The sequence below is a fragment of the Vulpes lagopus genome, chromosome 14 (genome assembly GCF_018345385.1).
Source record: "Vulpes lagopus strain Blue_001 chromosome 14, ASM1834538v1, whole genome shotgun sequence".
Lineage (NCBI taxonomy): Eukaryota > Metazoa > Chordata > Mammalia > Carnivora > Canidae > Vulpes > Vulpes lagopus.
Window position 1 is genome coordinate 14,044,387 of NC_054837.1, and position 118,816 is coordinate 14,163,202.

General features: G+C 47.9%; 4 protein-coding genes, 1 non-coding gene and 1 pseudogene across 11 annotated transcripts; 2 read left to right on the forward strand and 4 right to left on the reverse strand.

Annotated features, from left to right (window-relative positions):
• Positions 1–8,161: 8,161 nt before the first annotated feature.
• LOC121475759 (coiled-coil-helix-coiled-coil-helix domain-containing protein 7-like) lies at positions 8,162–8,386 on the reverse strand. The gene has a single exon (XM_041729296.1). It carries the CDS (start codon positions 8,384–8,386, stop codon positions 8,162–8,164), a length of 225 nt encoding a protein of 74 aa, XP_041585230.1.
• Positions 8,387–14,254: 5,868 nt separating this feature from the next.
• On the reverse strand, positions 14,255–22,715 carry NEFH (neurofilament heavy chain). Of its 3 annotated transcripts, none has more exons than XM_041728345.1 (5): positions 21,789–22,715; positions 19,742–19,941; positions 18,603–18,727; positions 16,096–16,993; positions 14,255–15,867 (listed from the first exon to the last, which is right to left on the reverse strand). In XM_041728345.1, exons 1-5 carry the CDS (start codon positions 22,660–22,662, stop codon positions 14,863–14,865), a joined length of 3,102 nt encoding a protein of 1,033 aa, XP_041584279.1. In that variant the 5' UTR covers positions 22,663–22,715; the 3' UTR covers positions 14,255–14,862. The 3 variants fall into 3 exon arrangements, with proteins under 3 accessions (XP_041584279.1, XP_041584278.1, XP_041584277.1); XM_041728344.1 differs by having other exon boundaries at positions 14,255–15,705; positions 15,766–16,993; XM_041728343.1 differs by having other exon boundaries at positions 14,255–16,993.
• Positions 22,716–59,968: 37,253 nt separating this feature from the next.
• AP1B1 (adaptor related protein complex 1 subunit beta 1) lies at positions 59,969–116,979 on the forward strand. 5 transcript variants are annotated; one of them, XM_041729069.1, is made up of 23 exons: positions 59,969–60,113; positions 80,201–80,263; positions 83,540–83,645; positions 86,392–86,527; positions 87,697–87,942; positions 89,165–89,355; positions 90,149–90,370; positions 93,226–93,346; positions 93,816–93,911; positions 94,917–95,032; positions 95,373–95,538; positions 101,110–101,208; positions 101,740–101,999; positions 103,092–103,293; positions 104,054–104,074; positions 104,623–104,766; positions 110,471–110,616; positions 112,803–112,932; positions 113,226–113,310; positions 114,011–114,097; positions 114,204–114,358; positions 115,044–115,052; positions 115,957–116,979. In XM_041729069.1, the coding sequence occupies exons 2-23, from the start codon at positions 80,227–80,229 to the stop codon at positions 116,029–116,031; spliced, it is 2,850 nt and encodes a 949-aa protein (XP_041585003.1). In that variant the 5' UTR covers positions 59,969–60,113; positions 80,201–80,226; the 3' UTR covers positions 116,032–116,979. The 5 variants fall into 5 exon arrangements, with proteins under 5 accessions (XP_041585003.1, XP_041585004.1, XP_041585006.1 ...); XM_041729070.1 differs by lacking the exon at positions 115,044–115,052; XM_041729072.1 differs by lacking the exon at positions 104,054–104,074.
• Positions 75,927–76,112, reverse strand: LOC121475632 (annotated as a pseudogene).
• Positions 105,434–106,565, reverse strand: LOC121475630 (40S ribosomal protein S27-like). The gene has a single exon (XM_041729075.1). It carries the CDS (start codon positions 105,739–105,741, stop codon positions 105,487–105,489), a length of 255 nt encoding a protein of 84 aa, XP_041585009.1. The 5' UTR covers positions 105,742–106,565; the 3' UTR covers positions 105,434–105,486.
• LOC121475894 lies at positions 111,222–111,318 on the forward strand. The gene has a single exon (XR_005983843.1). It is a non-coding gene; the product is annotated as a small nucleolar RNA SNORD125 (small nucleolar RNA).
• Positions 116,980–118,816: the final 1,837 nt, after the last annotated feature.

Sequence of the window (118,816 nt, forward strand, 5' to 3'; positions counted from 1 at the left end):
CATCCAGTGAGGCTCTCGCGCAGTGAAACCAGGAGACATGGTGAGGATATGATAAGTGCCTGAAAAAAATAACAGTTTGACTCTCAAAGAATTAAGAGAAGTCCTGGGGAAATAGATAAAACCCTCTAAAATGTTGCAAAATGACGACCTTTATAATAATGCAAAAGTCAAAGTGAAGGATGGCATCAAGTGTTCTTAAGACAGGTTTGTCAGAAAAGTTACTCCCTATCCTTTCAAAAAGAAATCAGTGTTCAGTTCATTATTTGTTTAAGAAACAAGATATAGGGGATCTCTGGGTGGCTCAACGGTTTGGTGCCTGCCTTTGGCCCAGGGCACGATCCTGGAGTCCTGGGATCGAGTTCCGTGTCGGGCTCCTAGCATGGAGCCTGCTTCTCCCTCTGCCTGTGTCTCTGCCTCTCTCTCTCTCTCTCTCTCTCTCTCTCTCTCTCTGTCTGTCTCTAATAAATAAAATCTTAAAAAAAAAAAAAATTACATACTGGGGGCACCTGGCTAGCTCAGTCAGAAGAGCATGCAACTCTTGATCTCAGGGTCATGAGTTTGAGCCCCACGTTGGGTATAGAGATTACTAAAACAAAAAACTTAAAAAAAATTATTACATACTTGCATATATAATCTATAAACAACTACAAGATGAAAATCTGCTCTTGTAGCAACTTCTAATATACATAAAGTTTATTTTTTGTGACAGTCCCAATCAAGTGGCTTTTTTTCTCCCACAACATACTTTGAACCTTATTCCCCATCATGCATGTATTCATTCTCAGTGGACATTTATTATCTTTGGATAACATGGGCCTCTGCTATGAAAGCTGTTTCCAGGGATCCCTGGGTGGCTCAGTGTTTTAGTGCCTGCCTTTGGCCCAGGGCGTGATCTTGGAGTCACAGGATTGAGTCCCGCATCGGGCTCCCTGCATGGTGCCTGCGTCTCCCTCTGCCTGTGTCTTTGCCCCCCTCTCTCTCTCTCTCTCTCTCATGAATAAATAAATACAATCTTAAAAAAAAAAAAAAAAAAAAAGCTGTTTCTTCCTGTTCTCTCAGCTGATCACTGAACATCCCAGTGATAAGGATTTCCTGAGAACTAGGAGACTCCTGGCATTACCAGGGCCCTTTGTTTTACAGATGGAAGCCTGAGCCCTTGAGGAAAGGAGAATGTTACCTTTGGTGGCTGTTTAAATGACCGCCACTACTTGTGCATCTCCTCCTCAGCCTACATCATTCCTTTGAATTCAGAGGTAAATACTCTCTTGCCCTGCGATCCTTAAACTTCAATGTGTGTGAATCCCCCATCCTAGGAGGGGATTAGAAACAAAGATTTCCATGCCTCACTCTAATATTTGGACTCCATTGACCTAAGATAGGCCCAGGAAGTATATTTTTAACGAGCTCCCCAGGTGCATGTTGCCCTAGTCTCTTTTTGGAAATGGCTGTACTTTCTTCCCTTTCCTCATTTTTCTGGGTAACTCCTCATGTAATGCAGGGCTTGATTCTCTGCAGGCAGCTCCCCATCTTCTGTGTTCGGTATGTTGGGCAGCAGTGTAAACCTCCGTGTGCTTCTTTCCACATAGTGTAATCTCCTTGTCTTTTCCCTGACCTACTTGCCTGGACTCTGTCCCTGCCAGCATCCCCTTGGTCTGGCCACCTTCAGGCCCTGCGTCTCACCGCCTGTGCTGAATAAGATTGAAATGGGACCTAAAAATAGTTGCTTTAATGGCCCCTGCATTGCAGTCTCCACTGTTCTTGGCTGGAAGGCAGCCAAACTGACTCAGCACAAAAGCTTGTCTCCGATAGCTGGGACAAGGTTGCAAAGACAGCTTGTGAGCACTGGGGAAGGCTCTGCTTCTTAGGGAATGTCAGAGACTGTCACCCTCCAGAAGAGATTTTCCATCCTCAGAGGGAAGCTAGCTGAACAAAATCCTTTGGCTGTAAGAAGTATTTTCAAACTTGTGAGAAGCCCAGGACAGTCCAGCGCCTTTGAGCTACTTAAAAGCTATTTGTGCTTCCAGTCAGCAGATTAGGAGAAAGGCCTGGCATAGGACTGTGAAGCTTCCTCCTCAACCAGAATTGTCCTTGGCCTTCCTTGGGGCACATCCCTGAGAGTAATCCCTCTCTGTCATCCTCCCACACCTGGGGCTCAGCCTATGTTTCTTAACTTTTCCTTTATTTATTTTTAATTTAATTTAATTTTAAAGTAATCTCTATGCCCAACATGGGGATCGAACTCACCACCCTGAGCTCGAGTTGTATGCTCTACTGACTGAACCAGCCAGGTGCCCCTCCTGGCCTTTTTATTTTTTTATTTTATTTTTTAAGATTATATTTATTTATTTGAGAGTGAATGAGAGAGAGCATGAGCAGGGGGAGAGGGAAAAGCAGACTCCCTGGTGAGCAGGGAGCCCGATGTGTGGCTCAATCCCAGGACCCTGGGATCATGACCTGAGAGATGCTTAACCAGGTGGGCCTGTGCCCACCATAGGCTTTCTTGAGCTGCATACCCACGGTGAGCTCTCAGCAGGTCAGTCTGCCAGCAAGACGTTGCTTTTTATAAGAGTTGCTGCAGACCCAGCATAGTTTCAGGCTGGTACTCTTGCTGGGCTATTTGTTCATTTCAGCAACACAATTACACCAAGAACACTGGTGGTCAAGAGTTACAGCTTTGTGTAGGCTGACCTGTCAGGTTCTTGTTCCACCCGTAAGCAACTGTGTGACCTTGGGCAGGTTGCTTGACTCACTCTAAACTTTGGGGATCCCCACCTACAACTGGGAGTGGCTGTAGGGGTTAAGTATCAATTCGCAGCACCGTGCCCCAAACCCATCACTGCTCAGCAAAGGGGAGGATTTTTTTTTTAAAGATTTTATTTATTTATTCATGAGAGACACAGAGAGAGAGAGAGGCAGAGGGAGAAGCAGCCTCCCTGCAGGGAGCCCAATGTGGGACTCGATCCTAGGATTCCAGGATCGTGCCCTGAGCCAAAGGCCCACCAGAGGGTTACCTCAACTTCTTGGGCTCTTGACACACCCTCTTCTAACTTGGTTTTCTCACTACCTCCACAGATGACCTAAACTGAGAAACTCCAACCCTACCCACTGGGGCTGGTGGAAGACCCTCAGAGTACATTTGTGTAATGAGTGAATAGATGGGGACATCCCAAAATATTTTAAAGATGGACCCAATCTAACAAGTTGAGATGCAAAGTCCTACAGGAAGGACCTGAAAACTAATCACTCACCCATGTGCTGGGATACAGCAGCTTGAGTGAAAATATGTGGTAGTTTTAAAACGTGAACAAATGGTTTAAAATGCCTGATGGGATATCTGCCCTTTCAATGCAGAGAACTGGAAGACACTTTGAAATGATACTATTTCTTTTCTTATTTCATTGAGTCAAATTTTACAGGATGAGTACAATATTTATTTCCTATTGTATACAGAATAACCACTTATGGACTGAGTGGTTTGTATTCATATATATTTATTTGTTTTCTTACTAAGATAAGATCATAGTATACAAAATTCTTAATGTGATATTTAGAATAATTCATTCACAGGATTCAGAAACCAGAAAGCATAAGAAGTGAAAGTACAGTGAAAGCTTCTACTGTCAACCTTATCCCCCACCTGCCTAGTTCCCATCTCTCTTACAATTAAACAACAAAGTTGATTACTTTCTTTTGTATCCTTTAAATTCTTTAAGCAAATTATTTTTCCATTTTTGTGCAAAAAGCCATACTACGTACATTTGTTTTGACACTTGATTTTTTTCAGATCTTAGACATCATTCCATATCAGTGCAGAGATATGAAGAGCTTCCTCATTCTTTATAGCAGCATAGTATTCCATTCAATGGATGTACCATATTTTATTAGTTTCTTAATACTTTTCTTAAAGATTTTTTTGGGATGCCTGGATGGCTCAGCGGTTGAGCATCTGCCTTCGGCTCAGGTCCTGATCCCGGGATCCAGGATTGAGTCCTGCATCAGGCTCCTTGGAGGGAGCCTGCTTCTCCTTCTGCTTATGTCTCTGCCTCTCTCTGTGTGTCTCTCATGAATAAACAAATAAAATCTTTAAAAATAAATAAAGATTTTCTTTATTTATTTGACAGAGAATACAAGCAGGGGGAGCAGCAGAGGGAGAGGGAGAAGCAGGCTCCTTGCTGAACAGGGAGCCCGATGTGGGTCTCTATCCCAGGACCCTGAGATCATGACCTGAGCCAAAGGCAGACACTTAACTGAGTCACCCAGGTACCCTATTTTATTAGTTTTAATAGATACTTGGTTATCCATTTTTGCACATGGTCATTTCATATGTATGTCAATACATCTGTAGGTTAAGTTTTCAAAAGTAGGAATATTGGAGTAAAGGATATATATAATCATAGTTTTGAAAGATACTTCCAAATTCTCCTCCATGAAGGTTGTATCAGCTTGTGTTCCTACCAGCAATGTATGAACTAGTTTCTCCACAGCTTCATCAAAATATTATCAAATTTTCACTTTTACAAAAACTAAAAAATTGTATTTTGATATATATATATTTTAAGATTTTATTTATTTATGAGAGATACAGAGAGAGGCAAAGACACAGGCAGAGGGAGAAGCAGGCTCCCTATAGGGAACCCAATGCAGGACTTGATTCCAGGACCCTGGGATCACGCCCTGAGCCAAAGGCAGACGCCCAACCACTGAGCCACCCAGGCATCCAGATATATATATATATATATAGATAGATAGATAGATAGATAGATAGATAGATACAGATATTTTTTTTTAAACAGAATTACTGACTTGGGTAACTAAGAAGTTCACTGGATGACTGCAGGCACAGCTCAATTCAGCAGTTTAAATGGTGTCATCAGGACTTAAACACTGGCAGTAATTCCAAGGTGCTTTCTTTGCTGTTTATCCTCAGGGTAGACTTTGACAGCTTCTCTGCACCAGTATCTTCTACCACAGTATTGGAATTGGCTTTCATTGGATAGACTTAACATTACTCAATCAATGAACTAATCTCAGAGGCCAGAGGACAGTATATGATGGGCCATGCCTGACATGCATACATCTGGTCTAGGTACAATGGGTAACCAAACCCCATGGCCTATATTAGGTTTCTGTGGGTGGTGTAACAATTTGCTACAAACTTGGTGGTGTAAAACAACACAAATTGATTCTCCTAACTATTCTGGAGGCCAGAAGTCTGAAATTAATTTTACTGGGCTAAAGTCAAGATTTTGGTAGGGCTCATTCCTTCTGGAAGCTCAAGAACAGAATATTTCTTTGCTCTTTCCACTTCTACAGTTGGCTTGTGGTTCATTCCTCCATCCTGAAAGTGCATCACTTCAACCTCTGCTTCTATCATCACATCACTTCCTCCTCCAACTGTGAAACCTGCTCCTTCTAGTAAGGAGATGTGATGACAATGGGCCCATCTGGATAACCCAGAATAATCTCCTATCTCAAAATTCTTAACTTAATCACATCTACAAAGTCCCTTATGCCATATATGGTAAAATTCACAGATTCTAGGGATTAGAACATGGACATCTTTGGAGGACCATTATTCACCCTATTATGTGGCCTGTGAGTGGGGAGATGTGGTGTCTCTTTTCATCAGAAAGAAAGAATAGAGGCTGGAGAGGCAAAAACAGATGGACACCCACTAGGATGGAACATACAACAAGTTTTATAAAGCAACCATTTGTATTTTACTCTTTAATATTTGTTTTCCCACTAGACTGCGTGCTCCAGAAAAGGCACAAATGCACTTCTGTTTTCTTCACTTCTATATCCCCTGGGCTTTGCACAAGGTTGGTGCACAAAAGGAGATCAATAAATATTTCCTGAATGAATTAATACATGAAATTTAGAAACTGTTAGGAGAAGATTAAAGTGAAATGTTAAATTTAATAAGTAAAAGATTTAGGACAGTGAGAAAGGCAGAAAGCTATTTTTTTTTTTTTAAAGGAAATTTCTTTTTTTTTTTTTTATTTATTTATTTATTTATGATAGTCACAGAGAGAGAGAGAGAGGCAGAGACACAGGCGGAGGGAGAAGCAGGCTCCATGCACCGGGAGCCTGATGTGGGATTCGATCCAGGGTCTCCAGGACCGTGCCCTGGGCCAAAGGCAGGCGCCAAACCGCTGCGCCACCCAGGGATCCCCAGAAAGCTATTTTTATAATCATTAATGCACTCTATAAAGCTGACATTTATATATAATTGTTAAAGATCTTCAGGCTTTATCAAAAACCAAGCAGCAAAAAAACACCTTCGCCATATATCCTTCATGGTTGGTATTACAATCTTCAGGACAGGGGCACCTCGGTGGCTTAGTGATTGAATGTCTGCCCTTGGCTCAGATCGTGATAATAAATAAAATAAAATATTTTTTTAAAAAAATCTTCAGAATAGACTATTCCTGGAAAGAAGCCAATCACAAAAGGTCACATATTGTATGATTCCACTTACATGAAATGTCCAGAATACATAAATCCATAGAGACAGAAACCAGAGTAGTGGTTATCAGGAGCAGGGGTAGAAGGAATGGGAAAGACTGCTTAATGGGTAAGGTGTATCCTTCTGGAACTAGATCGTGGTAATGATTATACAACATTATGAAAGTACTAAATATCACCAGTGGTGAATTTTCTGTATATTTTGCCACAATTTTTGTCTATTGTGGTGAAATTCACACAACATAAAATTAACCATTTTAAAATGAATCATTCAGTGATTGATTACTTTCCTTATGTTGAACCGGGATAAATCTTACTTGATCATGGTGTATAATCTTGTTAATACATTGTTGGATTGGCTTTGCCTAGTATTTTGTTGAGGATTTTTGCATCTGTATTCATAGGGATATTATTCTGTGGTTTAGTTGTGGTTCTTTGTCTGGCTTTGGTATTTGGGTAATACAGGCCTCTGAGAATGAGTTAGGAAGTGTTCCCTTCTATCTTTTTTTAAATTATTATTTGAGAAGAACTGGTGTTAATTCTTATCTAAATGTTTGGTAGAATTCACTGGTGAAGCCATCTAGGCCTGAATTTTTCTTTATGGGTAGTTTTGAGATTACTAATTTAATCTCTATTTGTGGTAGATCTATTCAGATTTTCTTTCTTTTTTTTTTTTTTTCTTGAGTCAGTTCCAGTAGTTTGTGTCTTTTTAGGAATTTGCCTAAATTTAATCTAAATTATCTAATTATTAGGCATGCAGTTGTTCACAGTATTCCCTTATAATCCTTTTTATTTCTCTAAGTTTAGTATTTATGTCCTCTCTTTCATTCCTGACTTTAGCAATTTGAGTGCTCTTTTTTCTTCATTAGTCCAGCTAAAGTTTTGTCACTTTGGTGGACCTTTCAAAGAATCAATTTTTAGTTTCAGTGATTTTTCTTTTATTTTTTGTTATTAAGTTCTACTCTAATCCTGCTTTGAGTTTAATTATTATTAATCATTAATCTTAAGTAGAAAATTAGGTTATCAATTCAAAACCTTTTTTCCTTTATTTTTTTTTAATTTTTATTTATTTATGATAGTCACAGAGAGAGAGAGAGAGAGAGAGGCAGAGACACAGGCAGAGGGAGAAGCAGGCTCCATGCACTGGGAGCCCGATGTGGGATTCGATCCCGGGTCTCCAGGATCGTGCCCTGGGCCAAAGGCAGGCGCCAAACCGCTGCGCCACCCAGGGATCCCACCTCTTTTCCTTTAAAATGTAGACATTTTCTACTATAAATTTTCCTCTAAGCATTGCATTAGCTGCATCTCATAAGTCTCCATATGTTGTGTCTTTATTTGCATTCATCTCAAAGTATTTTCTAATTTTCCTCATGGTTTCTTCTTTGATATTTTAGTTATTTAGAAGTGTGTTGTTTAAGCTCCATGTATTTGTGAATTTTCCAAATTTCTTTGTTATTTCTAATGTTATTCCATTGTGATCAGAGAACAGACTTTGTCCTATTTCAGTCTTTTTAAATTTGCTGAGGCCTGTTTTTGGCTTAATATATGGTCTGTCCTGGAGAACATTCCATGTGCACTTGCATGGAGTTTCTTTAGATGTCTGCTAGGTCCCATTGATGTAAATTATTTTTTAAATTAAATAAACAATTTTAATGCAGTCAGTAAGTCATCTTTCCCATTACCCCCAAGAATCTCATCTCTTTCTCCTGCTGTAGGCATAGATGACTTTACTCCATTCTGTCTTCTCTGGACCCATGATAGAATTCCAGAATTTCTGGCAGGTTTTGTAGTTTAAGAAGTAAGTGGAGTATCTCTCCCTGTCATAGTTATTTTCATCCCTACCTCTGGTAGAAACATCAGATTCCAGCAAGCAAGGATTTGTGTCATGTTCTCTCAGCCTCCATGCTACCTTGGGCATCCTAACAGTTTTCTTACTCAGGTAGCTGCTTTGCCAGAACCCAGGCCATTTCCAGCTCCAAATACCTAAATTATTTTTTAACATTAATAACTAGTTTTCTGGGGCACCTGGGTGGCTCAGTCAGTTAAGCATCTGCCTTCAGCTCCTGTCATGATCCCAGAGTCCCAGGATGGAGCCCAACATTGGGCTCCTGCTCAGTGGGGAGTCTGCTTCTCTCTCTGTTGCTCTCCCTGTTTGTGATTTTTCCCTCTCTCTTTCTACCAAATAAATACATTTTAAAAATTAAAATTAGTTTCTTTTTTGTTGCAAAATGTATACTAACTTATATAACTTAATTTATTTAGCCATTCTCCTATTATTGTATATTCAGGGTATTTTCCAAAATAGAAACAAAACTTAAGTGAATATATTTTGTATTTGAATATTTCTGTACAGACCTGATTTTTAATTTAGGATACATTCCCCAAAGTGGCACACTTTGGTTACAGTATCTCAGCTTTTAAGCTTCTGATATATCTCATTAGATTACCTTCCAAGAAGGTTTTGTCCATTTTCACTCCAACCATTAGTTCCAGAAAATTCAGGTTTCTCTGCATACCCACTGACACTGGGTATTATTGCTTTTTTGGATCTTCTGCTCCATGCATTGTGGACATTTATCATTGTTACTGCCCTAGCATCCATTCTCTGATAACAGTACCTCTCATATCTTTTGGGAACCACACCTCCCAAACTCTCAATTTCAGTTTAAGGGGCCTGATATATTTCCCCACCTCTAGGCATGGGCAAATGACCACAGCCTAGCTCATTAGTGTCCTGTGCATACCCAGCAAAGAGCATGTGACCTTACCAGCCCAATGAGAACCAACCCCTGGACTTTTCCTGAAATATTGAACAAGAATTCTCTTCCCCCTTTAGTTTACTCAACTGTTGTTATGTAACCTTGAAGCTGGAGACCACGTGGAGAGGTCCTGCCTGAGAATGAAGCCTACACAAAAGAAAATAGCCAAGAACTGGAGAAAGAATGGTAGCATCTTGGGGAACATCGTTTGAGAATTCCCCCTGGACCGAGCTTTATCTGAAGCAAGTCAACCTTCTTGAACTCCTTGGTTATATAAGCTGACATATTGATCATTATTAACTATCGGTAGTGATAGTATTTTGCTTAAACTAGTTTGTTTTGACTTCTTGCAGCATAAATAATGCTGATAAATATAGAAACCTCCAGTGCATCCCCTCAGGAACTATTGGTCAAAATTCTCTGGAACATTGCTGTGGAGTTATCAGTGCTGCAAAATGTCCTTTTCTCTCTCTAGCACTTAGTTGGATTGCTCTGCCTATCTCTGATTTTAGATATAACTGTGTGGATTGCTTTGGCCAGTGAAATGTTGCCGAAATAGACCTGTATCACTTCTATATAGGACATTTAAGAGCCTGTGCAGTTTGCCACATTCTCTCTCCCCTGCCTCAGTGAACTTGGAAGCCTGGGTCTAGATGGATTACCTATTAGCTTGGTTCTTTTTTTTTTTTTTTTTTTTTTTTTTAAGATTTTATTTATTTGTCAGAGAGTGTGCACACAGGCATGGAGAGGGGCAGGCAGAGGGAGAGGGAGAAGCAGGCTCCCCACATGAGCAGGAAGCCTGATGTGGGCTCAATCCTAGGACCCTGGGATCATGACCTGAGCTGAAGGCAGATGCCTAACTGACTGAGCCCCCCAGGCTCCCCTATTAGCTTGGTTCTTGAGTGACTACTATGAACAGGGACCCCTGCCAATCCACATTGGTTGTGTAGCATGAGTGAGAAAGATGCTCTCTTTGGATTAAGCTACGGAGATGTAGTTGTTCATTATCACAGACAGAGCCTAACCTAGCCTTTCTGAAACCATTCCCCTGGGGAAAAAATGAAGGATGTTTGTTTGTCATCAGCCCAGCTATGTTTGTGGACCCAACAGCTAGTCAGCAGGAAGGGCATATCCACATCAATCAGCTCCTTTTCATGTATCCTCTGTATCCCCCCAGGCCCTTGACATCTGACAAGCAATTTCTTAGCAAATTGATTCTATAGTTTTTTCCTAAAGTTTGTTATCCTTCCAGAGGAAGAACTGTTTTGTTTGGCAGATGGTTAAAGTTAGTCCTAGTCGGTATCTGGCCAGCTAATCCCACCTACAACATTGGGAGCATGAGCACTTAGGGCAAAAGAGGAGGAATGGCCAGGTCAGATCCCTCTGCCCTGCCTGTTCCACTTGGGATCACTATGAGAATGATATCACTGAAGAAGTCCGGAGCTTCTGGCATTCCAAATACCTACAGCATCTGTTTTGAGGTGGCCATGTAATATGTCAGGAGGCAGAACGGCAAAGAAAGGAAGAGCCTGAGCTCAATTTTTAAAAAGATTTTATTTATTTATTCATGAGAGACACACAGAGAGAGGCAGAGACACAGGCAGAGGGAGGAGCAGGCCCTCCAATCCTGGGCCTGGGATCACACCCTGAGCCAAAGGCAGACCCTCAACCACTGAGCTACCCAGGTGTTCCAGACAGGTTCAAATTTAAGTCCAGCCCCCATGTCTTCCTGGCTCTGGGACTTTGGGTAAAGTAACTTCTCTCAGCCTCAGTTTTCTCAACTGAAAAATGCAGGTTCAAGAGTGCTCACTTCATCAGGCTGTTATTAGATTGGGGTTATAGAATGTGTAGCCCAGCACCCAGTTCTTGGAAAGTGCTCAATACGTGGTGATCATGATGGTACCAAAACTGGTGACCTGGATTCTAATCTAGACAAGTCCCTTCTTGTTTCCTGTGGACATTGGCCGAGTCAATGATTTGTAAGAACCTTGTATTTCTAATGCCTATTATGTTTTCCTTGTGATTTCAAAACGAAGTATAAATTTTTCTAAATAAGAGTCACCGAGGGCAATTTTCAAAAAATTAGACTCTTTAAAAAATTAATATCCAGGTAATTCATATTTTCTCTATAGACTAGGAAAGCAAAACTCTGCTACCAACTTGGCCTTAGGCAGGCTCCTGCCCTGCTAGCCTGTTTCCTCATCTATACAATCAAGAGATTGGACTAGAAGCTGTTTGGGGCCCTGTTGGCTTTGACTGGTTGCAATCTGCTTATAATGACGCAGACAGGGCTTTGCCTCTCCCTGACCCTCATCTACTTTATCTTCAACTCTAGGTTTTAGGTTCTGACATCTGGTATTTACCTTTATGTTTTTAATCCGATGCAATTTCTTGATATATCAATTTTTAAAAGATGTTATTTATTTGAGGGGCACCTGGGTGGCTCAGTGATTGAATGTCTGCCTTTGGCTCAGGTTGTAATCCTGGCATCCTGGGATCCCAGCATCCTGGGATTGAGTCCCACATCGGGCTCCCAGCAGGGACCCTGCTTCTCCCTCTGCCTATGTCTGTCTCTGCCTCTTTCTCTGTGTCTCTCACGAATAAATATTTTTAAAAATATTTTATTTATTTGAGAGAGAGAGAAAGCACAAGCAGTGGGAGGAGCAGAGGGAGAGGGATACAATCTCCACCAGACTCCATGCTGAATGCAGAGTCCAAAGCAGGCTCAATCCCAGGAACCTGTGATCATGTATGACCTGAGCTGAAACATGCTTAAACTGACTTAGCCACCCAGGCACCCCATGGATATATCAATTTTTTTAAAGACTTTATTTTGAAGTAATTTTATTATTTCTTTAAGATTTTATTTTTAAGTGATGTCTCTACCCAACATGGGCCTTGAACTCACAACCCCAAGATCAAGTGTTGCATGCTCCACTGACTGAGCCAGCCAGGTGCACCCCCTCCTTTATTTAAGATTTTATATTTAGAAGTAATTTTAAATTTACTGAGAAGTTGCAATGACAGCATAGTGAATTCCTAAATACCCTCACCCAATTCCTTGTAATATTCACATCTGCATGATCATGGTACATTTGTCAGAATGAAGACATTAATATTGGTACATTACTCTTAATTGAATGACTGCATTTGGAGTTCATCGCTTTTTCCACTAATGTTCCAGGATCCAATGCAAGGTGCCACGTTGCACTGAGTCTCTTTAGTCTCCTTAGTCTCCTCTAGTCTGAGGAGTCTCAGGGGTTTCTCAGTCTTTTGATTTATCAATTTTTTTTTAATTTTTTATTTATTTATGATAGTCACAGAGAGAGAGAGAGAGAGAGGCAGAGACACAGGCGGAGGGAGAAGCAGGCTCCATGCACCGGGAGCCTGATGTGGGATTCGATCCCGGGTCTCCAGGATCGCGCCCTGGGCCAAAGGCAGGCGCCAAACCGCTGCGCCACCCAGGGATCCCCCTGATTTATCAATTTTAAGCATTTTCTCCAGGCTGGTATGAGAAATAAGTGTTTTTGACCAATTATACACTCCATTTTCCCTTTCCCCATCTTTCCCTCATATTTAAGTTTTGGTATAATCTGTATTCAATGCTTTGTTATTATTATTAAGATTTATTTGAAAGAGAAAAGAGGAGCAGAGGGGCGGAAAGAGTCCCAAGCAGAATTGGTTTCTAACATAGTTACTATTCCCCCTCAGTCACTACATTATTCAGAATTCTTGGGGTTGCATATGACAGAGCATACCCTAAATGAGATTTGGCAAAACTTTATCCACTCAAAGAATGGCCAGTTAAGCCATGGAAAGGATCATCAGAACCAAGTACCTGAAATCTACAATGACTCCCTAGATATCTTGTCTCTGTTGATCTCTCTCCCTTTCTCACAGACTAACTTTTCCCCAAGGCTGGGAAAATGGTGGCCTAGATTCCCTTGTCCACCTACCTCTCATGAGAACACTGCCAGCCAATCTGGTCCCAAGTTTGAAATCTCAGCAAGGGTTCTCACTGGCTCACCTGGGGTCAGGTGGCCATTCTTGGACCAATTACTAGTGACCAGTGGTATAGGGCAATTAGAAAACATGGTGTCTCTGAGAACCACCTGGTTGGGCCAGGGAAAGAAGCAATTCCCAGGAAAAGTGCCAAAAACAAACAAAAAGTTAGAAACCACACAAGAATTTTACAGTAAAGACCCTACATAAATCCACAAGAACAACACAGCTTTCATATAGCGTCTGGAGAAGTTATATTGGAGTCCACTTATGAAACTACTAACAGATTGTTCCCAATGGTGGTAACTATAGTCTTCACTACAGGTACATAAGCAACATATGGCCCCTGGTTCAAAAGGGTCATTCCTCCTCACAAAAGAAGACAAGTAGAACTCTATAAATAGACTAATATGCATAGGACCTCACCTGTTCTCAGGCTTCAATGTGCATCAGAATCAAGTGGGAGTTGGTAAATCATGTACTTTCCCAGGCCTACCTCCTCAGGTTTTTTTTTAAGTTTTTTTTTAAAGATTTTATTTATTCATTCATGAGAGACACATACAGAGAGAGAGAGAGAGAGGCAGAGGTAGAAGCAGGCTCCATGCAAGGAGCCCGATGTGGGACTCGATCCCAGGACTCCAGGATCACATCCTGGGCCCAAGGCAGGTGCAAAACCGCTGAGCCACCCAGGGATCCCCATCCCCTCAAGTTGATTCAATGATCCAGCATGGAATCAAAGAATCTGCACTTCTCTATGTCTCCCAGATGATGCTAATATAGGTGATCCATGGACCATGCTGAGAAACCAAGCACCAGGCCACCTACCTGCAAAATCATAAAAATAAAGCACCTAGCATATTGCCTGGCACATGGTTTGTGTCCAGGAAATAACCCAAGAAAGGCCACGTTAACTCTGAGACCTCTGATGCTCACTCAGTCCTCTGCTCTTGAGTGTGCCATCTAGATTTCCCCTGACCCTGTCCCCCAGCCTGCCTAGGAAAAGAGAATAAATAACAGCAGAAACATTTTCATTTTATAAGCACTTGGTTTTATTGCACAGAAGCAATTGAAAGTGGACTCCAGTGGAAAAGTGCGCCCTGGCATGATTCAGTGGCCAGTGCCCAGCCCCACCTGCTCCAGCTCTTCCAGGATAGAGAGCTCTGGGCAAGGGCTCGGCCACTCCTTTGGAAAACAGAAGGCATTCAGGAATAGGTTAAGACATCTCAAGCATAATGTGTTTCTAACTGCTCATTCATTATTGCGATCATCTGTCAATTGCACATACAGGTAATAAATGCACTTATTTAGAAAGGAGGGGGTCGGTTTTTATAGTCAAGTGTTTACATGTGGCATTCGGCATATATCACATTCGGCTACGTAAGCTATCATAACATAATTGTCCATCGCCTGGGGAGGGTTTGGGGTGTAGGGCCAGGGGACTGGGAATACCCTCTCTTGCTAACATATTGCTAATAGAAATTCCTGTTTGGTGAAGGAGGGCCCCATCATCTAAGCAGAGTTTCTTTTTATATAAAGAAAAGGGAGAAAAAATGAAAATTTGTTATGTCGACCCTTGAGCTCCTGGGCCCTCCTGAGTATCTTTGGCTGTTCTGGATAGTCCTTTCTCCCTGCCTTACTTCTCCCCCTTGGAGGCCTTGTCTTCTGTGGCCTTCTCTGCAGGCCTGCTGTCTTTTTGGTCTGTGCTAGAGGATTTCTCAGCCTTTTCTGTCTTGGCTTTGCCAGGTGTGGGGGCCTCCTTGCTGGGCTCTTCTTTGGCTGGGGCCCCTGCTTTGGGTTTCTCCTCAGATTTCTTGGCCTCTGGGGTCTTCTCCTCCTTGACATCTTTTTTCTCGGGTGCTGCAGGTGTCCCTTCCTTCTTTGGCTTTTCTGGCTCCTTCTCTGCTGCTTTGCTGGGTTCTTTGGCCTTGGCATCATCTTGCTCCTTCTTGGCCACCTCAGCCTTCTCTTTGGGTTTGGCTTCTTCCTTCACTTTGGCAGGAACCTCCTTCTCTGGGGTCACTGCTTTTTTCTTATCTTCAGTCTCTTTCTTGGCTTCAACTTTGGATTCTTTGGGTTTCTCCACAGCAGGCTCCTTCTTTTCCTGGACCTCAGGCTTTGGAGCCTCCTTCTTTGGCACCTCATCTTTCTTGCTGTCCTTCTTCTCCTCAGTTTTTGGTGTGGCTGGAGCTTTCTCTTCCGCTGCCTTTTTTGCAGGCTCTTTGACTTTCACTTCCTGGGGTTTCTCTTCCTCCTTTATGGGGGACTTTGCCTCTTCCTTCTTTGTGACCTCTTTCTCAGGAGCCTTGGTCTCTTCTTTCACAGGAGATTTGACCTTCTCTGGGGACTTGGCCTTTTCAGGGGACTTGGCCTCTTCCTTCACTGGGGACTTGGCTTTCTCAGGGGACTTGGCCTTCTCTGGGGACTTGGCCTCCTCCTTCACCGGGGACTTGGCCTCCTCCTTCACTGGGGACTTGGCCTTCTCAGGGGACTTGGCCTCCTCCTTCACTGGGGACTTGGCCTTCTCAGGGGACTTGGCCTTCTCAGGGGACTTGGCCTCCTCCTTCACTGGAGACTTGGCCTTCTCAGGGGACTTGGCCTCCTCCTTCACTGGAGACTTGGCCTTCTCAGGGGACTTGGCCTTTTCAGGGGACTTGGCCTCCTCCTTCACCGGGGACTTGGGCTTCTCTGGGGACTTGGCCTCCTCCTTCACCGGGGATTTGGCCTTCTCAGGGGACTTGGCCTCCTCCTTCACCGGAGACTTGGCCTTCTCTGGGGACTTGGCCTCCTCCTTCACCGGAGACTTGGCCTTCTCGGGGGACTTGGCCTCCTCCTTCACTGGAGACTTGGCCTTCTCAGGGGACATGGCCTCCTCCTTCACTGGAGACTTGGCCTTCTCGGGGGACTTGGCCTTCTCTGGGGACTTGGCCTCCTCCTTCACTGGGGACTTGGTCTTCTCGGGGGACTTGGCCTCCTCCTTCACCGGGGACTTGGCCTTCTCTGGGGACTTGGCCTCCTCCTTCACCGGGGACTTGGCCTTCTCGGGGGACTTGGCCTCCTCCTTCACCGGGGACTTGGCCTTCTCTGGGGACTTGGCCTCCTCCTTCGCTGGGGACTTGGCCTTCTCAGGGGACTTGGCCTCTTCCTTTACCGGAGACTTGGCCTTTTCGGGGGACTTGGCCTCCACAGGGGACTTTGCTTCTTCCTTAGCTGGGGACTTGGCCTTCTCTGGGGATTTCACCTCCGTTGGAGATTTTGCTTCTTCTTTCATGGGGGATTTAGCTTTCTCAGGGGACTTCACCTCAGCTGGAGACTTGGCCTCTTCCTTCACTGGGGACTTGGCCTCAACTGGTGATTTTGCTTCTTCTTTCATGGGGGACTTAGCCTTTTCTGGGGACTTGGCCTCAGCTGGGGACTTAGCTTCTTCCTTCACTGGGGACTTGGCCTCTTCCTTCTCTGGAGATGCAGCCTCTTCTGCTGGGGGAGACTTTGTTTCTTCTTCTCCCTCTTCTGCTTCCTCTTCCTCACCTTTCTCCTCTTTGGCCTCTTTCTCTTCTTCTTCAGTCACTTCTTCAGTCACTTGGATCTCCTCTGTCTGTTCCTCCAAAATCACGGTTTCCTTCTCTGACTTTTCTACCACTTTGATCTTCTCTTCACTTTTGACCTTTATGTGAGTGGATATAGAGGGGATTTTGGGGAGTCCTTCTGGAAGGGAGAAAGGACTGGGGCCAAAGCCAATCCGACATTCTTCACCCTCCAGGAGTTTTCTGCAGAATGGATAATGGAACACATTACTATTATTAGCTCAGAGCAGACTGATGAGTTGGGGGTCTTCTTGAATACCCTGAAGACCCATGGAATACAATGATATAGACTTTGGTGGAGGAAGGAATGTGAATGGTGGATACTTTTAGCAAATCTTCTCAGGGTCCACCCAGAATCTGCACCCCAATGGCATTGCTCTTGTTTTATGTGGCTAGAACTGCAACTTATAATACAACTCCCCTACCCCAAAATGGCCCTCAAGAGAGAACACCTGCATTAACAAAAACTACATCAATTGTTCCTTAACTAAAACATTCAAGAAAAAGGTAGGAGCCTCAGCAAACAATTCCACATTTATAAATTTGGGATTAATAGGTCTTAGAATATTCCCATTGGAATTTCAAGGGTCTCCAGTCACCTTATATTCTCATCCTTTGGGATTTAGGAGTAAGGGCAGCAGTTTCTACTCTTTCCAACTCAGTAGGTATGTGACTTCAGCCAACTCACTCAAACTCTTCAAGCCTCAGTTTCTTCATTAGCAAAAAGAGGATCATAAGAGTCCCTACCTCAGAGGGTTGTTTCAATGAGATAATGAATAAAAAGGAACTGGCAGTGCCAGCCTCATAGTAGGTATAGGGGTTACCCCTAGAGACCAGTGCTTTGCAAATTTAACAGCATACAAATCCCCAGGGATCTGGTTAAAATGCAGATTCTGATTCAGTAGATCTGGGGTGGGGCCCAAGAGTCTGCCTTGCTAACATGTTTGTAGAAGAAGCTAATTGTACTAATTGCTAATTGGCTCATGGACCACATTCTGACCAAGATTATAGACTGGACCCAAGAGATCCAAGAGTTGGGAAGTGAAGGGCCACTTGGCAATAACTGGGAGGGGTGTTCATGGAGTCAGCTTGCTCCTTGGCAAGAAATTGCTAAGCTGGGAGGTCTCATGGCCTTCTCCTGGCTACCATTTACTGAGAGATTTCTCAATGACAGCTCAGCCATACCCAGATTTGCTCTGGAACTGGATTGGCTCCTCCTTCCCAACTCCATAACAGGAGTACTGTTATCATCTCTGTTTTATTTCCCCAGGAAAGAAAAGCTCAGAGAGCTAAAAAAAAAAAAAAAAAAAAAAAACCAAGAGAGTTGTCAAGGGCCCTGACAACTCAGGTGCCTCATTTCCCTCCAAAGTAGGCCTCTAGCTGGTTGGATTTCGGAAGGGGTAAGGAATGTTATTATCTAAATCACTGGCAGAATGAAAAGAAGCCACCCTCAAGACTTCTATCTCTCAGAAAGTAGAATGATGGTTGCCAGGGCCGCAGGAAAGAGGAGTGGGGAGTAATTCTTTAATGAGCACAGGGTTTCAGTTTGGGAAGATGAAAAAAGTTCTAGAGATAAATGGTGCTGATGGTTGCACAAAAACATAAATGCACTTAATACCACTGTACTTAAATAGGAAATTTTATGTCATCTACATTTTACCCAATTAAAAAAAATTCTTTTTTGTTTCTAAGACAGGCAGTCACCTTGCTGGGAATCTGAAACTCAGTGCTTAACTTCTCAGAAGAGTGCAAGGACTCCCCACCATCCCAAATGCCCCCTGGCCCACATCACCTGTAAGCGGCAATCTCAATATCCAGAGCCATCTTGACATTGAGCAGGTCCTGGTACTCTCGGAGCTGGGCTGCCATCTCCCACTTGGTGTTCCTCAGCTCGGTGTCCAGCTGCTGGATGGCCTCCTGGGGAGGAGAGGTCACACACACGTCATGTGCCAGCCAGTGCCTGGCCCTCAGCACCACAGGAGCTAGGGCACACCGTGCAAACCCAAAGCAGCCCCATCTATGGCCCCATGTGGGCCAACACCCACCCTGTCCCACCCTGTGGGAGCCTCATTCATGGATGTGGAAACTACCTGGAGCAAAAATGCTGCTGTGTGTGGATACAACCTCAGCCTGGGAAATGGTTTGGAATGAAGCACACCAGCCACCAACAATGGCTATCACTGGTCAGTGGGATGCCGGGCAAAGAGCTCTTTAAGCACAGAAAACATTCAGCAAGAACAGAGCCTTGTCTGCTTTGACTCCTGATGCTCCCAAGCACCTGCCACACAGTAAGGGCCAAGGAAGCCCCCTGAGGCTGAGGACTGTAGCCGTACACAAAAGCACACTAAATACCAGTGGAAGCTTCTCCCCTGTCCCCAGGCTCACTTCATGCTGCTGAAAGTAACCATTACGCAGCAGTAACCATTACGGCTGACTTTTATTGCTTCCTTTTTGTTTTTTCCATTTCCTAATTCACCCACAATCACCACATATTACTTGCATAATAAGTTCTTTAAAAGTGTCATATTCTTTTGCTCGCTGTCTTTAATGGAAGGACTCTGCCGAGGCCTTCCCCAGGCTATCCACGCTCACAGACACTGGTTATTGTTTACCAAAAGCTCACCATGACCAGACCCTGCAGAGCAGGCTCACACTCATCCATGAAAAGTTTGTCTATCTCTTTAACCTTCACAGCTCTGCAAGGTGGACTTTTATTTCCCCCATTGCACGGAAGGAATTCAGATTCAGAGAGGCCACTAAGATTTCTGGGGCCACTAAGCTAGAAAGACATACTGGTCCCCCTTGCATGTCTGACTGACTGCAAAGCCCACAGTCTTCACCACCACAATCCTGCTGATAGAGGGGCAGTGACTTGTCCAGGATCACCTGACCAGGGAAAGTAGTCTGGGTCTCTGCCCCATCCCTGCCCACCTGGTAGGATGCGATGTCAGCCTGATGACGGTCCTCCAGTTCAGAGCGCTGCCTCTCTAGTGAGTCCTTGGTGCCTTTGAGTGCTTCCAGCTCTGTGGTCCTAGCCTGCAGCTGGCGGCGATACTCTGTTATCTCCTCCTGGGCTGAGCGCATGGCATCTGTGTTCACCTTGGCTGCCTCTGATAGTCGGTCCAGCCTCACTGGGGGAGAAGGGGACAGGGCACAGAGTTAGACACATCCACATCTGGATTTAGATTCTAGTGCCCAGATCCAAAAGGTGACATACATGGGTTGAAGACCTACTGAGTACCTGCTGCCATCTTGGATTCTTAACCCACCCTCTCCTTTATGATAGGCAAATTACTACCGCCCAAGGCCAACTAGTAATAAACAGTAGATTCAAATCTAGCAGTCTACTGGTTCCAAAGATCAGACTGTCTCCACCAGTTCAGGATCTGAAGCCCCACAGAGCAGAGGAAGCCCCCATTTCTGGTCCTAATACCTGGTTTAGCTCCCCAGCAAGGGCTAGCAGTGCTGAGAATTCAGATGTGAAACTTGGCTCACAGGGCTTAACTCTGAGCTTGTGGCTGAACAAGTTAATGAACCTGTGACCTCTGGAGGGATGAAGGTGCTCTGAGCCACTATGTAGCCATAGCCCCTTCCTTGCAGGTTTTGGCTATGCAGAGTCCAAGGTCACTGCAGAGTCTGGGGCCCACGTGCCAACTTTTCTGTCCCTTCCCCCACCTAGCTGCGCATTCTCTAGCACAGGAGTCTTTGTGTCAATGGCAGCCACACCCTGGACCATGTGAGCAATGGAGACATGGTCCCAGAAGACATTCTGGGACCAGCAGAGGTCTGGAGACTAGTCTACATCTCCTGAAAGTGAGGGTCCTGAATCCCAAGATAGTAAAACCCAGGACCTGAGTCTTGGGAGGGTGAGGTGGGAAGAAGGGAAGCCAGCTGGGTGGGCCAGAAGTCCTGGGATGGCTTGTCTATGTAAAGGGCAAAGCCCAAGAGAGCAGAGAGGTTTGCTCTGGGAGAAGTCTTGCTGCAGGGATGGGGGAGGGAAGGTTTTGCCACTGCAAAGGAGAGGAAAAGTAACGGGAAAAACCATGCATCCAAGTCTCAGCTTTCCTGGTTTGCCCTACTCGTGTTGGCAAAAACTTAGAAATCATCAAAGTGGGTGAGGATTCTTACCCATGGGGACCACAGACCTGTTTAAAAATCCCTGGAGCCTCTGCACACTCTCCCAAGGAAAATGCAAGTTATACACAGTTTTAGGAAGGATCATGTAGCTCTCCCACTCCCCACCCCTAATAAGAGGCTCAGCTGGTCAAACCCCGACCCTTTCAGCCTCCAAAAATGAAAACCAAAGAAGGCAAGCTTTGGCCAAGGTCACCCCGAAGCTGCTAGGCATAGCTTCAGAGCTGCTGCAGCTGCAATCTAGCTGACTCAGGGCAGCATGGAGTTGGAGGAGGGGGGAACTTGAGAAGCTTCTAGCTTCTCAAGGGGAGAGAGGACATTGTGGGGGCCACCCCAATCTCATGCACCCATTGGCTGGGGTTATGATCCCTCTAGGGGAGGAAGGATGTGAGAATGCCCCACTGGGGAGGAACCTGATAGGGGTCCAGACAATGGGGTCCTCTGCAGAGTGCAGACAAGGAGATGAGCAGGGTTGGGCAGGGAAGATATGTTACTTTGAAGGGCAAAAGGTCTCCCGTGCCTGTAATTAGAAGCTGGCACCGCTCTGGAACTGTAGAAGGAACCTGATGGAAAGGGGCTCAGAGTGGGGTTATCTAATATTGGGCAGGGGGAACAGAAGGGACCCAAAGTTGCAGGACAGATAGAAGGACCCTGGAGTAGGGCAGCCAAAGGACAACCCTGAGTTGAAAGATTTCTCCAGACACCCAGAGTGAAACTGTTATTTAACGCAGGGGAATGTTCTTTGCGGGAGGAAGCTGAGCAGCACGCCCTCCAGCCCCACCGCCTTCGGAGTGCGCCCGGCCCGACCAGCAGGGGGCGCCCCCTCCCCCACGCGCCTCCGAACCTCGGAACCACTCCTCCGACTGCAGTGTGCTCTGCACCGCGTGGCCTTCAAGTTGCGCGCGGATCTCGCGCAGCGCCGACGTCACGTCGCACTTCAGGGCGTCGCGCGCCTCGGCCTGCGCCTGCGCCTGCGCGGCGCCGCAGCCCTGGATCTGGCCGAGCAGCTCGCCCACCTCCTCCTGGTGGTGACGCCGCAGGTAGCCGCACTCTTCCTGCAGCGCTTGCGCCTTCTTCTGCAGCTCGACGCGCGCCGCCTCGGCCTCTTGCGCAAAGCGCGCGAGTGCGCGCGCCGCCGCCTCGGCTTCTTCCCGCTGCCGGGCCTCGTCGTCTAGGCGCTGGCGCACGTGCGCAATGTCTTCGAGCAGGTGCTCCTGCTCCAGGCGCAGCTGGCCGCGCGCCGCGCCCAGGCGCAGCACAGCGCCGCGCATCTCGCGCACCTCTCGCTCGTACAGCTCGCCCATGGCGGCGCGGCCAGCGTGCTGCTGCCGCAGGGCCGCCGCCTCGCCTTCCAGGCTGCGGTTGTGAGCCTCGAGCTGCCGTACCTTGTCGATGTAGCCTGCGAAGCGGTCATTCAGCGCCTGCAGCTGCTCCTTCTCGCTGCGGGCCGCGGCTGCTGCCACCACGCAGCCCTCCGGTCCGTTGCTCAGCGTGTCTAGGGAGTCGGTGCTTGAGGTGGCTGCTGCGCCACGGAAGCGGCTCGGGGAGGCCGACACGGAGCTCACGGATGTCCGCGCCCAGGAGTGGAAGCCACTGGATGAGCCGGCGGTAGAGCGCGTTCCGCCCTTGCGGGCCAACGCGTAGTGCAGGCTGCCGCCTCCATGGAGCGGCGCGAACGGGGCGCCCAGCAGCGCGTCCGCGCCGCTGAAGCTCATCATGGCCGGAGCAGGTGCGGCCGCCGGCGGAGGGGGAAACCCGAGGCCAGGACAGGGCGGGCGGCACTGCGGCAGCACCGGGATGCCGGCCTTTTTATAGCAGCCCGGTCGGGTCCAGCCCCTCGGCAGTTGGGGGGGCGGGGGAGGAGGGCCCCGCCCTCTCTGCCTCCTCCCCGGCTGCCCGGGCCGGGCCGCTCCGCCGCAGTGAGAGGGGCGGGGCAGGGGGACTCAGGAGTGAAGGGGAATGGACGCGGCGTCGGTGGAGCACCCCGAGGTCGGGTTAGCGGGGTGCACTCCTGGAGTGGAACGGCTGGGACCCCGGGTGCGAGTCGGAAGACTTTGCTACTGTGTTTGGAAATAGAGAAAGGGCCTAAAATGGGGAGAGGGCAAGGAATCTCCGTGGGAATAGGGACAGAGTGTCTTTGGGATGGAGCGATGGGTGACTGCAGTCAGATTGAGGGGACCCCTGAATGAGAGGGGGCACGAGATTTTCCTGAGAGTTAGGACCTCAGGATAAGGGGTGCAGGGGGGCCCGGAATAGGGGAGGGAGCAAAGTTATCCTAAATAGACGCATGGCGGATGCTACAGAAGGTGACTGGAGGTACACTCTTTCCCTCATAGCTAGGAAGCCACCAGGAGAGAACTGCAGCCGGCTGCAGAATAGGAGAGGGGGACTTGGAGTTGGGAAGGGCAGCAAGGCTGCCCTGAATTGGGGTATGGGAGACACCTCAGAGAAGGAAAAGAGGGAAGTCAGTGGTCTCTGTAGTATAGAAGGAGGGAGACCCTGCCGCTGGCCCCAGCAGGGAGGGCCCTCAGTGGAAGAGGCAGAGGGGCCCCCTGAATAAGCAGGAGGAATGTGGGCTGTGTGAGGGTCAGAGAACCCAGAGTGGGGGTCCTGTGGGGACTAGGCATGAAGCTGGGGAAGCTAGCACCTGTGTGGGGTGGGGGGGAGTGACAGGTGTCCTAGGAGTCATTCAGGCCAGGGTCTATACACTCTGAGGTCAGTTTGCTGGCCAAATGACCTTGGATGAGTTGCAGACCCCATCCCTGTTTTTCCCATCTGTACCAAGAGAGGGCCTTGCCCTGGGATAGGCTGCAACTAGAGACACCCCCACCCACCACCCACCTCCGCCCCGCTCTCCCCTCCCCTGGCAGCTTCTGCTTTGGGGGAGTCTCTGGCTGAACTAGGGAAGGAGAACCCATATACTGTCCATGGATGTGGCAGCTGCTTTCCCACAACTAGGAAGTCCATCTTTCTCCCCCTTTCCTCCTTATTTCCTCCACTTTGACTTGTCATCTCTCCCCCACCCCCAGAACAGAGAAGTGGATGCAGCGATAGGCATCCTTTCTAACCCCCAGTGAAGTAGTGGGATGCTTTCAGGGCACCCAAATCCCTTATGGAGGGTCAGATAGAAAAAGGGTCCCTGGGATTTGAGGTGCCCTACAACTGCTGGTGTTATTCGACTTTTTTTTTGGGGGGGGGGCTTTCATTCTTCTGTGAAATGCCTGGGGGGGGGCTGTCTGGTGCTTCAGCACCAAGGACAGGGCCTGCTCTTTGTGGAGACGGGGGGGGCGGGGGGGGGTGTGGTTAATCTCTGCCTTTACCTTGGAGGGAGAGAGGAAGGAGGTAGGCAAGTGTGCTAAGCATATAAGAACTGAGGAGGGGCGATGAACGATCGTGCAGGGTTACTCTGGGAGCCGGGAACCCAGCCTCAACCTTCTGGTAAGGGGTCCAGTTCCCTGTTTTGTATGAAATTCTCCCACATACACACTCTGCTCCTCCTTTGGGAGATGAAAGGACCCCCACAGTGTTTTTCTGGGAGGGAGCCTTGAGACTTCTCTCTCAGATCTGAGCCTCTCTCGGGCAGTTCTCTCAACCCCCACTGCACTTCCAGTTTACACTGGTTTTCCTTCTGTGGGATTCCCAGGATGGGGACTGACAGATCTCCCCAGAAAAGACCTCTGCCAGTTTGTTTCTTCTAGCCCTCTGCCTCATTCCCAGACCCCTGATTCTAAACAGACCCTCAGAGATGAGGAAGTGATGGTGCTGTCCCTTTAACCACGTTTTACGGGAAGGAGAGTGCGCTGGGAGAAGGAAGGAGGGGGAAGGGAATTTCTGGTTCTGAATGGAGAAGCAGAACATGATGAAGCATTTTTACCCCCACTTAAAGATCCAGTCATGAGCCAGTTTGCAAGGGGCAGAGGGGCTGGTTTGCAGTCAGTGCTGGGAGGATGGAGGTGAGTGACTGGTCTGAGACTTCTGAGAATGGGATCTAGGGGGGCTTAGGCAGGGTCTCCATGCTCTCCTGTGGCTCCCCATTTACTTGTCATTCGGCTTGGCATTTTGCCAGGAGAACCTTGTTCCTTTGGATCTTTTCAGTCATCTGCATAATGCAGATACATCTTCTGGGTGTAGAATGGCTGGTAGGCAGCTAACAGTAATAGAGTGGTGAGAGGTGCTCAGTAAAAGAGGGGAGGGGGCCAGGAGGCTAAGATGAATTCTGTCAAGGTTGGGGGGGTGCACAACCAAGGGATCATAGCTCCCTGTGGACTCCGACCAAGAAATCCCAAACATGATTTGTATGGCTGGAAAAATGACATGAGGATGGGAACCCTGAGTTCATTCTCCCAAAGGGCCCTTCTGACTCACTTCCAGGAAGCCATTTCTGGCCTCCTTTACCTCTGTATTTAGTTAATTATCCCCTCCAAGGTCTCTAGTGCTAATCCACCACACTGCATTTAACCACTCCGGGGCATCATTGGTTGAATGAATGGATGGATGAATAAATTCCATCAGTTCTCAAGCCAAACTTGTGGTCTGGAGGGAACTAAAAATGGTTCTGTCCTGAGTCTTTGGGTCTCAAATCACTTTCACCTTCCTCCTCTCCATTCTTACCATTTGGAAATGAGTAGAATAACATTCATTCATTCATTCATTCATTCATAGAATAACATGTTCATTCACCATCCATCCATCCATCCATTACGTGTTTACTGAGCACCTGCTGTGTGATAGGCACACACAAAACACTGAGGTTACAGAATCCCGTAAACCTCTAAAATTGTCTCCCTGGAATAAGGATTCTTAAGTCCTTCCCAAATCCTAGTCCACTATTTCCCAAGGCACCTTCTGAGGATAGTAAGTGTTCCTTTAAAAATGAGAGGAAGAGAGGGGTTTCATGGGTAAAGGAGAGTTAAATGGGGCTCTTGAAGCAATGCTTGTAGCCTGGACTTTGCAGTGAACACTGAAAATCCCCCAAAGGTGAGTGGAGTGTGTTGTGTTGTCCAAACTTGTTTGATCATAGGCCTTTCTTGCCTCTAAGTGTCTCTCATGATGACTCACATTGAAGGACCCACTCGAATTGGGCTCTAGCCTGTGTTCTCCCTGGCCTGCTATCTGAGCTCCTGTGGATCATGTCTGTTTTTCTTCATAAGAGACAAAATCATGAAAAATGAAAGAAAGAAAGAAAGAAAGAAATGAAAGACATTCATTAAAAAGGCTATAATGAAACTAGAAAATTGAATAATAATTTTAAGTAAGCTCTACGTGCAACATGGGGCTTGAACTCATGACCCCAAGATCAAAAGTCACATGCTCTCCTGACTGATCCAGCCAGGCACCCCTGAATAACAAAATTTTAAAGACTATTGAAAAATATAAAATACTTGAGTACATTTTAACTATGTGTAGATTCATGGCACTACTGTGCAAATAACTGATTTTATTTTGTAGATTGTACTTACACTTGTCTCAAAGTCATTGTTCATAGTCTTACACATTTTTTTGGCTTGCTGATTCATCTCACTTAGCATCACATTTTTTCTTTTTTATGCTAAAATTCTTTCCTTCATTGAGAGAGGTATCCATTCCGGTACCTGGGTGGCTCAGGTAAGCATCTGCCTTTGGGCTCTGGTTGTGATTCTGGGGTCCTGGGATCCAGCCCCACATCAAGCCCACATCTCCAGGAGCTTGCTTCTCCCTCTCCCTCTGCCCCTCCCCCCTGCTCATTCTCTCTCTCTCTCTCCCCCTCCCCCCCTCTCTCTTTCTTTCTTTCACTATCTCAAAAAAAATCTTTTTTTTAAAGAGAGGTATACATTCCCAAATACTAGAGTACTTATTTGTAACTGAGTTTTGTATTGCATTGTGAAAGCCTTCTCTACGCTGTTGCTTGTTCTTGGTATATTGTCACAAGTCTTGATAGACATTCCAAAGTTCTCTGGGAAATGTCGGTTCAAAATTCTGTACCACTGTATAGACCATCATAATGGCTACAGTTTATATTATATATAAATGGGAGCACTGGAGAAAATGGAAAAATGAAATCAAACTGTCAACTAGTTGATGAAACTAAACTATCAAACCAAACTATCAACCAGTTATTTTTTTTAATCTTTTAAGGAAAAATTGCCTCACAGCCAATTAGTTATATGGTGAAAATGCTTGCAGCAAATAGCTTATGGCAAAACTATCTAGATCCCCTGTGAACCCCAAGGTTAGTGCTCTTCAGGAACAGGACTGTGATGTGAAGGATAAAGCAGTACAGCTCTCCATTAACATCAACTGAACATTGCTGGCACTTACTTCATTTGCTCCACATCTGTGGGATTAGAACCTGTGTTGAACACTGGGGACTCTAAAGAATGAGACCCCAATGGGGGGAATCCCCCCCCCTCTGCCCTCCCCTGCCCCCCCCATCCCGGCATGTATACAGCAGAGAGAACTCAGCTACCACTTTCTCCTTGGTACCTCCTCAAACCTTCTTCACTAGGCAAGGGTTATTGTTGCTATTTTATAGATGGGTAAACTGAGGAAGTAGATTGCCTGAATTAACCCATTGATAAAGCAGCAGTGTCTCAAATCATCCAGGACTAAACTGGTGTTGGACATACAAGGTGGAAACTCATTTCTCTGGCCCAGTGGATCCAGATGGCCTGAGACTGGAGGAATGGGATGCACCCAGAGAGGGAACAGGCTGGGGATGGGTCATCCTTTTTTTTTTTTTTTAAAGATTTTATTTATTTGAGAGAGCAGGAGTGAGGGGTAGGGGCAGTGGGAGAGGGAGAAGCAGACTCCCCGCTGAGCAGGGAGCCCAATGTGGTGCTGGATGCCAGGACCCTGAGATTATGCCCTGAGCTGAAGGCAGACACTTAACCAACCGAGCCACCCAGGTGCCCCTGATGGGTCATTCAACTGAGAGTCCCTGTGACTTGTGACCCAATGTCAGCATATCCTTTATGTAAGGACTCACCCCCAGACTTGTCATCATTGTGTCTCCTTACTGGGTAAGAGTATGTGATCACTGTTTAGGGGTGTATTTGCTGAACTCTTCATTCTCTTCCTACTTTATTTTCCTCCACAAAATGTGACCTTTTCTCATGTTAAATATTGTATGAAAACTGTGACTGATTTAGCATTTTGTTAAAAGTGAAATAATAGGGCAGCCCCGGTGGCTCAACGGTTTAGCACCGCCTTCAGCCCAGGGCATGATCCTAGAGACCCGGGATTGAGTCCCACGTCAGGCTCCCTGTATGAAGCCTGCTTCTCCCTCTGCCTGTGTCTCTGCCTCTCTGTATCTCATGAATAAATTTTAAAAAATCTTTTAAAAATTGAAATGATAAATCATAGAACATTCTGTGTCTTCAGTTTATATTTTTGTATATGTGTGTATGTGTGTATATTGTGGCATGGGATGTAAAGTCCATTACCAGCTATTATTTAACTAGGGTTGCATTGTATTAAATGACTCTTGCTTGAAAATAACAATTTATGGGACGTCTGGGTGGCCCAGATCAATTCCTGCTTCAGGCTCCCTGCTCAGCAGGAAGTCTGCTTCTCCCTCTGCCTATATCTCTGCCCCTCTCTCTGTGTCTCTCATGAATAAATAAATAAAATCTTTTAAAAAAATAAAATAATTTATAACATTGAAACTTTCAAAAAAAACAAAGTGACTTTTCTAACATGGATAGTTCTTCTCTCTCTTATCTTTTCTTCTCCCAGAGATTGTAAGCTTCATAAGGGCCTGATATTTGTCTATTTTATTCACTGCTGTTTTTCTCGGCATTTGGAAAAAATGGCTGGCAAATGGTAGGTGTCTAACAAGTAGTTGTCGGATGGCTGAGCAGTCCTGCGGGCCAGTGAGCGTCTGGACATTTCAGCACCAGATATCTGGACAGCTCCCAGCCTGCCGGGGCCCTAGGAGGGAGGCCTCGCAGGACGACTGGGAAAGGCTTGAAAGTGTTCCGCACCCCCCAACACACACATACACCCAAGCTTGGAGCCTCTCCACCCCAATTATGTGGTCACTTTTGCTGGGGCTACAGCCCTGTCCACTCCGTTGCTTGCAGACTCCCCTAGTATTCTTTCCTTCCTTTTTGATTTCAGCAATTATTTGTATATATCTATGAAGATTACTTCTCAGCTTTTTGGCTAAGATCAAATGTATCTATCTACAAAGAACTGAGCATTTCTCTTTCTCCTTATCTCTCTTCCCCTAAACTGTGCCCCACATTCTCAGACTCTCCTCACCCTGTCCTTTGTCCACTCCTTTCCCCTTCCTCTCTCCTTCCTTTTCCCTGTATCACATCCCTCCTCCTTTCCCCACAATTTCTCTGTCCTCTTTATCTCTCCCCTCCTCCTCTCCCTCTTTAGAGATGTCCTATTTTTTGCAGGCTTGATTTATAGTAAAGGGAGGCAGCCTCCCTTCCCCTACTTCCTTTTTGAAAGAAACAGCAAAACCGCACGTAGTTCAGTTTTGAACTGAACTACGTGCAGTTTTGCATAAGCTTCTTTCTCCTAGTGTCCACCCACAGGTTAACCACCAGGGAACTGGCTCACAACTGATGAAAGCCTGCAGCAGGCCTGCCTGCCTGCCTGCCCACTTGTCTGTGCCCTGGGGTGGCACCAGTTGGGAAGCTGAATTCTGCAGCAAAGATCATGGGCTGGTGGGTGGGTTTACTGATCCACTCTATCTCCAGTTCCCTTTGTGGATAATCATGAATGAATGATTTGGGGTTCTGGCTCCTGAGACTAGGAGTGAGGTGATTCCTCAGTGAGGAAAGGTGGTCTTTCCTAAGGGACCAGTTCTAGCAGCTCGGTCAGGTTTGCTGTGTTACACATGCTCCAGAGCTGCCATATTCTTGTTACCTAGAGCCAGAAGCTGCCCGACAGTAGGAATGAAGGAATCTCAGCTAAAGAGGGAAGAAGTGCCTTTGATTTCACCCCTGGCCTTGCTTATTCCTGTAACCCTATGATGTAGATAGATACTATTACTGTCTCCATAGTCTGGGCACTGGAGACTCAGAGAGGCTGAGTGACTTGCCCCAGGATACACCCCTAGAAAGTAGTGGAGCTGAGATTTGAACTCAGGTCTAATAGATTCCATTGCAGCAGGTATACTGAACTATAGGTTTGTAGGTATACTGAACTAGGTTCCTATAGGACCACATAGGAACACTGCTTTAGAAATGGACCCAACACTTTCCCAATGCCATCACAGCTGGTTGGGGCTTTGTTCTGGGGGTTCCTTCTGTCACCGTGGTGGAAGCAAGGGGTATTGAGAACTGGCATTGTCTCTAGGGGAGCAGGCTTCCCAGGCAGTACAGTCAGGAAGTTAAAATGACAGCCAACTCAGCTTTCTGGATGACCTGACCTCAAGAGAGACTGATAAGTAGAAAGCAGACGTGGAACCATGATTGATATTCACAGTGTAGATCTTGAGTCATCCAGAGAACAATTTTGGCAGCCTCCATGTGGTGAGCACCTGCCTGCTGTGTGGTGGCCACCTACATATGTGGTGTCCGCAACAACTCCACTAGGTCTGCAGGGTATCATCTAATACAGAGTAGAACATCTAGGTCATACAAAGAGAGTGGCCTGCCAAGGTCACAGAGCAAGGTAGTGGAGGGGCTGTGGCTTACACCTAGGCCTCTTGTACTTTTCCCAGTTTCCACAATGGTTCTCAGGGGGGAAAAAAGTTCAGTGATGTTTTATATCTTTATTCCAGAGAAGAAGGCAGTACATCGGTACACAGATAATTTTAGATTATATGCCAATGAACTTAAGTTGGGGGTATGGGCTTGAGGGAAGAACTATCAGTTGGATAAAAGATCCTTCCTGATGGTCAGTGTTGACAGATAAATGAGGTATTGCTGGGCTTTAAAAGAGGCTCCTGCAAGTGGGCATGGCCCTGGGCTTGGTGAACATGAAACTTGCCTTACTTGGGGGCAGCAACACCCTGGCCCATCCGTCTGCAGTCAGGCTGCATGAAGACACACGGGAACCACCCAAAAGCAGCAAATGCCAGCAGGGAGGAAGCATGCCAGGAAAGTTTCTGAAACCTCTTCCTCAGCCCTGAGCCAGGCGCCTGCCATTGACAGAACACTGGGGAAGCCCAGACAGGATCTGGACTGGGGACTCAGTAAAAGCTCTGCTGGGTGCCTGACTGCTTTCTGGCTTCTGGAGAGGTTAGTGGTGGGGGAAGGAGGAGACAGAGCTGACTTTGAAGTCTTTGCTGTCTTAGAGGGGAGTTAATGGAGATAATGTGCTTTTTATTAAAATTTAAAAAATAATTCTGCCTCAGTGCTGGTCACCAATACATACTCCCAGGCTCAGCCAAATCCTCAAGTCAGAATCTCTGGTGGAGGAGCCTGGGGATGTGCATTCTGAGCCAGTGTTCCTAGAGCAGAACTGCCTTCAGGTGTGTTCTCAGCCAGTCTTCCAAGTTTACTGACTGAGCTCCTGCTCTTGCCTTTTACACACATTCTCTCATTGAGGTGTCACATCCACTGTAAGAAGCTCTGGTAAGAAAATTGAGGCCTGGAGAGGTTAAATCACTCACCAGGCACCAAACTTTGAAGCCTGTCTCTAGAAAGCCACCCTGTCCCCTTTCTATCTTTGCTCACGACTGGATCTCTCCTAGGAATGCCTTCCTGCTTCATCTCTCCAATCTGAACCTTCCTCCTTCTCCATATGCCTTGTGCCCTGCTCATTACTTAAGCGTATGTCAGGGTCTTAGATGATGGCATGTGCTAGAGTCCTTGGTGCCTGTGCCTTCTGAGCTGTGGATGCAGGGAATGGTCTTTGCATCTGGGGCCCAGGATGTGTGTCACAGGTGAACAAACCGTGGGGACATAAACACGTGAGGCAGATGGCAGGACACAAGGATGTGCCCTGGTGGTGGCTTTGGAGGGGTCAGGAGTGGATGGAATGGGCAGAGAGAACTAGTATGCGCTCCCCTGCCCACATCCCGCTCTGCCCAAATCTCTTCTGCTGTCCAGGGCTGCCTCCAGGGAGTTCTTGATTATGCCATATTCTCTTTCACCCTGAGCTACTTGTCTGAAACCCTTTTCCTCACTCCAGGATTCACTCTCTACCCCTGCCTCATTTAACTCTTTTCTATCCTTCAGCTACTTCATGTTACCTACTCCTTCAGGGACTTTTCCTAACCCTCAGAGTTCTGATAGCCAATTCCTTTGGACTCCTACAGCCTCTCTGTCCTTCTGACATTCTAGCCCTACCACATTCTAAAGGGTTATTTGCTCCTAACGGAACTGTGAGTTCCTACAAGGGGAAGAGCCATCTCTCTCTCTCTCTCTCTCTCTCTCTCTCTCTCTTTTAAGATTTTATTTATTCATGAGAGACACACACAGAGAGGGGGGGGCAGAGACACGGGCAGAGACACAGGCAGAGGGAGAAGCAGGCTCCATGCAGGGAACCCAATGTGAGACTCGATCCCGGGTCTCCAGGATCACGCCCTAGGCTGAAGGCGCCGCCAAACCACTGAGCCACCGGGGCTGCCCGAGCCATCTCTTATTCAAAGTTGTTTGTTTGTTTCTTTGTTTGTTTGTTTATGGGAGGAGAGCATGAGCACACAGAGGGAGAGGGAGAAGCAGACTCCCCACTGAGCAAGGAGCACGATGCGGGGCTCTATCCCAGGACCCCGGGATCATGACCTGAGCTGAAGGCAGATGCTTAACTGACTGAGCCACCCAGGCACCCTGAGTCATCTCTTAATGTTGCTTCCCAAAGATCTGGTACCAGAGTAGTAGCTCAGTGAAGTTTGTTGTATGAATAAATGCCAATGGGTGGTGACTTCCTGTGGTCTCTACTCCACCTTATGCATCTAATTATAATCCACCGTGGACTGCGTTTCACAAGCCAGAATCCTAGGAAGCCAAGCTAAATGGCCTCAAAGAAAGAAGGAAGAAAGTGAGGCCCAAGTCGTCAGTGGCAAGTCTGACTCCCAGCCAGTGGTTTCACTGTAGCTCCCAGCTGCTGTTTCTGGTTCTGCAGCTGGAGCTCCTCAAGGGCAGGAACCAAAACTTGGACATTATTTCCTGGCTTAGCAGGGCGCTTTGCCTATTATCACAAATATTGTCATTTACTGGGTGCTTACAAGGTGCCAACCCCTTTACATGCATTTTTCCCACAGTTGGCAACTCACAATATACACAGGGAAGGCAGGTACAATTATCCCCATATACAGATGAACAAACTGATGCACGGTAGGAACTGCAAATTTATCAAGGTGTCTTCTAGTTCCTTTCATAAGTGTATCCAGTTTCCACTGAAGCCTGACCAAACCTGTCACCAAACCCATTTTCCGGGGCAGGAAACCAAGGCCGCAGGACTACGGAGCCGATTCTCGCGCCTCCAGATTGCTTCGCCGGCGATCCGACTTGAACGAATCGCGCTGGCAACAGCGCTCCCTACAGGCGGCGGCGGCGGCGGCCACGCCCGCGTCGCGGTCAGCCCCGCCCCTCGGCGCCGGAAACGCCCGAACGCTCCCACGGCCGCCGGAGATTCCCGAGCGCTCCTCCAGAGGTCCGGGCTGGGAGAAGCCGGGCGCACGGCGTTCAGCCCGGACCCGACTTCCCCGCCGCCCTGTCGCCGCGGCATCGGGTCAGAGGCATCCCCGGGGACCGCGGGAAGGTGGAGGCGGCCCTCGCTGCCGTCGTCTCCTTCGTCGTGAGTAACGCCGCGCCAGAGGCCGCGGGGCACCCGGGAGGGGCCAGACGCCCACCCTGGAGCGGAGGAGGCGGGGCTCTGGGAGGGGCTCCTGCGGCAGTGGCTCTTCCCTGGGGGACAGTGCCCCGAGCGAGCGAGGACGCCGTCCGTGCAGCAAGCCCCGGGCTTGGGTGCGTGCGCCTGTGAGCAGCACCCTCCCCCTCCTTAGGCCTCAGTTTCTGCACCTGTAAAATGGGGGCTCGCGACACTTCCATCACCGCAAAAAAAATCGGGATTTCGTCCAGCATTTTCAGAATTCCCGCCCCCAGGCAGGAGCTGAGAAATCAGAGCTGGGTCAGGTTCTCCCGTGTGGACGTGCAGAGCTCTGGGATCTCCTTTTCTTGCAGCATTAGAACTCCTGAGCCTGGAGAGCCCTAGAGGATGGGGACTAGCCCCTTCCTGACGGACCAAGCCTTCTGCAATCTAGGATGTGACAGACAGGAGACATAGCCACACAAGTAACAGTGCCAGCTCAGATTTATTGAGCACTTACTGTGTACCTGGCTTTACATGAGGCCTATCACATGTGTTATTTCCACCTCACCGCAACGATACCTGGTAGGTACTGTTCTGGCCATCCCCAGTTGACTGAGGAGGTGTTTGAGGCCCAGAATCACAGAATAATAACCAGTCGAAGATTTCCCAGCTAACAAGTGGCTGAAGCAGCAGTCCACAGCCTTCCCCATTATACTGTTCTGAGAAATGTTTGACCTGGAAAGCAAAATGGCAGGGAAAATGACAAGGGCCTACCAATGTTAATAATACATACCATGAATTGAGTACTAAATATGTGTTGGGTGCTGGACTAAGGGCCAACATCCTTTTTACTGCTGACAGTGACTGTACACTTCTAGGTTTTGTTATTTCTCCTTCACAGAGAAGGCTCAGAGAGGTCACCTCTATGTCTCAGGTCACACTGCTGCCAAAAAACTGGGTTCATCAGTGGTGCACTCTGCCTGCCTATTTATCCCTCTTAGGAAGACCCCACTCTTTAACAAAAAAAAAAAAAAAAAAAAAGGAAGACCCCACTCTTCTCTGAGCTTCCCCTTCTGTAAAAGGGGAGGCTTGGGCCAAAAAATGAACATTGTTTCCTGAGCTCACATTCTTTGATTTTTAGGTAGCATTGACATGACATCTGGAGTCCTGGCTGTGTTCCCAATTATCCGTGACTTGGGAATGCCTTGGCCAAGTCCCCTGCATCTCTGAGCCTCAATATCCCCCCTCACAAAATGTATAGACAAAATGATCCTCATTGTGATGGCACCTTCTGGCTTTAATATTTTATGACTGCAGATGAAGAGACAAGTTGAGATTCTGCAAACCTTGCATCCCCAGAGAATTTCTAATGAATGTGAATCTGCTACCTCACTCAGAGCATCCCTGGTGGTAGGCTTCCAAGGAAAGGTACTCTCCATGGGTGAAGGGGAGCAGCAGCCTCCAGATGCTCAGCAGTAACTGCTGGGGGAGGCTTACTCCTGCAATGGTTCAGAGCCCACCGCTCAGGTCAGACCAACCCAAGGCTGAGTGCCAGCACCCCCACTTCCCAGCAGGGTACCTGGAGCAAGTGACTTCTCCTTTCTGTGCCTCAGTATCTACATCTGTAAAATGGGGGTGCTGATAATACCAGCTTCATTTAAGATTTGGTGGAAAACATGCAAAAAACCTAACACTATTTCTGGTCTAGAAACCCCTCAATAAACACAACTGGTATTGATATTGTGTCTGCGGTGCCATCCTGGGAACTAGGAGAGTTCCTGAGCTTTGGACCCTGCCACCCTTAGCCCTTGGGACCACGGTGGTGTTGGGAGTGAGGGAGAAGCAGGGCCCTGCTGAGTCATCAGGGAACCCACGTAAGAGGACAGGCCACCCCCACCCCTGAGGCTGCTGGTGTAGGCTGCCAGGCCTGATGGTGGCTGAAGTAGCATTAACGGGCATTCCTGCACATCGCTGGCTGGACGCAGCCCCTGGGGTGGGGCAGAGGCCATCTGAGGACAGAAAAGGCACAGGAATTGTGTCAAGAGTGCTGCATTGGGTGCCAGGGGCTGCAGCTAGGTGGAGGCTCATGGTTCAAGATGAGACAGCTGAAGTGCTTGCTGTGTTCCAGGCTTTTATGAAGTGCATTCACATCTGTTGTGTCCCCAGGATAGGACTGTGTGACACAGGATGGGATTTTCCATCTGCAGTGCAGAGACTCTACTCCTGGGTGCCTGTGGGTGAGCTGCAGGGAGGGGGTCAGAAGTCCTCAAAACTGTGTGCAGGATTGTATGAGTGATTCTCTAAGAGGTGCAAGACCCCAGAATGTCAGGAGTTCTAGACTGAGGAGTCAGAAGAACTGGTATAAGACACTCTGATGCTAGAAAATGGCATTGTGTGACTGGGCTGGTGGCTGAACCGGCCACCCCCACCCCTCAAACCCCCTCCCTTCCTTCCCTTCTTTCATTATCCAGTCAACAAAAATTGCTTTTTTTTTTTTTTTTAAGATTTTATTTATTCATGAGTGACACAGAGAGAGGCGGAGACATAGGCAAGGAAGAAGCAGGCTCCCTGCAGGAGCCTGATGTAGGACTCGATCCAGGACCCCGGGATCACACCCTGAGTCTAAGTCAGATGCTCAACCGCTAAGCCACCCAGGTGTCCCTCAACAAACATTTCTTGAGACCTGTCCCAGGCCTGGGCCTGCACTGGGGACACAGCCACAGAGATGGGAGTCCCAGCTCCTCTTACCATGAACAAATAAGGAGCCAGTTTTATAAGGGCTGATAGAAAGGCAAGTCCAGGGCCTGTGGGAGTTACAGATTGGGGCTCCCGACCCAGCATGCATTGGGGGAAAAGTTAGGGAGTCAGCAGGTGAGTCCTGTTTCAGTGTCTGTAGCCTTGGGCAGATCGCTAGCCTTTCTGAGCCTCAGTTTCCCTCTCTTTCCCATGGGCTGCATGGTGCCACTTTCAGGATGGGGTAAGGATGGAGGAGATAAAGGATTCCCCTTTGGAATAGGCCAGGGGGAAGAGAATTGGTGTGGGAGTCAGGGATCTGGCCCCAGTCCCCTCTCTGCCTCCTCTCACTGGGTGACCCCAGACACCTTCCCAGGGCCTGTTTCCTACCCACACACGGAGCCTGGCTGCCCAGTTTTCCATGGGCAAATGCACAGGGGCAGTAGAAGCTCCAAGAAAGGTGAGCAATCAGGGAGAGCTTCTCAAAGGAGGTGGCATAGCCAGGGCCTGAAAGATGGAGAGCAGGCATCATGAGAGAACGGAGAGGGATCGCTGCAGAACCCTTGGGTGTGATGGAGGAACAGGGGTGAGGCCCTGGGCAGGCAGAAGGGAGGGGAGGAGTGGGGTAGCCCCTGAGACCTAGCACTCACTAACTGGTGGAGTTAATGACAAAGAGCCGGTCTCTGGGTCAGGTGGGCCTGGGTTTCAAACCTACCCATCATTGCTTTATTAAAGGCCCTGGGGTTGGGGGTGGGGGTGGCTGGGTGGCTCAGTCTGCTAAGTCTGGCCTTTGGCTCAGGTCATGATCTCAGGGTCCTGAGATGGAGCCCTGCGTCAGGTTTCCTACTCAGCACTTACCCACTCTCTCTCTCTCAAATGAATGAATGAATGAATCAATCAATGAAAGCTCTCTGTAAGATTTTCTTCCTAAGTCTCAGTTACTGCTGTCTGGGAAATGGGGGTAAAGTAACAACCCATTCAAAAGGTTGTTGGATACTATATGATGCCAGTTGTAGGAAATATCCAGAACAGGCAAATCTACGGAGAAGAAAGTGGGTTCGTGGTTGCCTTAGAGCTGAAGGGATGAGAGGAACGAGGCATGGTAGGTAAGGAGCATGGGGTTTCTTTTTTGTGGGGATGAAAATGTCCTAAAATTGACTAGTGGTGGCTGCACAGCTCTGAATATACTGGAAGACATTGTACACTTCAAGTGGTTGCATTGTATGGATGGTATGCGAATTATGTCTCAGTAGACTGTCCCCAAAAAACAGAAGATTGTTGGGAGGATCTGGAGCCGCTACATGGCAGCACATTGTTAAGTGCTGCCTGAATGTTTGCCCTCACTGGCATTGTTAATTCCATCCAGCACCAAGTCCAGCCCTCCCTCAGAGAGAGTTGACAGGCTGCTGGAGGAGGGGAAGGACCCTGGCCCACCCCTGGCTGGCTGGGGGCCCCAAGCAAGGTGTGTCACCTCTCTGAGCCTCAGTTTTCTCATCTGTGAAAGGGGGGTGATTTTCCAGGCCTTGGCCTCCTCTTGAGACACTGTGAAGCTCAGGTTAGACTCTGGGTTTTGCTGGATATGGATGCAAGGTTGGATGCATCTCCACTTATAGGGAGAAGGGCAGGGAGGTTGGATGTTCCCTCTCTGCCCAGGGTGGGGCTGGCTCGGCGCATCCTCTGATCTTGAGTACTGAGCGCAGATTGCATTTCAGGCACCCGGCGAAGCTGGAGGGAGTTGTCTTGCTGTCAATTGTGAACTAGGGAAAAATAGTGTCCTCCAGGAGGGGCTGAACTGAGGCTCGCAGTGGCTGGTCCGGTACCTATACTTCATACATGGGAACCGGTACTGTTTCTATTGTTTTCATTAATTTCACAATCATCCAAAGCCTGTTGTCACTCCCTCTCAGCTACCTTGTCACAGAGTGAATTGTGTCAGGGCTCCATCTCACCATCCCCTTCCCAGACCATCAGCTTCTCCCAGGGCAGAGCCTGGATGCCCCTTCCTGGCACTGCCCTTCTCAGACCCAGCCCTGGGGCCTGAAGAAGCTTCTCCTCTGTGCAGCCCCAAGCCCTCTTCTCGCCCCCTTTCTCTGGGCCTGCAGGTCTGGCTGAGCAGGGAACTGAAGGCTGGCTCCCGCCCTCTCCTTCAGCCCAGCCCTCTCCTTCAGCCCAGCCGCTGGGGAAGGTCACCAGGCCACCCCCCAGCGGGCTTTTCTGGGCATTCTGCTCTCACTGCGGCTGGAGCTGGAGCTAGAACAGGCTGAGTCCGACTCAGCATCTCCTCCCACATGTCTCCCTCTGCAGGGCGGGGAGCCAGGCTGGGGACTCAGCCAGGGCCGCAGCTGTGACCGCAGCATCCCTGTTGCTGTGGGGGCAGAGGGGTGTGCGTTCGCCTGATGGGTGCTAATCCCCGCTCTAGACCCCCACTGCCTGCCCTGCAGCTCCCTTAGAGCTCTCTCCACACAAATTGCCTGCCAGCCACTCCTTCTTCCCCCTTTTTTCCTGGTTCCCATTTGCAGGCAGCATGGTTGTCTCAGGCCCCAGCTTGCTGGGCTTCCTTGGGCACCTGTGGTACCGGGGCGTGTTGTGCATTGAGAGGAAGAATAAGGTCCCACTACACCCCTGCCACGAATGGGCTGAGCAGCCCAGAGTGCCTTATGGAATCTCCCTGGGTCTCAGTTCCCCCATTTGTATGGTGTCGATGATCTTGAAGGTATCAGCACTGACATCCATCCTTCTAGTTTCTCTTTATCTCCCCCTGACCTTGACTCTTTCACCTTGGAGCTGGATCTCCTGTGTGTCTGAGCAGGGGCCTCAGCAACCAGTCCAGGCAAACAGGAGAGAGCTAAGATAGAATGGGTGATGGCGCAGTGGAGAAGCCCAGCTCTGGAGCCTGCGACCTTGGGCAGGACACCCCTTCCCCCGCAGGCCAGGCCTTACCTCCCTGCCCCTCAGTCTCTTCATCCATAAAATCGGGAGTGTCAGTTATTGGAGGGGGACCCCTGTGTCAGACACAGCACTAGCAGGTGCCTATCAACAGGGGCCTCCTTCCCCTGCGAGGTCCAGCCTAGCCTCCCAAGCCTGGGGCTGTCAAGTCGAGGTCCCTGCAGACAGTGTCAGGGTGGGGGATGAACTAGCGATGGACATTTTGTGGCCAAGATGGTTCCTGGGGTCAGGCAGGAAGGTGGGGGCATTACTGCCTCCGGGCCATGTGTGTGATCCCAGCTCAGTGGTGAACAGAAGGTAGGGAGGCCAGAGCAGGCTCCTCGAGGTCGGCAGGTGGGGGCACAGAGCTGTCCAAGAGCTTGGCGCCCTGTTTGCTCACTTGTTCACACTCAGCACACATTTGGTCAGCATCACCTCCCTAAGGGCCATGGCGCACCTGGGCCTGTGAGGACAGAACAGAACCAGGCTGTGTGCCAGCCCCTGTTCTAAGCACCTTATGTGGATTAACTTACTTTTATCCTCACAACACCAGAGTGGGATAAGCACTGTTCTCATTTGCCACAGAGAGGTTAAGTAACTTGGCTAAGTTACACAGCAGATAGGTGGTCAGCCTGATGTCTGAAACCAGGCAGTCCTCTAAGGTCAGTGACAAAAGGTCAGTCTCCTCACTCCTCTTCCCACTGCCCTCACTGGGGCTGACTTCACTTCCTGCTTGTTCTAGAACAACCAGCCCACTGGATCTCAGCCCTCTAGCCCTTGTTGTTACTGCTGCCCTTGCCTGCAGCGTATTTTCTGATCCTCTTTCTCCTCTGACTGACCAGCCCATAGTCATCTCTCAGTACTCAGCTGTGGCACCACCTCTTCCAGGAAGGCTTCCATGATGTCCTTTTCAACTCCTGGCTGGCTTAGGCTCCTCTGCTGTCTTAGCTCCCCTATCTACCACTTCTTTCTCTTGTTGCAAGTGTCTGTTAACTTAGCTGCCTCCCAGCAGATTGTGAGCTCCTTGCCCTCACCTTGGCACCTGCCGTGACTGCCACCATATGTGATACAGAGATCACTGGGAAATGTTGAATGACTTAAGTTTTTAAAAAAAAAAAAAAAAAAGATTGGGATCCCTGGGTGGCGCAGCGGTTTGGCGCCTGCCTTTGGCCCAGGGCGCGATCCTGGAGACCCAGGATCGAATCCCACATCAGGCTCCCAGTGCATGGAGCCTGCTTCTCCCTCTGCCTGTGTCTCTGCCTCTCTCTCTCTCTCTCTGTGACTATCATAAATAAAAATTAAAAAAAAATAATAAAAAAAATAAATAAATAAAAAAGATTTTATTTATTCATTCATGAGAGACACAAGAGAGAGGCAGAGACATAGGCAGAGGGAGAAGCAGGCTCCCTCTGTGGAGCCCAGTGTGGGACTCGATCCCAGGACACCGGGATCATTACCTGAGCTAAAGGCAGACGCTCAACCACTGAGCCACCCCTGACTAAGTCTTAATTGTTAATAATCTTGTGAATAGTGGACAAGTTCTAGTGTCTCTGTCTCACAGAGGAAGAAACTGAGGCATAGACAGAGAGATGACTTGATCTATGAAAATCACAGACCTAGTAGTAACAGAGCTGGCATTTGCTGGAATGGCCTCAGTCTTCAGGAAGAGATCTTGGAAGGTGTCAGAGGACTGTGATAGTAGCCCTTACTTGGGGTCTGACAGACAATTGTCAATAATAAAAATTAAAATAAATAATAAAAATAATAATAGTGGGATCCCTGGGTGGCGCAGCGGTTTGGTGCCTGCCTTTGGCCCAGGGCGCGATCCTGGAGACCCGGGATCGAATCCCACATGGGGCTCCCTGCATGGAGCCTGCTCCTCCCTCTGCCTGTGTCTCTGCCTCTCTCTCTCTCTCTCTCTGTGTGTGTGACTATCATAAATAAATAAAAATTTAAAAAAAATAATAATAGTATTAATAATCAAATAGCTATCCCATTTCAGGAGCTTTTCCTCAGGCCCCATGCTTAATCACGCTGTGTGAATACTTTCATTTACACTTTACTCTTTCTCTATGAAGTGCTATGATTAACCCTATTTTGTAGCTGGGGAAATAGAAGCTCAGAGAGGTTAAGTGACTTGCTCAAGGTTACACAGCAATGATTTACCAAACCAGAGTTTAAACTTTTCAAATGATTTTTTAATGGTTAAAAGTCCAGGGATCCCTGGGTGGCGCAGCGGTTTGGCGCCTGCCTTTGGCCCAGGGCGCGATCCTGGAGACCCGGGATCGAATCCCACATCAGGCTCCCAGTGCATGGAGCCTGCTTCTCCCTCTGCCTGTGTCTCTGCCTCTCTCTCTCTCTCTCTCTCTCTCTCTCTCTCTCTGTGACTATCATAAATAAATAAAAATTAAAAAAAAAAAATAAAAGTCCAAAGGGCCAAAGGGTAGACAAAGCAGTCTCCTTTCCTCTCATCTGTCGCCAGCCACCCAGCTCCTCCCCTGGAGGTAATCTCAATGTCCTTCTGAGCAGGTTTGTGTGTTCACAGACAAATCTGGGCTTGTGTTATTGAGAGCCATGTTTAAACCCATACCTCTGAGGTGCCCCATTACCCACTGAAGCTCAGGGCTTGACACAGAGTGCTCACCATGCTCTGGCAGAGATATGGGGCCACCAAAAGCCTTTGTCCTCTGCCCCAGGCCCCTCTACCTATTGCCATTGTGCCTCTTCAGCAGACTGCCTGCCTGGCTATACTCTGCAGCAGAGCCTGGGCTCTCATCCAGGGCCCTGCCCAGCGATGGGGGAAGGGCTGCAGCAGGCTCTGGGGGACCTCTTCAGCCCAGTCTGATACCCATTTTATTATCCCTCATGGAGGCAGCCCAGCGTGGAGGAACAGCCCAGGCAAAGGCAAGGAGGCCAGAGTGAACACAGGGGCTACACAGGTCCCTTGGTCTTTGTGCACAAGGAGACTTGGGTCTGAGTCCCGGTGCCACCCCTTACTGCTGTGGAACCAGAAGGGCCTCCTTCAGGAGCCTCTGTTTTCTCAGGATACCGGAAGGTTAAGGGACAAAGGACCTGAAGCTGTAGTAGCCCCCCGCCCCCTGCCATCCCCAGAGGTTGGTCGTTGGCTTGTTTTAATTATGAAGACCTCTGCTCTGAGCTTTTCCAAACTTCCATCTGACTCCTGGAAAGCAGAGATGCAAGACCCTCAGCTCTTCCTTCCCACATGCAGAAGGAACTGAATGCTGATAAACATAAGGTTGTATTGTTGTTGTTGGCATTATTATTACTCCTACCTGGTATATAGACCCCCAAAGCTCCTCACCCCTACCCCACTCCCCAGGTGACACTCTAAGGGGAGCCCTGTGGCAGGAGTTCACTTTTGGGGGGGGAGGGGCAGAACAGCAGGAGGTGTATGCGCAGGTTTGAAGATTGGGGGAAGGGGGCAAACAGGGAGCTGGCTGGAGTTCAGGACAGAGCACAGGGCTGGGAATCCGGTGTCTGGGTCAGTAGCCATGCCTGGCTGAGCTCCAGTTTCCTCTGTGGAATGGGGGTCATCTGTCCTCTCCCATTAACATCGTGGGATTTGCGATGCTCAGGCAAGGGACACGAGAGAATATTTGCACCTGTAAAGCAAAGATCACAGTCATGTTGCACAGCTGCTAATTGTACACTTAGAAATGGTAAATTTTATGTTATATATATTTTACTATGATAAAAAATATGTGCAGAAAAAAAGAGGATTTGGGGGGGGGTGCCTTAGTGGTTCAGTCAGTTAAATGTCAGCCTTTGGTTTAGGTCATGATCTCTGGGTCCTGGGATCAAGCCACACATTGGGCTCCCTGCTCAGCGGGGAGTCTATTTCTCCCCCTCCTTCTGTAGCTCCCCCTACTTGTGCTCTTTCTTTTTCCCTCTCTCTCTGTCTCTGTCAAATAAATAAATCTTAAAAAGGAAAAAGCGTATTTGAATTAACTGCCATATCAGAATAACAGAGCCCACTTTAGAGGAGTTAATATGGACAATTTTTAAGATGTTATTTATTTATTCATGGAAGACACAGAGAAAGAGAGAGAGGTAGAGACACAGGCAGAGGGAGAAGCAGGCTCCACGCAGGGAGCCCGATGCGGGACTCGATCCCAGGACTCCAGGATCACGCCCTGAGCCTAAGGCAGGCACCAAACCGCTGAGCCACCCAGGGATCCCAATATGGACAATTTTGAAAGGCCAAACAGGAAGGTGGTTACCCAAAGTTGTGAGCGGGACCCATGGAGGATGGGCCGGTTAGAAAGCACTGAAGCTTTGGAGGAGACCCTGGCATGCGCAGAGAAATGAGCAATAGCCCGGCCTCTTCCCACCTGCCAGTCTTTCTTCAGCGCCTCCCATTGGCTGACTCTAACTAGAGTCAGTTGGCAGAGGAGCCTGGGAAATGTAGTTCACAGGATTGAATACTTGGGATGCCAAGCGAAGCAGAGGAAGGGCAGGGAACGAGTCTGAGATCACAGAGCAAATGACTGTACAGTTGTCAACATTTAAAAGCTGGGTAATTCGACATAAAAATCTGGATTCACAGCTTTTCGCGAAACACCCTTGGGCTCCTGACCTTGCAATGACCCCGAAGACTGGGAAAGGAAAGGAAGACAGGGCGGGGGCAGTGAGGCCCACCTCTGCCTAATTGTGCTGGGGCACTGGCCTTGGGCACGCATGCGGAGGAGTCCTGAGAAGCCTACAAGGTCTCCAGTGTTTTTTTGTTTTGTTTTGTTTTGTTTTGTTTTTTATGATAGTCACAGAGAGAGAGAAAGAGAGGCAGAGTCACAGGCAGAGGGAGAAGCAGGCTCCATGCACTGGGAGCCCAACGTGGGATTCGATCCCGGGTCTCCAGGATCGTGCCCTGGGCCAAAGGCAGGCACCAAACCACTGCGCCACCCAGGGATCCTGTCTCCAGTGTTCTGACTGGCACTTGGTGAGGCATGAGGAGACCCCAGGTCCTCTGGAGCAAGGACACAGAGGAAGCCATGAGGACCCTGAGTGAGGTGGACAGGGCAGGCAGGGCCTGGGGAGCTGGAGGGGCTGGATTGGCCTCTAGAAAGAGCACGCTGGGTCTCCAGGACAATGGGAACCTTCCTGTCCTAGCTCTTGGAGACTCTCTGGTCCTGCAAAGGTTTTGTTTGTTTGCTTTTTATTTTATTTTTCTTTCTAAGGCTGTGAAACCCTGTGTTCAGACCAAATCTTCCAGGAAAGCCCAGTGTATAAACTCTTGGCAGAACTATCCTGGAGGAAGTGGCTGGATGGCCTGAAGTTTGCCTCTGAAGATCCCTGAGGGGCTGTTCGGGAAGGTTCTCAGACCTGTCCAAGGTCACATGTGACATTGAGTAGAGCTGGGCTTATGCCACAGGCCTCTTGGCTCCTGGGAAGCTGAGAGCACTGGCTCTGGAGTCCGTTGGACTGGGGGCAAATCCTGGCAGTAGCTCAGTGACCTGGGCCAAGGCCCCTCACCCCTTTTAGGAGGGGATCCAGTACATCCCTCACTGGGTGTGGGGAGGACTAGAGGGGTTTATGCTTGTGGGGCCCCACCCAGTGCCTCGGAGTGGAGTTGTTTGTCATGGTTACCAAGGAGATAGTCCCATGCCTATAACAATGACCCAGGCTGCCCTCTGAACCCCAAGATGGGGAAAACTTCCCAGATTCCCTCTTCTCCTCTTCCTGCTCCCTCCCAGGCCACACAGACAGCAAGAATTTGTCCTCTGCAGAGATGTGCAGGGAGAAAGTCTCCTTTTTTTGATGAAACAGCGATGAGGTGATGTCTGGGTTTTTTATATCCTCATTGCTGAACTGGTGCCAGACATAAGAGTCCAGGCCAGATTCCATTAGCCACATTTGTCCTGTGGGCTCCTGGTCCTGAGGAGAACTTCCAGGGGTCCAGTGTGAGACCCAACAGCTGGGAAGACAATGGCCAGGGCCAATAAAAGCGGTTGTAAGATGTGACACCTCCACTGGAGACCCAGGCAGGGTCTTAAGAGTCTGCCTCACTAAAGAATCTTTCCATTAAAAAAAAAAAAAAAAAAAGACATTGTTATAATTTTTCTTCTTGCCAATGTAAGAAATCCTCTGAGGTGTAGAAGTTACTACTAACCCCATTTTTGAGAATAAAGCGAGGCCTAGATAGGTTAATTACCTTGCTCAGAGGAACCCAGTAGTTATATGTCAAGTCATGGTCTTAATCCTGTTGATCTATTGTCACTCAGACTTCAAAAACCTGAATCCTTATTATTATTCTGCTCAACAGAAGGATCAATGGTCTGGAGAATTTGAAATTGTTGGCAATAATCTTATAGGATTATGTTTTAGATGGGGAAGGAAATCCCTCAAAGTAGCATGCACTTGTTAAAAAAAAAATCAGTTACAAAAATGTCTGAAGTAGACAGTGAAAACCTCTGTAACCCTACTCTCCAGAGATAAGCTCTGGAACCATTTAGGATATATACTCTTCTAGACCCTTTTATGCATTTACAAGTAAATGTTAATGTTTATGGCTTTTTTAAATTTTTTTTTTAAGATTTTGTTTATTTATTCACGAGAGACATAGAGAGAGGCAGAGGGAAAAGCAGACATAGGCAGAGGGAAAAGCAGGCTCCTCCCAGGGAGCCCAATACAGGACTCGACCCTAGGAGCCTGAGATCATGCCCTAAGCCAAAGGTAGACACTCAACCACTGAGCCACCCAGGAGTCTCAAAAAGATGTTTTTTTTTTTTAGATTTTACTAAAGATTTTGTTTTTAAGTAATGTTTACACCTAACATGGGACTCACAACCCCGAGATCAGGAGTTGTACGCTCACTGACTGAACCAGCTGGGCACCCCTGATATTTATGTTTAAAGATTATACATTCTGTTTTGAAGCTTACTTTATGCAAATAACAGCAGCTCTTGAAATGCAAAGGTTCCCAAGGGGGCAAATTTGTGGCAGATCTGGTGGAGAAAGCCTTTGGCAAAGTTTTGTGCAAAATTGTATGTTGTGTATGTGAACACTGTTGAGGGATAGTGATTATGAGTGTCATCAGAATTTTCAAGAAGACTCAGACCCAAGCCCCTTGTTTTCCCAATGGAGAAAGTGAGGCTGAGAGGGGAAGGGTAGGTGAGTGGGGAGCCCAGCCCCTTGGATGGCCTTCAATGGGGACAACGAGGACGCTGCAGTGTGTGGTCCTGGGCATCCTGCCCTGGCCCCGAGAGGAACTGCACCCTGCATGCAGAGCTAGAGGAGGGTGAGGGAGTCAGCCTTGCCTGAGACTCCTGCAGTCCCTGCCAGGAGAAGATTTACAGCCACCAGGAGCTTGAGGTTACAGAGAAAGAGCCTGGTGCAGCGCTTGGGGAGGATGCTGCCTGCAGTGCCTGCAGTGGGCCAGCTTCTGGTCAGGCCTGGCTCCTCCAGGCTCTGGAAAGTCCTCCAGAGAGCAGCCCTGGAGCATGGGGATGGACAAGGGGTAGGATTGGAGGGCACCGCTGGGATCAGACGCACCTGACTCCTATCCAGCTGATGTTGGGACCCCAACCCTGGAGACAATGGATGCTGAGCACAGCGCCTGGCCAGATTCTTGTTACTATTCTAGTAAACAAGAAGTTACTAGAAGGAGAAGGGGCAAAGGACAGAGTGACCAGCACAGATAGAATGACATGAGGAATTTGTTAGGAGGTCCAGATGGCTGGAGTTCAGAGTCTAAGGGTGAGGGAGGAGAAGGGAGAGACTAGGAGCATCGTGGCATCGTGTGTTAGAGGGAGTTGGACCAGGGAAGTTCCTGAGAAGGGCTCAGGCAGGGGCTGACCATGTATCAGATGCAATATCTGGAGGCTCCTCTGGAGGCTGGATTGGGGGAAGCTAGGAATGGGAGGATGGTGAGGAGGCAACTGCCATTAGCCACGTGCCACACTAGGGGGAGTGTAAACAGGGCTGGACCACTGAGCCAGCCAAAGGGGCTCACACCTTTGCTGCCCTAGGTCCTGCCCCTACTGGACCAACAGAAACTCCTCACCATGGTTTCATGCCAGCATCCTTGCGACCAGCCGAGCATCACCTCTGCACCTCCAAGCCCACCTCTAGCTCCGAGATAGTTCAGGAAGGTGGGCATTCATAGGGTGGGTAATCATAACGGTACCAGGCTTTTCTCCATGGTATCTCCACATTGGCTCCAGGAGGTAGGGACTATTACTCTCCCTGGTTTACAGAAGAGGAACAGGCTTAAGATGTTTGAGAAGTGGGACCCCTGGGTGGCTCGGTGGTTGAGTGTCTGCCTTTGGCTCAGGGCCTGATCCCAGGGTCCTGGGATTGAGTCTCACATCCGGCTCCCTGCATGGAGCCTGCTTCTCCCTCTGCCTGTCATGAATAAATAAATAAAATCTTAAAAAAAAAAAAAAAAAAAAGATGGTTGAGAACTTTGTCCAAAGTCCCAGAGCTGCAGACTGGTGGCAGACAGATCCAGGACCCAGATCGAGGGTTCCTAGTGCCATTGAGAGCTCCTGGGTCCCCCAAATCCAAAGACCAAACTTGGCCCTGCATCGTTCATTCTTTCACTTGATTTGTTCGCTCGTTCATTCATTCATTCATTCACATTCTCATGAGCCCCACTGTGTGCCTGGCTCTGTCAGGCACTGAGGGGCAGCAGTCCCTCCACTCCCAGGGTACTACCCTGTGTGCATAGAACAATAGCTTTAGTAGAAACCAGATGGTAGGACCCAGGAGACCAGGAACACTGCCAGCTCCATCCCTTGATGGCAGGTACCAATAATGTCCTCTTCAAGAACAGCATCTGTTTAGTACTTAGGCAAGTGATCTAGTCGGGGGCAAGGGAATCAGCCAGCTTGGGGGTTACTAGGTAAAGGGATCAGGCAGGAAGCCAACTGGGGGTGGGGGTGGGGGACAGTGAAGCGATGTCTTCCAAAGGGCAGCCTATGGGAGGTTATGAGGTATTCCATTATCTAATGAGTGAGATTTGCAGGAGAGACTCAGAGTTTGGTGAGGAGCAAATGGGAAGCCCCTGGGGGCAGAGGGTGGGTGTGGGCCTGCCAGAATGGGGTGGCAGAGGCTGCTGGCCCGGTGAGCAAGAATGCTTGTGCAGCTCCCCTGGGGGCAGCCCCATCTGGCTCGAGAGTGGGGCTGGGCAGCTTTCTGGGCACCTGGCGAGCCTGCTGTGCAGCTGTGCTGATCTGAGCCTGTCAAATCCGAGTCCTCAACCCAGGCAGCATTTCACCTCCTGCTTCAGCAGGGATTTACCCAAAGGGTGGAGAGCCGGTGCTGTGGGACCAAGTGGATTGTGGTTCACATCCCAGCCACAGATGATAATGCATTTAATTTGGAACCGCGATGGATGTGGTGTGCTCCCTGAATGCCAGGCGTTTGGCATTACTGCTTTTGGTCCTCACGGCAGCCCTGTGGAGTGGGCAACAGAGGAGGCCCAGGCCCAGAGAGGGTGAGTAACTTGTTCAGGGTCACACAGCTAGAAACAGTGGAACCTGAGTCCAAGCCCAGGTCCATATGATTCTGGGCTGGGCTCTTCCCAGCTGTATTATCTCTCTCCTAGGCCAATTCTTTTTCATCTGTATAAGCCTCTGTGTTTCCCCCCTATGAAATAGGGGAGATAATTGTGCCTACACCTGGGGTTATCGTGCAGATTAAGGGATATAGTCGAATTAAATGAGTTTTGTGTGGAATCTGGCACATAACGAGTTCTTGGCAAATGGCACTGTTATCATCATTGCCACCATCATCATCATCATTACTGGTGGACTGGAAGCCACCTGAATGATCATCTGATCCAGCCTCGTCATTGTACAGATGAGGAAACTGAGGTCAAAAAGGGGGTGGTGGATCTCACAGTTGGTGAGCAGTGAAGGGAATATCAGAAATCCTCAGGAGCCTGGGTGGCTCAGTCAGTTAAGCATCTGCCTTCGGCTCAGGTTATGATCCTGGGATCCTGGCATCTGGGATCAAGCCCCACGTCAGGCTCCCTGCTCAGTGGGAAGTCTGCTGCTCCCTCTCCTTCTGCCTCTCCTCACCTACACTCTGCTCTCTCTCAAATAAATAAAGTCAAAAAAGAAGAAGAAGAAAGAAGAAGAAAGAAGAAGAAGAAGGAGGAGGAGGAGGGGGGGGGAGGAGGAGGAGGAGGAGAAGAAAGCCTCATGAGTCTAAGAACTGCCCCTCCAGCTTCCCCACCTTGCATGATGATAGCCTCAAGGCCTTTCCACGAGTGTAGCCTAATGGGGGTCCCAAGGGGCACGAACCCAGCTATGTACCCACAGCTACCCAAGGTGGATCAGATGAGCTAGAGCACCAAGAGTTCCTACACATGTGGCTGGCTGCCTTGCACAGGGATTTGCCCACTCCTCTATCCTGGATTCTTCTTCTACCTCACAGTCTAGGGATGTCACTGCCTCCCTGGACATGGCTTTAAAGCCCTCTGGTGGCCATCCAGGACTCGAGCTGCAGAGTCTGGGCATCATGGAAGTCCAGCTCAGCTCCAGACAGGAGCCCAGCTCACATGTACCCAACTGAGGTCTAGAGCAGTGTCCCAACCTGAATATTGAGGTCCAGACTCTGCTTCTAGGGAGCACAGGACTTCATCCTGGTGGGAGGGTGTTAATACCCATCCACAGACTCTCATCATCCATTTGTCCTCAGGGTGTCCCAGTTCTGGGATACCCACTTACCACAGTACCCCTTGGTGAGACAGAGGATCTGGTTTTTATGTAGGATTCTGAGTTTCCTTTGTTTTGCTTGGCCCATGGGATGGAAGGTAATTGAAGCTTTTTGTTGTCATGCCAGCTTGGTGAAAGCCTGTCTTCCTCCAGCCACAGATAGCTAATGGGGAAGTTATGGAAAGTTGGACTCTCTCTGAGTGGGTCTGTTAGGAGGACCTCACACTGATGGCCTTTGGAGGCCCTGGGCTCTAGAACCTGCCTGCTCTGAACTGGTGTCCCTCCTCGGATTCAATCAGGGTCCAAGCAGAAACACCAGACCATGGAGAGGAAGGGATTTGTCCCAGGCATTTGAACTTGGGTGGTAATGGGAGCTGCTTAAGCGATCTCTGGAAGGAAGGATGTTGTCATTGAGTCTGGGCCGGAGCTTACAGACACAGAGTACACTGTCAGGAAGGGCAGAGGGTTATCAGATAGGGGAGGACAAGAACATTCTGGGGTCCACAGAAATGAGCTGCAACCCACGTGGGCAGACTGGAATCCTTAGTGCTGCCAATCTTGATGGTGTACCTGTGGCTTCTGAAGAATCCAGGGCCCTTCTCACAAATCTAAACTGTGGCTTAGCAGGAATCAAAGCTGAATGCCGATCCCAGGGTAGTAGGGCAGTTGTAGACTGGCCACTTCCTTGAGACAGGAAAACTTGAAGGGACCCCCTGAAGAACTGTTTCTTGGCTCTTTTTCCTGCTTCTAGTCTCACTAGGACATGCACCCACACACACACATGCCTCTCGTACAGGTAATGTATGTCCTCCCTGTAAAGGCAAGGAGTTGATTTCTTTGGATGCTTCCAGTGCAACAGATAGCATCAAAGGAGTGACTGGGAAGGGTCATGAACATTTTCCAAGACCACGGATTCATCAAGACCCCTGGCTCCAGGGCATAAGTGACTTATGGAGGACACCTAAACACCCATCTTTGTTCATGGATGTCTGAGAAGGCATGTGCATGGGACCACAATTCTCAATTAAAACCCCAGACCCCAAGCAAAGATGAGACTCACTCTTCTTTCCTGTCTGAGTCTTGTGGATGCTCTGTGTGTATCTCCACTCTCTCTATATCTTTAATAAACTCTGCTCTCACTTCTTGGCTCGCATTTGACTTCTATCCTGTGAGAAGCCAAGGACCCTCTTGGCTGGTCCTGCGGGGACCTGCCTCCCCCCCCCCCCCCCCCCCCCCGCTGTCTGGGTCTTTAGACCTGGCCAGTCTGCATCAGCCTTATGCCAACACAGTGAGCCATCCAATCCATCAGCAGGTGCAGTGCGGGCGTTGTGACACTTCGGACAAAGCCGCCTCTTGCCTCCTTCCAGAAAGGATCTGAGGTAACTTTTAGTAATTTCTAGGGTAAAAATAATAAAAACAGCGAGCAAACAAATTGAAGCAGAGGAATAGGAATCACATAGGAAGAAGAATCTAGAAAGAAGTTTAGGACAGGGATGCCTCGAGGCTGCCTGTAACAATTACACAGGAAAGGGAGGGTGGCAGTTAGTGTCACTTGGGGGCCCTCTAGTGGGCATAGACGGAAATAATACTTAATTTGCGCAACATCTATTTATTATGCATGACTGTGGCCAGACGGTGGGCTAGGATGCGCCTGGCAATTCTGTAAATCAGAAATAGGAAATGACTTGTTGAAGAGCACACAGCACCAGCAGCAGGTCCTGGGTCATTTCCCAACACCCCAAGAATTCCCACGCTCCCTCTGATTGGATGAAACCCGGTGAGGCAGGTCCTGCAGTCACCAGCCTGCACTCCCAGCTCAGTCCATTGTTGCCTTGAGAAAGTAAGAAAGTTCCTCAGTTTCTCAAGGCCTCAGCATGCTCACCTGTAAAGTGAAGGTTATTATGTAGCCTCCACCTCTTGAGAATGGTGAAGGTTATATGAATGAATGGGTGTCAAGGGCTTGTGATGGCACTTGGCCCACAAAGAGTCCTCTTCTCGAGGAGAAAGTGAGGCTTAAAGAGGTAGACAGGTCAGTCCTGCATCATGTATGTCCGCAGGGCAGGGGAGAAAGTGAACAGGACTTGGAGAAAAACGATCTCTTCCAACCAGGAGGTGCTGTTCTTGTTAGTGATGGTGTATTTGTTGGGAGAAGTTAGTTCTCTATCCAGGTAGGCTTGGCCATCATAGGCTCTGCTCCACCCTCTTGAAGCAAGGGGCTCCTCCTGGGCCTGGGGTCTCAGAGGGCTGGGTGAGATGCACAAGACCCAGGTGTGACTTTTCTAGACCCAGTTGTTAGTGTTTGAAGGTGAGTGGGACTCAGAGTGGCCAGCTGGGTTTGGTGGTGGAGGGGGTAGAGAGGGAACCCCCCTGAGAGACCCTCCTTTGCTTCTGGCTGTCACCTCTGCAAGCTGTAAATATCCAGCCTTTGACATTAAGCTGTGTCTCCTCATTATACTGTGTTTTTATACTGAGCTGTGGTAGAGGAGACCCAGGCCCACAGGAAAGTGTGCCCACTGGCCTGTTTTCTCTGTTTTACCTGGGGACGGTCATGGAAACTCAAATTGTTGGGAGAGTCCAGTGAGTAAATACGTGGAAGAGCCTAGCACAGTGCCTGGTTCGTGGCAACTATTGATGGTAGTAATGTCATCCTTCACAGGTTGGGCTGGATGTCATCTCCTCCAGAAAGTCTTCCCTTACTTTCCTAGGGTGAGTTTGCTGCCTGAGTCTCCTGTGCATTCCCAGTCCTTTTGGACTGTGTTATGATTGTCCCTTAATTTGTGTCTCTCCCACACTCAACAGTAGCCCAAGGAGTAGCCCAGCTCTGGTTCATGTTGTAGCCCCCTTATGGCTGGCTCAGGCAGGAGTGACAAATAAATTTTAGGTGAATGAGTGGGACTTATAAGAGCATGTATCCTGGGGTTCCTGGGTGGCCCAGTTGGTTAAGCATCTGCCTCCGGCTCAGGTCCTGATCCCAGGGTCTTGGGATTGAGTCCCGAGTCAGGCTCCCTGCTTAGCAGGGAGTTTGCTTCTCCCTCTCCCTCTGCCTGCTGCTCCCCCTGCTTGTGCTCACTCTCTCTCTCTTTCTCTCTCTGTCAAATAAATAAATAAATAAAATCTTAAAAAAAAAAAAAAAAAGAGCATGTATCCTGGGGCTCTATGACCAGGCCCTTAGCTGTGCCACTCACACACTCTTTGATTTAAGCTCTTGGAGTTACATCTCCTCCCACCCCTGGGATGGTGTGAGGGACAAATGAAACCCTCTACATACCATCTGGCACACCATAGGTGCTCCATAAACATTCATTGTTTTCCACGCTTCCAGATTACAGGCCCTCCACTCGTCTAGGCCTCCCTTGGACCCTCCAACTCCAGGGAGCTTCAGCTCCTGCTCTGGACTCCCATAGCCTCTAGGGCATCCCCTATCACAGCACCAATCACTTTTGGGGCTGCTGCTCTGTCATCCCCAGACAGACTGCTTGTTCAGCCAAGGCAGGGCCTTTGCCTCATCCATGTGACAATATAACACCTAGCCCAGGGCCTGGCTCCGCAGTAGGAACTTGTGAAATGCTTTCTGAAGGACCCAGATGCTTGACTCTCTTGACTTCCTGCCTTTGCACTGTTGTCCCTGGGTTGCCTTTTCCTTTCATCTCAGCCTGTGAGACTCTGTTCTCATTGGGCGAGGCCTAGCACAAATGCCACCATCTCTAGGATGTCCTTCCTCAACAAACACTGTGACTTCTGTCTTCTTGGAAATCTTTTTCTTTTTAATATTTATTTATTTTGAGAGAGAGAGAGAGAGAGAGAGAGAGAGCAAACAGGGGGAGGAGCAGAGGAAAAGAGAGAAAATCCCAACCAGACTCCACACACAGCACGGAACCTGACATGGGGCTTAATCTCACACCCCTAAGATCATGATCTGGGCTGAAATTGAGAGTTGGACACTTAATAGACTTGAGCCACCCAGGAGCCCCTGCCACCCTGGAAATTTTTTTTTTTAAGATTTTATTTATTTATTTGAGAGCAAGGGCGAGTGCACAAAATAAATTTTTTTTTAAAGATTTTATTTATTTATTCATGAGAGACACACACAGAGAGAGGCAGAGACACAGGCAGAGGGAGAAGCAGGCTCCATGCGGGGAGCCCGACATGGGACTCGATCCCAGGTCTCCAGGATCAGGCCTGGGTCAAAGGCGGTGTTAAACCGCTGAGCCACTGGGGTTGCCGCAAAATAAAATCTTTTCAAAAAAGGATCAGAGCTAATAGAGAAACTGTTGGGCTTAGAATTAATAAAACAATATTTATAGCCTTAGCTTACTACTAACTACTAGCAAATGTTACTTTGGCTGAGTAACATAACCTTTTTAAATATCCTTATATGTAAGAAAGGAGATAATAAAGTCCACTCTGCCTAAATCACTGGGTTGTTTTGAAGATGTGAAATATGTGAAAAGATTTTTAGAAGTTAGAATAAGAATTTAATGCAAAAGGAAGGTGTCATTTCATTTACTTATTTTTATTTATTTATTATTATTTTTTTAAAGACTTTATTTATTTATTCATGAGAGACACAGAGAGGCAGAGACACAGGCAGAAGGAGAAGCAGGCTCCTCTCAGGGAGCCCAATGCAGGACTTGATCCCCAAATGGGGATTACTACTCAAGCCTAAGGCAGAAACTCAACCACTGAGCCACCCAGGCATCCCAGAAAATGTCATTTTATTAAAGCCTCCCCCCAGGTTGAGTGGTGTTTTGTTTTTTTTTTAATCCGTGGGGAAAAAAAACCAACACACGTTCCATAAATACAAATAAGTATTTTTTTAAAGATTTTATTTACTTGCTCATGAGAGACACAGATAGAGAAGCAGACATAGGCAGAGGGAGAAGCAGGCTCCTCACAGGGAGCCAGACATGGAACTCGATCCCAGGACCCCGGGATCATGACCTGAGCCCGACATGGCAGACGCTCAACTGTGGAGCCACCGAGGCATCCCCAAGTAAGTATTTTGATGATGGCAAATATACACTGCCTTCTCCAGAGTTTCCTAGAATCTCCTATGATCTATTTGGCCTTCAAAAAAAAAATAATAGCTCTTATTCTATGTCTCAGCTGAGTCTAAGAGAGCTGCCATTAGTTCCCCATAAGTAACAAAACCATCCAGAACTACCATAAAGTGCTACCAAAGTTTATCTTTCTTACCAGATAGGTTATATAGCAAGAAACCTGCATGTCCAGCCACCTTTTAAAATGATTAAACAGGGACCCCTTGGTGGCTCTGCAGTTTAGTGCCTGCCTTCAGACCAGGCATGATCCTGGAGTCCCCAGATTGAGACCCATGTCAGGCTCCCTGCATGGATGGAGCCTGCTTCTCCCTCTGCCTGTGTCTCTGACTCTCTCTTCTTCTCTGTGTCTCTCATGAATAAATAAATAAAATCTTTTAAAAAAATGATTAAACAGCAGAAGTCATCTAGGCAGGGCAGACTGTGAATTTCTAATAAGATGTATTATAAGAGTTTGGGGTCTTGCTGGTACAGGGTGTTGGTACAGGGGTTGGGGAGAAGTTAAAGAACTGATTAGTGGTTAAGTGTCTGCCTTTGTCTCAGGGAGTGATCCCGGGGTCCTGGGATTGAGTCCCCCATCAGGGTCCCTGCAGGAAGCCTACTTCTCCTTCTGCCTATGTCTCTGCCTCTCTCTGTGTGTGTGTCTCTCATGAATAAATACATAAAATCTAAAAAAAAAACAAAAACAAAAACACAAAAAACAAAAAAACCCTGTTTAATTGCTATTGGCCCCATATAGATTTCTTTTTTTTTTTTAATTTTTATTTATTTATGATAGTCACACAGAGAGAGAGAGGAAGAGAGGCAGAGACATAGGCAGAGGGGGAAGCAGGCTCCATGCACCAGGAGCCCGACGTGGGATTCAATCGCGGGCCTCCAGGATCACGCCCTGGGCCAAAGGCAGGCGCTAAACCGCTGCGCCACACAGGGATCCCCCCATATAGATTTCAACTCAAAAGGATCCTATGCCAAATTGGGGTTTAATTGTTCTTTAGCAGAAAGAGAAACCAAATAATAAAAATATTCAAAGCATTAGTGGATTACTTTAAGAAGCAACATTCTAAAATGGGCATGTACATCGGTAAATTCCAGATATGCTTCAAGTTCTTGGATAAAAATGATATTCTGCTCTTCACAATAATCATTCCAAATAAAAATGTTGGTCTTTTGAAATAGACAAAGAAACTAACCACCCTCACACCTTCGGTATCATCATTCCTCAGAAGAGCCTCAGGTAAATATTTTTTCCCCTTTGGTAAATTAGAGAGATCTAAGGGAATATTAGAAATTATCATATTCAGTTTTACCTTACTATCTGCTGGGAGTGATAATTCTTTTTTTTTTTTTTAAGATTTCATTTATTTATTCGTGAGAGACATGGAGAGGAAGAGTCAGGTTCCTCGCAGGGAGCCCGACACAGAACTTGATCCCAGGACCCCAGGATCACACCCTAAGCCAAAGGCAGATGTTCAACCGCTGAGCAACCCAGGCATCTATTTATTTATTTATTTATTTATTTATTTATTTATTTATTTATAACGATTTTATTTGGATAATTCTTTTTTAAAAAAATATTTATTTAGAATCATCTCTACAGGGATCCCTGGGTGACGCAGCAGTTTGGCGCCTGCCTTTGGCCCAGGGCGCGATCCTGGAGACCGGGGATCGAATCCCATGTCGGGCTCCCAGTGCATGGAGCCTGCTTCTCCCTCTGCCTGTGTCTCTGCCTCTCTCTGTCTCTCTCTGTGACTATCAAAAGTAAATAAAAATTAAAAAAAAAAAAAAATTATCTCTACAATGTGGGCCTTAACTCACGACCCCCAGATCAAGAGGTGCATGTTCCCCTGACTGAGCCAGTCAGGAACCCCTGGAAGTGATGATTCTTAAGTAATGATTCAATTTACAAACAGGCCAATCAAATTATAAAGAAGCAAACTACACATATGCCATATACTTCTCTCTGGTCTTGACTAAAGTTTCAGATAACTTAGCAGCTTGGGTTAGCAAAACAGAGACTCAAAAGCCTTTATCTGATCGAATTTTTAAAAATGTATCTTTGGGGCACCTGGCTGGCTCAGTTGATAGAGCATGCAACTCTTTTTTTTTTTTTTTTTAAGATTTTATTTATTTATTCATGAGAGACACACACAGAAAGAGGCAGAGACACAGGCAGAGGGAGGAGCAGGCTCCATGCAGGGAGCCCAGTGTGGGTCTCCAGGATCACACCCTGCAGAGAAGGTGGCGCTAAAGCCCGGAGCCACCTGGGCTGCCTGAGCAAGCAACTCTTGATCTCAAGGTTGTAAGTTTGAGTACTATGTTGGGTGTAGAGATTACTATAAAATCTTAAAAAAAAAAAAAAAAAGGAAGAAAAGAAAGAAAGAAAGAAAGAAAGAAAGAAAGAAAGAAAGAAAGAAAGAAAGAAAAGAAAGAAAGAAAGAAAGAAAGAAAGAAAGAAAGAAAGAAAGAAAGGTATCTTTTACTATCACCTTGTTAATTAGGCTGTGTGCCACAAGATAAGCAAAACAAAGGTCGAACATACCTTAAGAAATCATGTCAGTGGAGGTACAAAGGAACCCACGATTAGCTTTTTAATATCTAGTATTTAAGCAGTGTGAAAAACATAAGTAAAGGCATAGCAAATAAACATTGCCATTGTTCAAGCTTTCATATTTTCTTTCCTTTTTTTTTTTAAGATTTTATTTATTTGAGAGTGATGGAGAGCGAGCATGAGCAGGAGGGGTGTGGAAAGGCAGAGGCAGAGGGACAAACAGGCTCCCTGCTGAGCAGGGAGGTGGATGTGGGGCTAGATCCTAGGACCCTGGGATCATGACCAGAGCCAAAGGCAGATGCTTAACTGACTGAGCCAGCCAGGTGCCCTGTCTTCAGGAGGTTTTCATATTTTCACTAGGAAAAATTTTTCATAAGGGAAATGTTTGACTTCATCCTTCCCCCAGAGTTGAATTAACACATATTTCAAATACTAACCTTTTACTTATACAATCTAGAGGATGAAACTAATTCCTTTTCTTACTTATATTTGTTTTGTAACCTGGTAATAGTAATGTATCTAAAAGCAACGTTTTCTAATACTTAGCTGAATAATGCAAGAAAGCGTGAAACCAAACTCATTTGTTTAATGCTGCAATGCATGTGAAAATAGTGCCTTATACATATGAAGCACTCACTTAATGTATAGTTACAAAAAAAAAAACACCTATATGTTCTCATTCATTTGGGGAATATAAATAATAGTGAAAGGGAATAGAAGGGAAGGGAGAAGAAATGGGTAGGAAATATCAGAAAGGGAGACAGAACATAAAGAATCCTAACTCTGGGAAACAAACTAGGGGTGGTGGAAGAGGAGGATGGCGGGGGGTGGGGGTGAATGGGTGACGGGCACTGAGGGGGGCACTTGACAGGATGAGCACTGGGTGTTATTCTATATGTTGGCAAATTGAACACCAATAAAAAATAAATTTATTATTATAAAAAGAAAACAAAAAACCTACACAAGTACTCAAAAACAACACAAATATATCTTTAGCTAACCTGAGTGGTTTAAAATATGAGAAATAATACTCTCCAGTTATATATGTTTATAGTTCATAATTGAAATAATCCCTTCCTCCACCAAAAAAAAAAAAAAAAAATCCCAAGATGTTCTTTATTTTTCCTGTAAAGAAATCAGGAAGCAGTAAAGTCACCTTTACATATACGAAACAGGGAAATGTGACTTTAGATTTCTAAATCATTTTAACTGACTTGTGTTTCAGCCTGACTCCTTTAACATTAACAGACTCATAATGTGGTAATAAGCAACCTCTATTTTTTTTTTTTTAAGATTTTATTTTGGGATGCCTGGGTGGCTCAGTTGGTTAAGCATCTGCTTAAGCTGGGGTTATCATCTTGAGTCCTGGGATGGAGTTCCACATTGGGTTCCCTGCTCACTGAGGAGCCTGCTTCCCCCTCTGCCTACTGCTCCCCCAGCTTGTGCACCCTCTTCCTGACAAATAAATTTAAAATCTAAAAAAAAAAAAAAAAAAAGGATTGTATTTTTCAGTAATCTCTACACCCAACAGTGAGATTGAACTCACAACCCCAAGATCAAGAATCATACACTCTACCCACTGAACCAGTCAGGCTGCCTTTTTTAAAGCCACTTTAAAAAAATAACTGCTCTTTTCTCAATCTGAAGTTTAGTTTATAAACCTTTAGTTATTATCTTTGCTGAAACACCTTTGACAGAGGTGGCATTCGTACTTGATTACAAATGTGCCCAAATCTAATCAAATCACTATCATGGCAAAAAGAAAATACTGTAAGAGTCAGAATATGAGCTTGTCATAGTTACACTCATTTCTAGTAAAACATCTTTAAAGAGCAGGGACAGAATACTGTTTCAAGGGGGATGATCGGAAATTATAAGGAGAAAGTGAATAGTACCAGAATCGAGAGTGAGGTGATAATAGGAACTGACATCCTGGCAGACCCAGCAAAAGGAAAAATGAGATATTAAGAAGTTTCTCTTAGATCAATTTCCTTGGAGGTACATGGGTTTACCTTTCCAGCCGAATTCCCAAAGGGCTGCACTGAAGGGCAGCAAGGGCTAGACTGTATTTACAGCTCTGGTTCTGACTCTTCCGTTCATAAGGTAAATGATCTTGAGCAAAACCTTGCCTTTCTCAATCTCAGTTTTCCAAAGGAAGAGATGGCTCTAAAAGTCGCCACCTTAAGTTACTTAGCGATTAGCTCGCTAATTTTTTAGCACTCTACGGGAGGCAATGGCGAGGCTGGGCCGCGGCTGGGGAGGGGTTAATGCCGTTCGGCCCCGCCCCTTCCTGGCCCCGCCCCGCGGGCACCACCGCCCGCCCGGGTTGCACCCTTGACCCCGCCCCCAGGCCGTGCGTCCACCGGAAGTGCCCACGCGCGGGCAGCTCACTTCCGCCCGGCAGGTGACAGCCGCGGGGCTCCGAGCGGCCGGCGGCACGGACTCACCGGGGGAGCGGGAGGGCGAGGCCGCGGACATTTTGCTGGCGAGCCAAGCCGTGCCGTGGCGCCGGGAGCCATTCGGACCTGCGGGTGAGGAAGCGGGGAGTCCGGAGAGGCAGGAGAAGGAGTGGGGCGGGGAGGCGGTGGTCTGAGGTGAGGGGGTTTGTGGGGTCAGAGGTCACGGAGAGGACGGGACCCTAGAGGCGCGAGAGTGGCTTCCCGAGCCCCGACTGGGCAGAAGGACTGCGGGTTCATTCATTCACGCTCACTTGGCCGCCGGCCTGAATCCCAGGCGCCCCAGCCCGCATCCCCTCTTGGGGCGTCCTCCGGAGAGACTCCTAGACTTAGGCCCGGAGGAGTCCGCCCCTGGCCAGAGGGGAAGCTCCGTTCTGAGTCCTGGTTTCCCCCTTCACATCCTGAGGCCTCCCTGTCATTCAGGGCCTTATCTCTTTGCCAGGGTTTAAAAAGGGAAAAAAAAAAAAAAGAAAAAAGAAATCAAGAACCGGCTCTGTGCCGCCTGCCCGGCAGTAGGCTTGGGCTTGGTCTATCCGTTGGCGTTTCATGGACAGCTTATCTGGGGACACCTGTAATCATGCTAAAAATACTGACGAAATGCTACCTACTATTTATTGAGCTCCTACTGTGTTTCATGCGCTGTGCTAAGCACAGTAGGTACGATGCCACGTGTAACTTCTCAACAGCCCTTGCGAGGTAGCTGTTGTTGATATCCCCATTTTATCCACGAAGAAACTGAGGCACAGAGAACTTGAACCACACATGATAAGGTCAATCCTGTGGTGCAGGCAGAGTCCGGGTTCTTACCCAGGCTCTCAGGGACCTGCAAAGTGCAGAGACAAAAGAGGCTGGAGCAAGGTTGGGGTGTAGGGGTGTAGGTATTTAATATCTTTAGCTGCCATTGTATTTATTCGAAGCTCTGTAAAGATGTGGCCTTAATACTTTGAATCTAATCTTCATAAGGGACATTTGATTTACGTGTTTAGGATGAAACAATTCTGCAGGCTACTGCTATAAGTGACTACCTTTCAGGGTCAAAGGGAAGTTTTTCTTGACTATTGAGAAGTGTGAGACTCAAAACAAATTATTCATGAAGCTAATTTAAGAATATTCAGATCCTGTCAGTGGTTGAGCTGCATTCCTTTTGAAATAAAGAGAGGAAGCACATGACCCCTAGGGATCTCTTGACCCTAGGTTCTTGAAGAACATTCTCAAGGGGAGGGTCTCTGTCTCTCTGAGAAAAGTGCAGGCTCCTTGGCTTCCTGACTGGGGAGCCACATCTTTCCTGGGAATGGTGAGGTCATTTGATGGCTGGAGGACTAGACTGTGAGTCTGAAGCCTTATTCCTTTGCAGACATTGACTTGCTTCAGTTCTGCCTCAGTTTCCCTGACGGCAGCACAAGGAAGACCTGCTGCCGTCCTATCCACTCCTGGGTGTTACAAGCCCTAATGAACCTGCTAAGGTTTCCACATGCTTCTGAAGAAAGCTGAGATATAAATATTACTGTAGTACTTTTTTTTTTTAACTCTATGATCTGTTTTCCTAGTTCCATTGAATTCGCAGAAACTTAATATTGTCACCTTATCCCCATCCTTCCAAGGGAGGATTTGAGATGAAGCGACTTGTCACAGATGGTAGGAACATGAGCAGAGCTCAGAGCATCTGGCTACCTGTCCTGAGTTGAGCCCACCAGCCTTCTCCAGCCTCTTAAAAACTGTCATAAAAAAGTAGCCTTGGTAGTTCTCAAAGAGTCAGATCCCTCAGAGGTTGTGGAGAAATTATCTGTTGAGTATGGTTTGAGCAGAGGCTTCATCCTGAGTAGCCTGAAGGGCTAGGAGGTGTAATGAAAAAACACTGCCTAACTCCCTCAGTTAACCCTCGGTTCTGACCCCAGCTCAGCAGCTCACCAGCTTCCTGGTAGTGTGACCTGGACAGCTTACTTAGTCTGGGCCTCCTTTACTTCAGTTTTAAAATAATAGTGACTACCACCTTCTCATCCTGCCACCCCCCATCCCCCACCTCCTGCCCCACTGGTGTGTGGGGGGATTAGATAAGGAAATTTGTGCAGAGACTGTTAGTGGTTGGGTGCTTTGATCCTAGGCAGTTGATGCCTACTAGGGGCCTTTTTCTGAGGAAGGCTGTCAACCCTCGTCTGTGGGGTATTACTTCCTTCTGCAAACAGAGACCTTTACATACACAACACTGCTACCCCCCTTCTCGTTTCACTTCCTAAAAGTGTTTCAGAACAAGTTTAGTTTGTTGGTCCTTCTGGCTTTGGTCTTGGGCTTTCATCTTTTTCTGGTCATCCTCTGAAACTGTTGCATGTCTTGACTACTCACTTCCTAGAAAACCCCCATGCCTGGCACCAAAGCTGGACATGCTGACAGTGAGCAAACATGGCTTGAATATGGGTTTTGCATTTTGGTGTAATTATGAAAGCTTGAGAGGGTGTCTGTTACATGTAGATGTTTCTTTACTGAACAGGTTTTTTTTGTTGTTGTTGTTGGTTTGGTTTGGGTTTTTTTTGCCTGAGTCAGGTCACTGATACATGATCATAGCCCAGAAATATTTTTTGTGTTTTGTTTTTCTTTTCACACAGAGACAAACAAATAACACCAGAGAGGAAACATGACTTGGGGAATACTTAAAAAAATAATACTGCTTGAATATCCATCAATGAGTCCTTATTGCTCTTAGGCTAAAAATCATAGTCTTTATCGTGGCCTTCAAGGCCTTTTGGGCTAACTCCTGCTTGGCTCTCCTGCCCTATCTCTCCCACTCCCCACTTTTTTTTTTTTTTTTTAAGATTTTATTTATTCATGAGAGACACAGAGAGAGAGAGAGATAGAGAGAGAGGCAGAGACACAGGCAGAGGGAGAAGCAGGCTCCATGCCGGGAGCCCGATGTGGGACTCGATCCCGGGTCTCCAGGATCACACCCTGGGCTGAAGGCGGCACTAAACCGCTGAGCCACCGGGGTTGCCCCCACTCCCCACTTCTATCTCTTCCCAGGCTCCTGTCAAATTTAGCTACTTGCCACTTCTGCAACTCCTAACTCTTTTTACCTCTCTGTCCTTACCTTGTGTTCTCCTTACTGCCTGGACACCATTTCTTGTCACACATGCCTCTTTCTTTGCTGGGCCACTAGTTGGAGCTTCCCATCTGATCATCTCTCCGACCTTGCAGGCCTGAACCTCCTCAGTGTCCTGTGGCACTGCTCATGATGGGTTGTCATGTTCACTTGCCTGTCTTCTAAGTAAACAGCCCTTAATCCTTGCGGGGGGGATGTGTTTTAACAGTCTGTGTCTCTAGCACTTAGTGAAATGTCTGGCACATATGTTCTCAATGTCAGTGAATGGATGAATATTGCATTGACTTGTTAGGATTTCTTGATTCCTAAGGAATTCAAAGCACTTTCCAGATGATCTGTCCGTCTTCATATCACTCCAGGGGGATAGGGAGAAGTCTGATCAGTGATAGTATTAACTACTCTCAGGCTACTGTTGCTACCACCCAGCCAGCCACTAGAGTGTTTCAGGGCCTCCAGAGACTTGGAGTTGAGAAGCAGCAAGGAGGTGCTAGTGGTAACCCCTTTGCCATTGTAGTAATAGTGACCAGCATTCATCAAGCATTTGGTGGGCTGGGCACGACTGAAGGCTTTATATGTATTGACCTGTTTTAACCTGACAAATCCCTCACGTATGTGACATTGCAGCTCTCATTTTACAGTGGTGGTATGCTTGTACCTGTTAAGTTGTGTAGACTCCTGGAGAGCCCTTGTCAAACCTGCTGTGGCCACCTTTTCTTTCCCTGCTCCTTGTTCTTAGATGGTCTCCTGTTATTTAATGGAGCTGAGGAGGGGCTTGCCTGTGGTTTTAGACTTTCAAGCCTCATGTTTTTTCAGTCTTTAGCCTTGGGCTTGACCTCTGATCTTTATTAAGAGGGTCTCCCCAAAGTTGGGAGACCTCTTCTAGTTAAGGTAAGAGGCTGGTTGTGTCAGAATTCCCAGAGTTCCATCAGCAGCCAGGATGCCTGCCTTAGTGACTGCTCTCCCAGGTTTGCCATCTCTTCTGTGAACTTGAGCTAGAAGATGGTCGATTTGGAAGTCAGGTCTCAAAGCTTTAAAACCAGTCCTTCTTGGGACTCCTGGGTGGTTCAGCAGTTGAGTGTCTGCCTTTGGCTCAAGGCATGATCCTGGAGTCCCGGGATCAAGTCCCAAATCGGGCTCCCTGCATGGAGCCTGCTTCTGCCTCTGCCTGTGTCTCTGCCCCCCCCCCCTCTGTGTGTGTATCTTGTGAATAAATAAAATATTTTTTTAAATAAATCTTTAAAAAAATAATAATAATAAATAAATCTTTAAAAAAATGTTTTTAAATAAAACCAGTCCTTCATTGTTCATTTTTAGCACTAAAAACATTCATTAAAATAGAGCTCTGTAAAGGAATAGATGGGTGACATACTTTTTGCCATACCTAATTGCTTTTAGGGTCTTACGCTTATTGAGAGGAATGACAAAATTTCATTAGCTGGTGAGTCTGCTTCTGTGGTCTCCATTCTCTGAATGAAGCTGAGTGGCTGGATGTTGAGACACTGAGGACAGAGCCTTCATACATTTATTCATTCAGTATTTATTGAGCCCAAGTGGATACCTGGCACTGGGCTAAGTGTGATGATAGGTAAACAAGCCAGTTTCTGCCCTTGGGTTACTTACTACATTCTAATGAGGTAGGGATTGGGAGGAAACAGAAGAAATAGAAAACAAATGTAATAATTAGAAAAACTGATAATCCATGAGAGAAACAGGCATAGCAACCAATGCATGTTGAAGTGTAAGTCAGATCTACTCAAGACCCTTTAGCAGTTTCCACCTGACTCAGAGTAAAAGCCAGGGTCCTAACCTTGACCTGGAAGCCCCCTCCATTCTCCTCTGACCTCATAACCCACTACCCTCCTCATTGCTCACTCAGCTTTCCTGCTATTCCTCAGACAAGCCAGGGATGCTCCCACTTTTCACTATCTTAAGCCTGGAAGTCTCTTTCCCCAGACAGTGCCACCTGTCACCTTCTCAAGGTGGCCAGCTGGTTAAATTTCAACCTCCTTTCCTCCCCTCCTCCACACTCCCTATCCGCCTTCCTGTTTTCTCTTTTTCCATAGCATTTGTTGCTACATCAGATAGTATATATTGTACTTATTTGTCTCGCTTGTTGTGGTCCCTGTCACCGAGATATATGTGCCATGAAGGGAAGGATTTTTGTCTGACTTATTCACTGCTGTATCCCTAGCGTGTAGACCTGTTTATGGCATGTGAAAGGAGCTCAGCAAACATGAATAGGAATGGGGGTGGGGGTAAGGACAAGAAAATATGTACTTAGTGAGTGCAGGGTCAGTATCTTTGAAGTGATGTCATTTAAGCCGAGATTTGAAAGATAAGTTGGAGCAACCACTCTAGAAGCTGGAGAGGATAATCCAGGCAGAAGGCTCAGCAAGTGCAAAAGCAGTGAAGAGCTTGACAAAAGAACACAGAAGGCCTGTGGGCCTAGAGGGTTATAGAGAGAGGGAAGGGCCTGCCTGTGTTCACATCATAGCTGTCAGAGCCCTCTGCCACCAGCATTTGCATCCCCTCCTCCAGCAGCTCTAGTCTCTTTCAACTGATGCCTGTGGGAGCAGGGGATGGGGAGGTGGCCTGGACATTTCTCCCATCAGAGCTCTTACCACCTGGTCTTCTGCCCTTTGCTCTTTCTTCTCTCTTTTCTTTATTTACTTGTCTTCCATTTATCAGCTTTAAAATGAGCTAAGGGATTTGGCATTTTCAACTTTAGTTTTATCAAAATAACTTGACAACCAGAGCAGATGCATGTCTGATGCTGGCACACCCTGTGAGTGGAACATGGGGAAGCTGAGATTGGTTTACAAAACTTGAAATTTCCCTGAAAAGAGATTTGAGCACTAATCATTCAGATGTTTATTGAGCACCTACTATTTGCCAAGTAATAGTCTAGGAGGTAGGGATACAGTAGTGAATAAAATGGACAGTCTTTGTCCTTATGGAGCACATTATGGAGGGAGAAAAAAATAGATGATATAAATATATTTTATAGTTTGTTGGTGATAAGTACCTTGAAGAAATACAAAAGGAGGAAAGAAGAATAGGGAGTTGGGGGGATTGGTTGGGGAGGTGTACAATTTTTTTTTAAGATTTTATTTATTTATTCATGAAAGACACAGAGAGAGGCAGAGACATAGGCAGAGGGAGAAGCAGGCACCCCATAGGGAGCCTGATGCAGGACTCAGTCCCTGGACCCGGGGATCACACCCTGAGCCAAAGGCTGATGCTCAGTCGCTGAGGTACCCAGGTGTCCTGGATGTGTACAATATTAAAGTGGTCAGAGAAAGTGACATTTGAGTGAGATTTGAAAGAGATGAGGGACTGAACCATGATGCTATCTGACGAAAGAGCCTCCCTCCCTGGCAATTGTACCATATGTACAAACATTGTAGAAACATGCTTCTTGTGTTCAAGGATCATCAAAGAGGACCCCATATGGCTAGAATTAAGGAAATGATGGAGAAAATAATGGGAGAAAAGTTCAAAGAAGTAATGATGAATGGTGTGTATGTGTGTGAGAGAGAACCAGAAAGGATATGTGTCTCATATGGGCCTATAGTCCATAATGCCATGGTAGAGATTTTGGCTTTTACTCTAAGACAGGGAACCATTAGAGGATTTTGGACAGAGGAGTACCACTGACTTAGACTATAATGGGATCATTCTGCCTGGTGCTGAAGTAGGTTGTTGAGAGCGGTGTGGAAGCAGTTTTGGTAGCAATCCCGATAAAAAGTGATGGTGTCTTGGAGCTGGTGAAAGCCGCCTTATGGATTCTGGATTCATTTTGAAGGTAGACCCCAGTAGCATTTGCTGATAGATTAGATGTAGGATATGAGAGTGTGTGTTGTCAAAGATAACTGAGATTTTTGGCCTGAGACCCTGCTAAAGATGTTGGCAGTAACTAGATAATGAAAACTGCAGATGAGCCAGTTGAGAGATGGGGAGAAGCAGGAAGTCAGGTTTTTAAAATTTTTATTTATTTATTTATTATTTTTTAATTTTTAAGTCCAACGTTTATAATATGAGGGCCAGGGCTTTCTCCTCAACTCAAGTTTATAAATTTTCAATTGGCTTGTGAGACCAATAGAGATACTTCTTGTCTAATTTGGTTTCTGGGAAGACTTCATTCAGGTCCTCAATGGCTATCTGATCAAATGGAATTATGTTCTTCATCTTCTCCAGCTCTTTTTCATATTCTTCAATCATGGCCTTTGAGAGAGACAAAAACTCAGCACAGCTTTTCACATCTTCTTTTTCCTCAGCATCCACCTGGACAGTGTATTTATCCTCTGGCACAAGAACCTTCAGGGCATTAAACTTCTTCTCAAAGTCATCTACCAAGCCAGCCTTTGCCACATTGGCCTTGTAGTAAGCCCAGTCAGTAGCAGGTGGTTTCTCAGGAAGAGTAGCCAACCTGGAGGTAAGCATCTCATTCCAGGATTTCAGGGAGTTGGCAATGGCCTTCTGGTTTTGGGGTATGATCTCCCCAAAAGCTACCCAGTCAGTGGTTTTTATTTTTTATTTTTATTTATTTTTTTAATATTTTATTAATTTATTCATGGGAGACACACAGAGAGGCAGAGACACAGGCAGAGGGAGAAGCAGGCTCCATGCAGGGAGCCCGATGTGGGACTCGATCCTGGGACTCCAGCATCATGCCCTGGGCCGAAGGGAGGCACTCAACCACTAAGCCACCCAGGTGTCCCAGTCAGTGGTTTTTAGAGCAAGTTTTCACCCAGCCATCTTGAGATCCTTCACCGACCCTGGTGGCCCACAGTCCAGGAAGTCAGTTTTTATCATGTTAAGTTTGATCTGCCTGTTAGCTATATAGATATTCAAGTTCAAGTGTTGATTAGGCAGTTTGGATATATGAGCTGGGAGTTCACTAGAGAAATGGGGCCTGGGGACGTAAGGGCCTGGGGACATACATTTGTGGGTTGTCAGCATGTAGATGACACTTAAAGCCTTGACACTGGATGAGCTCACCAAGGAGGCAAGATAGCATTGGTAGGGAAGGAAAGAGAGGTACTAGGCCTGACCTGTGGGCCCTCTGATGGATGAAGAGGAAGAGGAGGAAGAACCAACAAAGGAGACTGAGAAGTTGCAGGCAGTGGGGTAGAGGGAAAGGCAGAGTGCATGGCATCCTGGAATCCAGGGAAAGAAAGTGTTTTGGAGTATTCAGGGAGCGATAAGCAATGTCAAATGCTCTTCTGCATGAGACTTGTCATCTGACAGGACCACTGCACCTTTTGCCAGCAGGATCTAATATGCACTAGCATCCAAGACCATCCTTGAATCTCATCCTTCCTTGCCTAACCTCATCTCCTTTCCCTTCCAAGTCCTTGCCTTCAACCAGGCAGGGGTTCTCATAAATTCCTGAACACACATGCTTGTTTTGGCTTCGGATAAGTTGCTCCTCTCTCAGCATCTTTAATTCTTTATTTGTAAATGGATTACCTTGAGAATTAAATGAGAGAAGGGCTATAAACCATTTAGCACAAAGCCCACACCCCAGTCAGTGTTGCTGGTGATTTAGTCTCAGTTATGCTGACATCTTGTGGGTCTTCTCCAGGTTACCCTCAGCCCTCCCTTTCCAAATGTGACCCATCTTTTTCTGTCCGAGCAAGCCCTTCATCTAAGAGGGCTTCCCTACATGTTGTCCCAGTCTCAGAACCCTCCTCTGAAGAGTGGTGGTACTTGTATGGAAAGCATGATTGCTCTGCTATTCACCTGCAGTCCTTTACTTGGGCTCTGCATCTGTAAGAGCCCAACGGGAGAACTCTCCTTTGTCTACTTATGTACATGCTCCTGTGTGGGGCACAATGTCAGTCTCAGAGCTGACAGTGACCCATGCTGTTACACGTGCTGCGTGGATGACTACACTTGACAGATCTTCAGAAAGTGTTCCTGTTGTGTAGATGCGAAAACTGAGATTTAAAGGGACCTCGTTCTATAGTCTTTGGCCTCTTTCTCTTCTTCTTGATTAAGTATTATTCAGAATAAGCCCCTGTTTCTTTTTCAAGTCAAAGGAACTTTTCTTTTCCTATCTTAAAGATTTTTTGTATTTTTCATGAGAGACACAGAGAAAGAGGCAGGGACATAGGCAGATGGAGAAACAGGCTCCCCACAGGGAGCCTGATGCAAGACTCGATCCCAAGATCCCAGGATTATGCCCTGAGCCAAAAGCAGACACTCAACCACTGAGCCACCCAGGTGCCCCATGAACTTTACTTTTTCTTGACAGCAGATCTTTTCAAGCATTACTGTCTGTAGATTGTTGAGAACTGGCACATGATTCTAGAATTAGGTTATAAAGACTCAGTGCTAATATAAGAAAATTTGCATGTGGCATGTGTGTGCCTTTACTTCCTTTTCATTTTGAGGCTTTAATTGCTAGTGGGTCTGAAGAGATTGATTTTGGCTAACCATGCTTCGTCCAAATCCCAAGAGACCCATAACTCGGCAACTTCATCCAGACAGGCTTTCACTAGGCACGTTAACAAACTAGACATTCCTGTTGTCCAAACTGGATGGGCTGGCTCTTAAATAACCTGTAATTCAACGTTTGAGAGACTCTGAAGGGATATGTGGCAACATATTTCATTTATCTGTTAGCTTGGAGTGTGTGTGTGTGATTCTGCCAGGACTTCATTCAAAGAGAAGTTGACTTGCTGGGTAGAGTGGGACCTCTGGGACCTCATTATGGGGCAAGGGTAGAGAGTATCAATACTACCATTTTCTAGCTGTGTGACTCCAGACAAATAAATACCTTGGTCTCTCTGGGCTTCACTTTCCTCATCTGTAAACTTGTGATATTATCAGTACTTTTTCCACAGATTATTGTGAAGATTAAATGTGAAAATCTTTATGTAGTGTCTGGCCCATAGAGCACATCTGTTTGCCGTCACTACTACCATTGCTGCCTTTGTTCTGAATTCCACACCAAGCCCAAAGAAAAGCACAGCTTATTTTCTCAGTTATTAAACCGACTTGAAAGAGCCTGAGTTTGGTGACCACATCTAAGAGAGAAAGTCTGAAATCTGGTTTCTCTACTGCTGAGTCACCCTTTTAATCTTCAAGGTGGCCTTACCTGTTTCCTTGTCTATAAAATGAACTTTAGGACTTTCCTGTGAGGACCTTTTCCTTTTTAAAAGGAGACTTAGACTGATGAGCAGCCATGAATAATTGCTGGGTGGTGAGTAGAATCATTGTCTTTATTATAAACTCTAGGCTTCATAGGGAAGGAACACAATCCAGAGAATGGCACAGAGTAAGGGAATATTTTGAATGAATTAACCTGTGCCTTTGAGACAGAACGGAAACAGCCACACATGGGGATAATTAAAGTTTGGCTTTTCTGGGATCCCTGGGTGGCGCAGCGGTTTAGCACCTGCCTTTGGCCCAGGGCGCGATCCTGGAGACCCGGGATCGAATCCCACGTCGGTGGGAATCCTCCCGGTGCATGAAGCCTGCTTCTCCCTCTGCCTATGTCTCTGCCTCTCTCTCTCTCTGTGTGTGTGTGTGTGTGTGTGTGACTATCATAAATAAAGAAAAAAAAAAGTTTGGCTTTTCTGTTCTAAATGAAGAAGAAAAAGTAGCACCATGCTATTCCCTTTTATTTATTCTTCCTAGTGTAGTCTTGACTGTCCTTGAGCTAACATGTGCCTGGGGCATGTTTCGGAACCTCTCTTCATCAGGCAAGGGATTAACAGTAACTGTTTTAAACAGCACTGAAGTTGGAAGCCACCAACACAGACTTCCAGGGATCATTTTTCTCTGCCCAAATATCCTTGAATTCAGAGATGAGTCTTGGCAGTTGGATCATACCTTGCCAAGTATCTCCTTTCCTTTCCCCTCTCCCTTTTCTGAAGCTGCTTCTCTGGCTAATTTCACAATACTGTCTCCTTGTTAATTCACTGAGGGCCCATGGTATGCATTCATTGTTCTAGTGCTACCAGCTTGATGCTTCTCATCTGTTTGCAGAGCATGGGTTGCTCTGGCATGAATCACTACCCTGAGACTAGAAAAGTCCTTTCCTTGGCCATTGGCAGGCCATTTGGGGAATCATTTGACTTGTTATTGTTTTCCTTACTGAAGGAAAGGAAGACTAACTGAAGACCTAATAAGGTTTGGTGGCACTGGCTGCATTCTGAATCTGTTTACTCTTGTCCCTTGGAAACATCTTCTGTCATGCTCTGAGAATGATCGTGCTCCATTTCTTCTTGTTTGATATTTTGGGAGAACACTTATTGGTGAGGAAATGGATTTCTCATCTAGCAGAGAATGGTGACACCTGAGATGTGGGATGGAGTTTATCTGTCATTTAATAGACTGAAACTGTTGTCCTGTGGAACTGTAAGTTGTCTAAAGGGCCCCTGGTGAAGAAGGGGAGTTGGACATAGTGGAATGAGCTGGGTTCTAGGTCCCCCACACTTAAGTCAACCAGAACAACTCTATTTTTGTTTTAAACAGTTTAAAAGCAAGAAGGGGCTTGAAAAGCCATTGGTCTGGTTGAATTCTCTTGTTTGACAATTGGGAAAAATAAGGCCCAGAGATGGAGGCATTTGCCCAGGGTCATACAACTCTTGGTAGCAAAGCTAGATTTCCTGGCAAGCCATCTTGGCATTGGATCATCCTTACCGTGTTGGTTGAAAGTTAACTACAAAGGCCTATGTCTCTAGTCTGTCCCATTGTCACTCTGGTCTCATCAGGGAACAGGGAGTCCTCTTTTTTTTTTCTTAGATGTTTATTTGAGAGAGGGAGAGTGCGGGTACAAGTGTAAGCAGGAGGAGGGGCAGAGGAAGGGGAAGAAGCAGACTCTGACTGAGCAGGCGGCCTGAAGTAAGGCTTGTCCCGAGGACCGTGGAATCCTGACCTGAGCTGAAGGTAGATGCTTAACTGAGCCACCCAGGTGCCCCATCAGAGAGTCCTCTTATCTTGATCTTTTATAGGCCTCTGGTTTTGTAGTTTCTCTGGGAGCCTGTCTTTTCATTAATTTTGTCAGCACACATTTGATGAGCTCCTGGAATGTGCCAGGCATAATGCCATTGGGTTGACAGCAGTAAACAGGACAGATCCCAAATTAGAGTCATGAGGAGGGCTGTGGAGAAATCATGATGTGACTGAGTCAGATATCAGGGAGACCTCTGCCCCTGTGGGTCTGGAGAAAGCTTCTATGTGGTAGCAGTGTTTGAGCTGAGACTAAGGATAAGCATGGGCCAAGGAACAGTTTTTGAATAGATGTCCCATTGTTTCCTAAACTATTATATTTGAAAGAGGTGATACATGCATGGGATATAAAATTCCCAAGATGTAAGCTGGTAAGTGATGAAGGATCAGTCTCTCACCCCATCCCTTGGCAATCCAGCTTCTTTTCTGGAGGAAAAGATTGTTAACTTTTCTTGTTTACCCTTTTTTTTTTAAGGTTTTATTTATCTGAGAGAGAGAGAGAGAGAGAGCACACAAGTGGGGGGAGGAGCAGAGAGACAGATAGACTCCGTGCTGAGTGCAGAGCTCAATGGGTTCAATCTCATGACCTGATCATGACCTGAGCCAAAATCAAGAGTCGGATGCTCAATCAACTTTAGTGCCCCAGGGGGATCCCTGGGTGGCGCAGCGGTTTAGCGCCTGCCTTTGGCCCAGGGCGCGATCCTGGAGACTCGGGATCGAATCCCACGTCCGGCTCCCGGTGCATGGAGCCTGCTTCCCCCTCTGCCTGTGTCTCTGCCTCTCTCTCTCTCTCTGTGTGACTATCATAAATAAATAAAAAAATTAAAAAAAAAAAAAAAACTTTAGTGCCCCAAATTTCTTTTTTTAAAAAATAAGTAATCTCTCTGCTCAACATGGGGCTTGAACTCATGAACTTGAGATCAAGGTTCATATGCTTTACTGACTGAGCCAGCCAGGTACCCCTGTTATGCCATAATTTTTTTTAAAAACCCTCTATGGAAGGACATTTAAGGTGTTTATAATAGTTTGCTATTTTAAGAAGGGTGCATGAATACATGAATAACTGTACATACATAGCTTTTGTACGTATAGAATAAATTCCTAGCAGTGCCTGGGTGGCTAAATTGGTTAAGCCTCTGACTCTTGGTTTCAGCTCAGGTCATGGTCTCATGGCCGATCAAGCCCCAGGTCGGACTCTGCAGTCAGCACCAATTCTGCTTGAGATTCTCTCTCTCTTTCTCTCTCTCTCTCTCTCTCTCTCTCTCTCTCTCTCATCTGCTGCTCCTGCACTTTCTCTCTCTCAAATTAATAAATAGATAAAATCTTAAAAAAAAAAAAGAATAAATTCCTAGAGGCAGATTTGCTGGATCAAGGGTCAGCATCTTTGCAATTTTGATAGTTGTTGCCAAATTGGTGTAGAAATTGTAGCAATTTAGACTCTCATTAGCATTAAGAGTATCTGTTTTCCCACATCAGCACCAACATGGGATGTTATCAGACTTTTGGGTCTTTACCAGTCCAGTAGTTACTGGATGATATTTCATTGTAGCTTCAGTTTCTCTTATAAGTAAGCTTAAACCATTATTCTTCACTTCCTGTGAACTCACCATGTTCTTTGCTATTCTCCTATTTTTAGGTACTTTTTACGTATTAAGGAAAATAGACTTTTGTCTGGGATGTGATGGAAATTTATGTGTGTGTGATTATCATATGTTTTTGTTTTTTATTATGTTTTTGGCCATGCAGGAAAACTTAATTTTTATGTAATCGAACTCATAGTCTTTTAAGGCTTCTTTATTTATTTCAGAAAGGCTTTGTTTACTCTAGATTATACAGTCTTCCATTTTTCTTCTTCAGCATTGGGTTTTGCTATTTTTTAAAAATTCAATATTTGTGTGATTTACACCAAATGAAATGTCAGTTGTTTTTTTTTTTTTTAAGATTTTATTTATTCATGATAGACACAGAGAGAGAAAAAGAGAGAAGCAGAGACACAGGCAGAGGGAGAAGCAGGCCTCATGCAGGAATCCCAATGCAGGACTCGATCCTGGGACTCCGAGATCATACCCTGAATCAAAAGCAGGCGCCAAACCGCTGAGCCACTCGGGCTGCCGGAAATGTCAGTTCTTAAGTGTACCGTTTGGCCAGTATCTGCATCAAGATACAGATCATTTCCATCACCCCTAGAGTTCTTTTGTGCCCCATTCAAGACAGTCCTTCTCAGCTAGAAACATCCAATAATCTGACTTCTACCACCGTAAGTTAGTTTCGCCTCTTCTTCTTATCTAGAATTTCATGTAAGTGGAACCCCACAATATTTATGCTTGTCAGTGTACTTTTATTCCTTCATGGTTACCTATCAGAGGAAATGAGTGAACTAAGTAAAACAGCAAGTGCTGCTGTCTCCATTTTCAAGATAGGAATTGGATCATAGAGATGAAGTAAATTAACATCAGTTCAGAATTCTTTCTTTTAAAATTATTATTAGGGATCCCTGGGTGGCGCAGTGGTTTGGCGCTTGCCTTTGGCCCAGGGCGTGATCCTGGAGACCCGGGATCGAGTCCCACATCAGGCTCCCGGTGCATGGAGCCTGCTTCTCCCTCTGCCTATGTCTCTGCCTCTCTCTCTCTCTCTCTCTGTGACTATGATAAATAAATAAAAAATTAAAAAAAAAATTTTTAAATAAAAAAAATAAATAAATAAAAATAAAATTATTATTAAAATAAATAATAAAATAAAATAAAATAAAATAAAATAAAATAAAATAAAATAATTATTGTTGAGGCACCTGGTCAGCTCAGTTGGTAGAGCACATGACTCTTCATCACAGGGTCATGAGTTCAAGCCCTGTGTTGGGCATGAAGCCTACTTAAAAAATAATGATGATAAAAATAAAATAATTATTGTTATCTTTAGCAAATTTGAGATCTTGGAGAAAAGTTGAAATATATTCAGGGTTTCTTTTTTTTTTTAAGATTTTTATTATTATTTATTCATGAGAGACACACACAGAGGCAGAGACACAGGCAGAGGGAGAAACAGGCTCCATATAGGGAGCCTGATGTGGGACTCGATTCTGGGACTCCAGGATCACGCCCTGGGCCGAAGCCAGGCGCTAAACCACTGAGCCACCCAGGCATCCCCAGGATTTATTTTCTTAATGTATTTTTATAGATTTAAATTCATTTTATTAGCTTAAAACTCAGATTCTTTAGCTCTTGTTTATAAAACTATGTTTAGATATGTGAAGACTGGGATCCCTGGGTGGCGCAGCGGTTTGGCGCCTGCCTTTGGCCCAGGGCGCAATCCTGGAGACCCAGGATCGAATCTCATGTCGGGCTCCCGGTGCATGGAGCCTGCTTCTCCCTCTGCCTATGTCTCTGCCTGTCTCTCTCTCTCTCTCTGTGTGTGTGTGTGTGTGTGTGTGTGTGACTATCATAAACAAATAAAAATTAAAAAAAAAAAAAGATGTGAAGACTTCACAAATTTAAAAAGTGTTGAGGACCTTTTTTTCCTTAAACCTAAAAATCCAGTGGCTAAAATTCAAAGTCTTTAGCTGGGAATATTTTTATGATTTTTTTCCCCCTTCCATTTTCTCTCTAGGTCCTCAGTTCCACTCTTAGATTACAATACATCTTTGTCCTAACCAGTGTGTCAGTGATTCTCACCAAGGACTTCTTTATAGTTCTAGAAAACATAAAACTACTTTATTTCAGGCTTTGTTACTCAATTTTTCCCCCCAGGTTCATAATTTATTGTACAAATTGAGTATCACATGATAAGTTGACATTAGCTTCTCCAAGCATGGGAAGTTAACAGATGAGGTCCAAGTTAAAGTCCATTTATATTGCTTTCACAGCTGGTGTTTTTTTAGACCTTAATTTGAAGTATAAAATCCTCAAAGCAATGCCTCTATATGTGGCCAAAACACAATTCATTCTACCTGTGAGAGTATAAGAGTTGAAATATTTTTTGATGCCAGTGAAATGGAACTAGGCATCAGTTTCTGGACCTGCCATGATTTCAGTCTTGCAAAAGGTAGCAATTCCACTGGTTGTGTCCTTCAACGTACGCAGCTAACCTGCGGCCAGCTGGAAGAAGCCACCTGTCCCGCATGCATTCAACGGGCCAGCTGTTACTCAATTTCTTTGCTTTAAGCCTAGAGGTAAGGGAAAATAGGAGCGTCAGGAGGATTTTTTTTTTTTTTTAAAGTAAGATGAACAGGGACTGGTTCTGGTATTATAGGATCAAAGTGGGAAGGTAGATTTAAGGTAAGGACAGCATCCATGGCTCCTCACAGACAAAACCAGTCCTTCCAGGTGTGCCCCTCTTTAATTTTGACTTTCCCTCCCTTAGCCTGTAAATGCAGTGTGACTCATCACACTGGCCATAGCAATTTTTCCAAACCAAAAATTCCCCCAATTATTGTTTTGTTTTAAAATTTTATTTATTTATTCATGAGAAACAGAGAGAAAGAGGCAGAGAGATAGGCAGAGGGAAAGCAGGCTCCATGCAGGGAGCCCGACTTGGGACTTGATCCCCAGGCTCCAGGATCATGCCCTGGGCTGCAGGGGGGGCTGCCCAATTACTGGTTTTTAAAGAGTGTCCTGTCACTTCCAAAGTAAGCTTTTTCTTGCCTGAATTGGCTGCTTGCTTTTAGTTGTGGCTCATGTATACAATCAGATCCATCAAACAAAGTCTTAGCCCCTGGGGCCTCCATTAGTAGGCATGCAGTATATGGCAGTAGGTGACCAATACCAGGGAAATCCGTCTTTCCTGTGACATCCACAAGTCTGATCCTTTAAACTGAACTGTAGAGTTTTTTCCATTCCTGCAGAGAGAATGAAAAAATCTCTTGCACTAACATCTAAGAGGTAACTGCAGAGGAAGGACACAGGAGATAGCCACCCTTAGCAGATCAACGAGGTGCAATTGATCTTCCACAGTGAAATGAGGTTTTTAAAATCTGTGCTCTGGGTGGCTTTGCAGAAACATTTTCACTTCTCTCTACTTTCCCTTCCTCTTTCACTTTAATTTCCTTTATGTGAAAACAACTTCAGAGAGATACGATTTCTGCATCATCAGTCCCGTTGGGCCCTTTGCAGAGGGATATGCGAAATAGATACTGCAGAGAAAAGGAGCCAGCACTCACACTGGATAACATTTTAAGTTGTGAGTAGTTACTTAGCACCTGTAAAAGGAAGAATGTCATCAAAGCTTAATGGTATTGGGGTATCAGCAACTGTGGTGGTGGTCTAAATTAGCTGACCTAGTGACTCTGTTGCTTTTTTTAACCCCCCCTCCCCAAAAGAAGCTTCCCAATCTCTCCTCCACCTGGGCAGTTGCATACAACACAAATCTGTCCCCAGGAAGTTGTGTTCTCGGAACTTAGGGCCCCCAGATGTTGTGTTGTGCCTGCAGATAAGGGGAAAGCCTCCAACAGCCTCCTCTACTGGAAAAGGAAGAATTTCAGGGCAGTGATGAAGTTAGACATCTAAGGTAGTTTTTGCTTTTTGTTCACTTCGGTTTCCTTCTAGATTTAACAGTGGAGGGGTTTATATGTTATTGTGATTCTTTTCTTTAATTTTTAGCCCCTTTGCTTTCATCAATCCCTCTTCTTAGACTCAACCTAACTTTGAGAAATGAGGTACTTCTATTTTGGATACTTCTGTCGGTTGTGCTCACACCTGTGACTTCTGAACTCACACAGCCCTTTGTTGTGTGGTAGACATCCTGTTCTCTTGTTTACCTGCTCATTCTCAGCACTCCATAAAGAACCTCTAAATTGGTGCGATTTCTCTGAGAAAATGGCTTTATTTATGCTCAAAAGAAAATTGTTTTCACTGTAAGTAAACTCCTTTAGGAAACAAATGCTAAATAGTTACATAACAGATTTGTCAAAAGAGCAAGCCAAGGCTCCCCAGGATGTTCATTGGCCCCTTTTCATTTCTTTTAACAACTACCAACGCAACACTGACCATATGCAGAACCCTGGGCTGGTTATGAAGGGGGAGATGGACAGAGCCATGGACCAGGCTGATGTGGCTCCTCCGTTTGTGGATCTGTCCACAGCCCTGACTCCTGCTGCCAGGATCTGCAAGTTAGAGTCCCCACTGTGGGTCTGTCATTATCAGACACAGTAGTCCCTTCTGCTCTTTCCTGCACTTCCTACAGAAAAGTGCCATCATCCCTTTTCAACCTTGCAAAGCAAAAGAAAGGTAGAATTGTGTTTTTTCCTTTGTGCTATTTTGTCAGTGAAGCCTTTATTCCTTTATTTTAATGGGATCCACAGAGGATTTAAGGCAGCCCCAAGACAGCACATACTTGTTCCCCATTGCTTACCGAGACCAAATCTATTAGGTTCCTCAGTTGGGGAGCAGCCTCATTGCCGTCCTGCCATGAATACCAGCTTAGTCTGGAGAATTCAGTTGGGTTGGAGAGTAGCTATGTCAGCTTTATTTCCAGAGACTTTTGAAATGATTCTTGACCTCCCTACATCCATCCCACCAGTAATCTCCATCTTGCTCCCACATAGTAATGCATTGAAAGAAGATGTTAATAGGCTCTGTTTTTTTAGTTAATTAATTAGTTTCAGGTTTTTGTTTAAATTCTAGTTAGTTAACATACAGTGTAATATTGGTTTCAGGAGTAGAATCTAATGATCATTACTTACATGTAACACCTAGTGCTGGTCACAAGTGCCCTCGATGGGTTCTATGTTTCAGTCTCTCCCATGGAGGCAACAGAAGGGACAAAGTGAAAAGTGAGTTGTTTTTCCCATTCAGATGTCTGTTTTTTTGGTTGTGTGGTTTTCTGTACTGACTGATTGGATTTCATGTTTAAGACATTATCTTAAACATTCTGTACACTTACCGTGTAAGTAGGACTGGATAGTTGTAATTGAAAGTCTTCTGGTTTTTGGACTGAGTCCTTAGCAACTGTCAGGGCTCCATCCTCCCTTTTGGATGGGAGAAGCAGAATTCTGTCATTGATAGAATACAGCTGCTGAGCTCAGGCAGCCCTTAAGATGGTCTCCCAGTCTAACCATTTATAAGCCGTGTGACTTTGGGCAAGTTACTTAACCGTGAGCCTCAGTTTACTCAGCTGTAACGTAGGGTTAAAGCCAGGTATCTTATTGGTAGAACTAAATGAGATAATGTGTGTAAAACCCTTGGCTGTAATAGGGACTCAGTAAATGATAACTTCTTAAATGTTAGAACAACCCTAGAAGGCTCTGCCATGTATCCAGGGTACTTGGCCACTGTGTAGCTTCTTTAATCTTTCATCTGTTGATCAAGGGGAACCATTGAAGGTACATAGTAGATATGCAGTAAGTGTTGAATGAACAAGGGAGCCTTGGTACTTTGTTCTGTTGCCTTAGAATAGCACTTCACACTGTGACTTTTGCCCTGGGAGGTGTCCTGAGAGATGCTTTGAGGAAACTTGCCAGTTAAATTTGGAGAATGCTCTAGAATCTACAGTATATAGATAGATTCTAGCTCTCTCTAGAGATAAATAGCACATATCACTGTTAGAGAAGTTCAGAAAAGTTGGAGAGAGAAGAAACCTCCGTAGCTTTTCAAATTTGGCATTTTCCAAGCTCATTTGATTATATGGGGTAATGATGGCACCTCCATGAAGCTGTGATGAAGCTTTAATGGGTTAACATGCCCAAAGCACTTAGAACAGTGCTGGGTAGAGTGAGCACCACAAAGGGGTGGCTGTGACTAAGTGCTTTTTCATCTGTGGACTCTTCAGAGTATTTAGCCATTCCCTCGTTGATGGCCATTTCTGTTATTTCCAATGATGTATTGTTACAGACAGAGCTGTGGTAAAACCCTTACATCTGTGCAGGTATTTCTGTGGGTGAGTGTCCTAGAAGTAGAATTGCTGGGTAAAAGGATATGCACACTCAAAAATGTGGTAGATCCCTCAGAATTACCTTCCAAAATCTGATCAGCCATTATCTAACAGCTCATTTGCCCCTTGGAGAGATAAGAAGCTATCTTCCCATACCACGTGTGTGCTGCATCCTTTCTTCCTCCTGTGCTCTAATTGAAAATGGAGTGGACACAACAGAAAGTCACCCCTCTCTTCTGTCTTGCAGAGTCTGGCCACAGATAAGGGACCAAAATGACTGACTCAAAATATTTCACCACGACCAAGAAAGGTACTGTTTATTTCATTGTGGGGTCTTTTCCTACTCTTTCCCTGCTCCACCCTTCTGCCTTCTCTGCCAGGGTGGGCTTTGGGGCAGGGGTGGAGGCCTGGAAGCGAGTGGCAGGAATTTCCCAGAGCATCTTTAACCTTGTGGATTCAGAACACTGGAGTGTTGATAGTGTAAGAAATTGACCACTTCCTTTAGAACTCAGGAAGAGAAGAGCACTCTGGGGCGGGGGGGGCGGGGAACGACACCCTCTTTTGTTCTGAATGGCCTAATGTTATTAAATATGATTTTTTTTTCCTGGAAGAAAGAAAGCACACAATCCTATCAGTAACCTCACAGTGATATGTGTGTGTGTGTGTCTGGTCTTTTTCCATGGGCACATGTTTTACGTGGTTGAAGTCAGAATTTATATCCTGTTTTTCATCTGACATTATCTTAAACATTTCCCCACAGTTCTAACTACTCAATGTTAGTCTGCTGAGTTGCTGCACTGAAATTTGCTAAGCTGGTCTTATGTTGTAGGGTATTGTGGTTGTTTCTGCTCTCTGGAAAACAGATGGTTATAGTGGCTGACGAATGTGCTTTAACCCTGTAAGCATCTTTCGGACTGACCCTTCCTTCTTCCTTCCTTCTTTCCAAGCAAGATTGACACACACCTGCTGACCAGATGAAAAGAGTCTGTTGTTGATGCAGCTGAGCCAGGACCTGTAGTCTGCCCCTTATGGAGCACTTCTTCATTGGTCTAGCCAGTTTTTACTGAGCCCCCTCCATGTGCCATGGAGTCAGATTGGAGTCTCTGACCTGGCTTTACTTGCAGTTAAGCAGAGAAGACAGACTATTAAATAGTAATCACGCTAAAGTTGGTAGGTCTGTGCTAAGGGGAAGTGCAGGGAGCTGTGTGGACCTTGGGTGGAGCTAACTAGGTAAGGGGGAGGGGAGAGGAGCAGAGCGGAGCACTTGCTTTCCCCAGGGTACCTTCGGGGAAAAGGAAAAGAAAGCACCTGGGCACAAGTTACTGAAGTGGGATGAAAGGAGAGTTGGAGAGATGTGCAGGGCTAGAGGGGGTGAACGTAGTGCTGAGTGTATTGGGGTGTCAGTGGTTGAGTTTTTGCGGGTTTTCTTTTGAGAGGAATGTCCATAGAGGGATGCCTAGGTCCAAGTCAGACATCAGTTATAGTTTTAAGCAACAGAAGGTCCAAGGCAGCTTCTAATAAAGAAGTGAAGGGGATGATATTAGGGAGAGGCAAGGGGAACAGTACCACAGCTTCCATGAGAGATGATAGTACCTGAGCCCAGGGGGTGGGGTAGGGTGCAGCATTGTGGGTAGAGAGAATCCGATGCCTTGTATATGATTGAGGAGGTAGGTTTGGTGACTAATTGGATTTCAGGCCCATTAGAGGAAAGAGACGTTTTGGAAACAGGCAGATCCCAAGTTTACCTCATCAGCCTTCTTAGAATTGAAGTGACTCAGGCCTAGATCCATTAGTTGATGGACAGTTGTATTGAATTTGACCGAGCACTTTGAGCAAAGCCGGGGTGGTCCTGCAACATGAGGGAGGAGGATCAAAGTCATCATGGTCTGTTGGATCCTGCAGCAGGGAGATATGGTCCCCTCAGTCTCTTGGAGGGGAAGGGCATGTGTTCCTTCTGTCCTAAGGAAGTCGAGTCTGAACTGCAAGGTCTGCAGATTCCTACTGGCTCTGTTGAGCAATATCCTCAGTGAGGCCTTGCCCTGGGCCATGCTTTGTGATTGTTCTTAATTAACTTTGTTTGCTGTCTGTCATCTCAAGTTCTTTCCCTGAGCACCACATTGTTCAATCATGATAAAAACCTGCAAGTTTTCTTTTTCTCACTGTGTATCCATCTAGAACTTCTTCAGCACTTCCCCCCACGTGACAGTCTGCTTTATTCTGACCCTAAGTAACTTGAGAGGGAAGCCCAGGGCTCTCCTACAAAAAAGGAATCCAAGTCACATGGCAAATTAATAACAATAGTAGTCACCTTTAATGCAGGCCAGTGAGTGCCAGCCACTGAGATGAGTATTTTATATCTGAGTGTTAAATGAGAGAATTCACTGCTCCAGTCAAAGTAGAACGAGTACAGGCAAGGAAATTGACTCAGAGAAGCAAAGTGATATCCTTAGTTGGCCTGAGCATATGGGCTTTGGAATTGCAAGACCCAGTTTTGAATCTTGGCCCTACCTGCTATTGGTGGTGTGTTCTTGGGCAAGTCACAACCTCCATTTGCTCATCTGTAAAACGGGGGCAGGGGTATGATGCAGAGTTGTCATGAGAATGAAATAAGAAATGGAGAAAAGTATGGCACCTGCCTTAGAAAAAGGTTCAGGAAATCCTGGCGGCTGCTGTTTTGAGGGCAGGAGGCCTGTCTGATTCCAAAGTCTGCCCTTGTAACCTGTCATTGAGGTTATCTGGGCCCTGAACAATCCTATTTCCTCATTTGTTTTTTTTTTTGTTGTTGTTGTTGTTTCCAGATTGAGTTCTTAAGAATAGCTTATTATGTGCTCAAGCTCTTACGGAGCAAGTGAATTCCCATTTTCAGAGCTGAGCAACCACTTGTGGCTTAGGAAGTGAAACCCTGAGTGCACTGTTTTTAACTGGAGGTTCTAGGAAAACAGGAAAAGCCAAGTGTGGGAATCGAGCAAATCCTATCCTCTCCCTTCACATCTTCAGTCCCCAGATACCATCACACACTGCCTTGAGGACTTTGGGTGAGCGTGGTAGCTGAGGAGAATTTTGCTTTCCTCTGAATGTTTTTTTTTTTTTTTTTAAGATTTTATTTATTTATTCATGATAGGCACACAGAGAGAGAGAGAGGCAGAGACAGGCAGAGGGAGAAGCAGGCTCCATGCACCAGGAGCCCGATGTGGGATTCGATCCCGGGTCTCCAGGATCGCGCCCCGGGCCAAAGGCAGGCGCCAAACTGCTGCGCCACCCAGGGATCCCTCCTCTGAATGTTTTTAACTGTGGCTGACCACGACCTATCCTCACACTTTTTGCCTCCCTCTAAACCTTTGTAGCTTCCACAGTTCTCTCTGTTCAGTCTAGCATATCCTCCAGGCTTCCCTCTTGATGATTCCTCTCTTCAGAATTGTCCCTCTCTACTGCCTCTGTCATGAAGGCCAAGGACCTAAAGCTGCCCTCAGCTGGTAGCACAGAGTGTCTTACCTGCCTCTGCCCTCCCATCCTTTGGAATTTGGGGATTGAGAATGACCCCCTGGCAGGGTGGGGGTGGATCACTCATACCTGCCTCCTTTTTTAGGGGAGATCTTCGAGCTGAAGGCAGAGCTCAACAGTGACAAGAAGGAGAAGAAGAAGGAGGCGGTAAAGAAAGTGATTGCGTCAATGACCGTGGGCAAAGATGTCAGGTGTGCAGGCGTAGGCCGGGTGGCAGCAGGAGCGGGGCTCCAAAGCTTGGGTCTAGTTCAGATCTCTCCTTGACATTATCTCTAGGTACCTGTGTCTCCCCTTGTTATAGCTCCCTTCATGAACCACCTTTCCAAACAGAAGGTTTTGTTTACAGAGGGGTCCTATGCTCAGATGCTGCTGGGGTGAAGTGGCAGGAGAGTAAGTGAAGTGGGCAAGGTCAAAAAGGTAACAAGCAAATTAAGTGGATGTAGCAGAACCCTGTCAGAGATTCCAAAGGATTGCTGCCAGCTGGGGAGAATGAACCCAGTCTGGGCAGGTCTGGTTTTAAAAAAAAAAAAAAAGAAATCAAGATTTTTCATTTTAAATCTCTTTATTTTAGGTTGCCAAGATGATATTAAACAAATACTGTAGTAACAGTAACACACACCTGCAGATGGAATTTATCGAATTTATCACTAGTTTGCAGCCTCTGCTTTGCATCTGATTGCCAGAGCAAATCATATGTAGAATGCTGCCTCACCTTTGCTCACACTTTTGCCCTGTGTAGAATGTCCCTTTCCCCTTTTACATTTACCAGCATGTTTTCCATCTCTTAAACCCCATTCACGGTGTCTCTGTTGCCTTCACTCGTCACCCCAGCCCACCCCCCTGAGTGTGCAGCATTTGTTCTGTGTTCCTATCACCTGGCACTAATTCTTGACTGTCCTTTTATTATGTGTACTTGTGTTTACCTGCCCACCATGTCATACAGTCCCCAAGGAGGAGGATTGGATTTTGCAACAACTTAAGAGTTGGACAGTATTTGAGAGTATGCAGAAAACGTTCAGATAGGTTTTCTAGCAGTTCTTTACAATTTCTATGTTGCAGGTAATGATGTGTTTACTGCCAAGGAAACCAGGTAAAGAAAGGGTCTAGTGGCTGCCCAGCAGTCACGTGGTTAATAGAACTAGGACTCAGGCCCAGCTCTTCTGAAATCGAAATCCAGGGCATTTCCACCCATACCCTCTCCTCTATGCCCTCATGGTGCCCAGTTCCATGACTCGTAGGCCTGGGCACTGTTGTGGAGCAGCTCCTCATCCGGATCCCACATCCGGATCACACTTCTCCAGACTTCTCTGTGGATTGCCTTATCCTATTGCCACCTCAGCAAGGGACCTCCTAACAGCACCACAGTAGAAACAGTTCTGCAGAGAGACCTGCTGTAGACAGAGTGGCAAAAGGATCAGGCATCTGCTGGAAAATTAGGCCTCCTTCCAAGTCACATCCATCCTTCCAGGACAAAGCCACTCTCCTTCAACTAGAACACTACTGTCACCTCCTCACAGAGGAAGCACCTTTGTTCTTCTGTCTCAAGCGAACTTGTTGTGCTGATGTGACAGGCCCATCAGCTGTTTCTCCTCTTCACCTTCCTCTTTCTTCTTGGTTCTTCATCTTCCAAGGTGATGCATGAAGGTCAGCATTATCAACTGGGTTCCCTCCTAAGGGAGTCCAGGGAGCTCACTTTGACCTCTTAGGTCTCTGTTACTGTGTCCTCGACCATTAAGTCACAAGCCTTGAGAGGGGAGGTAATGATGCCAGAGAGAGGAAGGAAATTGACCTCTAAGCATACTTCACATCTCAGGAGGTTTGGGACTCTGGGGTACCGTGTTGGGAGGGGTTCCACCCAGAATAACAGCAATCCTGGGCATGGGCTTTAGAACCAGAGCTGGCTCCTCAGGCAGGTTACTTGAAATTTATGAGCCTCAATATTGTCTTCTGTTAAATGAAGATAACACACTGGCTTCTTGGGGCTGTTAAATGAGATCACACATACAAAGCCCGACATAGAGCAAATGCTCCATATGTGCTGAGCTAGCTTTTAGTGGGCAGCTGAGCTGGCCCTTCTGGTGAAAGGAACATGCCTATTCCCACTTCCCTACAACCATCTGGAACCAGCAGCCCAATATAAGGGGGCCGCATTAAGTTTCAAGGAAAGAAAACAATTGTTTTCATCTATTTAGCACCTCTCACATGTCAAAGACCAGATATCTGGAGTATGGTGCCCTCTTTAAATATTACAGGGCCCTGTGTAATGGGGTTTTTTACACCTTCCCTGGAGGTGAACAAACGTGGGGAGATGAAGGAGACAGAGCTGGTTTTGAGCCAGGTCTGATAAGCTGTAGAGCTTGTATATGAATGAATCCTGTGAAAAGAACAGAGGACTTTGCTTTTCAAATCACCTTTTCGATTCCATTGCTACCAATACGATCGATTATTTTTTTTTTTTTGCCATTCTATAATTTTTTTTTTCGACGATTTTTTTTTTTTTGCCATTCTATAATTTTATTCATATATTTTGTGGAGTTCACATATCTTTTTCTTACAGCAAACATAACACTGTAGGCCACAAGAAGCTGCAGTACTATTGTTTCATTAGCAGCAAGTTAATATTTTATATCTGGGTAACTGGACAATAAATAGCCTGCTTCTTTGGATGTGGATGTTTAAAATGTAGTATCACTGCAGCTTCATAATGTGATTGCTATTTTACAGAGCTTATACACACACAAAAAAATACGATCTGTTCATGGTAACAGAGCATAGCTGATGTCCTCCCTTTTACTAGGAAGTCCTGTTATCTTTTTCTTTCTCTCCCATCCACTATCTCTGCGCCCCCACCCCACCTCCCAGACCCCTCATTAGCTCTCTGAAAAACCTTCTTCTTTCTCCAGCCTTAACTACGCTCATGCCATTTTGACTTTTCAGTGCCCTCTTTCCCGACGTGGTGAACTGTATGCAGACAGACAACCTGGAGCTGAAGAAGCTGGTGTACTTGTATTTGATGAATTATGCCAAGAGTCAGCCGGACATGGCCATCATGGCTGTCAACACTTTTGTGAAGGTAAATAGCTTGGTGGGAGGAAAGGCATGGGTGTTCACTGCTCCATCTTCCCTCCATCTCTTGGGGTGGGACACTATGGCCCTGAGTAAAAACACTCAGGCTCCTTTCTAGTCCCTCTGACTCCCAGCCTGAGGGCCACTTAGTCCTCCAGCAGAGGGCTCCCACTCTCTCAGAAAAATCAGTTACTATAGACCCTGCTAACTCATTCTGTGTGAGGTAGCCTAAGGCCTTTATTGATCCTCATATCCCCCTGGGGTGCACCAATGCCCTACATCCTTTGCCAGGGCAGAATTCAGCATCTCAGAGCTCCTGTGTTCCCCTTTTAGACTTTGCCCCTTTCTGTGTTTTCCGCTTAGATTAAGGAGCAAACGGGAGGGGGGGGTACGCGGGGGGCGGGGGCAGCCTCAGTGGCTCAGTGGTTTAGTGCCACCTGCAGCCCGAGGTGTGATCCCAGAGACCCAGGATCGAGTGCCATGACGGGCTCCCTGCATGGAGCCTGCTTCTCCCTCTGCCTGTGTCTCTGCCTCTCTCTCTCTCTCTCTCTCTCTCTCTCTGAATAAAAAAAAAAAAAAAAAAAAAAGCAAATGGGGACTTGAAGTGTCAGGGGGTTTTTTTGTTTTTGTGTTTTAAGATTTTATTTATTTATTCATGAGAGACAGAGGCAGAGTGAGAAGCAGGTTCCCTGTAGGAAGCCCGATGCGGGGCCTCGATCCTGGGACCCCAGGATCATGCCCTGAGCCAAAGGCAGACACTCAACCACTGAGTCACCCAGGCATCCCCGAAGTGTCAGTTCTGTCTACCTTTAGAGCCTTCCTAGCTCCCCTTACCCTGTCATTGCTCAGATACGGACACATGATGGGTTCTTTGGGTTATGGTACCTGATGGATGTAGGTTTGAATCATGGCTCTGCTCTGTGACTGGATGAGCTCCCCAGTCTTCCTGGGAGGCTCAGCTGCTTCATCTGTCAAATGGGAACAGTATTATATGTCTGCTGTGAGCATCAGAGTCAACAATGCACAAAGCCCAAGCATAATATGTGGCAAATGCTTGATGCCCATATGTGGCACTGACTTTTGGCACTGATGGCCACAGTTAGTGGGAGATCCCACAGCAGTATCTAATGTTGCTGAGCTTGCCTCTGCTGCCGGCCAATGACTGGTTCCCCTCAGGACTGTGAGGATCCCAATCCCCTGATCCGGGCCCTGGCTGTGCGGACCATGGGCTGCATCCGCGTTGACAAGATCACAGAGTACCTGTGTGAGCCACTCCGGAAGTGCCTGAAGGATGAGGACCCATACGTGCGCAAAACAGCAGCTGTCTGTGTAGCCAAGCTCCATGACATCAACGCCCAGCTGGTAGAGGACCAGGGCTTCCTGGACACCCTTAAAGACCTAATCTCTGACTCTAACCCCATGGTAAGCCATTGCCACTCACCGTGCCGCTTCACTACCTCCTGGGCTGCTTGGGAACATCTTGGCTCCACCCTCTACCAAGCACTCCCCAGTTCTTGGAAGTCAGAGTCTTGCTGGGTAGGCTAATTGTTCTCATGCCTGCAGTGGTTCAGGCACCGTCTTTGGAGGGAGCTAGATCTGTATTCCCTTCTCTGTCCCTTCTTTAACATGAGCTGTGTGACCTTGGGCAGACTGCCCAGGCTTCCAGAACCACCTTTTCTTCATCAGTAAGATGGATCTAATTCTCCATGGCTGGCAGGAGTGTTGTGAGGCTTAAGCTTTGAAGGTAATGTACCTAGCATGGCCTGGCACACAGTGGGCATGCAGCCAAGACTAGTGTACTCCTTACCCTAACAGCCACTGTCATTGTCACTGTCTACTCACCAAGATATCAGTGAGCTCTGAATGTGAGGTTCTCTTTCCGCACGTCTTTGGGTTACAGCGTTGCAGAGGGTCACCCTTGAAGTAGCATAGCCTGGAGGAGAGTGCACTGTGGCTGGGAGGGGAGCTCCTCTCCTTCCACACAGGTGTGGCAGCAGTTTGGAGGACAGTTCAGCAGACCCTGTTTGGAGTGAAATACACAAGCTCCTCAGCCTAGCCATCCCACTCTGTCCTATGGAAACACTGGTCACATAAGGGCACTGAAAGGCCAGTGCAGCATTGGCCATTGGAACACTGTTTGTTACAGGGAAAAGTTGAAAACCCTGCAGAATACACATAAAAACAACTGCTCTGGTAGAAGTGGGTTGAGAGCCCAGTGCTTCACTTGGCAGCCCCTTTGGATTCTTGCCCCCCATCTGTTACCAGCAGCTCTGAGGGGTTCTAGAGGAATCTTCTAACTCCAAGAAGCACACTTGACATCCCCTGAAGTGAGCTGTTGTAGCTGGTAGGCAGGGGCTGCATGCTAGATAACTAGGAATGTTTTCTGTTGCCAGGCATTTAGAGCTGGATCTTTCTTTTGTTTTCTTTCTTTTTTTTCATTGGTGAGGGCACTTAACATTTGTTCTGGTTTACAGGGGAGTCAGTAGGGTGAGTGCTCAGAGTGGGTCACCATGCTGCAAACCCTGCCCATCGGGTCCTGTTCCTTTCAGGGTATTCAGTCTCTCACCAGCAAGCATGATTAGCCCCAATGTGGCTTGGCCCAAGCAGCACCCCCAGCCTCTGCCCCTTCTACCCTCTCAACCAGGTGGTGGCAAACGCAGTGGCTGCCCTCTCAGAGATCGCTGAGTCTCATCCCAGCAGCAACCTGCTTGACCTGAACCCGCAGTCCATTAATAAGCTGCTGACAGCCCTGAACGAGTGCACCGAGTGGGGCCAAATCTTCATCCTGGACTGCCTGGCCAACTATACGCCTAAGGATGACCGGGAGGCCCAGAGGTGAGCAGGTTGCCCCTTGCTTGCCAGCCCAGTGACCTGGTCCTTGGCGGGGCTTCAGCCGTGAACTGGGCCTCAGACCTCTGCTGGGCCCTTTGCCAGGTCCTTGCCCCACAGACTATCCTCAGGCACGTCTCAAGGGAGGCCAGAGCCAGGCAGTCAGCTCCCTGCTCAGCATCAAACAGCCAGAACCAAGGCCAGCGCCTGATCTGATTGTTGACAGAGACCCTGATCACCTTGGGCTGAGTAAAGGAGGTAGATAGCACCAGAGTCACCATTCGTTGGATTCTTTCTGGGTGGCTGGGGCTCTGCCGAGTGCTTCCTATGCATTAGATGCTCCTTAAAGCATCTCTGTGAAAGGTGCCCCATCTTTGTCCACATTTTACAGGTAAGGAAACACTGGCTCAGAAGGTGGAAGAAATCCTACAGTTCACCCAGCTGGGTCTACCCTGATGTTTGGTCATAACCAACATGATATCTTGCCCGTTTTGAACGAACCCTTTTGCAGTGGGAGAAGGGAAGGATTTGACACCCAGTGTTTATTAACTACTATGCATAGGGCTTTATGTGCGTTGTTTCATGAAAGCCTTCAGCATCCCTGGAAAGATGGTACCATCATCTCCATTTTCTAGATGAGGAAACAAACTCAGAGTGGTTTTAACCTGTTGGGGTCAGTTAGCGAGCACCAGAAGCAAGATCTAGATCCTCCTACGGAAAACATGCTCTCTTAATAACTAAAAACAGGGTATTTCCCTTGTCTGTCTCTCCTGTTTACCCCCCTTGGAACGGACCCCAGCATCTGTGAGCGGGTCACCCCCAGACTGTCCCACGCCAACTCTGCTGTGGTGTTGTCTGCTGTGAAGGTGCTGATGAAGTTCATGGAAATGTTGTCCAAGGATCTGGACTACTATGGTACACTGCTCAAGAAGCTGGCCCCACCCCTGGTCACGCTGCTGTCAGCTGAGCCTGAGCTGCAGTATGTGGCCCTGCGCAACATCAACCTCATCGTACAGAAAAGGTACGCAGACTACTGCATATGTGCAGTGTGCACCTGGGATTGGGGGTAGAGGGAGGGATGTTTCTTCCTGGGAACAGGACCCTAAAGGGAAACTGACCTATAGCTCTGTAGGAAATCTCAAAAGCTTAATCCAGGAACCTTAGCCATAGACAGCTTTGTCCTCCACAGGACATTTGGAAATGTCTGGAGACATTTTTGGTTGTCAGACTTCAGGGGGCTTTACTGGCACCTAGTGGGTAGAGGCCAAGGATGCTGCTCAGCACCCTACAGTACACAGGACAGCCTCCCCTCTCCCAGAGAACTGGCCAGCCCAAAATGTCAGTAGTGCTGAGAGTGAGAAACCCTGGCTTAACCTAATCCGGTAGCAGCTCAAGTATAGACCAGCATGGTGCTTTTTAATCACAAACAATGGATGGCTCCATAATTCACAGAACCCTCCTGAAACAGGATATAAGATTCTGTCTGTATTTTTCCTGGGGATAGAGTCTATAGCATTAGTCAAATTCTCTGAGGTTGGAGGACTCCAAAGTGGCAAGGTACTATGGACTTTGCATCAGCCTAGAACCTGAGGAGGGGTATATGAGAATCACTCAGATGCCCATATCTGGCGACGCTTGGGTGGCTTAGTCAGTTAAGCATCAAGCACTCTTGATCTTAGCTCAGGCCTTGATCTCAGGGTCATGAGTTCAAGCCCCATGTTGGGCTCCATATTGGGTGTGGAGCCTACTTTAAAAAAGAAGCTCGGGATCCCTGGGTGGCGCAGCGGTTTGGCGCCTGCCTTTGGCCCAGGGCGCGATCCTGGAGACCCGGGATCGAATCCCACATCGGGCTCCCGGTGCATGGAGCCTGCTTCTCCCTCTGCCTGTGTCTCTGCCTCTCTCTCTCTCTCTGTGACTATCATAAATAAAAAAAAAAAAAAAAAAGAAGCTCATTTCTGTTGGCCCCATGGGAATGACCACAGCTGTAAGCCACTGCCTCAAAGAGAAGGTGCCTGATACCTAGGATGGGTAGAGCTTAAAAATAATTAGCAGGGCCTGAGGGGCCCAGAATAGGAGGGGATCTCTGGAACAATCCAGAAAACAGTAGGGCTTGTCTCTGGAGTTATCCTCCCAGCCTTTTTGGTCAAATGGCTCGCTCAGTTACTAACTCGTGAGCATCCATGTTTTACAGTAGTCCCCTTGCTGGGAACAGGGCTATGTGAAAACAAGGGTTTCTTGTAGACATTCTTTCTTGGAAGACAGCATATCTCCCTGTCCTTGTAGCATCATTCTGGTTCTTAGAACACTCTTTTTTTTTTTTCTTTTTAAAGATTTTATTTATTCATGAGAGACACAGAGAGAAAGAGAGGCAGAGACACAAGCAGAGCCTGACTGGGACTCGATCCTGGGTCTCCAGGGTCACACCCTGGGCTGAAGGCGGCACTAAACCGCTGAGCCACCCAGGCTGCCCTTCTTAGAACACTCTTGACAGTCCAGAGATATCAGTAGAATTGTGGCAGTTGTGAAGATTGGGAGGTAAATTTGGGAAAGCATTTTGAGTGCCTAAACAGAGCCAAGAGACTAGGGATTTATTCGTAGTTGCAGTGTAGGATTTAGTAAGATATAGCAACCTAAAGATCACGATCAGCGTGAAGGGCTCCCTGTGCTATATTTAACATGGCAAATCTCTTAAGAAGTTGACCAGGTTACCCAGGCAGCATCTGGCCTAGTCCTCACATTGGGTCAGGCAGCTTTTGCCAAGTCCTGATTGCAGAAATCATGTCTTCCTCCTCCCCCCACCCCAAGCTTGGGACCCTGTCTCTCCCACCAGGCACGACAAAGGCTTCTGCAGCTTGCACAGGAGCACTGAGTGTTACCTAGAGTCCCTCCTTTCTCTCTGCTGTGTCTTCTCCCCTCTTCACCATCTGTCCTCATTCTTTTTCCTTCTTTCTTCAGTTCTGGAAAGGGCATAGAAATAAGAGCTGAGGATGGTGACTCTTGATTCTACCCTTATTAGTACTAGATACACCTGGTGCAAGCCCCCACCTTTCAGATTTCCTCATCTAAGAAAAAAGAGGTGGGTGGTACTAGTTGAGGGAGGAGCAGCAACACTGTGGTGCAGCTCCCACATAGCAAGTGCATCTCTGAAGTAGGCATTGATCATGCTAAATGCTTCCTGTCTAATTCTCACAAGAGCCCTGTGATGTGGGTGTCTGTTGGGGTCCCTGGGACCACTCTGATGTTTAGAGATTCTCTAGAAGGACTCATGGGAGCTTATTGGAGACTCAGCACCCTGGGTTTTTATTGGGAGCTGGTCACATGGTCACCTACCAAAATTTCAAATGCCCAGAAGGAAAGCAGATATTCAGCATAAATCATATTGTTTATACAAACATTATAGGCATGGTTAGCCACCTTTATCATTTAGGGAACAGTGAGAACACTCCCAAAAACTGAGTTCCCAGATGCCAGACCTTTCTAAGGCTGGAGACTGAGGCCTGCAGTGCTAACAATTCCTACATGGTGTCATTCTGATTTTGTGAGTGAGGAAATAGAGGCCTCAGGTCCCATCTGGGATTGGCACTGAGGTCTGATTCCCATACCTGCTGCCTGCTACTCTCAAATACGAACTAACTCTTGCTCATATTCCCTCTTCCCTTCCTGAAATAATGTTGGACATACAGTGGCCAATCAGAACCTTCTGCAGGCCTTCACTGGACCCTCACTCAGGAACTCTGCAGCCGTAACAGTGATTGTCTTCACTGATGTTAGGATCTACCTCAGACCGCAGAAATACCCCAGTAAACATGAAAGGGGTTTTCTCACAGGGCTTATGCCTTGCTTTTTACTCTTTGGGCAATCCTGTCTTGCCACCAGGCCTGAGATCCTGAAGCATGAAATGAAGGTCTTCTTTGTGAAATACAATGACCCCATCTACGTGAAGCTGGAGAAGCTGGACATCATGATCCGTCTGGCCTCCCAGGCCAACATCGCCCAGGTTAGCAGAGGGCTGTAGCTAGGGGCATGAACTTTGATTTTGACAGCAATACCACCACCAAGCTGTGGTCTCTGAGTGGGCTGCCAGAGACCACAGCTCATCATTAACAGTTCATCTCATGAAGAGTGCTTAACGCAAGGCTCTGTAAGCAAGCACTCAACAAATCTTAATGGTATTTTTGTGATTAAAACATTTGTTCTCCCTACTATTACTTATCCATCCATTGAAAAGTGGTAGTCTGGTGGCTCTGTTAGCTAGCTCAGCCTAAACAAGGGTTGTCCAGTCCTGCCAACTAGTTCTTCCCTGCTTTCCTCTTCAGACATCTGGTAGCTCTCTCCTTCCCCTTGGCCCTTCTTGAGCGGGAGGCAGAATGCCATCCTTCTAGCAGTCTCTGCATACCCGTTGTCCAGGGATGTGGGTTCCCCGGAAGTTCCCACCCCCAACTTCATCTTTTCTCTTTGGGCCATAGGTCCTGGCAGAGCTGAAAGAGTATGCAACAGAGGTGGATGTGGACTTTGTACGGAAGGCTGTACGAGCCATTGGGCGCTGTGCCATCAAGGTGGAGGTGAGACTCTGGGACTCTGCCCTTTAGCAGGAGAGGGAAGGAAAGGAAGCTGAAACCAGAAAAACTAGTCTGATTCTAGAAGAATCTGCCGGCTCCTCATGGTCCAGGAAGGCCTGAGGGTCACCACTGGAGGCCCCAAAGCATCCATTGTGCAGATCTGATTGGGCTCCTTCTCTCTCTGTGATCACCTTTAGGCATTCAAGTTGTTGCAGATGAAACAAACACATCGGTAACCATGGGTTCTCCCGCAGCATTAGCTAAGAGGGTGAGGCAGCCCCAACTGGTGGTGCCCCTGGTAGACTTAGCTTTCACTTCATGAGTTTTGGGGCAGGGTTCTCTGCCTGCTGAACATTTTCGCGTTAATCATGATTCAACTAACCGTATGTCGTTTTCTCCAGGCTCTCAAGGGCTGTCCAGACCTCTGTGTCCTGGCATTTCATCCCTTATATTCTCTGCCTATGGTGACCTTCCTTAACCACTGAGCTGACTCTTTAAGTTAGCTCGTTGGGGACTGGGAGATCCTTGGACAGCTAGTCACCCCAGCCCCTTGAGGCATTTTCCCCTTGCTGCTACTGATGGCATCCTGAGAATCTCTCCCATAAGGGCATTAGTGTAACATACTGGAATAAGGGGTTGGAGGGGCTTCAAGTAGGGACTTTCTATTTTTGGTCATAGGGTCCCGTTTTGGGAAATAAGTAGAAGTGAGGTGGTGTCAGGCTGGAACATAGTCACTGCCTCGGCCTGGAAGCACTTCAAATACCCTCCCCACTCTCAGGAGATCTACTGGCTTTCTCAGTCTAATTCTAACTCTCTAGGTCCCTGCCATCCCCAGGTTGTCATTCTGTACTCATTCTCCCACTGGTTATCTGGAGAAAGTGTTCTCTTTTTTTCCCACTGTGACAAGAAAGGGAGCAAGACATGACTGAGCCCTTGGCTGAAACATGATCATCAGAGGTTCTGTTGGAAGTGGGTACAAAGGCCTTGCCCACATTACTCTTCCCACAGCAATCTGCAGAACGCTGTGTGAGCACACTGCTCGATCTCATCCAGACCAAGGTCAACTATGTGGTCCAGGAAGCCATTGTGGTCATCAAGGACATCTTTCGCAAGTATCCCAACAAGTATGTGCCCACCACTCTTAGTGTAAGGGTGATGTGGCTGTCCTGGGGACAGGCATGGAGGGGAGGGGAAGCAACAGGAGCCTCTCCCCTCTTCCTTCTCTGCCATAAATGGCATTCTCAAAAGAAACCTATTGTTTTTTCTTACTTCTGAGTTGCCTCTCCTCCACTCCCCAAACCAAATAACCACTAAAATGTAACAGATAAACTCAAATCCCATTACTCACCACCCTCTCAGGATCTTGTGGGGCAGCTTCCTGTCTCTCTTGGACTCTGCTGGGCCTCCTCTGGGTTGTCTGAGTTCCTTCATTGCTCACATGCTGACTGTGTGCTTGTCTCTTAGGTATGAGAGTGTGATCGCCACACTATGTGAGAACCTGGACTCCCTGGATGAGCCTGAGGCCCGGGCTGCCATGATTTGGATTGTAGGCGAGTATGCTGAGCGAATTGACAATGCTGATGAGCTGCTAGAGAGCTTCCTTGAAGGCTTCCATGATGAGAGCACCCAGGTGAGCCATCAGGTGTGGTGACTTGGGCCGGGATGTGGGTCATGACTGGCAGCTTGGTACCACTGCAGTCCATCCCACTCTGAAATCCTCCCCTCAGTAGTCCTTGGGGCTCTGCCCTTCATGATACAGCATTGATGGTGTGGACAGATAAGTGATGTAAGGCTGACAGGGATGGCCCCTTTTGCTCTCATACTCCAGTACCTAAGGGGGACTATGGGCGCAGTCTATGATGGTGCACACTGACGGCAAGTAGAAATTTGGAGGTTTAATTTTATATTTATCTTCGGATAGGTAATTCTTTGACTTGGTTCAAAATTGAAAAAAAATATGGATGGATGCATGATGAAAAGTCTCCTTCCTACCACTTTTCTGGCAACTCAGTTCTGTTCATGGAGATCATCAGTGTCATTTCTTGGTTTCTTCGAGGTACTTCCAGAGACAGTATAGGAATACATACTCCTACATACGAGTAAACAAACACATATATAATTGGTTTTTGTTATTTGTGATACTTAAGTTTTATAAAGTCACTGCAAATACTGAACTAGCAAGTACTAAACCATTGTTCCTATGAGCCTCTGATCACATTTTTGTCAATCAGTATTTAATCTTGTTTTTTATGTGTTTCTGTTTAGGGACACTTTATTTTTTATTTTTTTTTAAAGATTTCATTTATTCATGAGAATACACAGAGAGGAGAGAGGGAGAGAGATACTGGCAGAGGGAGAAGCAGGCTCCATGCCGGGAGCCCGACGTGGGACTCGATCCCGGGACTCCAGGATCACACCCTGGGCTGAAGGCAGCGCTAAACCACTGAGCCACCTGGGCTGCCCATGGGACACCTTATTTAATATATATTATTGATTCATTTGTATTGAACTCATGGCTCCCAGCACTGTAACTCACGCCTGTATGAAGCTGATCTGACACACATTTTTTTCCGTAAGGCAAATCACAACTTCTTCATGCTTCAGAACACTAGACAGCACTTCAACATTATCCTTGGGGGCCTATTTAAACATGAAATCACCAACAAAAAGCAAAATTTGAAAGACGTAGCCCTAAGTAGATTATGAAAAGAACACTTGTTTATAGTATGAGAGCTGAAACTAGGCAGAGCGTCATCTCCTTTGACCTCAGCTGGGAGCATGTACCTCAGGTGACTTGAACTTCTCGCTGCTCTGCACTTAGTTGTGAAAGACCATGAAAGCTCCCCAAACATTGATTTGGGGGTTATAAATACATGTTAGGAAATGGGCAAATTTGAAATATGGGCTCTGCGGATAATAAGGATCCACTGTGTATATGTTACCATTTATTCATTAATTCATACGTACATACGCACATACATACCTACTAGTTTCCACACAACATGGAGTCCAATACAGGGCTTGAACTCATGACCCTAAGATTGAGACCTGAGTTGGGATCAAGAGTTTAACATTCAACTGACTAAGCCACCCAGGCACCCCACCTCTCATTTATTTTTAAACACTACTGTGGGGCACCTAAGTGGCTCTGTTGGTAGAGCATGCAGCTCTTGATCTCATAGTTGTGAGTTTGAGCTCAATGTTAAGTGTAGAGATTACTTAAAAATAAACACTACTGGGCAGTCCAGATGGCTCAGTGGTTTAGCACCGCCTTCGGTCCAGGGCCTGATCCTAGAGACCTGGGATCGAGTCCCACGTCGGGCTCCCTGCATGGAGCCTGCTTCTCCCTCTGCCTGTGTCTCTGCCTCTCTCTCTCTCTGTCTCTCATGAATAAATTAAATCTTAAAAAAAAAGAAAGAAAGAAATTGTACAGCACTTTGCCCTTTTCTCCTAAAAATATATCTGAAGTTTCTGCTGTTATAATATATGGGACTCTTTATGGCTGCGTAGTGCCATGTTTATTTAACTAGCCTCCCCTGATGGATATGTAGGTGTCAGTCTTCTCTTTTAATCAGAGAAGTTTAGTTTAGTTTTAATCAGTACTGCTATGAATAACCTATGTAGGGCACATCTGCAAGTATAGCTGGAGGATAAACTGTTAGGTAAATTCTTTCTGGTAAAAGGGCCTGTGCTTGGAGATGTGGGGAAATATTCCATATTTCTTCTGGTATGGAAATTGTTCTCATTTACATTCCAGTCTCAGAGGTAGCATAGCCCTCCCTTTACCTCCCTGCCAACGTAGTATATTCTCAAACTGTTTTTGCCAATCTGATAAACAACAAGATGTACCTTGGTTGGTTTTGTTTGCATTTCTGTTGTGTGGAGTTGAGCATCTTTCATTTGTATTCCCTTTTCTGTGAACCAGGCACTGTCTGCTCATGCAAGACAGCTTTTAAAACGGGTTTGTAAGCACAGAAATATTTGTTTCCCAACTGGGGAGTGTAACCTCTTGGGTCAGAGCATGAGCCTTAGAATAGGAGACCCCAAACTCCGAATCCCTCTTCTGCCCCTTCCTGGCTTGGTGGCTGTACACTAATTCTCTGCCTTTCTGAGCCTTAGTGTCCTCATTTATAAAATGAGGGTCATAAGGCTCTGCCTCATCCTGTTGCTCTGTAAGTTAAATGAGATGCTTTGTGTAATGTCCTTGTCGTGCACCCAGCCCATGATAAGCACTCATGAATGGTAGTATTGGTGTTGATCAGAATTGATTTAAAAGTAAACTGGTCCGGCAACAAAGGAGACCTACTGGTTCCTGTAGCTAATAAGATCCAGGAGTGTGTTCTCTTCAAGCATGCTTAGGTGAGGGTGCCCAGATGGTGACATCAGAGTTGTGTCTGTCTCCCTGAGGCGGCTTCTCCTTTAGGAAGGCTCCCAGGAGTATGGCCTATGTGGGGTCAGTGGTTCCAGGCTGTGTCCTCACTGTATAGCAAGTGCCCTAATCCCTTGGTAGTTCCAGCAGCAGTCCAGGCCTGTTTGCATTATCCTGAGCTAATTGCCATAATTCCAGTTGGCCAGGTCTGTCAGACTCCTATTCCAGGTTCCATAGATTGAAACAGAGGAGGGTGATTCTCTGAAGAAAAGACAGCATTTCTGTTACCAGAAGACAGACTAGGTGCTAGGTGGGCAAAAACAACAGATGTCTATCACAAAATAATAGTAGTAACTCCTACCATCACCCGGTCCCACTGTCACCTGCCAAGTCCCAGGTCAGCCTGCCTCTGCCGCTTTTACTTTCACCACTGTACTAGCCGCAGCCTTAACTTGCTTGTCTCTGAGAGAAGCAGAGCCTGGCTTGGGATCCCTTCTGCCCTGCAATCAAGTCCTATCTGGGATTACTGCAGAAGGTATCCTCTGGGGGGTGTTTCTGTCCATATATTAAAGTAAATCTTGTGGCCACTTCTGCCTTCTTAAAGCCTGCTGAAGAGCCCAAGCTTAGAAAATTTGGACAAGGGAAAGCTTGAGCAGGAACTTGGCTTGAGGAAACAATCTAATCTATGTTCCTCCCCTGTTGAGTGGCCTGGAGCAAGTTAAACTTGCCAAGCCTGTTTCTTTGTCTCCAGTGCAGGGTTCCTGCAAAGCTTATTGGATGATGTGTATAAACTGGCCACTCCAGTACTCTGCACACTGTAGCTGGGTGGTGCTGGTGGTGGTTTTAATTAAGTGGCCAGCTCCCTTTGCCTCCTGGGTTCACAATACCATTCAAAGCTTTTATAAGAATACTTGTTTAGTGCTTAACAGTTTGGGAATTAAGTAACTAACTTACCTACTTATTTATTTATTTGGCCCAGCGTGGAGCCAAACACAGGGCTTGAATTTAGGACCCTGAGATCAAGACCTGAGTGGAGATCAAGAGTTGTATGCTCAACTGACTGAGCCACCCAGGCACCCCAGGGAACTTATTTTAGATTGTCTCTAAGCCTCCTTGCCCTGGGCTCTTAGGCCTCTCCAGCCATGGACAGGGAGCTCAGAAAGTCTTGGCTGAGGTGGTATGTCAGTCCAGCCTGCCTCTTGCCCCTGTTTGGATAGTAGCAGAAGCAGAGATATCATTGCAGATAGGTTGCCCTAAACATGCAGGCTAACATGCAGGGGTGTCAGTGTGTTGGTGAGAGGTGGGAGGAGTTGCGCTAGTGGCCAGAGTTCCTAGGCAGTGTAGCAGACCTGACAGTGATGAATGATGCCAGGCAGCCGGCTGACCTAGGTTGAGGAGAACTTGGTAAAGAATTCCCATGTGCTGGCTGCGGTGATATTGATGATCATTGTGACAGCTGTTGTATATTGAGCAGAATAGACGATAAGTTCTTTACATTTCTTGTTTTATGGACTCTTCCATTAATCCTGTGAGGTATTTATATAGACATTATAAATGAAATGGAATCAGAGAAGTTGTATGACTTTGTCATAAACTGAGGTGTGATGTAACTCTAGCTTCAAAATCAGCTGTCATATGGGGATCCCTGGGTGGCTCAGCAGTTTGGTGCCTGCCTTTGGCCCAGGGCGCGATCCTGGAGTCCCGGGATCGAGTCCCGCGTCAGGCTCCTGGCATGGAGCTTGCTTCTCCCTCTGCCTGTGTCTCTGCCTCTCTCCTCTCTCTATGTCTATCATGAATAAATAAATAAAATATTTTTTAAAAAAATCAGCTGTCATAAATTGTGATTTTCAGGGTTCATGAGAATCCCCTGAAGCAGGCACCCATCTCCCCACCAAAGGAGGATAAATGGCTTCCCCTGGATTACCTGGCCAGGGGCTGTAGCCAAGTCCTAGAAGCCTGTTCCTGGGCTACCTCCTACCTTGGCAGCCCACTGCTCCTCTACTGTTGGCCCATGTGTAACCAAATCATAAGGACTCTGGATTGCTTGATTCCTGACATGGACCATTTCTTAAGTGCTTGCTATGCACTGGACACTCAGTAGAGCAATAACCAGAGATACAACCAGATATACAGTCATCATCTCTGCTCTCACAGGGCTGTCTCCACAGGACAGCCTGATGGCTGGAAAGTATTTCTAATACTGTGGGGCAGTGCTGATGAGGGGGTGCAGAAGTGTGGGGGTGCTTGGGATAGCATGAGCCCTAAGGGATGAGAAGATGGTGGCCAGGCGAGGGCAGCAGGGGGCATGATCTGGTGAAGGCAGCAGCAGGGTGAGATACGGGGGCTGAGAGAGGGCTGGGCAGGAATGGTTCCTACCTTCTGGTAGAAGCCCAGCTCCTTGATCACAGGCTGCCTCTCTGGGCCCTGCTGGCCCAGTCCCTGGGGCCTCGCTGGCATCATCTCTGCTGTTGACATATGGTCCCTTTAAGAAGCACACCAGCTACATATGTTGCCTTTTTAAGCTGTGAACTCCTTAAGGCACCATGAGGCTGGGAGCCCTGACAGGTTTCTAGGACCCTAGTGTTGGGCTGCCAAATAGGGCTATCTCCTTCCTGAGTGGTAATGCCAAGGTCTAGGCTACTTAGCATGACCAGCTCCCGGGCCTTAGTCTGTATTCTGTGACCTACTCCAAACCTGGGAAAGCTCTCCTCAGCTTCCAAGGCCTTTCTTTGAACAACAGCCTTTCCCCTTTCTGAGGCCCTCATTTTGTTTTCTTCTATCCTCAAATGAAGCCCTTGCTTGTTCTTACTTGTCACTCTCTGTCTTCCACAGGTCCAGCTGCAGCTACTGACGGCCATCGTGAAACTTTTCCTGAAGAAGCCGACAGAGACCCAGGAACTGGTACAGCAGGTTCTCAGCTTGGCTACTCAGGTCAGTGCCTGCGCCTCTCTGCTGTGCCCTGTGCAGGTCTCACTCCACAGGGGGTGCTTGGGTCCAAGGAGCCTGCCAGACCTTCCTGCCAAGGTCCTGTTCCTAAGACTGGCACCACTGGGGGGTTGGCTCTAGAGTAATCCAGCATCCCTGCTCAGGGAGCTCAGTCACAGATAAATCACGATGGAGTGGGTCGGGTGGTGAAGTTGAGATAGACTATAAACAGAAGAGGAGAGGGAGGTCTGGGAGAACCAGAGGGTTTGTATGACAGGGAAGACAGATTTTGGAGAGGAGTGAGGAGTGGGGATAGGAGCAGGACTGGCCTATTTAACACTGGGCTAGAGTGGGAAATCGAGGGGCCAGGCCACGTTTAGGGACAGGTAATGTGGGACTGCTCAGGATCACTGCTGTTGGCCAGCACTATGACCATGCCTCAGTCATGGGGCATGGGGAGGGGCTCCTTCCTTCTCTCCAGCTGGTTGCTCTGTTCCAAGTTTAATAGGCTTCTCATCACCTCTTCTACTGCTTAAGGACTCTGATAACCCAGACTTGCGGGACCGTGGCTACATCTACTGGCGTCTGCTCTCCACGGACCCAGTGGCTGCCAAGGAGGTGGTATTGGCTGAGAAGCCACTCATCTCTGAAGAGACAGACCTCATTGAGCCCACACTGCTGGACGAGCTCATCTGCTACATTGGCACCCTGGCTTCTGTCTACCATAAGCCTCCCAGCGCCTTTGTGGAGGGGGGCCGGGGCGTTGTGCACAAGAGCCTGCCACCTCGCACTGCCTCGTGAGTGAAGTGGGCCAGTCTCTAGGCTGAGCATCCCCACCTGGTTTTGCGGTTCATTAACCCAAGCACTCAAGCCTGATGCGATAACCCATGGCAAGGCTGGAATCAAGGAAATTACCATTCTAGTGACTTTTTTTTTTTAAGATTTTATTTATTTATTCATAGAAACACAGAGAATGAGAGGCAGAGACACAGGCAGAGGGAGAAGCAGGCTCCATGCAGAGAGCCTGACGTGGGATTTGATCCAGGATCTCCAGGATCATGCCCTGGGCTGCAGGAGGCACTAAACTGCTGCGCCACTGGGGCTGCCCGTGACTTTTTTTTATAATTAATTTATTTATTTGATAGAAAAATGTGGGGTGGGGTGGGGTGGAGGGGGCGAGAGAGAGACTCTCAAGCAGATTCCTGTTGAGCTCAATCAATCCCACAACCTGAGATTAAGACTTGAGCTGAAATTAAGAGTAGAGTCACACAGGCACCCCCATTCTACTGAACCACCCAGGTGCCCCCATTCTAATGTCTTTTTTTTTTTTTTTTTTTTTTTTTTTCTCTTTTTTTTTTTTCTTTTTTTCTAATGTCTTTTTAATGAATGTTTACTACATACCAGGATGATTTCATTTGATCCTTAACAATAGCTCTAAGAGGTCTCCCCATTTAACAGACGAGGACAGTAGGACAGAGAGCTTGAGGGCCTGGTGCAGCATCCCACAACCAGCATAGCTAGTCACAGCCCCAATTCTAATTCCAGAGCCCTGTTCTTCTCACCCTCCTCTGCCACTCCCTGGTGGTTGGTTTGGCTTTGGTGCCCAGTTCTCCAGAACAGACATCAGTCTTTAGAATGTGCTAAGTAATGGAAATACAGAGGACCCCTCCCTTCACTCACCCCCATGAAGCTGGATCTCTTGGAGACCCAAAAAGATGTATCAGTCATAGGAAAGGGGAACGGGAGGGGGCGTATAGACAGCCCTTCTGGAACAGTGAGGAGACCCAGGTGCTTGTCCTGGGAGAGGATACTACAGACTGAGGACTCTGATCTCCCTGAGACAGCCCAGGGCCCACCCCACTGACCCTCTCCCTCCTGTGTCCTCACAGGAACGAGAGCACAGAAAGCCCTGAGACGGCCCCTGCCGGAGCACCCTCTGGTGAGCAGCCAGATGTCATTCCCACCCAGGGCGACCTACTGGGTGACCTCCTCAACCTGGACCTCGGCCCCCCGGTGAGCGGCCCACCTCTGGCCACCTCCTCAGTGCAGATGGGAGCCGTGGACCTTCTTGGTGGAGGCCTTGACAGCCTGGTATGTCCTGGGGCCCCCTCTGGATGATCTTGATAATGACCTTCAGAGGAGCAATCACTGAACATCCCGTCTGTGCCATTCACCAACCAAGGGCCTCAGGTACACCTATTTGTGAAGGTGACTATGTCACTCCCTACTTAGAGGGGAGAAAACAGGCTTCAAGAGTTCAGGTGATCTTCCTTCCAACAGCGCATAGTATGTGGCAGATACGGGACTTAGCCTCTTGCCAAGCCACTGAGCCCCAACAGATTTGGGACCTGTAAGGCTAGAGGAGCCAGACCAGTGTCCACTTACCCCACATCCTGCACCAGCGTGGGGTAACATCCCAACAGGCCCAAGAGGCCCATGAGAAGTCAGGGACAGTCCCCCTCTGTAGAAAGGGTATGGTAAGACTGGACTGGGTATCTTCCTGGGACTTCTTCAGGTAGCTGGTAGAGCCGGGAGGAGAGGGTAGCAGAGCCCCTGTCACTTGGTCATGTCTGGCTCAGGTCCCCTAGGCATCACACAAGAAAGGGTAGGAAGGGTCATGCCAGAAGACGTGGGTGGTAGAGTGAAGCCCCAAAAGCAGTGTCCTTCATAGAGATAGCCTGGGCCCCCTCTTAAGCCTGGCACTGTCTTGCCTCAGACTCCTCTCAATGGAGCAACAGTGACTAATCTTTTCCCTCTTTCCCTCTCTCTCTTGTCTCTCTGTCTTCTTTCCTGGCTTTTCTCTCTGCATGTGGCTGCCTGTTCTCTTCACCCTGCCTGCTTCTGCTTGGAGATGGGGGATGAGCCTGAAGGGGTACGGTTCAACCCTTGTGCCATCTAGCCTTTGTCCCTGCTCTTCCTGAGTGCTGGCCCAGCATCCCAAGGGGTGGATGATGTCAAAGCAGTCCCTCCTTGCTGAGCTGTGGCCTTCTATCTAGTGTCCCATCCTCAGTACCCTGAGACAAAGTTGCCTTGTCACTCTGTGGATCAGCCGCGCTCTCAGTTTCCAAGGGCTCTCCGTGACATCCTGGAGAGTGTGTTTCTGTCCACTTAGCCTCACAGCAGTGGTCTTGGGTACTCCTTTTATCTGTGGGCTGCAGGTTAGTTTATGAGTATCCCAAGCCCTTTCCCAGAGGTCACTCCTTAGGCTGGAGGCTTGCAGGTCATGGGAAGGCACAATCTCTCTTCTCTACTCCCCTCACCCTGTCTTGTCTCTGCAACTTAGAGTTGGTATGACAGCAGCCCTGCAGCCCCCCTCCTGCCCCGTCCCATTTTCTAGAGTGCCAGGTGCGCCTCTCATGCTGGGCCCCTGATGTCCCCACCTCTAAAGCCTGCCTCTGACCCCTTTCCCTTCCTTTCCAGATCGGGGGCCCCAACTTTGTGGCACCCCCAGCAGCAGCAGTCCCAGCGAACCTAGGAGCAACCATGGGCAGTGGCCTGAGTGACCTCTTCGACCTGACAAGTGGCGTGGGCACGCTGTCAGGGTCGTATGTGGCCCCCAAAGCAGTAAGTACCACACCTCCTTTCACGGCAGGAGCAGAGGGAAGTTAGACACTGATGTCTGGGTTCCTTAAATGGCCTGTTCCGTGGAATCTGCTCAGGCCAACAAAGATGGGTTCCAGGAGCAATAGTTTGCCAACCCGATGCTGAGGGCAGCCAGGAGCCGTGGGAGCACAGGGAAGAGATGCTAGGTTGGGCCTGGGGGCCTGGAATCATCTCCCAGAGCAGAGCTCAGGCCTGTAGATCAAGTCAGAATTTGGTAAGGGGCACCTGGGTGGCTCAGTTGGTTAAGTGTCTGCCTTCAGCTCTGGTCGTGATCTCAGGGTCCTGGGATGGAGCCCTGTGTTGGGCTCCCTGCTCTGCATGGAGTCTGCTTCTCCCTCTCCCTCAGTCGCTCGCCTTCTTGTCCTCATGCTCTATATCTCTCTGTCAAATAAATAAAATCTTAAAAAAAAAGAATTAGGCAAAAGTGGAGAGAAGGCTCCAAGTGGAGATAAAGCCTGTGGAAAGGCCTGGAGGTAAGGGAGAGCCCACCTCTCCCAGAGAACTGACAGAGGCCCCGTGTAGTTAGAGCAGCAGTTCTGGGGGCTGTCCTGCCCAGTGCCCCTCCCTCCTGGATGATAGACATAGTCTAACACATCCTTTATTTCCAATTCTTTTTTTTTTTTTTTAATCCAAAATCTGTTTATTGGGATAGTGTCCCACTCATCTTGATTCAGGGAGCTTTTAGTGCTGCTTCCGCCTGAAGGACCCTCCTTCTGTAAGCCTTGCTTTTCCTCCCGTGGGCTGGCAGAGGACGGTAGAACAGCCGGCACACAGAACTACCGTCTGTGCGTGGCTGAAGACGGTGGTGATTTTGTAGCATCCCGGGCACTTTACGTCCATGAAGTAGGAGTTGGGGCTCTGCACCAGGCGCTTCTTCTTGTGCTTCCTCTTCTCCTCTTCCAGGGACGGGTGCAGGAGATCCTTTGCAAGGGGCATGTTCTCGTGGGGAGGTCGTCACCGCCGGAAAGGACCTTTATTTCCAATTCTTGAAGGAGATTTGTGGACTGTGCAGCCTACCTATACTTATCACTTCAGAATCAGAAAGATACTATCACTTCATGAAAGAGGAATATACTTCTATATTTCAACTGTAAAGGCTTAGGTATACCCACCCTGAAAGATCTGGTGTCGTCAGGTGTAGGCACATTAGAGTCCACACGATGGCCACACATAGTGTTTGTAGCCCGAGTGCTATAAACTATAGCTATAAACAATGTGGCTGGTGGTGCCCTTAGTTCCTGAAATGGTGACTGACTCCCAGTGAAGTTCCAATAAAACAAAACAGAGAATAAGCTTTTTTTTTTTTAGTTTCCCCATAGTTAGGTTCCCACCAATTTCAGGATATATTTAAACCATGCAAGACATACTCAAAGGGATGCAGGACAATGGCTCAGTGATGGGACTTTTGTCCTCCCGGCAACATGTCCAGCATCCCTGACCCTGGCCCATTAAGTGTCATGCCTCCTTGCCATTGTGCCACCTGAAGATGCCCATAGATGCCATCCAGATCCAGATCCCACTGTGCTACCTAGAGCTAGTACTCTCCATGACTCCCACCTAGACTATAGATTAAGGAGGGAAGAAGCTGGCAAAATCAGCATCGCCAGGCTGTGAGGGTTTCCCTCAGTCTTGGTGCAATGAAACCATTAAAAGGTTTTAAGCAGGGGATCCCTTGGTGGCTCAGTGGTTTAGCACCTGCCTTCGGCCCTGGGTATGATCCTGGAATCCCGGGATCTCGAGTCCCACTTCAGGCTCCCTGCATGGAGCCTGCTTCTCCCCTGCCTGTGTCTCTGCCTCTCTCTCTCTCTTTCTCTCTCTCTCTCTCTCTCTCCCGCTTTCCCTCTCTCCTCTCTCTCTCTGTGTCTCTCATGAATAAATAAATAAAATCTTTTTAAAAAGGGAGTGGGGGAAAAAAAAAAAAAAAAAAAAAAAAAAAAAAAGGAGTGGGGGGATTCCTGGGTGGCTCAGCGGTTTGGCGTCTGCCTTTGGCCCAGGGCACGATCCTGGAGTACAGGATTGAGTCCCGTGTCTGGCTCCCAGCATGGAGCCTACTTCTCCCTCTGCCTGTCTCTCTCTCTCTTTCTCTCTCTCTCTCTCTATCATAAGTAAATAAATAAATAAATCTTTAAAAAAAAAAAGGGTTTTAAGCAGAAGTAAAACATTTATACTGAAGAGAGATTGCTTTGCCTACACTGTGGAGGCAGATTGGAAGGGGTAGGATAGAAGTGAAGTACCCAGTGAGGAGGCCAATAGGAATTGATGTGTGCTGATGGCGCCTGGACAAGAAGGGCGCCTTTGAGGCTGGAGGCAATAGACTGCACTGGGAGGTGGGCCTGGTAGGGTGTGGGGGCTGGCAAGGAGGGATGGATGCTGGCTCAGGCAGTGGAATGGAGGTGCCATTTGCCAAAATGGGGGCGAGGGAAAGGAGAGCTGAGTTTAGGAGTCAAGAACATGGGGGCCTGGCGCTAAGAAGAGTGTGGTGTGGGCCACACTCTCAGCATCGAGGTAGCTGCCAGAGGGGATGGACCTGGCCTGATCTCCCCACAACACTCAGGTCAGACACGGTGTCTGCCACTTCTCACTTAGTTCTCAGTGAGAGCCTCTCTCTCTCTCTTCCAAGGCTCCCTCCCCAGAGCAGAATAGAGCTGGGCTTTAGGGGCAAGGTGATATCTCTCTTGTGACTGGGGAGTTGTGAGCCAGCACCTGCCCTGCCCTGGCCTCACTGGGTATGCCAGCTGTACCTGCAGCGGTGGTGGCCAGAGCCCCCAGGTATGATCAGGGCCCATGGCAGATAGCAAGTCTAGTGCTAGCAGCTGCACACTTCCATGCTGTGGACTGCACAGCCCCCACCCCACTAAATCCTGCCAGAAGCCTGACGGGGCTATTACTCTTGTTCTAAGGTTGAGAAATCTGAGTGCTTTTGCCTAAGGTCACCTAGCAGGTAAGTGACAGAGTCTGAAACTGAATGCAGAGTGGCACCAAAGCCCCCATTCCTGATACCTACATGATCATGCCCCACAGTGTTTGAGAACATCCTGTGTGCCTGAACATCATTGATTGTCAGAATCACTAATTACTACCCAGATGGGCTACCTCAATGCATGAGGCCGATGGATACATGTTAAAAGCCCAGTGTAACAGGCATAAGGCGGGACCAAATGACAAGAGCAGCAAAGACTCCTGCAGTCCTGTGCATGCCAGGCCTTGCCAGGATGCAGAGCTGCCAGGAATATAAAGTCCGGAACTGGCCCCAGGGGAGCTGGCCCTTTGCTTGTGTGTTCATTTTAATAGATATTATTACTGCTTTTTCTTAGTGGAGGGCCAGATGGGCGTACCAACAGTGAATGCTAGAAATGAGAGGTTAGAGGATCACCTGGTCAGAGGAATTTAGGGCAATCTGCTTAGAAGAGGAGTCCTTACAATACCATTTCCCCATTATCTTAGACACAGGAATTTCTGGAGTGAAGGTGCATTCTTCCTTCAGAAGCAGTAGGGATGTTATCTATGTTTTCCTAACAGTACTGTGACTACCTAGAATGGTTTGTCCCATGTTCATTCTCCCCACCACACTGGTGGGGGTAAATACGTTCTCCAACCTTCTTGGCCAAGGGAATGAGGTTTTCTTGGCATAAGATCTTGGGAGTTCCTCAAGCATTTGGACCAGTGAGTGGTGATGTTTCTTTGGGTTTTTCAGTAAATGTTGAGGGTTAGTTCTGTGGTAGGACCTATGCTAGACTCCATGAAGCCACGGTGACCAAGAGAAATGAGGTCCCCACTGTCAGCAGTCAGTCCCAGTGACAGAGGCAGTTCTGCAAGAACTGTGAGAGGTAGCCCGCTGGAGGGGCCAGGCCTCAGGAAGCGGCTGTGCTGGGAGTGGAGGGTCCTCATAGCTCTCTGTTTGCCTGTCTCAGCTGAAGCTGAAGCCCTGTGATTCTACCCTCACACCTTTGTCCCAGGAAAACAAAGGATGATCAGGCTAGTGAGTACCATGTGGGTGGACCTACAGAAGCACTTTACAGACAGAGGACAGTGCGGGGTGGGGGAGGAGGAGCAGGTTCAGTCGAGCCTGACAGAGGGGGCAGCCAGGACATGGAGGCTCTGGGCAGTTAAAGTGTCACAGCATTGGAGGAGTTAATCTCTATGCCCCACATGGGGCTCAAACTCATGACACTGAGCTCAAGAGTCAGGTGCCCCCATATTTGCATTTTAGAAGATGACCTTAGGGCAGCCCTAGTGGCACAGCAGTTTAGCGCCCCCTGCAGCCCAGGGTGTGATCCTGGAGACCCAGGATCGAGTCCCACATCAGGCTCCCTGCATGGAGCCTGCTTCTCCCTCTGCCTGTGTCTCTGCCTCTCTCTCTCTGTGTCTCTATGAATAAATAAAAAAATAATAATAAAAAAAGAAGATGACCTTAGCTGCTGTGGAGAGCAGGGATTGGGGTACCCCAAGGGCTTCTGTCTTACCTGGTGGACTCTGACTGTGGCTCAGATGCAGGTGCTGCCTGCTGAGAGAAGTAGAGGCCCTGGTGGCAGATGGAGGAGGTAACGGTGACAGGACCCAATCTGCATGACTGTGGTATGGGGCTTGGGGTTGGCTGAGAGTGGGGACCCAGATGACACTGAAGTTCCTGGTGTCAGCACCTTGAGAAACTGTAAGACGTTCACCAACACAGGGCCCCTTGGGGAAGCTCTCGAGGAGGCCTGGACCTTTTGACATTGGAGGGGGGCCTGTGAGGGATCTGAGAGAACAAAGACTTGAAAGGCATTTACATGGCTATGGATGATGCCTGCTGGTGTCCTTCATGGTTGGGGCTTTAATTCAAGATATTTCACTCTGCCAACATGCCTCTCTTGTGACTGGCTTAGAGCAAGCTCTAAGCCAAGGATGTAAAGAAAGAAAAGCAAAAAAAAAAAAAAGAAAGAAAGAAAAAGAAAGAAAGAAAGAAGCAGAGCCCTTCCTTCAAAGAACTAACTGGGTACAGGGGATACAGATACACAGGCTCACATTTATCTGCTAAAATGTCATGGTAGTATGGATGCAAGGAAGGAATCTAGGTGTGGGCTTCCCAGAGGAGGTGGCTCTTGAGCTGAGGCTCCCATGACAGCCAAGCAGCAGAGGGCCTGCCAGGCAAGAGGTCCTCTTAGGTACTGTCCTTGGACAGCCCAGTTTCCATGATTAAAAGGCCAGCCCTGCCTTCTGTGAGGAAGGACAGACTGTGACAGCCAGGAAGGCCTCAGGCTCTGGCTGAGGCCCCAGATGCCATTGGGCTCTTAACTCTACTTGACTCCTCTGGAGGCTGGCAGGGTCCACATGTCTCATCTCCTTTCTCAGTACTACTTACTGAATGTTACTTCTTGGACCTTTAAAGACTCAGGTCAACCCTTGGGCATACCAAGCCCCTCTCTACCCCGGGCTGCTCTGATACAGAGCCACACTGTGGTGGTGGCCTTGGATGGGCCATGCAGGATTGTTCCTCTCGTCCCAAGATCCACATGGTCATCTCCTAATGGTAAAGGCAGGTGTGGGCCTCAATCTGGGAGGCCCCTGATGGAGAAGGGGAGAGAGGGATGGTGAAGGAGAAGCGGGGAATGGTGCTCAGGTGGGCTGCTGTTAACTTTTAGGGAAGTGGTAAACACGAGCCTCCTCTCCACTGTCTTCCCTGTAGGTGTGGCTCCCAGCTATGAAGGCCAAGGGGTTGGAGATTTCAGGTACCTTCACCCGCCAGGTGGGCTCCATTTCCATGGATCTACAGCTGACCAACAAGGCCCTCCAGGTCATGACCGACTTTGCCATCCAGTTTAACCGCAACAGGTGAGCTCCCAAGGCCAGTGTGATGACAGCCCTTGCTGGTGACTGCAGGCAGGAGCCAAGAGCTCTGAGGGGTCTGGTGCCTCTTTTCTGGGGAAGGTGGATATTCCTCACAGCTGCATCTCAGACCAAAACTGTCTAAAGCAATGATTTTTTTTTCCTTTCCTCATGACCTCTTTAGGTAGACTCTAAAGTATTTGGCAGAGGGTTAGGGTATCTCTCCTTATTTTTGCCTTCCTCCACTGCTCAAAGAGTGTTTTCTGATAAGAACCCCCAGCTCCAGACTAGGAGCCTGCCTTTGGCAAACACCCCACATAATAGGAGGGAGCCTCCTCTCCGGGCCTAAGTTGCTGCCACCTCAGGGCCCAGCTCTAAGAAGGCTGACTGGGAATGGCCCTGCCTGCCCACCAACCCCTTGTGGCACAGGTTTAACCTATCAGACGGGTCCTCTGGGAGTGGTGGCTGCTGGGTGGCTCTGGGAGTGGTGGCTCTGGGAGTGGTGGCTTCACCCCTCTGGGTCCCCTGCACTGGCAGTCCTGGGGAAGGTTTCCTCCCTGGCACCAGCAGGGTCTGCACAGGCCAGGCCAGCTAGGCCAGGGCTCTCTGGGGACCCAAGCAGCCTCTCCTGATGATTCTTCTTCCTGAGTGGCTCTAGTGATGAGCAAACTGAGCCTCTAAGAAGTTGACTGAAGGGGCTGCTTCCTCAGGGAGAGCCACAGGCCAGTGGGTCCTGACCCTCCGTCAGCTCTGCTACTTATCCTTAGATGGCCCTAGAGGCCATAGAAGCACTCCAAGTTCCAAGGGGAAGTCCCAGTGATGGCTCATAATAGACTTAGAGGGTGCTGACAACTCCCTGGGTGGCAGGCCCTGTGCTGAGGATTTTAAAAGTATTATCTTTCTTTGAGCTACTTGACAGCCCAGTGAGGTCAATACCATTGTCCCCCTTTCTTTTTTTTTTAAAGATTTTATTTAAAAATTTTTTTTTTAAATAAAGATTTTATTTATTTATTTATTTATTCATGAGAGACACAGAGAAAGAGAGGCAGAGACATAGGCAGAGAGAGAAGCAGGGTCCACGCAGAGCCCAACATGAGACTCGATCCCAGGACTCCAGGATCACACCCTGGGCCAAAGGCAGGCGCTCAACCACTGAGCCACCCAGGCATTCCCCATTGTTCCCCTTTCAGTAGATAATGACACCTGGGTTCAGAGAGGACTAGTGCTTTTGCCCTAGTGGGCAGGCAGCAGGCAGTGGGGGAGTTCCAGGAAAGCCTGAAGAGCCAGGCTAGCACAGAGGCCTAGGGTTCCCCACATCATCTCCCACCATGTCCCACACAGGCCTGATTGCCATCATGGGCAGAATGCAGGCAAAGTGAAGCAGCTCAAGCTCAAGATCTCAGCAGTGCCACTCATCCCATAGGGTCTGAGCACAGGCCTGCCCCTCCCTGAGTTTTCATGACTTGGAATATGAGAGAATATATATCTCTCACTGTTTTTATGAGGGTAGGAGTTGGTATAATATCAAATGGCCAGCCTGGGCACAGTGAGCTGTCAGTTCATGGTCCTGTGTCTGAGACTCATGGGGATCCTCCCCTCCTGATTTACCCACATGTTGCTTTACCGAGAAGTAGGGCTTTCTTGAATCTCTCTTTGGCAAGTTCTAGCCCAGAAAGTAAAGCCTGGTTTCTTGCTTGGGATAGTCACATCCCTCCTGAAAGATGGGAATTGGTAGCAGAAACTTGGACAGTCTTCAGTTAGAAGCAGCTTATAAAATTGAACACCAATAAAAAATAAATTTATTATTAAAAAATAAAATTACAAGAAACTGAAGGGAAAAAAAGCAGCTTATAGTTCAGGTCCCTGGTGTTAGATGGAGCTCCTCAAGTGCAGAACAGAGCAAGGCCATGTTCACCAGAGCCTGCTCAGTGCATAGCCCAGAACAGAAAGTGGAACAGAGATGGGCTTTAGGCCTGCAGCTGGCCAAGGGCTCATTCCCCCTGTCCACACAGCCATTGAGCATGGGGGTCAGGAACTTGTCCATCTGTCCTGGGCCTAGAGCTGAGGTGAGGCTGGCTTACTAGAGAGGCTTTTTGCCAATGCTGCCCTAGTTCTGGAGCCAGAGGAGCCCACTCATCCCACATCAGCACCTATTCCCCCTGCCATTCCCGCGGGGGCTTCTCTCTCCCCAGCTTCGGCCTGGCCCCTGCTGCCCCCCTCCAGGTCCACGCACCACTCAGCCCCAACCAGACCGTGGAGATATCCCTGCCTCTCAACACGGTGGGCTCGGTCATGAAGATGGAGCCTCTGAACAATCTCCAGGTGTGTTCCAGGCAGAGCTAAGCACCCTACTCCTTACCTGCCCACCCACTACAGGGGAGGAGCCTAGTGGAAAGGTCTGGGGCCTGGCCTTTGTTGGCAAAGGGGTGTGTCTGTGGAGTTGTGCTCTTCGCCAAAGATCTGTCAGGGGAGGCCCGATCCAAAAGGATGAAGGGACGTGGTTACCAGGGAAGGTGTGTGAGGGAGCCTGCTCAGGTGGAGACACAGGGAGTATGCCCTTCCTGGGGCCTCAGGTGATATCAAGCATCAGGGACTGATTGAGGCCTTGTTCCTAGGTGGCTGTGAAGAACAACATTGATGTCTTCTACTTCAGCACTTTGTACCCACTGCACATCCTCTTTGTGGAGGATGGAAAGATGGGTGAGTCCTGAAGGTGTCCCAGAGTCCCTGGAATATAATGATTGGCTTTGCCCCACGATGGAGTCTGTGAGTCACCAGCCCCTCTGCAGAGCCTGAGGCAAGGGTCACGTTTCCATCAAGAACCCCTGGATGTTGTTTGGCCAGCTTTGTCCTGCAATGGGGGCCATGCCATGCAGGGGCTGTCTCATTCTATTCTCCTGCTCTACCTGCCCCTCAGCCTTGCCTTTAGTCTCTAGACAGTCTTCCCATGGCCTCCCAAGGTGAGGGCCCTAGACCATGTCACACCTGATGTCCATCTCCTGTGCCCTGGCTGGAACCCCTGAGAAGACTCATCCCCATGCTGGGAGGGCTCACTGCCAGCTCACAGCTGAGCAGAGGACTTTGCCTACATCATCTCTCGGTCACCACAGAAACCCTGTGACACAGGCTGTGATTAACGAGCAGGCTACTTGGAGCCAGAGCAGGAGGGGAGTGCATATGTGGGTGCTGGGAAGGAGAGATTTAAGGCCTCAAGGTGGGAAGCCCAGGGTCTTTGGGAGCAGCACTAGTAGCCACTTGGACAGACCTGAAGGTTTGCTCATGGAAGCAGGAGGATGCTATCACAGAGCTGGTGCCTGTCTTTAGCTTCAAGCTGGCACCCCCAAAATACCCAGGTTTATCAGGGTTCCATCCATCCTCTACCTTGTCCCTCACCCTCCAGACCGGCAGATGTTCCTGGCCACATGGAAGGACATTCCCAATGAAAATGAAGCCCAGTTCCAGATCAGAGACTGCCCCCTAAATGCAGGTAGGATTTTGCAGCCCTCCCCCACCTTCCCACCCAGTGCACACTGCCCCTCACCAATACCCCCAGCCCCCTCCCATCGCTGACCAGGGGCCCTCCTCGCTCTCAGAGGCTGTGAGCAGCAGGCTACAGAGCAGCAACATCTTCACAGTCGCCAAGAGGAATGTTGAAGGCCAGGATATGCTCTACCAGTCCCTGAAGCTCACCAACGGCATCTGGGTGCTGGCAGAGCTGCGTATCCAGCCAGGCAACCCCAGCTTCACGGTGAGGGTCCCCGCTCCTGCCCTGCCACCCCTGGGGTGTCTAACTCCATGTTCCAGGCAGCCTCTCCTTCCCTCACTCCTTCTCAGACCAGGGGTCAGTTCTGATGGGGCATGCTCTAGCCCAGTCCCTCTGAACCTGACATGAATGAGCATCAGAATTCTGACCCTAGCCTCCAACTCAGTCCCACCAGGTTACCCAGATAAGACACCACCAAACTGTCACCAAACAATGAGTTGAACTAGAAGATTCTATAAAATCGGGCCCTCTGAGGTGGTGCAGTTGGCCCAAGGCCCACCTGACTGGGAAATGGCACTGCTGGGCCCAGGCCCTGGCCCTCCTACTCTTTCTGCCTGAGGGCCCACCTGGGAGGATGCTGTTTGTGAGCATCTTGTCCTTCCTGGCCTTTGTGTCAGACCCAGTGAGGACATGGCCTCCATGGAGTGCGTGGTTGTCCTGGAGGCCGTGCTGCTGTTCCAGGCCCTAAAGAGCTCCAGGCTTTGCTTCTCCCCCTGCACCCTAGTCTCTGGCAGGCATGGGCCTCCAGATGTTGCTCCCTGGGCCCTGCTGGCGGTGCTGGCACTGTGGTCGGGCGGGGGCTGTGGCAGTGGCTTCGGTGGTAGTAATTTCCGTCTCCCTGTGTTCGGTTGCTGCATGCCCACCTTCCCTGCTGGTGCCCGTGGTGCAGGATTTGGAGGTTAGCAGATTGCTTTTCTCTTCCTCTTTCCCCTCCATTCTCCCCAGCCACACCTTGCACAGCCCGTCTACTGGCCTGGCTCCAGAGCGCCCTGCCTCTCCTAGCCTCACCTCACCCTGCTGCACCCCCAAAGCCGAGCAGACATGCATGCAGGTTGCAGGCACAGGGCACCCCAAAGCTTCCCAACCAGGTGAACCCGATTGAGGAACTGGTACCACGACTTCCCAACATGCCCAGTATGCACAGAGCCCTTCAGAGAAGATCAGGGCCCCATAGGCTCCCCACTACTGGCTCCAGAGCTCCACTTGCTCCTCCCCTAATCGCACCCTTTAGAAGCAGTGATTTTGGCAGAAGGGGTGGTGGCAATTGTTTCTCTGCTGCCTACTCTCCAGCTCATACTGTGACAAAGCTTCCTGTACCGGAACCCAGGAAGAATCCCTGGTGCCCCCCACCCCCATCTCTCCAAGCAGAGACCTGCTTCCTCCCAGACCATACCTCCTCAGAGACCCCAGCCCTTCACAGGCAGTGAAGAGCCCCAGCAGCTCTGTGGGGTAGGGGCCGGGCACTCCCCGACAGCCCCCAGCTCGTGATTCACGCTGCTCACCACTAGCTGCTCACTGCTAGGGCTGTGGTGGCTGAGCTGACAGCAGGTGTGTGGGCTGCAAGTATATTTGGTCTGCACCCAGCTGGCTGCAGCAGCCACCCCCTCCGCTTTACTACACATCTGCCCTGGCCACGCTGCCACCAGGCCACATGCTGCCACCAGGCCACATGCGCGCACCGCACTCTTCCATCTGGTTCTCACTCTCTTCCCTCCCTGCCTTCCTTCCCAGCCTCAAAGAGGAGCCTGGGGAATTCTGAGCACTCTCCCTCCCCTGACTGAGCACTCTCTTTCCCCCTGTAGCTGTCACTGAAATGTCGAGCGCCAGAGGTGTCCCAACACGTGTACCAGGCCTACGAGACCATCCTCAAGAACTGAGCTCCCATCCAGTGCCCACCCCAACCTTTTGCCAGCCCTGAGGAGCCCCCTGGAAATGGCAGCACTTCCTTCCTAGAGAGGCTGAGCAAGGTTTCTGGCCACCACGGAGTTCCCTGGTCCTGACTACCAGGCCCACCTGGGTCCTCAGGGCAAGGCAGCATTCCTCCTGGAGTGAAATCATAGTGTACTCCTGTGCTCGGGGACTCCCCTCTTCTGTTGCTGCTGACAGGGTCAGGTGAGGAGGGGACCAGGAAACAGAGCCAGAGGGGCCACAGAAGCTGGTCAGCAGACCCAGGTTTTTTCTCTTCCCTTTCCTGGCCAGTGTCTAACGGGCGAATGTATTGCTCCTTCGTTGGGGTCCTGGCTCAGGAAGCCCCCTACCCCCCAGTCTCTCTTGGATCAGTGTTAGAGGTCCTCCCTGTTGCCTGCTCTCGTGCCAGGCTGTCCTGGTGTGTGTGGAGGGTCCCCTGGTACCAGGAGAGCTCCTCTGTCAGGGGTCTGGGACTCCCAGGGCCTACACCCCTACTCTCCCTGTCTGTATCTGCCCAGGCTGGGACCCTGTGGTTGTACTAGTTGGCCCATAGCCTCCTGAACACTGACCCACATGGGCAAGACTGGGCAGAAACGCCCAGGGCCCCAGCCCAAGCTCCTGCTCCCTGGCAGTTGCACATACCCTCTCACCCCTCACCCCACTCCTTCTCTTGTCCCTGAGCACAGTGACTGCCTATGATATAGTCTTTGGCGTCCCCTGTGTTTCTGGAGCAGAGAGAGGACTAAGGGATGGGGCACATGGGTGAGCGGGGTGCTTCCCATCTGGGGTTTCTTTGGGGTTTCTCCTTAGTGTCTGCTACCCTCCCCCTGGCCTCCCAAATTTCAGTTGTGTCTGACAAAGCATTAGGTTTTCCTGTACTGCTGTTTAATAATAAAGAAAGATTCTGCTTTTGGCAATCATGGACATTTTTTTTCCCCCTCCACTAAATGTCAGAATTAAAAATTGCCTCCAGTGGTTGAGGATGGTTTTCTGACCCCTGCAGTAACTATAATATACATTGTTGACATATGTGTATATACAGATACATATACTATAGTATACATAGCACAATACACACACACATATATATAATGTATGTTTACTCTTATTTTCAAAAAGAGAAAGTGAATAAAAATTATGACATCGAGTGTGTTCCTGGCCCGTGTGTCAGGTCTGAGGCTCTTCTGGGTGGGGTCCTGGGTCCAGGATCAAGGGCTCAAGCTGTGTGCCTAGCCCCTCCCCCAGCACTCTTGGGACAGCGCCTTTCCCTCTACCCTGTCCTTAAAAACAGACCTCTGAGGTCTGCGGGTCTCCCTGGCACCACTCCTGCCCTTGATCTAACTCCACCCAGCCGTCTCGCCTTTTGATGTTGGCCAAGAGGGCTGACTTTTGTTTTGGTTTTCCTCAGCTCCCTGCCATCACGAAGGCTCCCAGGAGCAGTGGGGAGGTGCTCTGATGGGGAGCAGTTGCCAGAGAGAGGGAACGGTTGGGTAAGCCAGGCACCAGGCCTGTCTGGGCAGGCTCTACCCCACCCTGCATCTGCAGCTGGCTTGGGGGGAGGGGGGTGCGTACTAAGCTGGCACCTGCTCAGGTGCCACCAGGGACGTCCCATGTGGTCCCAGTGCTGGCATTGGCCAGGATCCCAGGGGACAGCAGCCAGACCCTGGGCAGGGCCCTGATGGCAAAGCTGCCTGGGGGCCTTCAGCCTGCTTCTAAGGGAGGAGCAGCCTGGTGCCCTTGCCCCATCTCAGCCCAGCCACTCCCTGTACTGCCTACTTCTGACCCAGTGCTGCCTCCCTGGCACTGGGGAGTTGAGAGAAGAGAGCGTCAGCAGGAGTACCCATTCCTCCACTGCCCCACTTCTGATGACTGGTCCCTTAATGGCACAATCCAGTTCTCCATTTACCTGAAAGTCCAGGGCTCAGAAGACCCTATGCTGATGCAGGTGGCATACCCCTGGCTGTGGACTGGGGAAGGGCTTGGAGCCCTTGATGAGACTCAGCTGGGCCTGCAATGTTGTCTGCTGCCCCTGACCGAGGGCCTGGCTCCCACCCAGGATTTCTGTGCATGCACTGCCTGGGTCATGGCTCCCACCCTTCTGCCACTGAGGGCAGATCTGAAGTGCAGGGTAGCTGTCCACAGTATGGGGCTGATGGGTGAGGAGATCTGGGATCAGGTACCTGGGGCAGTGAGAAAGGCTGGCCTGCTCAAAGGGAGCACCCGGGACCATCCTCAGACCTGGGGTTTGCCTTTCTATATAAAGCTGTGCTTAAATAAATAAATAAATAATAAATTAATTAATTAATTAATTAATTAAGCTGTGCTCAGGCCTCAGACCACTGGGCAGGACCTAACCATGACTGTGCCTTTCACCCACTGACGTGGCACCTGGCACAATGGGACCCAGCAGGTCTTAACATTTGCAGGGAGAAACCGAGGCAGAGAGCATGCTTACTCCCAGTGGCCCAAGCCTAGGCCTTAACACATCATGCATCAGAAAAGCACCTGGGACCATCACTGGGAGCCAGGCTTTTAGAAGGGCTTTAGGGGGCATCCCTAGGTGGCTCAGCGGTTTAGCGCCTGCCTTTGGCCCAGGGCGCGATCCTGGGGTCTCAGGATCGAGTCCCATGTCAGGCTCCTGGCATGGAGTCTGTTTATCCCTCTGCCTGTGTCTCTGCCTCTCTCTCAATCTCTCTATGTCTATCATTAAAAAAAAAAAAAAAATCTTAAAAAAAGGATGGGGGGCTTTAGGGG

Excerpts from the sequence above, each read along its gene's own strand:
- LOC121475759 (XM_041729296.1), bottom strand. The coding sequence starts at position 8,386 with ATGCCCAAGGTAGCATGGAGGCTGAGAGAACATGACACAAATCCTTGC.
- NEFH (XM_041728343.1), bottom strand. The coding sequence starts at position 22,662 with ATGATGAGCTTCAGCGGCGCGGACGCGCTGCTGGGCGCCCCGTTCGCG. Across the intron at positions 19,942-21,788 it reads GTCGGAGGAGTGGTTCCGAG|TGAGGCTGGACCGACTATCA; the intron begins GTTCGGAGGCGC and ends CTTCTCCCCCAG. Across the intron at positions 16,994-18,602 it reads ATTGAGATTGCCGCTTACAG|AAAACTCCTGGAGGGTGAAG; the intron begins GTGATGTGGGCC and ends TCCATTCTGCAG.
- AP1B1 (XM_041729069.1), top strand. The coding sequence starts at position 80,227 with ATGACTGACTCAAAATATTTCACCACGACCAAGAAAG. Across the intron at positions 90,371-93,225 it reads AACCTCATCGTACAGAAAAG|GCCTGAGATCCTGAAGCATG; the intron begins GTACGCAGACTA and ends TCTTGCCACCAG. Across the intron at positions 103,294-104,053 it reads GTGGAGGCCTTGACAGCCTG|ATGGGGGATGAGCCTGAAGG; the intron begins GTATGTCCTGGG and ends TTCTGCTTGGAG.
- LOC121475630 (XM_041729075.1), bottom strand. The coding sequence starts at position 105,741 with ATGCCCCTTGCAAAGGATCTCCTGCACCCGTCCCTGGAAGAGGAGAAG.